This window comes from Thermobia domestica, chromosome 5, assembly GCF_964235325.1.
Source record: "Thermobia domestica chromosome 5, izTheDome1.hap1.1, whole genome shotgun sequence".
Taxonomy (NCBI): domain Eukaryota; kingdom Metazoa; phylum Arthropoda; class Insecta; order Zygentoma; family Lepismatidae; genus Thermobia; species Thermobia domestica.
The window spans coordinates 1,616,496-1,760,674 of record NC_137458.1 but is presented as its reverse complement, the minus strand read 5'-3'; the positions used below and the strand labels follow the sequence as shown (position 1 = coordinate 1,760,674).

General features: G+C 37.2%; 1 protein-coding gene across 8 annotated transcripts; it reads right to left on the bottom strand.

The window, feature by feature from the left end:
• Window positions 1-50,158: 50,158 nt before the first annotated feature.
• Window positions 50,159-120,440, bottom strand: LOC145685686 (MBT domain-containing protein 1-like). 8 transcript variants are annotated; one of them, XM_081758104.1, is made up of 16 exons: window positions 120,291-120,440; window positions 111,796-111,938; window positions 106,031-106,244; window positions 101,269-101,411; window positions 98,372-98,644; window positions 97,026-97,155; window positions 94,567-94,701; window positions 91,146-91,263; window positions 87,002-87,126; window positions 82,222-82,496; window positions 78,814-79,044; window positions 72,650-72,929; window positions 68,621-68,794; window positions 64,918-65,078; window positions 61,898-62,056; window positions 50,159-51,104 (listed from the first exon to the last, which is right to left on the bottom strand). In XM_081758104.1, exons 2-16 carry the CDS (start codon window positions 111,934-111,936, stop codon window positions 50,937-50,939), a joined length of 2,727 nt encoding a protein of 908 aa, XP_081614230.1. In that variant the 5' UTR covers window positions 111,937-111,938; window positions 120,291-120,440; the 3' UTR covers window positions 50,159-50,936. The 8 variants fall into 8 exon arrangements, with proteins under 8 accessions (XP_081614230.1, XP_081614226.1, XP_081614229.1 ...); XM_081758100.1 differs by lacking the exon at window positions 120,291-120,440 and adding an exon at window positions 119,909-120,228; XM_081758103.1 differs by lacking the exon at window positions 120,291-120,440 and adding an exon at window positions 119,988-120,228.
• Between the last annotated feature and the right edge of the window lie 23,739 nt (window positions 120,441-144,179).

Sequence of the window (144,179 nt, the reverse complement as noted above, 5' to 3'; positions counted from 1 at the left end):
TCTACACTAAAGCATTTTATTCCGTTAGCACCTCATGTAGTGTAATATAGATTTTCTTGCGACGTGCATGTATTTAAGATTGTGCATCCACTAATTTGTAAATTATCGAAACAATAAATTCTTTTGATTTACAAAAGAAATAAATTAGCTTAACTCAAAATTTTGCTATTGACTTTCCAACGTGGATTCTCCTGCAATCCTTTGAATCTTTAATGTGCTATGATTTTTTTAAAACCTATTTGCAGTGACTTGTGGAATCATTTTGAAAATGATCAAGAACGAACGGCTAACAATGCGGAAGGGTGGTATGAAAAATTACGAAGAAAGGCATCAAGGGACCACTTAGACATATATTCTTTCATTGAATTAATGAAAGATGAACAACGTGAAAATGAAAGACTGCGAGTACTTCTTCTAGTGAGTAATCAAGGAACATTTCAAGTGGAGACGGTTTGACGACAGGATTCACTGCCTAAAAGATAGACTTAAGGACAGTGAAATTGATGTAATTTCATATTATATCCACAAAGAAACTTGATATGATATTTTGGGTGTGATAATAAAATTTACGTTATTGTAAGATATTTGAGTTTAATTTGTCTGAAATAGAAGAGAGGTTGCAGTTGAGAATAAAATAAATCCCTCGTTCTTACAGATATGGAATGAAAAAAGTCCCTTGTATGTTCTAAGGCGAAACGGGAAAAAGCCAAATGGGAATCTCCGTTCCGCCTTAAGATAACATCCTTATCGATTGTCTGTCAAAATATGTTTTGAGGGCATAAATCACTCAAATTTATTCTTCTTTGAACAAATAACTCAACTTTACTCTTCTTTAAACAAATAATTCAACTTTATTCTTCTTTGAACAAATACATTTTATTCTTCTTTGAATAAATAACTGAACTTTACTCTTCTTTGAACAAATACATTTTATTCTTCTTTGAATAAATAACTGAACTTTACTCTTCTTTGAACAAATAACTCAACCTTATTCTTCTTTGAACAAATAACTGAACTTTATTCTTCTTTGAACAAATAACTCAACCTTATTCTTCTTTGAAGAAATAATTAAACTTTATTCTTCTTCAAACAAATAACTCAACTTTACTCTTCTCTTCTTTAAACAAATAACTCAACTTTATTTTTCTTTGTATAAATAACTGAACTTTACTCTTTGAACAAATAAACTTTATTCGTCTTTGAACAAATAACTGAACTTTATTCTTCTTTGAACAAATAACTCAACTTCATTCTTCTTTGAACAAATAATCTGCAGAAAGAAACACAAATCTTCCTAAATCCTGAGAAACACGCTTGTGTAATAGTAATCAATTCAATGTTAGATTTGGAACCTAAACTAAGTTTTTCCTTACCTCAAGTCTAGGATTTAGGATAAGCGTCTAGAGATCTTGCGCTTCAATTCTATCAAGGGCACTACCGAGACTGTTTAGGCAATCGAAACGTCAGCAGATTCCATATTGCATCTATCCGTGGAAATTTCGAGATTGGAAATTTCTCGACCATCACCACACACGTCAGAATTGGAAAGACGATACACAACATTTTTCCAGCAATTAATAGAAGACATAAGAAGAAAAGACTCTTTATTCTTCAGTTTTCGACCAAACAGGTCGACCTTCCAATGTTACTTGGACGCAAACACCGTTTTGAAAATACTTTCATTCGATGAAGCTCGGATATGATTAGTGCCTCCTTCCAGCTTGAAATAAGAAAAGATGGAGCACCAAGTCACCGAGCATCTCTTAGGCGAGAGCGAAGTGAGATGCGTCATGTCTTTATTATTATTATTATTTAACAGGTTGACTGCCAAGGCATTAGCGTGCGCATTGTCCCCGAGGCCACATTACTTTCTTTATATTATCAGTTTCGTTTGACCCCACAGTTGACAAAAATTCAGACTTTGGTTAGATATGCAAGCAAGTTGATGACGTAATTATGCCCGAGTACCATCTTTGGTACTCATGGCAACCGAGATAAAAATTTGCTCTTTTCCCTTGCGTACCAAATTTGGTACTCAGGCGTAATTACGTTATCCATTTGCATATCCAGCCAAAGAATGAATCCCCAGAGAGGGACAAGGGAGGAAATTGCATAAAATCAGCTGTATTTTTAGTTTCAGGTGGGAGGGACAAATTCCCCATTGTCCCTCTCTGAGGACTCATTCTGTGGCTGGATATGTAAGTAGATGACGTAATTATGCCAGAGTACCAAATTTGGTATTCATGGGAAAAGAGCAAGTTTTTATCTCGGTTGCCGTGAGTACCAAAGATGGTACTCGAGTATAATTACGTAATCAACTTACATATCTCACCAAAGCAGGGACGTCATTTCAGGGGGGCAAAAGCACCATCAACATAAGGTTTTCACGTTTTGTACTAGTATATTAGTAGACAATTAATTAAAGTATATGTATTCCTCAAACTCTTGGGGGGGGGCAATTGCCCCCTCCTGCCCCCCTAAATGACGCCACTGCACCAAAGTCTGCATTTTTTTGCAATTATGGGGTCAAACGAAATTGAGCATGCAGAAATCCATATTACAAACCTGAATTCCAGCAGTAATATACGGCCAGAAAACTCTTATATCTATAGTGCAAAAACTTACATATTTGAATTCTAAAGCTATCGTTTTAAAGCGTGATTTTTCACTCTGTCCAAATACATGATAATATAATACAATACAATACAATACAATACAAATACAATACAATACAACACATGAAATTGAGTACCGATGTAGGCCCACATGAAAGAAAGGAAAACAATTGGCGAGTATCAAATTTGGTTCTTACGGCAACCATGGCTTGGTACTAATGGCAGTCAACATGTTAAATTCTAAACGTAAACGTACGTTATCACCAAATACGTGAAGAATTAAGTTGTAAGTTTGGAGAATTGCTTTACCTTAGAATGTGAACACCATGGCTGGATCCGAGGAACAGATAATTCAAAATACAAATGATGAAAACTGGAGTACCTAACACTGGACTATATGCACCAAAGGCACACGCATTAGCCACTAGACCAACAGAGAGGGCCTGTAAAAAATTTCAGAGCTTCTTATACAGGGTGTCTCAAAAGTCCTCTGACATAGGATAACTGTTATCAGAGGTACAACAAAATGTAAGAGGGGAAACCGTTTCCAATATGACATTTTCAATCTAAAGTGAAGGATTTTTTTTTTTTTTTTTAAATCGGACGAGCCGTTTCGGCTGTACACTATTTATGCGCCCAACGTTAAATGAAAATGAAACGTTGCAGTTTACCTGGATCTACAACATAAGTGAATGAAGTTACTGCTTGTTATGCTAACATGTCGATGGTCAACCCTAATTTCAAACATACTCCCATTCATCATACTCTTACAAAATTTGTCCACCTCCCGTTCCGTCCTCCCCCTTGCCAGGTAAATAGCAATATTGCATTTTCACTTAACATTGGGCGCATAAAGAGCGTATAGCCCAAACGGCTCTTCCATTAAAAAAAAAAAAAAACTTTCACTTTAGATTGAAAACATTATATTTGGAGACGGTTTTCCCTCGTACATTTTGTTGTAACTCTTATAATAACAGAGTTACCCTATGTCAGGGGACTTTTGAGTGTGGCGGGCCGGCGGTATGCGTTTGCGTAGACCGGCACCCACACAAGAGAGTTTTGTAATTTACCAAAATACTTCTATTTAGTCAACCAAAGTTTCTGCAAAACACCAACTATAACTCGAGCGGTAAAGTTATACTGGAAACAGGAATTCAGCTAACAAAACAGTCTGAAGAATCTTAGTATTACACGGTAGCGTTGGCCGTGGCCAAGACTTATCTTCTAATGGAAACAATGGAATCGTTATCCTGATTAAGGTTTTATAACCAAACAATCCTTTGGGATATCTCTTGAAACAAAACTCGACAAATATGTTCCTTGCAGTAAGCCTGCAGTTTATTGGCTCTAAGCAAATTACAAGAACCAGAGCCGGGGCGATAGTGTAAGTACTGTGTCTATATATAAAAGAGTTTTAACTTACGTGGCGACGTTCCAATAGGTAGTAAAAATAACTCACTAAGAATCACTGATAAACAAACAAACTTGACTGTAGCACTTTTCACAAAATAAAACAAAACTGCACTAGACTGGGAGGGCACGAATCAGTCCTAGTGGGTAGGTAGGTAAGAGGTATACTATTTGATCCACCGGTCTGCGAACAGACATCAAATAGGGTAGGCTACCAGAGGTTAGGAACAGGTTACCGTTTGATCTACCGGTCTGCGAACAGACATCAAACAGGGTAGGTGTAAAGGTTACCGTTTGATCTACCGGTCTGCTAGGCAGACATCAAACAAAGTTGGTTACCAGAAGGAATTAAGGTTACCGTTTGATCTACCGGTCTGCGAACAGACATCAAACAAGGAAGGTGTAAGGGTTTACCGTTTGATCTACCGGTCTGCGAACAGACATCAAACAGGGAGTCACTATTTGATTACCGGTGCGTTTTAGGCCAGCTAAGCAATGAACTTAGAGTCTGTCAAAACACACATCAAATAGGGGTGCGACAGAACTTTAGCCGTCAACTTCCTAAGCTTGCCAGCAGTTTCTGGAGCGAGTCCGGGCTGAAGCGAAACTTGCGGAAGTAGATTGCCAAGTTCGGAAGGAAGTAACTTTAGCCGTCAGTTTCCTAAGCAGACCAGCAATTATGGGAGAACCCTGGCTGAACCGTCTTGCTTTCAGAAACAGATTGCCAAGTTACTGTGAGGATTAGGTAGGGTAGTACTTTGACCGTCAGTTTCCTAAGCCGACCAGCAATTATGGGAGAACCCTGGCTGAGCCATCGAGCTTTCGGAAACAGATTGCCAAGTACTGGGTAAACCAAGGTAGTGAGGTAGGTAACCAATAGAGTGAGTAGGCAGGCCTCCGTAGAGGCAGAGAGGTTGGAAGGCAGAAGGATGGACAACTAGAGACTTCTTCGTGATAAGTTCCTGAACTGAGACGTACCTAACGAATTGCGTACTCCTCGTAGTCTGCACGTCTCTGAGGGGTTCAGGAGAGGGACGTTGTCCGACGAGAGAGGCCAAAACATGCGTTTTTAAGGGCCTCGGTCGGAGGTGCAAGCGGCACCAATTTACGGTCTGTGTGCAAAATAGTAACGTGAGCAAACGTTGCACGAGGACCGTAAGGTCAGAGGTTGAGCATGCGTGGAGATCTAAAAAGTACCTAGGGCGGAGCCCGAGGGGGACCAGTATCCTGAAAAGAAAGATTATTGGCTTTGCACACGATTTCGGGTGCAGATGACCTCGGAAGAGTTCCACTCTGAGGGGTGGAGCGACTAACTATTGGAACGAGCCATGCCATTAACATCTAGATTGGCTAGAACAAGGTGCCTTGGGCGGAGCCAGGCAAAAGATAAGATTTTGTGTGTGCGCATGCGTGTGCGTGTGATGTGTAGTCCTTGAGTTTAGGTGTGTGAGCCCCTTTCTCTGGAAGAATGAGATTACATCGAGATATTACAGAGAATGGTACAAATAGTATCTTAAACTATAAACATATACTAAACATAAAAGATTTCAAGTAATAAACTTGAAAGGTTTTATACATAATGAACTCAAGACCCTTCAATAGTTTATCTTACTTGTTTTCGACCAAAGACACACATATACATTTAATGTTCTGAAGAACGAAAAAGAATCTTCTTTCAGAAGCAAAAATGACATTTTAAAGATACACAAACTATATGGGTTTTCTTAACAGTATTCTACCACTAATAATAATAATCTAACTTGTTAAAAGACTACATCAATATAGAAAAAAAAAACTAAGCTTCTTTATCGAACCAGAAGGGGAGAATGTTTATCTTAACTGCGGTTGACCTACAGGTCAGAAAGGGGGAACTCGGTGAAGGCAGACAGGATGTCTGGTTTCCAGCTAGGAAAAAAAAAGAACACTCAACACGAATTTGTATTTTAAAAGAAGTAAATGAAATACGAATTCTGTTGCAGTTTTAAAAATGTAAAACAAAAGAAATAATTATTCGCAAGCAAAAATTTTTCGTACTAACTACAATCAAAAAAAAAATTCCAAAATTAAATTTTAACGATAGTTCCTAGACCTAGGAACTCTCTGATTGAGATGAGGTGAATCATCCTCTTGTGATTCCTCGTTAAAAGTTATTTCACCAGAAGCAGCTCGATAAGTAGCATTAAGAGCTGGACTATTTGATTGTACACCTGCAATGATTGTTGGCTTAAAACATATGGTTCTGATACAGTCTGAATTACACCATTTATTCCTATGTCTACAACAATTAAACTTAAAACTACAATACACACAAAGAAATATCAGAATAGTAAACATGATTATATAAGTCAAAATAGAATAAGAAAATACATGATTACTTTGTCTTATCTGCCATTCTTGTTCATTAATTAATTTTTCAACATCCTCAACACGATGGCTGGCATATTGTAAATCTGTAACTTTGTGTATGATATGATTTAACGGCAAAGTAAATTCCATATTCTTAATATTGATCTTTGAGTTTGAGAATATACAACAATCAATGCTATCATTTAGTAGTGGAAGCAAATCTTTACTTGTACTGTTACTTACATATATTTCCTGAGAACTGATTAGGGAATTTGGACCATAAGCTTTACAGTTTTTATCTAAAGTTAATTTTCCAGTTTTATGAATCAAAACAGTTTTCGACACATCATTTCCACAAACTATTGTTAATTTTTCTGGGAATGGCGAAGCAAATAGCCATTCATTATTATCTAATGAAATCCATAAAATATTTCTTAATTCTACTATACGTTTGTTACAATCTGCTGGAATTGATTTAACAAAATCAATAAGTTTTACTTCACAGTCTTCATTACTATGTGTAGAAATGTTTGTTTGCAAACCCTTGAAAATGAAGTTAATTCCTTACAAGTATTAAACATATGTTCATCAATTTTACCATAATATTGTTTTGATACTTCAATAATCAAATACGGATTTTGAGGCTGTATAAAGAAATACTTATTGTCTTTAAGCTCAGTTGGAAATGGAATTAATTTATACATATTAAATCTTAAACCATCAGTCAAAGGTAAACTAATAACGTAACCAAGAATTTTCTGATTGATGAAAACATCTAAATCTACAATTTTTAATAATGCATAACCTATTGAAGAGCCAGGTGGAATGGGTAATGACATGCCTTGTGGAATCACAGAGGCGCTTAATTTAAAATGTTCTAATATCTCTTTAGGAGTAATTACATGGGGGGATAAAATACCAGATTGAGCATTTAGAATGGATTGTAACAAAATTTCAAATGCGACATCTAATTCTTCTAACATAAGTGAAATAGAATGCAGATAATTATCCCATTCGACCTTCACTTCAAGTTCGTTTATCGAATGCATAAATGTTTGACTACGAGCATTAATTTCTCTTTTAACATCTTCTAAACCTTTTTGTAAAACTCGTTCATTATGTTCAATAGACAACACAGTATTATTAATAGTTTTCAAAGTGGCTTTTACAATAGTCATTGATTCTTTAGTTAATTTCAAAAAGTTTGACTGTTCATTTTCTAATTTACTAATTTGTTCTGTATAGTAAGTAGCATCTTGAGAATCTAAAGTACCAAACAAAATTTTCGATATTTCACCAACAAAATTAAATATTCCTCTTTTGGTTTTCACCTTGGTTTTGACAATTTGATTTATGACTGAATTAGTTTGCTCAACCTTGTGTAGTTTTCGGATAAGTACGTCTAATCGAGGTTCTCGACGAGAACGATCGGAATAGATAACTCTTGATTTGTATAGTTCGTTTGCTGTTCCCAAGTAGGTGGAGACACGGTGCAAAGTTTGTTCATAATCGGACAGATTAACAAAGGTCACAAGCTTCCATTGTCTGTTATATAAAACTGCTTCTCCTAAGAAGTCATAATATATACCAACAGTATTTGTTATTGTCTGAATTTGAGAGCTAGTGACATTTGCTGTCTGGATAATCGGAAGAATTACCGCCAAGCAAGCAAACAACGAGAGAGGATGTCTCATGATGGCTGCGAACAAAAATGGAAACTACATTACCTACTAATAGTATCTACTAATAATATAACTTTAACCTATTAGCATGAACTACAAATGTTTTTCTTCGATTAGCAATAGTACAATTAACACCTTTAACTTTAACTACTTTGTATGGACCGATCCACTGTGAACCCAATTTCTTGGATCGTCCTCTTCTAACAGATTCATCTTTAAGTAACACTTGATCGCCTACTTTAAACAATTGTTCTTTATGAGAGGCGGTCTTATCATATTGTTCTTTGTTTTTAACCTTAGCTTGTTTCAGTTTTGTTCTAGCTAACTCGTAACTGTTCTGAAGCTTCTGCTTTAGGGTTTTGATGTAATCATCATACGCGTAATTAATGTCGGTAGTTTGTTTCTGTAATATATCAGGGATGTTAGCCATCCGGCCAAACATCAACTCGTGTGGAGTATAGTTAGTTACTGAATGTGGAGTTGTATTGTAAGCAAAAGCAGCGTATGGCAACCAGACGTCCCAGTCCAGTTGGTTTTCAGACACATAATGCCTCAGATACTCAGCAAGAGATCTATGAACTCTTTCAACGAAGTTAGCTTGAGGGTGGAATGCACTAGTATGTAGTTTCCTAATCTGGAACATGCGACACATTTTCTTAAAGGTATCGCTCATAAAATTAGTGCCTTGATCGGTTAAAATGGTTTGAGGTATACCGAAAACACAAACAAATTTCGTCACAAAGGCTTCAGCTACGGTTTCTGCATCTTGTTGCTGTAGGGGAATGGTCACTAAATATTTCGATAATTCATCTTGGCATGTTAAAATGTATTTGTTTCCGAGAGAACTCTCAGGAAACGGCCCTACAAGATCTAAAGCACATTTCTCAAATACTACTTCGGGAGTGGTGGTCAAAACCATTGGAAGTTTGACATTAGGTTGGGTGAGTTTGTTCTTTTGACACGACTCACATTTCTTTATGTATTCTTCGACATCGGTGTTTAGTCTGTTCCAAGATTTCGGATCGATATTGTTCAATTCTAAGTACGATTTGATTTTAGCTATAGTTCGATGAATACCTTGGTGTCCACCGGTAGGAAGGTTGTGAAACTCTTTCAAAATCCTATTCTTTGTTTCTTCGTCAAGGGTAGAAGGTTGACCTTCTGGATCGGGGTCTAAATATGCAATAGGACTCAATGCATCAGCATTGGTATTACGGACACCTGCTTTATAAACAATCTTATAATTATATTCTTCTAACTTAATTCTCCATCTTAAAAGTCTACTACTAGGATCTTTTACACTAAACACCCAAAGCAAAGGTTTATGATCAGTCACAAAGGTTGTTTCCTTTCCAAAGATGTATGGGCGGAATAGCTTGGCAGCCCAAACTATCGCAAGTAATTCACGTTCGGTTGTGGAGTAATTTCTTTCAGCATTATTTAGTGTACGACTAGCGATTGGTTTCTCTTGACCAATTTGGCCCTGAGACAAGATAGCTCCAATTGCGACTTCTGAGGCGTCACAGGTAATAATAAAGGGACGGCTCATGTCAGGATATTGAAGGAGAGGTGGTGATGTCAATTTTTCCTTCAAAGTTTGGAACGCTAGTTCTTGTTTGGTTTCCCACTTGAATGGAACATCTTTCTTTAACAAAAGAGTGAGGGGTTTGGCTATATTGCTATAGCCTTCAATAAATCTACGGTAATAAGAACTTAATCCTAAAAATCCACGCAATTGCTTGACATTTTTCGGATGCGGAAAATGTAACACTTTCTCAATTAAGCGAGGGTCTGGCTTCAGACCTTGATCTGTTATTTGATGTCCTAAATATGTTACTTCTTTTCTAAGAAATTCACACTTATCAGGCTGAAGTTTGAGGTTGTAGGTTCGAAACCTATCAAATACAAGTTTCAATCTTAACATATGGTCCTTTAAGTCTCTACTATAGATACAACAATCGTCTAAATACGAAAAACACTTTAATCCTTGCAATCCGGATAGAACAATATTCATCATTCTCTGAAATGTTGCGGGGGCACCGCATAATCCAAAGCTCATGCGATTATACTCGTAATGACCATATGGTGTACTGAAGGCGGTCTTACTACGGTCTTCAGGTTTAATTCTAATCTGTTGGTACGAACTGGCTAAATCCAAGGTCGTAAAGTACTTTGACTGCCCTAACTGATCTAGTATTTCTGTAATATTCGGTAAAGGAAAGCTATCTCCAATAGTAATCTGATTAAGCCTACGAAAATCTAAACATATACGAATCTTAGGTTTGCCTGATGCATCCATCTTTTTCGGCACTATTAATATTGGAAAATTCCAAGGACTCTTGCTTGGGGAAATTATACCTTCATCTAACATCTTGTCGATTTGATTTTGTACTTCTGCCTTATGTACCTCGGGAATACGGTACGGTTTCTGAGTCACGACTGTACCTCGTTTGTCGGGATGAATGGGGATGCTATGTTCAATCACATCAGTATAGGAGAGTTTGTCTCCCTCTAAATAAAATAAATCATGATATTCTTCACAATGCGACAGTATTAACGCTTTCTCTTCTGGATTCAAATGGTCTAATCGCAAGTTCTGCCTAAGTACTTCTAAACGCGATTTTAATCCTTTAGTTTGACTTGCATTGTCAGATTTGCTCAATGCATAAACACTATGAGATTTTGTCATATCAAGAAGTGGTTCAAAATCTAAAGAGATTGGAGGAATTTGTACGTCTACCTCATTTTCAGTTAAATTCAAAATGCTAGTTATACATTTGTTATCGGATGCTTTAACTATAGCGTCTGGCAGGAATACACCGTCTGCCAAAGTACGTTTGGACAAAAATCCTATCCCATTATTTTCAGTCTTAACTTCAATTAGCTTTTCAGTACGTGCTGGGATCTTTACTTTAGTTCCTACATCAATTTTCAATTCAGCTTGTCCGTCATACGAAATTACACAATGATGTTCAAGAAGAAAATCTCTGCCTATTATACCGGCTACATTAGGAGGTAATAAATCACTACGCATTACATGAAAAGTATGAGTCACTCTATTCTTGCCTATTTCTAATCTAAGATCTAATGTACCTAAAGTATGGGCATGAAAATTATTGAATCCATGCACTGGAGTGGAGTCACATCTATGTATCTTTCTCAACATTGACTCACGTAAATGGCTATACTTAATAAGCGATAGATCTGAGCCTGAATCTAATAACATGTCGTAATTCTTATTTAAATCCATCATTCGTACTTTAATTTTACCCTTTTCATCGATTATACTCTTAGTGGAACATTCGCATAATTGGGCGTAACGTCCAATTGTATCAGACTTAACAGAATTTCGATCAGGTTTCTGAGGTGGGGACACCTTCGTACAATTATTACTCGTTTGTTCAGTGGAACAAAGGAAAATCTTCTTAACATTATCATTCTGATTTCTATTACTATCAACACGTTTCTCTAATTTAACTCTGGAGGAGTTGTGTTTCGATAAACAACATAAAGACTTATTCTTGCTACAAGATTTTGGCTTGGTGCTGTGGTCAGCACGGCATTTCTCTTTCAATTCACAATCATGCGTGTCAAAGGCAGGATGACGACGCGGTGAGACATTATTCGGGTTTGGTCGCGGAGAAGGTTTGCGCGGTGTACGGCGCTGAGGACACACATACACTGGGCGACGCGGCGAAGGACTACGCGCTGGACGTTGCTGAGTGCGATGCGGAGAATGACTATGCGATCGGCGACGCTGAGTGCGACGCGGAGAATGAGTACACGCTGGGCGATGACATTGAGGACGGCGCGGAGAAGGATCTCGCGCTGGGCGACACTGAATGCGACGCGGGGAACGGCTTCGCGTTTTGCGGCAACGAGAACTACGCGGAGAAGGACTGCGCGTTTGCCGGTGATGAGAACAACGCGGAAAACTTGTGTTCTTTCGGGTACAAACATGGATACGTTTCTTAGCACAAGTATGGGTACGCTTTTCACGACAATGATATGAGTGTGTACAACGTAAAGCACAACAAGAATTGGAATCCTCTAATTTGTCACTATTTTCACTACAATGTTTATCATGCGGTTCTTCATGCGAGTCTACTGAATGATCACAATCTTCTAAACAATGAACCTTTTTCCTAAAATTTCTTCTATCCTTACGGGAATGAGAAGAGTTATGAGAATCTCTAGATTTACTTTCAGAATGCTTTTTCTCGGAAAATTTCCTATTTCCTTTCTTCTCTGACTTATGGTTATGATTTGAAGAATTTGCCCTATCTTCATTCTTAGAATCTAATGGCTTTCGTCTCTGAGACAATATGTGTGATTCTTCAACTAGAGCGAAATCTACTAATTGAGCGAAACTATCATCTTCTGTACTTTTACCACGAATTACTGTTTGAATGCGGGGATCGCTAATTCCCTGGACAAAAGATGCTTTTGTCAAATGATCAATAAGTGAATGAGCACCAGCTCTTTCAGTTTCACGACATATTTTCGAAGCAGCAGCTTTCAGATCAGCTCGAATTGTATCTAACTTGCTAGCCCATGAGCTAATACCCTCATTTTTGCCTTGCCTGGCAGAAAACAATAAACAAGCATAATAATCAATAGATCTATGTGTAGCATAATTCTCTTCTAAAATTGTCTTAACTGCTTCCCAAGTATCTACGTTCAATCTAACTAAAATACGATTTCTAGGTTCTCCTAAAATTTTCGACTTAATAAACTTCAATAATACAGGCTTGTCACGGGGGTTAACTAACCCTTGAGCAATTTCACAACTATCAATAAATTGCCTCAACTTAGAACGATCTCCTGTAAATGGTTCTGCAATAACCTGAATTGCCTGAGAAACTTTAACATATTCTGGCTGTACGTTACTTCCGTCAGCTTCTGCCATGATTAAAAATTCAAATTACGTTTCTACGTGGAAACAACAAATGAAATAAATGAATGAACCTCTTAGATTTGCGAAAACTCGAAGGTTTGAGCAATAATGGTTTCTGAGAGGAATTTCTCACTTAACCTAACTAAATCTAAATTTACGATGGGTTTATCACCTGTATGGGGCTTTAAATGCCTAATTTCAACACTAGAATGCACTGCACTTATTTAAACACTAATGAACTGAAATCACTAATGTGCGTTTGGCGTCACGATACAGTGAGCAGGATGTTTTGCTGATTGATGGCCAGTCAAACAACAAAAGCGTCCTTTTCCCTTTTTCGCTTCCGCCAAGGAGGATGGAATGAAAGTTAAACAGATGGAAAAAACTTTCAGCACACAATAAATATCACACATGCAAAATGCACATGCACAAAACACAGTTCACTTAAATAACTTAAACTGGTATCAAAGTTTAAGATGTCACGATTATTCCTGATATCCTAAGGCTGTGCAAAAAGTTCACGATATCCTAGGTTGTTCAAGATATCCTAAGTTGTTCAAGATATCCTAGAGATGTTCAAGATATCCCACAAAGCTGACACCAAATTATGTGGCGGGCCGGCGGTATGCGTTTGCGTAGACCGGCACCCACACAAGAGAGTTTTGTAATTTACCAAAATACTTCTATTTAGTCAACCAAAGTTTCTGCAAAACACCAACTATAACTCGAGCGGTAAAGTTATACTGGAAACAGGAATTCAGCTAACAAAACAGTCTGAAGAATCTTAGTATTACACGGTAGCGTTGGCCGTGGCCAAGACTTATCTTCTAATGGAAACAATGGAATCGTTATCCTGATTAAGGTTTTATAACCAAACAATCCTTTGGGATATCTCTTGAAACAAAACTCGACAAATATGTTCCTTGCAGTAAGCCTGCAGTTTATTGGCTCTAAGCAAATTACAAGAACCAGAGCCGGGGCGATAGTGTAAGTACTGTGTCTATATATAAAAGAGTTTTAACTTACGTGGCGACGTTCCAATAGGTAGTAAAAATAACTCACTAAGAATCACTGATAAACAAACAAACTTGACTGTAGCACTTTTCACAAAATAAAACAAAACTGCACTAGACTGGGAGGGCACGAATCAGTCCTAGTGGGTAGGTAGGTAAGAGGTATACTATTTGATCCACCGGTCTGCGAACAGACATCAAATAGGGTAGGCTACCAGAGGTTAGGAACAGGTTACCGTTTGATCTACCGGTCTGCGAACAGACATCAAACAGGGTAGGTGTAAAGGTTACCGTTTGATCTACCGGTCTGCTAGGCAGACATCAAACAAAGTTGGTTACCAGAAGGAATTAAGGTTACCGTTTGATCTACCGGTCTGCGAACAGACATCAAACAAGGAAGGTGTAAGGGTTTACCGTTTGATCTACCGGTCTGCGAACAGACATCAAACAGGGAGTCACTATTTGATTACCGGTGCGTTTTAGGCCAGCTAAGCAATGAACTTAGAGTCTGTCAAAACACACATCAAATAGGGGTGCGACAGAACTTTAGCCGTCAACTTCCTAAGCTTGCCAGCAGTTTCTGGAGCGAGTCCGGGCTGAAGCGAAACTTGCGGAAGTAGATTGCCAAGTTCGGAAGGAAGTAACTTTAGCCGTCAGTTTCCTAAGCAGACCAGCAATTATGGGAGAACCCTGGCTGAACCGTCTTGCTTTCAGAAACAGATTGCCAAGTTACTGTGAGGATTAGGTAGGGTAGTACTTTGACCGTCAGTTTCCTAAGCCGACCAGCAATTATGGGAGAACCCTGGCTGAGCCATCGAGCTTTCGGAAACAGATTGCCAAGTACTGGGTAAACCAAGGTAGTGAGGTAGGTAACCAATAGAGTGAGTAGGCAGGCCTCCGTAGAGGCAGAGAGGTTGGAAGGCAGAAGGATGGACAACTAGAGACTTCTTCGTGATAAGTTCCTGAACTGAGACGTACCTAACGAATTGCGTACTCCTCGTAGTCTGCACGTCTCTGAGGGGTTCAGGAGAGGGACGTTGTCCGACGAGAGAGGCCAAAACATGCGTTTTTAAGGGCCTCGGTCGGAGGTGCCAGCGGCACCAATTTACGGTCTGTGTGCAAAATAGTAACGTGAGCAAACGTTGCACGAGGACCGTAAGGTCAGAGGTTGAGCATGCGTGGAGATCTAAAAAGTACCTAGGGCGGAGCCCGAGGGGGACCAGTATCCTGAAAAGAAAGATTATTGGCTTTGCACACGATTTCGGGTGCAGATGACCTCGGAAGAGTTCCACTCTGAGGGGTGGAGCGACTAACTATTGGAACGAGCCATGCCATTAACATCTAGATTGGCTAGAACAAGGTGCCTTGGGCGGAGCCAGGCAAAAGATAAGATTTTGTGTGTGCGCATGCGTGTGCGTGTGATGTGTAGTCCTTGAGTTTAGGTGTGTGAGCCCCTTTCTCTGGAAGAATGAGATTACATCGAGATATTACAGAGAATGGTACAAATAGTATCTTAAACTATAAACATATACTAAACATAAAAGATTTCAAGTAATAAACTTGAAAGGTTTTATACATAATGAACTCAAGACCCTTCAATAGTTTATCTTACTTGTTTTCGACCAAAGACACACATATACATTTAATGTTCTGAAGAACGAAAAAGAATCTTCTTTCAGAAGCAAAAATGACATTTTAAAGATACACAAACTATATGGGTTTTCTTAACAGTATTCTACCACTAATAATAATAATCTAACTTGTTAAAAGACTACATCAATATAGAAAAAAAAAACTAAGCTTCTTTATCGAACCAGAAGGGGAGAATGTTTATCTTAACTGCGGTTGACCTACAGGTCAGAAAGGGGGAACTCGGTGAAGGCAGACAGGATGTCTGGTTTCCAGCTAGGAAAAAAAAAGAACACTCAACACGAATTTGTATTTTAAAAGAAGTAAATGAAATACGAATTCTGTTGCAGTTTTAAAAATGTAAAACAAAAGAAATAATTATTCGCAAAAAATAGTTTGCGAATTTGCGGCACTACATGAGACACCCTGTATATTAGTTTTAAAAAAGCATTGATTTCTTAAAGTGAAATAGTGTAAGCGTATTCAGGTCTTTCATATGTTATCCTTATGCTCTAAGAGGGAAAGAGACAATAAACCAAAAAGTTCTTCCTGTATACGTACACATTTTCGTATGGTTCTAACAGTTTTTTCCCTATCTTTCTTCAACTTCTGCTAAGGCCCTTTTTAGACGTTATGATAAATCATCAAGGGTGGAGATTTTTTTATCATATGCAAGAGAGATATTTTCTATTCACACACGGCGATATCGCTCGGAGATATTCCTCACAGAGGTCAATAGAGTCTGACATCTTTCGGAGGTTATGTGAACTATTTCAGAAAAATACAGGGCCACGATGTTTGCTTGTGGTGTGTGTGTGTGCGTTTCTACCTGCCACTTGTGAAAGGACAATTCCTGTTTCTTGGTAATTTGTGTTCCCGCCGTAGTAAAATAAAGAGCTTGAAATGGAAAAGAACTATTATGCGGCTTTTGCAATTATCATGTCCGTAGCAATGATATAATTGTGTTTATGTTTAAAAAAGAAAAGAAATATAGAACGGTGTTGCCTATTTAGACACTTAAGAATCGTTAATAGTAAGCTGAAAGACGAGTGTCATTTTATTGCTGGGGTTTTTAATTCATTTTTTGTATTTGTGTCCACAGAATATATCTAAATTAAAAGATAAAATATACATTCTTGTCCCAAGTATTTAAACATACAACACCCCCCCCCACATATATATATATATATATATATATATATATATATATATATATATATATATATATATATATATATATACCTTGTATACTAATCCGTAACTACGCAACTTCTCGTTAAATCTTTTAGGATTCATGGTATCTTTAGATACCATGGCGTAAGTGTTGTCTTTGACCGCTTATTTAGGTTCTATAACAGGTATTTAGGCCGGCTTTTTTTATTGGTCAAAAAAAGGATGCATTTTGGAATCAGATGGTCATCTTGGTGGCGCCAAGTGGGGACAGAGGGAAGTGACTTATCCTTGAGGAAATTTCAAAACTTTTTCAAGCCTTTAGTTTCTAACATACCAGATTGAAACTTTGCACACGGATTGTGTGCACCTTTGAGTAGGCCTATTTCTCAATTCTTTAGATCCATGTGTACTCGGGCCCGAGGCTGAGGGTCGCAACTATTCCGAGGGGGCGATATTTTCAGAAAAAATTCTGATTTTTATCAATTTTTCCGCTTTAGGTGTACGATACGCACATGTGAGTCATACCGTTGGAAAGGGCTTGTTATATTGAAGAAAATAGTGTTTGAACCATGACTCTAGGCCAAATAGTAACGACGCAGTAAATTTTTATATGATTGAGTTGATTTTGAGTTTAATGTCCTGTTCAGCAGTGATGCTATGTGAGACGTGGACCTACTGATTAACGTGGAATCCAAACCACATGAGCTCCCACTGGAAATCGAACCCGGGTCTCCCACGCCAAAGGCGCGTACGCTAACCGGTTAGTTATACGTGCGTGTGTGGCCTAAATTCAGACTTTCAAAAAAATTTTCATCCCTTTGTTTTCAAGATACAAGATTGAAATTTAGCACACGCATTGTGTACGTAATACGTATTTAAGAAATTTTCAGATCCCTACGTGAACCCAGGGCCGGGCCAGAGTCAGTGTCGGATGTAGAAGGTAAAAAATCGGGGAGCCAGCCAGACCCCATACTATGATAGGTATATCATGACTTTACTATAAACTTTCAAAAATATATAAATAATAAATTATTTTTTGACTCAAAAAACTGGGGTCCTAGGCAGGGCATGATTTAGGGAGGTGCAAAAGTGCACGTGCACCCCCGCGTTGTTGTAAATATATCGGCCGCGGTGGCTCAGTGGTAGAGTGTTCACCTCTGGTGCATGGGTTCCTGGTTCAAACCCTGCTCCCGCCAAGTGAACTTTGTGGTGGACAAACACCGTGTACGTGGGTTTCCTTCCACTTTCTTCATTCCACCATTTCATTCATTTCTCATTCTCACCGTCTCCTTTAGCGTAACCGTTATAACCGTGGGGCTGAAAACTAAAAAAATTCATTTCATTTCGTTGTAAATGTACACTACCTAAAGTAAGAAGCTAGCAGAGAGCTTTGCAAAATAAATAGTTTAAGTCAATTTTCTGAAGGTTGAAGGAAAAGAATTCATCGAAATCAGATACTTAGCATTTCCAAAGGAATTTCTCACTCACATCACAGATAAAGCATTTAAAAAAACTCAAATTTAATTCAAATGTACTGGTAGTTATTGGTGCACCCCCTCAGAGAATCCTAGATCTAGGTCCCCCGGGCTAGAGCCGCCACTGGCCAAAGTGGTGAAGTGTTTCGGGGGGATCCTTTAAAAAAACCGGGTTTTCCCGAATTTTCCGGTCCAGGTGTATGATACGGACATGTGAGTGGTATCGTTGGAAAGGGTTTGTTATACTGAAGAAAATGGCGTTTGAACCATGACTCTAGGCCAAATAGTAACGATGCAGTAAATTATATATATAATGTAAATTTTGCAGGATTTAAATTTAGGACACGTATTGTGTACATAACTACGTATTTTCATAAAAAAATTCATATCCCTACGTGAACCCAGGCTCGAACTAGAGGGATGCAAAAATTTCGAAAAATCGAAAATTCTCTCAGTTTTCCTCGATTTTCCAGTTTCTGGTGTATAATACGGACAAAGGAGTAGTACAGTTGGAAAGGATGTTCTATTCTGAACAAAATGAGATATAAAACATGATCCTATGATAAATGATCCCATGATCTTAACATATTTCAAATTCTATCGAATATCAAATTCATGGTGTATATTTCAAGGTGAAGTTTCCCCATCTATTCAATAAACTTGTATTTCAGCTCATAGAGGCATATATTTTTGCTAACTTCATATACCTTGCATTTCATTGCAGTTTATTTTATTATAAACCATTACTTAATTCTACATATTATAGAATTGTTCATAATATTTGTCAAATTACCTCCGACATTTTCAACTATAAATGTATTTTTTTTTTCATTTCTTTATATAACGAAATGTAATGCCATAGTGACATTTTGCACTATGCTCTCTCTTTCGTTACGAGCTAAAGGTGACTATTTTATTTCTAAACGAAAAATAAAATTAGTTATATTTAGTTCTAGAATTAAAGATGATGGAAACCAATGAGCTGACCACACACAAAACAACTTAAATCCATCTTCTTGACCATAGCTAATTAAGGACTACAATTGAAGAGCATTCAATTTATTTTTGAGCTGTAAACATATTCGTAGTTTTTATTAATACTAAAATCTAGAACAGTTTTACGCTTGTAAAATTCTACTTCATTTTGTTCGCTTGACAATAAATATATAAATACTTGCAGAATATCGAATCACATCTTAAACTGTAACTATATTTTCCTGTTTACTGGAGTCCTGTCTGATCAATGAAAAAATAAAAATAAAAAAAAAGTGGGACCCAATGAGCTACGGAATAAGATACACAAGTCACCTACTATATACTGTATATATACAGGGCCGGATTTAGGGGGTGCAAGGGTAAACGTCACCCCCTTCCGTTGTAAATATACACTACCTAAAGTGAGAAGCTAGCAGAGAGTTTTGCAAAATCAATAGTTTAAGTCAATTTTCTGAAGGTTGAAGGAAAAGAATTCGAGACCAGACACTTAGCATTTCCAAAGGAATTCCTCATTCACATCACAGATGCCTAAAGGCATTTAAAAAACTCAAATTTAATTCAAATGTACTGGTAGTTATTAGTGTACCCCCCTCAGAGATTCCTGGATCGGGCCCTATATATATCCGGGCCAGAGGTGGACAAAAAATCTAAAAACACTTCATACAGGACACGTAAGTTTGGCCCTCCACTGTACAACACGTGTTCCGGTTGCCAATCGTTCTTTTGTTTTCAATGTGTCATGTGGACCTTCCTCTTCCGTTAGCAGTAACAAGTTCACCTGTGAGTGTCGTGGTGTGAAAGTGGTGCGGTAAAATGGGCGACCTGACAGACTTCCAAAGAGGCATGATCGTTGGTGCCCGTCTGGTTGGAGCTCTACTGTCAGATAGGGACCGGAGAGCATTAAAAAGGATTGTAGCAGCTAAAAAAGAATACCACTGCAATGAAAATTACGTCTGAACTCAATTCCGGCCTATAGAACCTGGTTTCATCGAAAACAGAGCCCGACGGGAACTTCATAAAATGAAAATTCATGGCAGGGCCGCTATCGCCAATCCCCTAGTCACAGCAGTAAATGCGAAGAGGCGTATCCAGTGGTGCAAGGACCACAAGGCGTGGACTTATGAGCAGTGGAAACACGTAATGTGGTCCGATGAATCGACCTTCACCTTGTTTCCAACAACCAGTCGTGTTTACGTATGGAGAACACCGTCGCAGGCCTAGGATACAGACTGTCTGCTCCCAACTGTAAAGCATCGGGGTGATTCTGTTACAGTATGGACAGTGATATCGTGGTTTTCTGCAGGTCCCATCATAGCCCTGCATGGAATGATGAATACTAAGGAGTATGAGGCCATTTTGGGGGACCAGGTTCTACCCATTGCCCAAATATTGTTCCCTGGTGGTACAAAATTCCACACACCACGATTCAGGAGCTCTATACGTCCATTCCACGTCGGATCCAATCTGTTTTGAACGGAAAAAGAGGTCGCACACCATACTAGGTATGATTTTCACACTTTTGTAAACGTTTTAGATTTTTGTCCAATCCTCCCTATATATATATATATATATATATATATATATATATATATATATATATATATATATATATCGGGTGAAGCATTTAAAATTGTTTTTGGGAATATCTTGAAAACTGCAAATCGGATTTTAAAAAAGTTGCAACAAAAGTTGTTCGCCTCGAAGGGTGATGGACTGTATAACACAAACGCTGGTTCGTTCTTTAACAATTCGGTTTAATAATATTGTTAATATTTCTTACAATTCCCGAGTTAAACTAAAATGCACATTGAACACAACGATGAGGCAGCTATAGGCTACGAGCTCACTCACACACACTGCTGCTATACACAGTTTCAACAAGTACCTACCCTTTGCTTCTTCTTCTTCTACAGCTAACAAGTTAAATTGAACAAACATTTTAAACAAAACTAAACAATTTAAATAAACAAGTTAGGACTAAACATAGCCCCCACCCTTGAACGATCTCGTTCAAGATACACACAAAAATGAATTAGTAATATATTGGAAATGACATATAAAAAGTAAAACAAAACGGTAAATGAAAAATGTCTTTTTCAATCAAATGGCAATGGGGATACTTTCACAACTGGTCTTTTGTAAACTCCATCTGAGGTCTTTACAGTCACTGCACGTACAACGTTATCGCTTCCAGGATGAATATTTACAATACGTCCCAACTTCCATTTTAAAGGAGGTAAGTTATCTTCCACAAGTAAAACTAAATCACCTTCCTTCACGTTGTTGTTTCTTTTCCACCACTTTGGACGCTGTTGTAACATAGAGATATATTCTACACTCCACCTCTTCCAGAAGTGTTGCTGAAGTCGTTGCACTAATTGCCATCTTGACAGTCGATTAAGTTTCTTTTCTGTATAATCTGGTTCAGGTATTGCCAACATTGGAGCTCCAATGAGAAAATGTCCTGGAGTTAGGCTACACAAATCATTGGGGTCTGAAGACAAAGGGGTGAGTGGCCGTGAATTCAGGCACGCTTCAATTTGACACAACACGGTTGACATTTCTTCAAAATTTAACACAGCATTGCCTACTATTCTTTTCAGATGATACTTCACGGATTTGATTCCGGCTTCCCACAATCCGCCAAAATGTGGTGCATGAGGTACATTAAAGTGCCACTGTATGCCTTCTTTACTAAGATAATCTGTGACACTAATATTATGATGATCAGATTTTAGCAACGTAACAAAATCCTTTAGCTCTTTGTTAGCTCTGACGAAGGTTGTGGAACAGTCACTAAATATATCTGTTGGTTTTCCCCTACGAGCAACAAATCTTCTTAGAGCAGCTAAGAAGGCTTCAGTTGTACAGTCACTCACAATTTCTAAATGGATTGCGTGAGTAGTAAAACATACAAATAATGCTACATATGCTTTGTAAGTTGTTCGCCCTCTGCCTTTAATTGCTTTGAGATGAATTGGCCCACAATAATCTATTCCTGAACGACTAAACGGACGACTTGGATTTACTCTTGAAGCAGGCAAATCTCCCATAAGCTGTTCTACCGATAACTTTTTATGGCGATGACATGTCAGACATTTCCGAAGTAATTTGCGAACAAAATCTCTTCCATTTATAATCCAAAATGTCTGTTGTAAAGAAGATAATACCAGTCTTGGTCCACCATGCAAACACAATTTGTGTTCATTCCACACAATTAATTCTGTTAAATGGCTATCCCTTGGAAGTAAAATGGGATGCTTTCGATCTTCTGAAACATTGGCATTTTTAAGTCGACCTCCCACACGTAAAATACCTTTATCATCGACAAATGGGTTCAAGCAAAGCAATCGATTTTTGGAAGGTAATGATTTTCCGTTTTTCAGGTACTCAATTTCTGATGCAAATGACCCTTGTTGAACAATCTTTATCAGACACATCAAGGCATTAGAAAGTTCTGTCACTGTAAGTGGACCTGTATGCTTGTTTCCTTGCGACACACGACAATTATTAATAAAGCGCTTACAATATGCAATAGTTCGCTCAAGTTTCACCAACGATGAACAATTGTCAATAATGGAGGTATCAACATGAACATGCATAGAAACTATATGTTTTCTTTCCTCTTGGTTGACTAACTTTGAATCCACTGTATATTCATTGCACTCTGGAAGAATGGGGTTTCTGAGCCACTCTGGGCCTGAGAACCATAAGTGATGTGCAAGTAAGGAAGAAGGTAATAAACCTCGAGAACCACAGTCTGCTGGATTATTCTTTGAATCCACTTTGAGCCACTTCACTGATGGCAAAAGAGTTTGAATCTTTGCTACACGATTCGCGACAAATACTTTCCATCTGCTTGAATCCGAATTCAGCCACGATAACACAACAGTAGAGTCAGAATAGGCAATTACATCATGCACTTCCAAACGTAATGAATTTAATATGAGATTCATCATTTTAGCTAATAGCAAGGCACCACAGAGCTCTAATCGGGGCAAGGACACTTGTTTGATTGGAGCAACCTTCGTTTTTCCCATAACAATGCTCACACTCACTTGGCCGTCTTGAGATACAGACTTCATATACACCACTCCACAATAGGCCTTTTCGGAAGAATCACAGAATCCTATTAACTCTCTTCTCGTAGCTTGAGTGATACTGATACACCTGTTGATTTTGATGTTTTTCAATAAAGAAAGCTCTGAGTAGTAATTCCTCCATTTTCTCAAAATCCATTCAGGAACTGGACTGTCCCATTCTAAATTTAGTTTCCAAATTTCTTGCAATAATATTTTCGCAATAATAGTAGTTGGAGAAATCAAACCTAATGGATCGAACACCTTTGCACTTTCTGATAAAATATTACGCTTTGTTACAACTGACTTAACTGACACAAGATTGACATTATACGAAAATACATCATTTGATGGATACCACTGAATTCCTAACGTTTTCACTGAATTACTACTATCAAAGTCTAAACTACTCGTTGCTTGTTTCAAATGAGAGGGTACGGAGTCCAAAACGTTGGGACTGTTGGATGCCCATTTTCTCAGTTCAAAACCTCCTTTCTGCAATAATGCACTGAGTTGTTCTTGTAACTGAATTGCTTCACTAACTGAGTTGGCACCACTGATTAAGTCATCAACAAAAAAGTCTTGCATCACTACAGCCGATGCAATAGGAAATGATTCTTCTTCATATTTCGCTAATTGCTGCAAACTTTTCACCGCTAAATACGGTGCTGAAGCTGTACCATAAGTTACCGTCACAAGCCTGTAATCTTTGATCGGAAGATTAGGTTTCTCACGCCACACAATTCGCTGGAAGTCTCTATGTTCGGGTTGGATTCTCACCTGTCTATACATTTTCTCAATATCAGCCGTCAATGCCACATTATGTTGTCTAAAACGCACAAGTAATGGAATTAAGTCACACTGTAACCTAGGTCCGACAAGTAACTTATCATTCAATGATACATTAGATGAAGTTTTACAACTACCATCAAAAACTACTCTCAGTTTTGTTGTAGAACTGGAATCTTTCAACACTGCGTGATGAGGTAAATAACACACTTCATTGGTTGGTTTCAGTATTTCACTCTCTGGAATAATCTCCATATGCCCAAGTACCTCATACTCATGCATAAAATCTACATATAATTGACGCATCTTAGGCCTCTTCTTCAACCGACTTTCTACTTGCTTAAGGCGTTTAATTGCCACGTCACGTGACTCACCAAGTCTTGCACTGTTGTCGCGAAACGGTAATTGCACATGAAACCTACCTGTTTCATCTCTTTGATGGGTCTTTTCGAAATAAATTTCACACTGCTTTTCTTCTGACGACATTATATTTTGTGTAGGAATATCTTCCAATTCCCAAAACTGTTGCAAAATTCTTTCACTGTTGCACTGGATATGATATGTTGACGCTGTGAATTCTTTACGTCGCACTTCATCGTCGCCAATAGAACCAAACAACACCCATCCTAATTTGGTATTCACTGCTACGGGAGAACCATTAACACCACTACACACACCCGCCAATAGCAATTGAGGGTAAATATCTGCACCCAATAACAGATCAATTCTGTCAGGAACATTAAAATTCGGATCTGCTAATGTTAACTTGTTAACATGCGACCACTTCTTGCTTTTATGAATATACCGTTTTGGTAACATACCTGTTACCTTTGGCAGCACTAACGCTTCTATAGAAAATTCTGATTTAACATCATAACTTGATGTAAACACAATATTAACAACACCTTTTGCCCGAGCAACATTACTGGAACTCAGTCCCGAAACATGTACATACACAGGCTGTTTTTGTAAACCAAGCCGTTGTGAGCAGTTTTCTGACACAAAGCTTTTTTCACTGGCTGAATCTAACAAGGCTCTCACAGGTTGTAAATTACCATATGAATCCTTCACCATCACTACTGCAGTTTGTAATAACACTGCATGTTGCACATTAGTTTCACTTGAAAAATGAGTCCCCACTGAAACACCTGAGTTCTGTTTATTTGGAAAATGAAGTAAAGTATGATGACGTTTGCCACACTCACGACACGATGCTGATTTGCAACTGGACAGTTTATGATGAGATTGTAAACAATTAAAGCATAATGCTTTGTTTTTCACTAACGAATGACGTTCATCAACTGACAGCGAAAGAAAGTCATCACATTTATGCAAAGGATGATTTTTGCTTTTGCACTGGCAACACGAAAATTGAGCTGAAGCATGGTGCGCTATTGTTGATTTTTTATTACTCTTGTTTGACTCACTAGGTGGGGTTGATTTTGCATTGGAAGTGCTACTTGCTAATGCACGACACCTATGATCTATGAATTTCACCAATTGGTCGAATGTTGGTAGTTCACTGTCTGACAATGAAAGTTCCCACTGCCTTTTTGTTTCACTGTCTAGCTTCTCTGTTATATGAAATATAAGCAAAGGATCCCATTCGTTTACTTTTATGTCCAACACTGATAACGATCGCACACACTCAACACTTGTATCCAACAACCGACGTAACGCGCCAGCTGATTCTTGCTGCACTTGACCTTGACTCACAAAGCGCCGCAAGATGGACGTGACTAATTCTCGTTTATTTTGATACCTTAAATTTAACAGGTCCCAAACTTCTTTATAGTTATCGTCAGTTATTTGTATAGATTGAATAAGTGTTGCTGCTTCACCTTGCAGACTAGTTTTTAAGTACTGAAGTTTTTGTGCACCCGTCAATTTTTCATTATTATGCACTGCTGCGATAAACAAATCACGAAACGAAAGCCAATCATTTAAGTTCCCACTAAAGCATGGCAACTGCAATTTTGGAAGTCGAATTTCTGTTGTGTTTTTTTGATTATTCACATCACTAGAAGAAGCGTGAGATAATTTACCCTGCACTTCCACTAATTTCACGTTAAGCTTTGTAAGTCTATCTTCAATAGCAGCAAGCTCTTCTTCTTGCGCCAAATAAATTTCTTCTTCGGCACACAAGTTACTGGCTAGCAATAAAAGCTCATTTGTTTCACGTGACAGTTCACTCACTTTGTTTTTGTAGACTTGAACTACACTAATATCTTCCTGTTCTGTGATATTGTTTATGCAGTTTTCAGCACGAGTGACCTTACCTTTTAAAACTCGCTTTCGGGAATTGTAAGCTTCCATTGTCGCCCACACAGTTTTTTCTTTCTTGTTAACACACAAGTCTTAGCACGTAGGTCACATAAAACACATAAACACGTATTAACATCTGGGTAGGAGGACCAAATCTTTATGATGGACTGTATAACACAAACGCTGGTTCGTTCTTTAACAATTCGGTTTAATAATATTGTTAATATTTCTTACAATTCCCGAGTTAAACTAAAATGCACATTGAACACAACGATGAGGCAGCTATAGGCTACGAGCTCACTCACACACACTGCTGCTATACACAGTTTCAACAAGTACCTACCCTTTGCTTCTTCTTCTTCTACAGCTAACAAGTTAAATTGAACAAACATTTTAAACAAAACTAAACAATTTAAATAAACAAGTTAGGACTAAACAAAGGGGAACATCCAAAGATACCACACGCGACCCCCTGCCCCCACCACCCGGGGGAGGGAGGGGCAACTTTGAAATCTTAAATAGGAACCCCCATTTTTATCGCATATTTTGATTCTCCGTGAAAAAATACGTAACTTTTGTATTGAATATTTCTTCGTTACGTGATAGATGGCGCTGTAATCGACAAAAACAAACATAGTACAAACGAATGACCTAGTTATTGTTTCAATTTTCTAAAGTCGGGGCTATCTTGCCAGATTATTAATATTCAAAGTCTAGTTTGGATTTTAGTCATATTTTCCGTTTACCATTTTTCCATTGCTTACTTGTATTTATTTTATTCATGTTTATTTTCCTTTGCAATTAGTATAAATTAGTTAAGGTATAAGTAAGTGTAATTAGTTATCATTATTGTATTTTTTCCTTTCATTAATTATTTCATAATACAATTATATTATTACTGGTGAGCTTATGTCCGCGACCCATACCTTATATATATATATATATATATATATATATATATATATATATATATACAGGCGCGGATCCAAGGAGGGGGCTATAGGGGCTATAGCCCCCCCCCCCCTTCTTGACGCTCAGGTATACACTGGATAAAAGGGCTTCAATCCTGCTTTACACAGGATAAAGCGGCAAACTATGGTTTAACCCCTCCCTTGATCATATCCTGGATCCGCCAGTATATATATATATATATATATATATATATATATATATTTGTATACCTTTCGAGTCGTCGTCTGGAGACATAAATTGCACTATGTAGCAACGTCGCAAATAAAGAACCATAGATTTAGATGTATCAATCTATCAAATAGTTATATCGATTCTTTTCCAGATGGCAACTAAAGTCGATATTGATTGATACTGGCATCACTTATTAGTGAAGCAATCGATTTAACGCTTTGTTGTATTCGTAGAGTAATGCTAATGGCTTCAAGTTACTCTGCGACGTTGCCACATAGTAAAATTTTGATTCCCCATAGAGCCTGAAGGAGGCCCCGGAGGGCATTTCATCATACAACATTTTCGCTTTATTGTGACCTGCAGAAGAGTGCTCTGTGGTCCGTAGGCACCATTTTTAGAACACCCATAGTTTATATTATAATAATCTTAAGTGTTCTTGGAAGAAGATAAACCTTTCTAGCCTAATGGTTACTATTGGTTAAAGAGCTCGCCTTTGGTTAAAATATTTAATCTGACATTGTAAATTAAAATACAATTTATATAGAAGTGAAATAGTATGAAGCATATATATATATATATATATATATATATATATATATATATATATATATATATATATATATATATATATATATATATATATTCAAAATTCTAGTTATGAAGTATCTATATACGATTTCTGAATTCGGAATTGAGTTGAGTTGAGTTGATTTTGGGTTTTACGTCCCGTTCAGCAATAACAGGAGGTAAGCACTAAAACGCTTGATTGACAAACCAGAGTAAGAACTGAAAAATAAAACAATATTGAATAGGTCTACAACAAGGGTGGCTAACCTTTCTTAAGTTTGAGCGCTACTTTTCATTTCTGAAATCACTAGCGATCTACTGATTAAAATATAGACTAAAAATGAGGACGTAATGGACAGTAAAAAAAAAAAAAAAAAAAAAAAAAGGAAATACGATTCATAAAATTAAGATTATTTAAATATTTAAAAAAACTAATTAATTCATTTTGATTTTCTCAGAAACGTTCATTTGTTATCAGAAACTAGCAATCAGTCCATCGAGATTGGTATGCTTGATTGATACAAACAGTAAGACAGACCAACGTGGGCTACCTCTCACAATTACTTGTAGACTAGTAGACCATGGTTGATGTGTCCATCTCTGGTCCCCAATAAATTTATGTGGAAGAATTATTGCAAATACTGTATTTAATTTTAGGTTTATAATGACTTGTTTCGAAGATATGGACAAAGGTTTCAATCAAGGACGTGCCGCTTCTGATGTATGCGGTCTAGGTTTCAATTCTCGGTGCTAGTCGGTTTTATCTCATTTTAAACTATGGATCTACCTTTGCTTTAGCCGAGGTTAAATTTCATAAATCAAAGCAAACCAAATCGAACGGCTAATTTGTTGTAGTTTTCGTAGTTTGGAAAACTATTCGCATTTCATGAACAGAAAATGGGGAAAAGATATTTCTTTCCTTTTTGTCAACAGAACAGATCACAGGACGACAGGTATAAGCAAATTCTTAGCAAAACCTGTTTTTTCCGCTTTCCTTCCAAGAAGCTGGCAGCGAAGAAGGGTTGGAAGCGGTGACCTATTCATTCCTTTGTTTCTCTACGGGGGGCTATACCTGGCTTGCATGCGATAAGTTGAACATGTCGAACTTATCGCATCGTATCATATGCAGGAGAGATACCATGAGATAAACTAATTTAGATGTGATGATTTCTGAAATTTATCTCTACCCTTGATGATTTATCATAACGTCTAAACGGCCTCTAAGGTAACCTCGTCTCCCGTTGTTTCCACCGGACCATAATAATAATAATTCCGAACAGCCGAATGGAAACTTTCAACTTTCTTGTGTTATCCTCTACATTCGACTTCTTATTGTCTGCATTAGCATAAAGTAATAGTAGCAACCTATATATATGTATATGTATATGTGTATTTTTTTTTAAAATTAAAATTACATTGTTGCAGTTGAAACAATAATGAATAACAATGAAAAATATTTAGTATACAACAATATGGACACATTACTCTTGTTTTTAAAGTAAGAAAATCTCCTCCAGTGCTTTACCAGGAGGTATGTATATATATATATATATATATATATATATATATATATATATATATATATATATATATATGTATGTATATGTATGTAATGTATATTCTTTATATATAGCAACCTATATATAAAGAATGTATTCACACTAAATTCACACTAATAAACATACACACGCAAAATGAATAATTTTCTCAATCCGTCATAATATATGTTGTTTTGTAGAAAAGCGTTTGACAGAAGTTGCATTGTTGTGAAAAGGTTTTATTGTTACCAATCCCCTTCAGTTTAAAATGCTAACTGTGTTTCTGTTAATTAAATAAATGTCTAACAGTGCTCAATAATAACCACTATTCGCATTGAAATGAAGTTAGATTCTGACTTGTATCCTTATAAAAAGGCAAAATAATAATCAAATACTGCATTTCCCGCGTAGCATAGTCGCTGACGCTCTCGTATTTTGTGCGAGCGGTCTCGGGTTCGATTCCCACCCACATAGCACACGACGTCCCATTTTGATCCCAATTATCCCATATAGTTCCCGAGATGATCGAGACAAAGAGTAGACATCCCATGGACGTCCCGGATGGGATAGGAGATCCCAGGGAAATCCCATGTCGGATATAACTCGGACCACATTATCCCACGATTTACCAGTGGATATCCCTTTGAGGTCCCATTGAATATCCCGTTTTTCGGGATATTAGCGGACATCTGGATATCCCGCGGAGGTCCTATGAATGTTCCGGCAGGGTTGCGAGACGTCCCGGTTTTCAATGAAAGAATTAACTGTCCCGAGAAAGACCTGCTTCGAGATGCCTTGTTTGTCCCAGTTTTTGTTCTTCAGATTAAAAAAAAATCAACCTGAAAGAGCCTGTATGTCACCTAAAAACAGGTTTTCTGAAGATTTGTGTAGCCCCTTAATTTTACTAAACATAGAGTTTGAAAAGCACATGCATTTTTCACCCTATGGGTTGTTTCGCTTCCAGAGAGGAAAAAGGGATTAAAAAAATATATATATATTCATGAGGGATCATATGTTATGGCAATAATTTCTTGAGTATCACTTTCAATAAAAATGAACGTCTTTTCCCTGGTGACGAGCTTTAACTATTTTTTATTTTATACTTCAATCGGCAGCGAAAAACTGCTTCATTGCTTAAACAATGGAGATACTGCTCTCACTCAGTCGCTGCATGTTAACAGCATTTAAATTATTTCGTCCTGACTGCCGTCTTCTGACGCATAATTTTACAACAGTGACGACGTCAACTTTAATTTCTTAGGGGGGGGGGAGGGGCAGAGACATTTTGTAGTGGGTGGCTTTTTTGATACCAAAAATGATAGTTTTATGATGTTTGACTTAATTTGTTGTTTTAATATGATATAATTATAAATTAAATTTATTTCAAGTAAAATTTGCAACTAACAAATAAGATAACGTCTACATATAAAATATTCGATTTTCGGTGGGAGAATATTGACATTTGAACCAAGGCCGGATTAAGAGCAAGCTTAGAGGGGCTAAATAGCCTCAGGTGGACAGGGGCCTCCACTCTGATCAAAATCTCACTTGGCTATCTAAAGGAATCATAAAGATACAATCATCATCATAAAATATGATCAAAAATATTAAACATATTCCCTTAACTTTCCCATTGTACTTTCCAGGGGGCGTCATTTACGGGGGGGGGGGCAGGGAGGGGCAATTTCCCCCCCCTGAGTTTGAGATTTATATAGAGTTTATCAATAAAATAGTAATAAATCAGTGAAAAACGCGAAATTTTACTGAAAGCAAGGGGTCTTGCCCCCCCCCCAAGCAAAGTCTGAAATGACGCTCCCGGTACTTTCACAGAAATGGTGAAGTCAACAGTGGTCACATATTGTTTCTAGCCCTGGACCTCCAGGTGGGTTAATCCAGCTTCTATTAAACGTAAGGAAAAGATCAGTATACAAAATCTAATATTTAACTCATGAGAAGCAATTAATATTGTTTTAGTTATCATTACACGTATTCCTTCAATTTATTATTTTATGTGATCCATAAATAATACTAATTCTGTAGATGTTCATAAGTAATTTCGAAATATGTTTAAATTATCATGGAATAAGTACTCCAGTCATGTGTTTTCTTGTTATATTCATTTACTGAAAAGTAATTGAATTGAAGATTCCTTAGTGAACCTAGACTTAACTGATTACACCATTACCTATCAAGGTTCCAAAAAAATATTTCGAATAAATTTAGGTTTTCCCCCCTAGAACCCGAATCTGCAATTAAAATGGCGGAGTTCCCATATCAGTTCTCAGTTGGCCCCGTCCCATCCTTAAGTGGGGAAGCAGAGGTTAATTTTAGCATACGTATGTAAGTTTCTTCCTGCAAAATATTAACTTCTTATTTCGTACATTTTATTTCGGCCGATGCTTGTTTCTCAAGATATTTTGCAGTATAAAGTAATAGAATTCACCCAAATCTAGCATCGTAAATCGTATCTCATCACATTTTCCCCCAACAACTCAATTTCTGTAGCACCCATTCGGTACCAACTATCAAGAACTATTACCTATGAAGGTGGTCCAATATTTAGTGCTTCTTTCAACGCAAGCAAAATTGACCCCTGTTTCTGTTTGACATTTTGAAGTGGGCCGCTCCCCAATAGAGGTATTCCCAAGACACCACTGTTTTCAAAAATTTCACCATTTGCTTCCTCATGTTCACTTTTGTACTTTGCTTTAGTTTCAAACAATTATATGCTATTCCTTTGTGTTGCAACATGGGGAAATCTTCGCAATGAAGTATTAATGAGCTCGTGTAGCTCCCAAACGGTAATAGATATGACCAAGTATTTCCTCTCAAAATTGTTCAAAGTTTAGCGATTGCTTCAATGGGGAAGGGGGGGGAATAAATCCCTGTTTCCATTTAAAATTTTGAACTTGTCTCCCCGCAGAGGAATTCCTGAGCCGCCCCTGATGTCAGAAACATCACCATGTGAATTCGGCATATGCACTTTGGTAATATCCCCCCCCCCCAAGATTTCTGCATTAGGACCAGAGTTAAGGCCCTGTTACGGACTTCGTGAATCACTCTGTATAGCCTAACATTGGTGTCCCGGTTTTTCGTTTACAAAATCTGGCAACCCTATGTTCCGGGAGCATATTAGGATGATCCAGAGATGTCCCGTTGTCCATTGCGGATCAGTCTCGGACGTCCGTGTGCTATGTGGGCGGTGGGGACACACAATCGAAAACCTGTAAAAGGTTTTTCAGGTCAGTCATCCTGACTAAGGTTTTGTCCTGGGTTTTCCTCATTCACACCAGGTAAATGTCGGGATGGTATCTAACATATGGGTCCCAGACCGCTTTCTTCCTTCTCTTTCTTTAGTATGATCACCGAGTAATGTGATCCCTCATGCATGACGTGCTAACATGGCCATAGATGCCGAAAGCCCAGAAATCTAAATCCTAAATCAAATACTGTGTTTCATGTAAAGAGGAGGAAAAGGCGTAGTAACATCGAAAGAACCGAAAACGCGCTATTTATGCCACTAGTCCACTAAACGGAGTCACCTAGAAACATGATTAATTGGAACCCTGCCCTATTATACGCACCATAGTGATCCATCATACACTTTGGTAATTCCCCGACCAAATAATAATAGTCGATTTTTAATACTTGGGAAAGAAGAATTGTAATTTTGTAAGTTTTTGAGAAACCACAACAGCAAATAGCTGTCTTACTTCAACTGGCAGTTTTTATCATGAAGAAAATTAGTGGTTGGAAACCTTGATTAACGTAACAGAGTACGCTCCTGCCATCTGTTGATAGTTGCGTAAAATAACCCCGATCATCGCCCTCGAAGCAGATCTATCGACGTTCAACAGCACAGCCTAGACACCTTTTTTTTTTTTTTCTTTCTTTTCATGAACTGTTTTTAAGTTTTGTTTTAACCAATCGATAGGCGTAAAGAAAACTTTAAATTTTGAGGAGATGAGCTAATGAAACAAACACTTATTCATATGTGAAGCCGAACTGGAAAGTGGATTTATTTTAAAGGATCACATATCGTAAGATGGTCGAAATGGTACTCCCCCTCCTCATCTTTTCATATTTTATTTAAAGATGTAAAATACGACATTCGTAGTGAGGATGTCGTAGTTATCGCTTGTTTTATGGGAAGCATTCGCTGTTAATTATTTTGTAATTCAAAAGGAACTGAGTCTAAGATGCATTTTAATCAACAGGATACTAATACTCAGGGCCGGATTAAGAGCAGAGCTTAGAAGGGCTGTGGCCCCGGGCCTCTACTCTGATCAAAATCTCAACTGGCTATCTAAAAAGAATCATGAAGATACAATCATCATCATAAAATAAAATATGACCAAAAATATGAAACATATTCCCTTAACTTTCCCACTGTACTTTCACAGAAATAGTGAGGTCAGCCAGTGGTCACATATTATTTCTATCCCTAGGTCTCTAGATGGGTTAATCCGGTCCTGCTAATACTGTATAGCCTACTAATAAAAACTACTTACATATCGGGGCCCTCCCGGCTGGTCAAGTGGCCAGTACACGAGCTTTTGCTTCATGTGGTTCTGGGTTCGATTTCTCTGGGAAAGCACTAAAATTTGAACGCATTACGGTGAGTTCGGATTCCAACTTCAACTAAAGTCCACGTCTCATACAACCTCGGTGCTGAAAAGAGATGCTAAACTTTAAAAAAAAAAAAAAAGTTCTATACTTGCAAGATTTCTGAAGCTCCAAATCGGACATTGTTAAAGCTAATATTTTATTGAAAATTCTTTTGCTGAATTTAACAAGACACATGCACGATGAAATTTCCTAGTGTACGTTTTTCAAAATTCTAATATGATTTATTCTTACACACCGCTCAGGGAAACAAAAAATGAAATGTAAGCTTTAAGTTTTACGTCCAACGATGATGCCGGCTGGGTTAAAGGAGACGGTAATGATTAGAAATTAATGAAAACACACCGCTCAAAATTCAAACAATTTTACACTGCATAAATATTAGTATGCATAAAGACAGTATTTTGTTTTGTAGTACCAATTAATAATAATAATAATCATCCAGAAATCGGCCTGGTCATCTATTTTAGTCTCAAAATTTATTTTCAACAGACAGCGGCGTCATTTGAGACTTTGCTTGAGGGGGACAAGAGCACCACCGACATAAGACTTTCACGTCTTTTACTAGTATATTAGTAGACAATCGATTAAAGTCATAGGCGCCCGAAGGGGAGGGCAGGGTAGAGCCCGAGACCCCCCTGGCTCAGGAAAATGTATTAAATTGCTTCATTTTCTTCATACAAATAAAAATACCGAACGTAATATAATAACCAGGGGTTTGAGTCTCCCTTAGAAAATTTTCTTCGGGTGCCCATAATTAAAGCATATGTATTCCTCAAACTCTTAGTGGATGAGAAATTGTCTCCTCCTGCCCCCCTAAATAACGCCCCTGTTGTCCCGGCCGGTTTGGTGTTTAGTCCTGGTCAGACAGAGAAATTCAGTTTCTAGTCTCAAAGTTATTTAACGACTTCTAGCGCTTTTTCCATAGAGAAGTCTAAAGCTATTACAAAACTTGAAACTCTTATATCCGTGGTGCTCTTGTCCCCTCCCCCCTCAAGCGGTCTCAAATGACGCCCCTGCAGAACGTCTGTCAAGCCTTACTTATATCGATGGAGAATCTTGCTCCCTTTCTCCAAATAAAACCTGAAATGAAGCTCCTGCTCCCACAAAACCCTAAGCTCTTTTTTCTTTTCTTTTGGTTAGCAACTTAAAGACAAGGAATAATATCAGTTTCCAAATATCTTCTTATAAACCAGAAATTTGGGTGAACAGTTTATGACGTTACCATTGTTGGCACCCAAATTTATACATCATACGAAAGGACTTGAAAATAATTACTTCCAATAACAGCGTTTTGTGCATTTTAAAATTCTTCGCTGTCTTTAAGTTATTAAGATTCACTGGGCCTTATGCAGAGTTGTTCTGACGCGTGATTAATCACATACTAAAGAGTTCGACTAACATACGTTTCATGCAGTAGTCAGGTCTTTAGTATGATGCTAAACATACGACAAAACGACTCTGCATAAGGCCCACTGTCTTTTAAGCCACTAAAATTCAAAAAAAGGTTGGGATGATCGCAGCGAAGAGTCTCAAGACGATTTTAAGTTGCGTGATGTGTGGTTAGTACATCGCGATTTCCAATGCTGATATTACTAGTTTATTCTTTTCTTTTTTCCTTGATCGAGGCCCACTTGGTCCTTTACTCAGGTAGCTCCCTAATTGTTCTCACGACACTGTACGCAGAACTACCTGATTTTCCCCAAGGGTCACTCATCCATGGATTCGCAATTATTACGCACGTCTTGACTCGACAAGCCTGCGTGGTAATGTTGCAAAATAATTACCGTAATTTCAAGACAGTAACTTTAAGAGTTCCGAGAGCACTTGCAACTTTTGTTCAGGGCACTTCAGTAAGTGTGGTCGCAAATGTGTATCCTACTGGAGAGTAAAATGAAATGAAATCTTTGAGTTTTACGTCCCACCGTTATGCCGGTTAGGCTAAAGGAGACGGTGATTACGAGAAATGAATGAAATGGTGGAATGAAGAAAGTGGGAGTAAACGCACACGGTGTTTGTCCACCACAAAGTTCACTTGGCGGGAGCAGGGTTTGAACCCGGGACCGCAAGCACTAGAGGTGAACGCTCTACCACTGAGCCACCGCGGCCCCTAACGTTGTGAAGAAGCACACAGAGCTGCATGATTGAAGATACATGGTATTTGGGAATCGAATCGTAGTCTAGAGCCTAGTTGAACATGATTCCTAGTTCGACCCGTTTACACGAACTGCAGCGTTAGTAATTACTGTGAACAAATGATTTGATGAAGTTAAATCAATGGAATAGATCACAAAGAAAAACGATTACTACGACAGTACAAATTGTACGAGAAAAGATACAAAATTAAACATTCTAGCATGAAGTTAACTACCTAATGAACTCTTTCGTAGGATCACACAACCCACACTGCCAACCGAGACTCCCAAGTACTCGACAGATTTGCTGTGTTCACTGTGTTGTGAGGATAAGTGGGGAGCCACCTAGAAGAAAGATGTAGGCGATAAAATCAACAGCGATGCTAAAATGAAAGAAGTTTTCACGTATCAACAATGCAGCCTACATTTTGAAGGTAGACAGAAACGAGCTGAACAATAGGAAGGCAACAAAAATGAACAGTGCAGCGATCCATGGAACAGTTCCCAATATGACTGGTCCCAAGGCTAGAATGGGATCTGAATCATGACATACAAGCTCGTTCTGGTACAAAATAGAACGCTGCCAGGAATTAACATTCCAGGATCTGAGCCACATGAACTTCCATGGAACTGTGTTTATTTGGACTATTTGTACTTTTGCATAGTTCACGAAGCGCTAATCGAGTAGCACATTAAGGTAAAGCTATGTTTAAAAGAGGAGAAAAGCTCAAATATGGTTTTTATTACTCGACAAAGGTAGTGCTCTTCATTCATGAAGTACCTTTTATGAAAATGGACCACATCTAAAAGATACAAATACTACGTTGATATCGGAAGGTTTTAAAAACCTTGGAACAGAGTACAGAAACATCCAAAAGATGACGATCAAAGCGACTCAGTAGTGATTACGAAGTAAAAAGAATGAAAGTGGAAAATCTTTGTTTCTCGGATCATGTGCACAACATCGAATAGACATAAGTTAGAAAATTTCCACATTTAAAGTGATTTCGAAAGACCAGTGCTTGACTTCAAATTAGCGATGTACTAGACTGTTTCTTTGACTGATTCATTATAAACTGTCGCAAACTAAAGATGACATGGTCTCTCTCTAGAACTTAAAGATTCCCACCCGAAATGGAGGAGGCTGGATAAACACTGTGTAAAGAAGGACGCATCCGTGGACCAAATTGCAGATCCCTATAGTTCATCTCTATTATGGTGAGGGTAAGACCTCCCATCGCAATGTATAGCAATTGAGTTTTACAGGTTTTTAACTATTTTGTAATTATCTTATAAATAAAACAAGAGTAAATTGTTTTCGCTTCCTTAAAGTGACCCATTTTAACGCTTCACTGAAGCCTAAATCCTAAAGACAGCTCACCAGTTATCAATAGTATCTACGTATGACAGTCCAATATTTTGTTCCCTACACTCCACTCTTCCATGGGCCCCTTTCAACCTCTGGCCAAATTGACAGAAACCCTTTGAGAGATTTTATAGGAATATCAGCTTCGGAACCCGTGTTAAGTTGTTTCTTTGTGCAATGTGTTCAAAAAATTGGAAGCGCTGAAGCTGACATGTGAATTGAAGTCTTATCTGATGCAATCAGACATGATTTGCAAATAATACCATAAAATTTCGGAATTTGTGATCGGTCAATGACTTCGACTATGAATGAAAAAAATGTGAATATCATTATGTTAAACTTCGAGAAAACACACAACTGCACGCGAAATGTTAAACCAGGGAAAATGAAATGTTTCGGTCCCACGATTATGCCCGTTTCGCTAAGGGAACGGATGATTAAAGCAAGTGAAAATTTAATAGAAGAATTGGTGGAATGAGAATGTACGAGAAAGCGAGGATCCAAGAAAACCCACTGACACAATGTTATTCACCACAAAGTTACTTGGCCGGGAATCGAGCCAGGGAACCCATGCACCAGAGGTAAGCACTCTACCACTGAGCAACCATGTCCCCCTCCCAAAAAAAAGGTTCAGGAAAATATATTACGCCAAACCTATATCTTCAAACTCCTCTAACATGTGTGGATAAAATGTTGTTCTCCAAATAGTTACCTCGTATTGCAATACATTTCTTACATCTATGGATCAGTCAGTTACTATCACTGCATAAAAATCTGCAGAATTAGAGGCGAACCTGGATTCCACCGCATTAATTATTTCATGATCTATGAAACGCCTACCCCGCAAATGTCTTCTCATATCTGGAAAAAGCCGGATCGGACGGAGTCAGATTGGATGAATACAGTGGGTGGTGAAAGGTTTGTAGCCATATTAGCACATTAAATTGAGTTTTTCCGCTCCTTGGTATGTCGAGGCATTGTCCGCTAGTAGCAAAGCTCCGTCTCTTTTCTTCCATACCATTCCGTAACTTTTGCAGCAGGTTTCTGTGACTGTAGCCCCTTTAACCAGTCAAGATCACATATTTATGTCCCAAAAACACGGACATGACACTGCTGGATGAGTACTGCACTTCTGTCTTTTTAGACACGGGGACGAGGTATGTTTTTCATATTTACTAATTTCTATGGTTTTTGGTTAAATATATATACCGAGCATTCATCAATATAGTCACTAATCTGTTTACAAAGCATCCTTATCCTTCTAGTTTAAGTTAATATGCTTTGTGTCAACAATTGAAACATCCAGTTTGCTCTGCCACTTTGCTCATATGCAGCATGTAATGTACTATAGTGTGAAATGAATCCCCTACAGGGTTCCTACTGATGTGGAGAAATCTATTTCCCTGATCTTTGGCAGGAAATTCCCTGACTTTCATGACGAGTATCGAATAACGTTGATATATAAATAAGGAATAAATAACGGTGAATATTTACATATGAGAACATTTATTCTATAGAGACAAATAGTAATCAATTGCTCATACGTACATTCCATTTACCTCCCATAAAAATAGGTATTATAATGGTTGGCTAAGCTGAAATTGGTGGACAATTAATGATAGAAAAAATGTATTTTATGAAATTTTCCTGATATCCAGTCTTTTTCACCGGAGCTTCTCTGTTTTCCCTGACTTTCCTGCCCTATTAATGTTGAACTCCTTAGCTAAACCATTAATAAGCACACGTCTATCTTCAGGCACTAGGTGCTGAACTTTTGTCACAATGTTCAAGACAAGTGTGTCTGTAACAGCTGAGCGACGACTTTGTCTTGGGCCATTATGTAGGCTAATCAGGCCCTTATTTATATATTGTGCGCTTCTGTGCTCTAAATAATTTGCCGCCCCCGCACAAATCTCTCCCACCCTCTCCGACAACGACCTATATTAGAGTTGAATTCACAGTTTTTGGGGTCGCTGAGATGAATAGTGACAGTTTTAATCAAATTCGACTTCAAGATCATACTTCACTCCTCATTTAAACGTAATCGACGACAGATATGAGTGTTGAATTCAATGTTTTCGAGTTCCCTGAGTTTAAAGGTTATCAGTTTTCCTGATGTTCAAGTTCATCCTCACCCTTGCGTTGGGGGGTGGGAGAGGATGACGTTTTAAAAATAATCAGATAAGCTAGCTAATTAGTAAGTACTGTAATTAGAGCGAATTAAACACACATTTTCTCGCGCTTGCACGGAACTCTGCGGGTTGCTAATTTCAAATATTACTTTATTGCGAATCTGAAAAAGAAATCCAAAATTTTGCCGCCCTCTAAATTCTGTCGCCCTGTGCTCGAGCACAGAATAGCACTTACCTAAATACGGGCCTGAGGCTAATGCGAACACATTTTAATTGTTTCTTCAAGTGTTTCACTGTGTGTTAACAAGACCTGTAAAGACACAAATATTAGTGAGATGTTAACCTATCATTGTGAAAAATAATTTACACATTACTAGCACATCCTTATAATGGTGAGGGTATGAACTTTCAGACTCTCCTCGTACATGGCTTATCGGCTGACGAAGCCACAGGAATTACGAGTTATCTCCCCTTCCCAACAATTTCTTAAATATGTGAAAACGTGTATATCATCCTTGCGCCTGAAAGACCGAACCAACTATTAACGTGGCCTCTGAATCACGCCCAAGGCTCGAATTTGGTCCATGCAAGGTCAATCCTTAAGTATAGGTTGTTAAGAGAGCTGAACTATAGGACCACGTCACCAGCGCTAGTTTATGTCAAAACTAAAGGCTATCGCAAGTTTCATGCAGAATCCGAACCAAACTAACCTACATGGTGCTATGCACCAGTGACAGAAGACAGTTAACACTTTATTTTCATATTTCCACTGCCTGCATATTGATTCTTTCCTTCAAATTTTAAGTTTGAAACTAAGTACGTCATACGATAGTGCAACAATGAGGAAAACATCGGCACCAAAACTTAATTTACACAGAAGCATCCATACCTTTAATGTTACAACAATGCTGAAATGGTACGTAATATTGCACACGTGATTTTCCACTCAAGTTTATCGGATGAAGTTACATTTATTCTTCTGATGCATATCAATAATTTCGGTATTATTAATTCAAGATAAACAATAAAATCGATTTGAAAAGTACCACGCTTTTAATATATATATATAAAAGTTGAGAATGCTACCAGAGCATTGCCGGAACGAACTTAAAAAGAATTAATTTTTCTTATTAATTTCTACAGGCTTTATACCAATTGTTCTATGTACTTTATTATTATACTCATTAAACAATTCTTGTAATATATCTATCCATTTATGATTTCCTTGAGTACTAACGAACACAATGCTTAAAATTGACAAATTCGCAAAATATCATCTCTTTATGACTTACAACTCCCGAGATATGGCTTCTTAAATCTCCAGAAATCGGAACTTTTTTGGCCAACATCTGGGGAACGGTCGCCAGTTGGCCAGTGGCTACCGGTTACTATTTGGTACCAAAATGTTCACCATTCTCTTAGGTATTGTTCAACACCAATAGCATCTCTATGACTTACGGTTGCAGAGATGTGGCTCCTTAAATCTCCCGAAATCGGAACTTTTTTGGCCAATATATTGGGAACAGTAAGAGAGACGCGAAAAAATTCCACCACTTTCTCCAATAGCTTTTTATGATCTATCGAATGGAGGGCTCAAAATTGAAAAATTCGCAAATAACAAAGGCACACAGAGAAATGGAGAATTCAGTAACAAACTTTTAAAGTTCGTTGACTAGTAAGTACAGTACACAGCCTAGCTTTTCATTTTTCCACCTTACAAGAGTAACAAGGAAACGAAACTAACATCTCCTCAATTGAGAGTTATGGTAACCGAACTCCATCTAAATGATACACGAACTGCGAAGTAGGTTTTACGTAACCACCGGGTCATTTCCCCTATTTTTCTTTTTTCAGTTGTATCAATTACTGTCAATGTAATTACTTCTTATTTCATATTGCGCCCATAAGCTTGACGGAAATAAACACTTCGCATTCCAATGGAGTGACGCAACAGCATGCAATTCTAGTCGTGTGACTGAAACTGAACCCAAGAGCAATCGGTCTTAGATAGCAGAAGGCATATTCATATTAGATGTCAGTTTTCATAAAAGAAGTCTCTGTATAGAATATCCTCATTATTATTATTATTGAATCATAACTCTTGCTGCCTGGAAAACTAAATCATATTAAAATAATCTGGCGCGAATTAAATGCACTACAGTTCTCTCTTAACCTCTTACTCTTGACGTAAGAATTAGTATCTTCTTCTATCCATCCCTCCTTTTCTTTCCATTGTTTTAACTCCCTCACAATATGATTTCTTGTCAGTGTCCTAATTATCTTCTTTCCCTCCTTTTTGTTAATTTGATTTCTCCTGAAAACTCAAGGACACTTATTACGTATATATCGTATGAGTTCAACCGAACTCATCCTATCGGGATCAAACTTGGCATGATGTTACATCTTGACTTGTTAATTAAGTATGTGAGATATTATGTTGCGAAGGCTTTCGCTTCCGACTTATGAATGGTCAAATTTTCAAAAACAAAAGTCATTCACCGTACTCATATACGATCGGGATCGAAATTAGCATGATGGTATACCTTAAGAGTCTTCATTAAACATTGGAGCAGTGAAATTAAACTACCGCTAATTTTAGAGTTGTTGTGTAATATCTTCAAAACAAATAAAGGTACATTACCTCCTGCTAAAGAATTGGTCGAGATTTTTCTTCTATAACCGACAGTAATACTTGCTCATTGTCTATTATTTTCCAGCGATTGTTGAATATTTGTCTCTCTCACTGTACTCGGTTGTCACTAGTATAATTTTATTTGTACTCCTTATGCTATTGTAATCTTTCTTGTTATACTATTTGTACCTACAGAAATAAATCTTTAGTTTTTAGGGGGAGGGGGGAGGGGAACAAAAATATTTGAAAAGCAGAAACGTAGTGAATTAGACAATACGATTTTGCATGTGATACCGTTATCACAACTCATATCCTGCTTTCGATTTGCAATTGTAGGTAGATTTAGCATTTTTTTTATGAGTTCTGTAAATAGCGGCATGCCAAAATTAGATAGGTGAATTGTGGTAAAGGTATCACATGCAAAATGGTATTATCTAGTTCACTACGTTTCTACTTTTCGAATATTTTTACTTGTTTTGAAGATATTACAGAAAAACTCTAAAATTAGCGGTAGTTTAATTTCGCTGTAGTGAAGACCCCTAATATCCTACACAATCGTGTAAATTACTATGTTGTGCAGGCTTGTAGTTGTTAAGTTATGGACAATGAAAATTTTAAATTAATTCATTGGGCAGAAAACCATAAAAAATCAAATGGATGTACTTTTATCTTTTTTTTAACCACTATGCGTATATTTCACTTGTCTAATTATCTCCAATATCCTATTCCCATCCAGTTATATCGCACTCACATTTCAAGGCCTCCACCTATTTCCACAATGTTCTGCACTATGATTTGCACAGTGATATGAAGGCTTCCAGTATTTGATAGGATTGGCCTAACGATGGCGCTAGTGCAGTGGTTCTCAAAAGTGGGATACGCGGACGCTTGGGGGTCCGTGGGACGTAGCCAGCGGGTCCGCGACGCCTAAAAATTGGGATGTGTTATAATAAAATGGAACTCACAGCTGTTATGCAAGAAGTATTCTTTTCAGTTACTAAAGAAAGCAATTAGAAATTATACTTACGTTTGTAAATTTAAATGTTTTCCTGCTTTACTAAATTTCTGCCCTCTGAGTTTGTCTAAAATGGCATTGCAACATTTGATGCCTTTCCCTGCCACTTACTTATGTAAACAGACTTTTCCTGCTCTTTGCAGTATTAAAACCTGAAAGCGAAATCGTCTTAATGTGGAATCGGACCTAAGATTACTGGTGACAAAACTTATTCCGGATTTCAGTGCAATTATGGAAAAACAGAAAGAATTTCATTCTTCATATTAGTGACCTCACATTTGAGAACATTGTTTATCAAGTGAATTTCCATTAAAAAAAAAAAAAAAAAAAAAAAAAAAGTACATTGATTTTTAGCCTTGAAAGTTACTGTATTTTCAATTGAAATTTCGTTCACTAGGAAACAATCATGTATCTTTAGAATAAATTACTTCTTGCAACATTTTTTCTTGATCATTTTCTTGTCAGTGGTAATTCTAATCAGTATAGTTTTTAATACCATGTGAAATTTCAGATAGCATTGCAAGGGGGTCCGCGGATCACTTTTCGAATGAACAGGGGGTCCGTGGGTCACTTTCTGAATGCACAGGGGGTGCGCGTTATCGGAAAGTTTGAGAACCACTGCGCTAGTGTGAAACTAATAAGCGCTTCTCAAATAGTTTATGCATCGAGGTTAAGGAGGATGAGATAGATGATACAGCAGAATGACACAAGTAGGACGAAACGGGAAAACCCTGAGGTATTCACTTGGCGGGAGCTACGATCAAACCACACACACCAGAGTGCTCTACCACTGAGACACAGCGTTCCCAAATATTATTCCGAGAAACTGTTACAATTTTGAATTTTGTAAACATGCTTTTAAAATTATTTAACTATTAGGTTTTCTAGAATGTAGCCCTAAGCTAGTGGTTAGCCTTATTGATTTCAATCAGGAGGGCCCAGGTGTGAAGCCGGTGGCCAATCATCCGAAGTTTTTTCCTATTCCATCGGACGAATGCCGGGATGATACCTATAAACCCTGACTGACTTCCTTTTACACAGTAGATGTTATTCTTACAAGTAGTGCATTTGGAACTATTACGAGCATGTGTGTCATTGCTGGAAGAAGAAACAATCTGATAACATTTTTTTTTTTTTTTTTACATATACAGCACATAAATATACAAACAATGTATTCAGTTATTATTGGGAACAAACTACATATATTTGAGCGCTATTTGTTTTTCTCAAAAACTGCACATGAGAATTCACCTTCAAGTGGATCATTTTGTTCTCTTGTATGTGATCTATCGACGCCTATATCAGGGTGTCTATTAAAATTCCAAAATGAGATTTCGTGACTTTTTCTTTACCAAATCATAAAATTTTCGAACATTTTCAAGAGTGAATTTGGGTGCGAATTAGGCCGAATTTTCATCCATGCGATACAAACGTATTTTGCTTGCGATTTGGTAGCGTGTAAAGCCGATCATAGACATTTTTGGTGGTGAATTTTGACGTTTTATAGAACAAATTTTTTCAATCTGTACTTACATTTGCACAGTTAAAAAAATCGTGACCCAAAAGCTAAATTTCGTGACCGATAGACACCCTGTATATATTATATTTGCCAATATTTTATTTAAATACAAATTAAGAGTTAATATTAGGCTATCATGTACTCTCGTCTAGCTAGTGGCCTAATGAAATGCTTAATGAGAGTACAGTTCAAAATCAGTTCCATTTGAAGAGGAACATAAGTCTTCTTACAGCATCAATTTTTAGGTTTACAAATTGTTTTCGATCCCATTTTCTCAGAAACTACGCATGAGCTTCTCCATTCACACGTATCATTGTAGAATTTTCAACCCAAATTATTTCCCTCAAGTTTTTATAAACACCATCCGCAACGTGTTATATCCAAAGGCAGGACCAATGGCATGGTCGTAACCCATCTTTTGGAGGTGAGAGTATGGTGGGGAACGGCTTATGATGTGAGGATGGTCTGTGTACCTAACTGCACCAGATTCAACCCTGACCGTGCTTGCCAACCAACGTCATTGTATGTTCCGTTCTTCATAACCGTGGTGTTGCACAAGGGCACAAAACTGAACGCAACGTCCTTTGTTAAGACCTTTCTTTACGTGAACTTCACTGCGAGACAATTTACTTTACACTTCATTGTTTTAATTCTTATTCGTTGGTTCATGTACAAAGTCTTCGATCTTTCAATAGATTATACTCGTAAGACTGCCATGAAGTTTTAAACATCTACATAATAACATCAAATTAATAACATATCTATGGACTATTTTCCACGACGATCTCATGGAACTTCAAGTAGAAAGCTGTCTGCTGTCTTCTAAGGTATGGTAATGTCTTCTAAGAATTCGAACTTATTACAATTCATGTGTTTGTTGACTGTAAGAACAGCAGTACAACTCCATTTCTCTCAAGAGCAATTTCGAAATTTTGTTCATATTGTCTTGCTAATTTTAAGGTTCTCGAGAAATATGGATACCACAATCACTTCATTCAAATCAAATACACTGGATTTTAACCCTATAGTCACGTCCTGGGCCATAGGAGACAGATGAAAATAATGAAACAATTGGAGATGTGGGGGAACTCTGAGAAAACTCACGGACACGATGTTGTGCACTGTAACTACGTGTTCTGAAATCGAATCAGATGCGATAATAGCACCGATTAAGTTCCTTCACCTTTATTTGTTCTTTTGGTTCTGACCTCGTGAATCTTCGTAGATTTTATTTATTTAAGGTTTTCTTTTCACTTTTCTGACGTGACTCCTTTTCTTTACATGAAATCCTGAGTTGCAGCTAAATATCTTTTATTCTCTCTCTTGGCTGAAAGGTGTAATAAATTCATTCACGATACTTGTTTTAAGATATTACGAAACCTAATAAAGTAATCTCATTTAACCAACAGAAATTGAATAACAAACAGGTTTTACTGAAAAGTCAGTTTTACTAATTACAATAAACTGAAGCTTTCATATCAGTAACAAATGAGTTTTAAGTTTTGACAATGGCTTGTCTCCTAGTTACTGCATACTTAGGTAATACAAGCACTCTGGATCCTGATTCAATCCCTGGCCTTTAACGTGGGAGACCCGGGTTCGATTCCTGGGGGAAACTCATGTGGTTCGGATTCCACGTTAATCAATAGGTCTAGTTTCATATAGCCTCGCTGCTGAACGGGACGTAACACTCAAAATCAACTGAACTTAATTCCTGGGATTCCCTCGTTTGATTTCATTACCTCAATTTACTAATTTTTCCATAATCACTTATTATTCGTCTCTAGACTTCAAGATTTAATGGTGGGATGTTAAATATTTCGTTCTATCTATAATAACGAAGAACTCAACTTTTTATCGAAATGGGACCGTGTCAGTTCAGATCTTATGAAACCGATCCCTCATGTTTCTCTCAAGACAGTTGGATTGAATAAAATTTAAAATTTGTTTATATTCACAGCATCATTTACATAGACAATGCATTTGTTTGCATTCCCATTCCCTTCCGTTAAGTGGCTATCCATCTGTCTATTAAATGAATATTGAAATATTCTCTTATGTTCAATGTTGTTTCTGGTTGTATCCTTTGCAATGTGTTATTTTTTTGCCTTCTTTTTCTCCTAGGTCTGACCAATTTAGTACTTTCTGTTCACTTCTTGAACTTTTAAATTATTACTTCAAATACAGAGAATAGAATACTCATATATAATATCTTGAATACTGTATTTTACGGACTGTAAGACGCACTTTTTTCTTCGAAAAATTGCCTCCAAAATTCAGGTGTGTCTTATACTGCAAATTAATATAAAAGTGTTCAATGACGCGGGAAACCTATCTCTACCTGGCAACATTGGATTCAGCTGGCAGCAGCAGTGCCGATGCGACGAACATGAGATGCTGGGATTCACAAGCTTGCTAACACTGTCTCCCTCCCGTCCGCCCCGCCATCACAAACCCAGAACCACTGAGTAGAATATACAGACCGTAAACTCTGGGAAAAACTGGAAAAAGTGTTACGGTATATATATATATATATATATATATATATAAAATGCGTCTTATAGTCCGTAAAATACGGCATGCTCCCCTTGATTATATGCGTAATTTATTTTCTTTCTAAAGCATTATTACCGTTATTCAAGAATTTCTTATTCTTGTATGGCAACACAGCTCTTAGTCGAACTTTCGCCTGCATTTCTTCCGGTCTTCCGCATTTGTTTTCCAGTTTTGTATTCCGGCGTCCTTCATATCCCACAATACCACGTCCCATCATCTTTTCCTTATCCTTCTCCTTGTACCTTCTATGTCAGCTAAGAAAACTTTCTTTAGTAATGTTATTCAAGAATTTCATATGGTTGAAATACTTCCGCACCTTGACTTCCCATCAACACTATAAATTATGAAGTCTAGGTAGGTGGCGTAGTCCTGGAATCCAGCTCTTGGAGGCAACATAATGTAATGGGAATGGCTTATACTTTGAGGCCGGTCTTGCATGATGGTTTCTGCACCGGATTCAACCCCGATCGTGGTTTGAAGCTCACGGTAATACGAGGTTTTCTAATTTGGAATCCGAAATTTCCTAAGTTTAGAGGTGCGAGTAAAATATGTAGCATATAGCATTCATCTTTATAACCTTGAAGCTGCATAAGCACGCTCAGAAACACAGAAACTCAACACAGTGTATGACATGTACGAGCGGGCTTCTACTATCAGAGCCGGAGGGGAGAGGAGAGAGAAAGAGAGAGAGAGAGAGAAATGATGAGCAAAGAAGGGGAGGGATAGAGTTCCGTGGAATGAAATGAAACCTTCAATTAATCACGAATCCACGTGAAGTATCTGCAAAACTATCGATATCTTGTTTGGTATCTTTTATCAACGCTAGGTTTGCTTCCTTTTTGTTCTAAGTGAGAAGTTTTCTGAGAATCCGAGCAGCAAACTGTGACGTCATGGAGCATCCATCTGAAAATGAGCGAACTACAAGATGCTACGAAAATTTCAATGTCAGGGTTCCTACTGATCTGGAGAAATCTATTTCCCTGACTTCTACCTGACCTTTGGCACGAAATTCCCTGACTTTTATGACGTTAACATAAATAAGGAATAAATAACGGTGATTATTTATATATGAGAACATTTATTCCATAGAGATAAATAATAATCAATTACTCATACGTACATTTCTCACCACCCATAAAAATCTGAGCAGTGTTCCATACTGTGATCATTAATGATTGGCTAAGCTGAAATTGGTGTACATATATATTTTATACAATTTCCCTGACTCTCCCTAATTTCCAATCTTTTTTCCTGACCTGCACAATTTTCCCTGACTTCCTTAACTTCCTTGACCAGTAGGAACCCTGAATTTGCACGTATTAGCCTAGGCTTTACCTTTACTTCTTCTTTTAACTGATGAAGTGTATTACCCAAAGAATCAAGCAGCCACATCTTAATCTCTCTCCTTTACCCTTTAGGACAGTTTGTTTCTTGCCTTCTCAGTTTGAAGGTAAGGAGGTGGCAAATAATCTGCCTTGACAAAAAAACAGTAACAGGTAAGGAAGAATATCGGTAGCATAGTCGATGGCTTTGCACGTATAGTAATCGTGGATCTATGGTTACACGTTCACTGGCAACCCTCCTTTCTTCAGATTATAAACCCGCGCTCCCATTTCAAATATCGACGATTTGGAAATGACTTCTTTAGGAAAAGGGAGCAGACGAATGATGATTTACGAGTCAGTGATGTGAATATAATCGGAAGGAATGGAGAATCTTGAGAAAACCAAACAACATGATATTGTCCACTACAAACTAACACGACGTGGGACAGAACTAAACACGCATCGCACTCGAAATGAGTAATCTGTCTCTTATCAACAGTGTTTTACTAACCATACACTAAACATACAAATACTATTGTGGTCATTTCTCAGTAACATATACTGGTGGTTATTATTTCTTTAAATGTATTTCCACTGTTTGGAATTAAGGTTCCTTTTCAGCGCCGAAGATACATGAAATGTGGACCTAGAGCTTTGTGGGATCCAAACAACATGATTTCACAGTGACACCGAGGTTACATTCGACATCGATCTACTGCAAGATCTGAGCCAACAGGAATTCAAAACCCGCTTATATACGGAAACATCAACCATTTCGCCTCGACGAAGCATAATATTACGTTTAGCAAATGAATGACCGCGCATGGAATTTATAGTTTAAGTAATATATTTTCGCTATTCAATAGTATGTGATCCAAGATGTGTTGGCCAGAAATGTTAAGCTACCACTGTGCTCTTCCCGATTGTAAGCTTTTTGTGAGATATCCTTAGTTCAGAACCAAGTATCTCTAGCTTCAACACAGAATTTAACCACGACTGTGTGATAAAACTGGAATTCGTTCATAAATCTAACATACCTTTACTTCTCGTGAGCACTTCTGGTGACTACAGCCGAAATACTGAATTTCTCAATGTAACAATACGAGGATTTTCAGCGAGTTTTTTTACTTACGATTTCTTTTCTTCAGTGACTTACTATTACTATTACTATACTCACATACAATAAACGTAACAGGGGGCAGATAATAATATAAATTAAAATCAGACAATTTGAATAGGGTTTCTGAATTCTAAATATATTAATCAATAGTCGCCCATTTAATGTCATATGAATATTGTCATAATATATAATTAAATGTGCAAAATGAAGAAAACTTCATATACATACTTTTTCATTTGAATACAATCTTTATTTTAAATAATTCTTTTTTAAAATACCAATATGATTGTAATAAAAATATTTTAAACGAATTAATATTTAAACACGGTTTGCCTAAAAGTTTTCTGACAACTTGTACTATAGGCAAAGAACTTCACGAAATCATCATCTTTTCCTTTCTCTATTGCATTTCAGAATTTTTTACTGACTCCCCTCCCGTCATACTTTAAATAAATATGTTCATAGTAAAGCAATTACTATGCTTAGAAGAAAGACATTTTCTTAAAAATCTCCCTTTAAATGCAATATACAGTGTTCTCCACTTTTACGAAAGCTATTCGGGAACTTCTACCAAGTGAATGGATCACATGAACAAAACTCATTCCCAGCGAAACGACGTTCAAACACTACACCACACTCGTACTGGCTTTAATAGGATTTTCTCTTTACGTAGCTGAAGATATAAATAAAAAACTATTACCATAAATACAGGATTTCGTTATTGAAAGCACTGAACACTAGCTTGTTTTCAGAAATTTGAAGACAAGTTGTGTAAAAAATACATCACTTATGTTATCGTATACACACACACCCACACACATTCACGCACACACTATTTTCATAGAAGAAAAAACGAACATTTTCTCCACGAAAGCACCTACACTCACGGAACACTACAAGATTTTCTTCAAATTCGCTTTCAACCGTTCTTGAGCAGGGTTCACTTTGATCTTCAACTGCTGTATGAGATCATAGATCTTTAACGATGGGCCAACCTTCATTCCCGTCAGGTCAATGATCTGGTCTTTGGTAAGAGTCAGAAGAGTCTTCCCATCAATTTTCTAGACAAAGATAAAACATATTACATAAGTACAATGATGAAAAACTTTATCCTATAAGTAAACAAAATGAAGCACGTAAATTTATTATTATTATTAGTAGTAGTAGTAATAATAACTAGCATTACATTTTGTATTTACGCTAAGAAATTAATAGCAACATTGTTTAACTAATAACCAAAAAATCAAAAGAAAAGCGTGTTGTACTTAATAAAGCAGTTATTCTGCCATCAACAGCTTAACGGCAATCCTGTATAATGCTTCATAATAATAATTTCGCAATATTCAATTGAAGACTACATTATCAACTATATAAGGTCTCTAAGAAGAAATAAGTTAATACCAATAGGTCCAAAGACACTTAATATTATTCAATATAGATTCTGAGCGTCAATACAGAGATTCCAGCGTTGCTATTATAACCGTTACCGCGTTATATAAGTAATTTTTGGACGCTCTGTATATTTGTTAAGGACAGAAACCATTCTTCGATTTATATTTTATTCTTGTAACAAAATTCACTTCTTTTCTTCGATGGGAACAGCGAACAACGACTTTCTCTCACGTGTAAAAACAAAAGAATCTTTCTTCGTTTACCAATACATATATGCGAAACGTTGTTTTACAGTGAAAAAGATTTTAGTGACTAACAAAGGGGCTATTCATTTTCTGAACTACATGTGTGAGGATTTCTGTTCCGACCATCTAGACATTTCAGTGTTCTTTCTTACTAATTATTATGCACAGACTATGTTATATAATTATTTGAAACTGAATTAGTGTTTTATTCGATTACTTATGGAAATACTATTAGTCCAGGTGCAGTAAACGTCTGTTACTCGCCAACCAATATTGGTGAACACCTTCTTATCGCAAAGTTCTCACGTTTGAACTAATCTCCTCCTCTTCTCCATTGTGGCCAGTGAACTGCAAATGAACACAAATTCTTTCAACATTTAATTTGCATATTCATAGGTTGTTTAAACCAAATTATATTTTAAAATGAACTCCCAATCTCAAGAGAGCTGGTCAGTCCGATTTCCACCCCGAGTACCTCAACTCAAGGAGTCTTTCTCCAGATACCAACTTAGAAACTGTACGTGCGCTCATACATTATTATACAGTCGTCCAACGAGTTCATTAGCAACTAGCCCCATTTAGTTAATTCCTCGTTCCTTTGACCCAGTTCGCGTAAGTAATTATCGGTTCCTATCAATCATTTGGATTACACGATTATACATTGCGACTGCAAGTACTTATTCCATTGTTATGCCACTAAGAATTTTTGTTGGATTATCATCGCGGCAACCTCGAATTTACGTCGTGGGATTACTCCCAGTTCTACTCACAGCATTGATTTCAATGTGCATCATTTCGTGGTGCGAGAAAAGTGCTTTTAATGATTTCCAAAATATAAAATTTTATTCGTGCATATATCTGATAAAGATTTAAAAGGGGTATTATGTGTTGTTGAGATGTGAAGTGTAATTTTTTGTTTGTCAAAGTAGCGAAGTGCATCTAATAAACAAGTATATTATTAAATATGCTTTCGTATCATGTGTTCATATTGTTTCTATGTGTGCGGTCTGAGCGATTCTCTGGATGTCCACGGGGATTTTCAGACGAAACATCCGAACCTTTCAATGTTTCACACTCGTTTCATTGTGGAGACCGAACAGGGAAGAGTTCTACAATTCCTTTTTGTAGATGTTCTACGATCTTTTAGCCAGATAAGCTAAGCTGTTTCGAAAGTATCCAATGGTTGGTGACAGGAGCAGATCTGAATAGCAGTTATACTACTACTAATCGTAGAAAGGCATGAGATGTCTTGCAGAGCACGCATCGCAGTGCTTTCTCAAAATCGCGTCCTTTCAGCATCTCGAGACACACACAAATCGATTGGACCCAGATCACGAGAGTACAGTGGGTGGAACTTTAGTTCTCAGCTTTTTTTTTCTCCCTTTTTTCAACGTTACATATCTGTACATTGGTGCTTTCGACAGTCGCGTTCCCCAGATCGCAAGCGCGTCGGTACTGGATTTACCCACCTTAATGGCAAATTTTATTGCGTACCACCGATATAAACTGCCCTGCATTTTCCACTATGACGCAACACTAGGGCAACCACACGTCCCGTTTTCGGGGCGTGTCCCGGCCGTCCCGTCAGTAGATGGAAAAAAGTAGTACTTGTCCCGCTTTGTGCAAGTGAAGGAAGTAAATAATAAACCCAGACTTTACGGGCATGGCGAGAGATGCTGGTAGCTTGGCACCTAGCGAGCAAGTATATTGGTTGGGTGTTGGCAATACTGGAAAAGTCAGTAAAACGCAAGGAGGTGTTCGTTGTCTACAGAAGGTTTTTTTTTTTTTTCTCCTGAGAACCGTATGCATCCCGAGCAGTCTGTTGTGCAATTTAAATGCGGAAACAGGAATCGTGTATTTGTTTTCAGACGTGTGCACAAAGGACAACATGCAGATATTTTAAAATTAGTGATCCTTAGCTACAGCTATTCCTACACTCTGATAAATAATTTGGGTTTAGTCTACTCGAAATTAATTTGCTCGCCCCCCCCCCCCTCCCCAATGAGCATCTTGATGAGATGGCAATATTGGACTTCCCAAGTTTCTAAACTTGATTTACTGAATGTAACAGGAACTTCAAGCAAGTACGATTGGAGTAATTTATGTATTCAATCAATTATCCGTCTTAGAAACTCTTGAGTTCATATCTTCGTCACAGGAAACAAAATGTTTCAATAACTGCCGTTTGTAAGTAATATATATTTGCTGGACACAGAAAGTAAATTGTAATTTTTGTCTTATAATAAAAAAGTTTGATTAATCTACTCCTCTATATTACAAATCAGGTGATTATATTACAATAATTTAAAATGAATTTTAAATTGCAAATTTGGTTTTCTTTCACCATTTGGGTAATTTATTATATAGTTTTAATTCCTATGTAGTGTAACAAGTTTTGAGTTCTTAGCCGGAAATTTTGCATACGAATATGATTTATGGTTTTACTGCTGTGTTTATTTACACTCCGAATTCAGTAAAAAATTCGCTTCACTAGTGGTCTACTACTATTCTTTTCTTTCTTTCTTTCTTATTGTTATTTATATTATTATTATTATTATTATTATTTGTTGTTGTTGTTGTCCCGTTTTTAGCTGTTAAAATTATGGTCACCCTACGCGAGACATAAAGCATTTCTCATTCTGCTAACGATCCGAACGCTATAATGCCGTGTAGGCAACTGAATTGGGTCTGAGCATATACTTAACAATCCCAACCAACCGTCCTGCTCCCTACACCCAGCCTCGACCCTTTTGATTGGCCCGCTCAACTTGTCTCACTTATTTGAGACAGACTTTGTATTACAGACAATGTTAGCCAATGCAAAAAATGTATCCCATTATAAATTTGTATGTTAAATTTAAATTCTTAAAATTTATAACAATCACAAGAGTGAGAATGTGTGGCTGGTCAAAAATGTTAACACACCAGCATGGTAATTCGATGTCCAACCCAGCCGTTAATTTTTACTCCTAGAATTTTACTAAATTCACATTTATATAGAATATGGTACGGATGCTCTTTCTTTGATTTATAACATAAAATTCGAGGGAAGAAATGTTCAGCTTCCTCACTAATAGTTTGATGAGTGTCTTATGACGGTCAGTGATTTCCATTCATGTGAACAACGCGGTAAATTATCAGCAAAAATAAATCAAGGTATTATACTGTTCTAGAAAGGCTTAGGGATCATTTTAACCATTATTTTCAGGCAGGTTTCTCAATCTAAGGGTCGCGAAGATAAGCGGAAGAGAGAATACCGAATCTAATACCGGAAAATATTTTTAATTATTTTGAATTTTTTTGTGATAGGCATATTTTCATTTTTATACATACTGTTAAGAACAACAAAAAATAGGTCTAGTAAACATTTTCAACAGGTGCAGAGTTGTTTAAAAATCAATTTGAATGAAAAAGGTATGATACGAAACTAATGAGAACTGCATATTGAGATACCAGAAAAATTCAACAAAACCTGCATATTAAAATACAATTAAGATTGAAAGCTAATAAGATACCTGGGCATGGTGTGATTTCACTAGTGCGGCAATGTCCGGTTCAATCTTCGTGACGCACATTATCAAGTGATTTAAAATATTCCATAACTTGTTTAAATAACTGTCCAAGTTTTTTAACCAAAATTAGAAATCACTTAATTTTTTATCGTGTGACTCAAAATTAAGGCCTCCATTTCGAAACAGTAGGACGGATAGGATTCGATATTTGTAATATGAATAAACTGACCGAATTTGGTTTTAATCCATTCGCTTTTAGGGAAGTTACTGTATCCATTATATACAAGAAATGGATTCTACTATTATAGAAATAGATGGATATCATGCTATCTCCATAATAGGTATATTAAAAATCCCACACAAGCTTATTACAAACCAGAAATTGTAAGGGGTCGCTGGCAACAGGATGTGATGAAATCGGGTCGTGATAGAAATTAGGTTCAGAACTAGTGGTTTTAAGGCAATACACGGATATTTCAACAAAACTTCGTTCAGAGTTAGAAAGTGAAGAAATTCACACGTGACTTACAAAAAAACTAAATTTTATTAGAAATGAAAATAAGCATTCTGCAAGGCTGAGTGATGTGATGATTAAACATTTAGACCAATGACAGCCAATTTATAAAGCAAAGACAAGGCTCAGGCTAACATTCTGATCTCATTATGTGGGAAGTGTTGTGTCCTACTTAACGGACAGCTTTGTTACATATTATTTATTTTGACACAATTTATGGATCGACTAGTTAGTAAGCGATCAACTACTTTCCAAAACATGCAAAAATTTCAACAGAATCTGCAGCGCATACAATAGCATCTGCGATTACTACTACTTGTTTTAACGTTCTTCTTTATTGATATATACGGAACTTTCTTTATAATTCGTTTAACTGATTTTTTTTTTTTTCACTTTAAATGTCATTAACACTTCATTAAGTGTTTCTATGAAATACAAAATTATTCAATTCAGGCATTTATATTTTGATAAATTCAAGTAGATTTATTGATAAAAATATCAATTCACTATACAAAAGTGTTCAGTTTATATCGGACTGGATTGGGAATGCCACTACCATTTTGGGAATGACGCTAGAACGACGGGTATGCTATAATTATCAGCAGTTTGTCCTGAAGTTGTAGGTGGGTGAATGTCATCAAATAGCACCGAAATTAAACCGTGGCCTTTTTCCTTGCTCGTTTGTCCTACATACGCTCTGTGAAACAATGTAGGGAGAACGGGTTCACACTCGAGGTGACAACTGCGAAAACTGTTGTGGACTGTTTCACAAACCAGAAAGCACCACAAAGACGGCTCAAACGAAAATGACATTAACATTGCTGCAGAGAATCCACCGCCTGGCGTGCCAGGAAAACAAATGAGCCAGCGATTCATTTTTGCATCGCCAATTGTGAACTTAGCTTCGAAAGTGGCTCCAATTGAGGCGGTGGCACACCTGTTCCCGCGCTACAGGAATGAAAAACGAACAGGAAACTACATGAAAAGCAATTGGCGGGGACCAACTGGCATATGTGTTGTATCTGAAGTACCTACGTCAATTCATAGTTCTCCCGTTGTGGGATGCGTACATAGGTACCCTACCTTATAAGACCTGGCTGAAAGCTTATGGTTGGTAATAGGTAACGTTAATCGAGCGCGACCGATCTCAGCCTCCTATTCATGTCTTTAGGACCCCTGAATATCTACCAGCATATGCAGTGTTACACGGCAAGTTCACTTCTTCTTTGACGTCGTGACCCCCAGTTACTGAACCCATGGTCTGACCACAGCCGGTCAGAGAAATGACCCAAACCCGACATTTCCTGTAATTCCAGATATATCTTGATGACTCCCAGCCCTAACTACCTCAGATCGTTCAAAATTCATGCTGAGATACAACGTACGCATCACCTCCATCTTCTGATTCAATGACATGACTTATTCGTCCATTTGAGAGGTATGCTGAAGTCTTTCCTCCTCCAATACAGTCGTTCGAGTCCACTCATACTGCCGACTCCAACCACCTCATTTTACCTATTGAAGTACTACGTGCTCTACCGATTCCAATGGCACGAGCTAGTCGTCCATTTGGGAGGATAGCCGAAGCTTCACCTCCCTAAGTAAGGGATCCAACAATCATCACCTCCACCTACGTCCATCACCACACTCATTATCCTATAATGAAGGAAATGCAATCGTACAGTCATATTTTGATTACCCCCAAGCTCATTCTGTTTTGGGGTGGGAGTGGGGTGATGTCATCCTATTTTCTTATCACATGATGTTCCAAATTATTATCTTGAGGCAGAAGTACGTCAAGCATCGGTAGCAATTGGGGCCATGTCTCGACTTATATGCATCCGTCATTTCCATAGAACTTCCTGATGCTTACCCCTGTCTAGTGAAGTTCTTCACTCTGCTACAATATATATATACTGAATCGTGTGTCAATAAACCTGTTATCATTCTTTTTCTCATCATGTTTCCAGTGAAACTTGGACACAGCAATGGTAAGAACATTGAAGTCACTGCACAAACTCTCAGATCAGAAAACGTTCTGAGTCGGTTAAGTGTCTCAAATCAGGTCTGATATACAATGTGAGACTGGATTCCCATACCAGGAGGTCCGGTATGCCGTTCGCCCATCCACAATCACATATTTAGTTTCTTACCAGCCTCAACTCTGTGCGTTTCGAGCTATATGACATATGTCCAGATGGAAAGTGCTACACTTTTGCTAAAATTAAAATGATTCAGGAAGTTGTCTATTCCTAACATCTGGTGCTTTTACCCCCTTCAGAGGTGTCCTATTCATCCTGTCATACTGTTGCACAGTGAATTAATGGTTGGTCGATCAGCTCTCTTAAAGGATTCAGTTTCTTAATCTAATAGTTTAACTCTTACGTTAGAATAAGACATAATGCATTACTTGGAGTAGTATTATACGCGCCACTGAGCTGTCTACGTTTGTACGTTTGGATCTACATTAATTCTAATTCTCTGACTCCAAACACTTGATGCATAAGCCATCAAGGAAGTCAGTAGGTTATCATGACATTTTCTTATCAAGGAAGGGTGAAAGAGAACTTTCCTTGTTGCAGGGAGATAATCTGTATAATGTTATTTGTTTTAGTTCAAGCATATTCAATGCTGTTGCAAGTAACGTTTCGCATCAAGAGCATCCTTCAAAAGTATGTATACAGTCTTAGCAGTCGAGACTGTTACGTTTATATTCATCACACCAGCCCTTCGGGCTCCTTGCGGGAGGCGCCTCCAACAACTACAAACAAGCTGTCTTCTACTTCTGGTATCTGGTATTTCTGTCAAGATTCCGCCATGATATCTCAGAATCTTGGAAGGAATCCTTTAGTGCAGTGGTTCTCAACGTTTTCTGACTGACCACACACTTTACTTACACCTACGACATCGCGATACATTTGTCTGATGCATTAAAACTATATAAATTTCACGTCAGTGGAATACGCAGGTGTCAAGAATTCAATCTCATTTCCTTTCAGGACATCTTAATATAGTAAATGTTTCTTTTCCCATAATATCTTGCTCAAGGGGGATGAAATCCCGAAATCCTCTTCTGGCGTCCGTCAAAGTTTCTAAAGAGTAATGACTCTTTATAGTACTAAGCATTGTTACTGCCGTTAGACGTCCGACTATTACAGTTTGTCTTCTAAATTGACTGTGACTAATTGGCTCATTAAATTCTCAAATTTCACACCTTTATGGGACTTTGCGACACATCAGTGTGTCGCGACACAATGGTTGAGAACCAGTCTTAGTGCATGGCTTAAATATATTTGTGTTATCCCTTCAGATGGACGAAATGACAGGCAGTCCTCTCTCAATTGAGGAAGATTCATCCATCTCACTGGTAGTGGGCAATGCCAACTGCCGCTTCAACTTTATTCGTCACGGCTGGGAAAGTTTCCCATATGAATTTAAGGTTGTTACAGGATTCACTTATACAGGTAGTTGCTGAGAAAACGTAAGAAATAATAATGAATGTTGATCTAATTGATGTTTCTTGATTTTTTTTTTTTTTTTTTTTTTTTTTCAGTAAGGATGTTCAAAAGTGAATGCAAGATACTGCTACAAGTCTATTATGCCACCTATTATCTGGACTGACATCCCAAAATTGTTTACTGCGGATGCTAGACAGGTGACGATCCATATGCACAAAGTCATACCGCCAGAAAACCTCTGCTTTATATTATTATTATTAAATATGACGGGAATTAGGGATTCGTGTCATTCCATTTCAAGATATTTCTGTGGCTCTGGTCTGTTGAAAAGATGTTTCCACATCGGCGTCCGTGCACCCGCACTGTTTCTGGAAGGTTTTCCACGAGGACTGGAACCGTGCTTTACCAGAGTTTGCTTCAATGAAAATTCGACATTAGATGACAGTTCAGAGTGCTGGAGGTCCAGCAAGATACCATCGGTGGTAGTGACGTGGCTTCTTGTAAGGTAAGTACTTTTCAAAATCGGCCCAATATATACCGAACCTTCTGTATATTAAACAGCTGAAGTATATAATATGGCTTAGACAAATTGGTGTCTTTATTATCCGCTGTCGTTGTTCTAAACCCTTAAAAGCTTCTGGTTGATAAATACGGTATGCATGAATGCTCGCGTCCTCTCACTATCATTCTTCTAACGACCTCATTGTAGCATTTAAACTGTAATACATATCTTATCCCAAGAAGTGAAAGAAATCAACAATTTGCCAGAAAAGTGTATTGAATATATTCAAAATTATGAGTAGTTTTATTCTTTATTGTCGGTAAAACGGGCAAACAACTAACAACAATATGAAAAGAGTTTTAAGTTCCGCACAGGGAAACGGTAGCAAATGGCTTTGGTGTGCGTAGTCCCACTGGGCTACAGAGTTTTTGGTGTTAGTCCAGTATCATGATCTTAACTAAAACAAAAGAAGCCGAACTCTGACCAGAAAGAACAATCGACGTAAGACACATCATCCAAATTAAAGTAATGTAATGTAATAGGCGTTTTGTAAACCAAATTTTACCAAAAATAATTCAAAACTATACAAATAAAAATGAAAGATATCTTGTTTGTGATCACATCATTGGAAAACCGGTAAATAGTTTAAAATGAATTCTTGAATATAGTTGAATTGGGTTCTTATTATGTCAAAAGCCAAACCATTTGGCGTAAGAGACCAATTTGTGGGTCTAAGCCTGCTCCAACGCCATCTGCTAGCGAAGGGCTGAACTACGTCCAGCCTAGGCTGCGAGCACGTGGCCAGGGCGCTGCGACACCTTGTCCCAAGAGCTTTCAAGACATAGTGGCCGCCACGTCTTGTTTTCACGTGACCCCAGTTTGCCTCACGACGCTGGTTAGACGCCGAAAATTGGGAAGCACAGGTCGGGAATCGAACCCGGGACCACGCGGACATGAGACTAATGCTCCAACCTCTAGACTACGGTGTGCCCGTTCTTACCATGTCACTTCCACTACAATGCATATGCTAAGAGGAGAGTAGGTTTAAGATGTACGTCAGAAAGTCGAAGCCACTCAAGTTACGAAGATGAAACTCGACATATCTGGGGCTGAGAAGTAAAGTAGTATACGTCATAAAATATTAATTCCACAGGGGAAACGATAAAAAGTGTTTTTAAGATAATATTTTGTCGAATTGCATCAAAACATTTTTTGTTTATTGACGGAAAACTTTTTTCATTTCCATGCGTTTCAGTTGTCCACATCTCAAATCTTTCCTAATGTCCCTCGTACTAATATAAGTGAGAAAATATAACTCAATTTCGGCCAAAAAGTGGCCTGGTATAGTTTACCTCTCAGCCCCAGATATAAATTCCTTATTAAAAATAAGGAATCCGTATCCCGGCGTTTTCGAAAATTCCGCTTGTACGAGAAGACGGTAAGGGGAAAGAAAGGCAATTTCTATAATTGTTTTTCAACATTTAAGTCAATGTTATCTATCCCATTATCACGGGAAATCAACTGAACCCTTTGAAATAAATTTTTGAACATAGCATCTACCTCGAACTGGGATTTTATCATATCACTTTGAGGAAAATCCATATCCTAAGAGGATAGCGGGAGTTCAAAATTTATGCCAAAAACAGAATATCTCACGAGTTCAAGTTAGGTAGATGAAACAGAGAATGTAAACTCTTTATTAAAAATAAAATTAGTTAAATATTTCGCTTTCAAAGGGTGAACAGTACCAATTCGTATATTTAATTTTTTTACTTTCTATTCTTAACATGGAGAGTGAAAAAACGATTGAATGGAAATTAAAATGAATTTCTGAATACAGTCTGACCTTTATTTATTTATTTATTTATTAATAAAGGAATTTAAGTATTTCGCAAAAGTGTAACGGCCGGACCATTTGAAATGAATTTATGAACTTTAGCACTTTGGTGGAAATGGGTTTTCATGATTTAATTTCGGTTTAAATAGGAAGTGTGTGTGTCCTAAGAAATGAGAGGAGGGTGTTCAGATATATCTTTCAGATTGCTATACATAAATCAAGATTTCCCGAAATACTTAAGACAATTTTTAAAATCTGTATAATCCTTGCTTCATTAACGTTTATTTACAATTACAACTGTCTCTTTTGCCTGACATTATCATCGTTATTAAATCTACGATTTCATTTCATTTCATTTCATTCCATCTGCTAAGATAGATCATAACTCACTCACCCGTCTACTAAAACTGTCACAATATGCTGCACAGTCATTGACCCGCAGAAACTGGGCTACATCGAATACATTCCATTCCAACGGCACTATTTCTCCGGTTTCTGAGCTTCCTGTAGCATCTATCAGTCTAGGAATGAATTTTCCTGTTGAGTTTGTACTCTGTGAATAACATAAATCAATCAATAATTATAAATTAATATATATTTATTTTCAAAAATCTTTTTATTCTATAGAATAATATGATAAAAGCACATATAAAAATAAAAAAATAAATCAAATATAACTTAGTGACGCAGAAAAATTTTCCTCAAAACTATTGACGTTCAAAAGCAGTTCTTATAAAGAACTCTTTTTGAAATTTCTTCACTCACAACAAATCTCATACTGAAAACTGACCACATATTTCTATTAAATTTGGCATGGTTTTAATTGACAATTCCTCGAAATGTAATAAAAATCATAAACTTTGAAACATTTCTGTCTTTAAAAATTTTAAGAACAATTGAAAGTAGGAACGTGCTCAGCGGGGTCAGAACCTTCCAAATCCCCCCTTTTTTCTGTAAATTTAGTCTAATTTCAGGAGTGATCTTACAAATTTTGCTATAACTATCTTCATATCGATTTTGGACCTCTCCCCCCCCCTAAAAAAAAAAAAAAAAAACTTTTGGACATAAATTCCTATGCACTTGCCTGGCTGGAAGCAAGTCTTTCTTTCCACCGTAACGTTTTTATTAGAACTTCTTTTTTATACTAAGTTTTGTTTTCAGTAATGTATAATTTCATTTACTTATTATTGTTTATATATTTACTCTTAACTCACCACTTTAATTCTACATCCCTTGTTCATTCACCTTTTGAAAATGCTAACTTTTTGTTGCTAAAACTATTGGAAGAAAAATTCAGAGTGTGGCTGGGAAAAGGGCACATATGGATTTGAATACAGAAACCAGCTGTGCAAAAGGCTCTACTTCCTGTGAACTGCTCACCTGATAAAATAGTATTAAATTTTTGCAGTACATATTACAAAAATTATAGAACGAGGTTCGTTTAAACTGACAGGGAGATTAAGGTATATGGGTATATATGCAGGGTAAATTTCTGTAGCACTGAGAGTTCTTTACTTACTCTAAACTTTCTCGAAACCCATTCTATTGTTAGAGAACGACGGATCCCCTAGTTGTGTTGTTCGGAAATACAAGCACTACTCATCGCTGTCCCAAGGCAGCCTTTTTAATTGATATTTAAGTAAAATACGGAAACAAAAAATGAATAATTTGCAAGCGCTTTTGTTTTTTGTCAAATAGGGGAAGAAAGTACTACCGAGAAAAGAAATTTAAAAAAAGTAAGAACTAAGAAACTGTTGACAAGCGTCTACGAAAACGCATAATATTCATTTTGTTTCGGATATATTTATTTTTTATTATCATTGATTACCATTATTTCTCTCTCATACTTTTCATTGTACCTTGTCTTCCTCATCTTTTTTTCAACTACATTACACAATTTCTTTTAATTATTTGTTCGTTCTCCTGGACCTGCCTATCTCATTATTTTTCTCCGCCATCACTACATTTCTTTATTTTCGGCCTAGTAGAACCTGTGTATTTCAGGTGTACCCTCGGAAAATATGCGAAACATACTTCGGCCCCACCCCGCCTCCCTCTGATGGATGAAACCTTCCCTTTGCTTAGGGAAAAGAAGTGAATGACCTCAGTTGTGTTGTCAGTTTATCATTCAGTCATTTGGTCTTGACGAGTGGAGATCGTAGGCTACTTAGAATGGCTAATAAGACAGAGCACAGCAAAGCCGCCCTCTAATGGAGGAAACCCTCCCTTTGCTTAGGGAAAAGAAGTGAATGACCTCAGCTGTGTTGCCAATTTGTCATTCAGTCGTTTGATCTTAACGAGTGAAGATCATAGGCTACTTAGAGTGGCTAATAAGACAGACCACAGCGAAGCCGCCCTCTAATGGAGGAAACCCTCCCTTTGCTTAGGGAAAACAAGTTAATGATCTCAGCTGTGTTGCCAATTTGTCATTCAGTCGTTTGATCTTAACGAGTGAAGATCATAGGCTACTTAGAGTGGCTAATAAGACAGACCACAGCGAAGCCGCCCTCTAATGGAGGAAACCTTCCCTTTGCTTAGGGAAAAGAAGTGAATGACCTCAGCTGTGTTGCCAATTTGTCATTCAGTCGTTTGATCTTAACGAGTGAAGATCATAGGCTACTTAGAGTGGCTAATAAGACAGACCACAGCGAAGCCGCCCTCTAATGGAGGAAACCTTCCCTTTGCTTAGGGAAAAGAAGTGAATGACCTCAGCTGTGTTGCCAATTTGTCATTCAGTCGTTTGATCTTAACGAGTGAAGATCGTAGGCTACTTAGAGTGGCTAATAAGACAGACCACAGCGAAGCCGCCCTCTAATGGAGGAAACCCTCCTTTTGCTTAGGGAAAAGAAGTGAATGACCTCAGCTGTGTTGCCAATTTGTCATTCAGTCGTTTGATCTTAACGAGTGAAGATCGTAGGCTACTTAGAGTGGCTAATAAGACAGACCACAGCGAAGCCGCTCTCTAATGGAGGAAACCCTCCCTTTGCTTAGGGAAAAGAAGTGAATGACCTCAGCTGTGTTGCCAATTTGTCATTCAGTCGTTTGGTCTTGACGAGTGAAGATCATAGGCTACTTAGAGTGGCTAATAAGACAGACCACAGCGAAGCCGCCCTCTAACGGAGGAAACCCTCCCTTTGCTTAGGGAAAAGAAGTGAATGACCTCAGCTGTGTTGTCAGTTTATCATTCAGTCATTTGGTCTTGACGAGTGAATATCGTAGGCTACTTAGAATGGCTAACAAGACAGAGCACAGCAAAGCCCGTGAAATAATTCACTGTGGCAACGCTTCCGCAATGAAATGAATACAACAATTGAAAGATCTTTTCCTTCTTCCTACCTAATCGCTTACAATGTGCTTATTGAATGCCTGAAATTATTTTTCTGGTCATTTCACCTAAAAAGGACATGTACTCACATTAATATAAGAGGTGGCAGTTCGTTCTCGAGGTAGACTAGGAGGTGGAGGAGGTTGATTTGGTTCTGACGGGACTGGTAACGATTGATCCGGACCAGCCGGCTCCTGTCCCATTTCTGGTTCACGACTCGGAACTCCGTTCCCATCAGGCAATGAATCTCCTAAAATAAAGTAATATTCAATTAGTCCAAAGCAAATAATTAGGTTAACAATTATTCTTACTATACTGATTATAATTACTTACGATAATTCTACTATTGATTACAATTATGTTTACAATTTAATATCCATTAACTGACAAAACAAATGCACTTAAGCAACACCATTATTGAAAACTAGAATTACTGTTCAGGTAGGCCACAAACTGTGTTTATCCCAAGAATGCTCCCGTTACGTTATAAACCTGCACACACACAAGTTCATATTCTGTCTGCTAGCTGGGGCTAAAGAGAATACCTAGGCGTTCATTAATATCTGCTTTCATTATTTTAAATGATAACAACAGCCAAAATTACGAAATTAAATACGACATTATGACGCTCTAATAGTAAGTCACACACGAGGAAAAAGTATAACTGGGAATGTATGAGGATTTATCACGACTTCTTCCACTTCATTCATCATCCTTTTCCATCTTATTTCCCTTTCTTCCACATTAGTTCTTGTCATTTGTCTTTCTGGTCTTCCTTATGGCTGTTTTCCTATCTTCTCATGTGTACAAATATCTTAAATAAGCGCTCTTCTTTTATTCTTTCTACCAGCTTGGCCTAGGGTTTACTAATCTTTCCCCTACAACATACTACACTTTTAGATATGTTCGTGATTATTTCATATTTTATCTACTTTTTGTTTATTCCCAGAATGTTTCTTCTCCATTTTCTTTCACTCATTATCCGTGTTTTGGCACCATACAGTACTGTTTGTTTGTAATACACGTTGTAAATACCACTTCTGCTTTTCTACATATATTACAATTCAAATGTTTTATACTTCCGTAATTTCGCACCTCACTCAGGATCTGCTGTCTTCTCAATATAAACGAATATTTGAAACGGCCAGTAAATCGAGAATATTCATTCTAAAGCCTGTTAGTGGATTTTTTTTTTTTAAAAATCGTTTTTATGATCATTAAATGACATACAAATAAACACACTCACCAAATACAAAAACGGTTCTTTTACCTTTTAAGATACAAAGGTCACCTAAATAATAAGATACTTGCTGATATTAGACTCACATTTCGTCGGTCCAATGCCACAACCGCGAATGTGCAAATTTTGCTATTTTCACCTGAGTGCAGTTTCATGTTATTTGGGGCACACAGATTCCAATATTAAAGTGCCATTTGTGAAACATGAGTATATTAGAAGTTATCTTCAATTCCTAAAACATGTGCCTAAGTCTATATACTGATTTGTCGTGGTAAGTTGAATATTAAAATGCTTGTAACTCAAAGTCAAAGTTAGCACATTCGCGGTTTTGGCATTGGATCAACTATTTGTATTTGATTTAATTGTATTTGATTTAATTGGAAGATTTTCCGATTTATATCAGACCGAATTTGGAACGCCACTTTATCTGTGGAATGATGCTAGAACGACGAATCTGCTACCCTTAGCAGTAGTGTGTCTCAAGTAGTAGATTGAATGTCATCAAATGGTCCTAAATTAAACCGTTACTGAAAGCTGTGTCGTGTGTCCTTTTCCATGCTCGTTGCATTATGAAGTGTCGAAAGAATGGGTTTATACTCAGGGGGACTGTTCCGAAAGATATTGTGGCCTGTTATACAAACTTGGAGCATTTGGTGAAAACAGTTGCAAACGAAAAGAAACAGGAAGAAAGCTCAAAGTGATAGTAAGAATGCTTGAGGGTGTCCGCCGATTAGCGTGCCAGGAAACTTTACCAATCCTGGGCCAGTCAGCAAATTAATTCAAATATGAACACAGTCATTAGTAGGCGACTCCGGCTGAGGCCAGCGTACACTAAACCTACAACAAAACTGAACTGCTGGAAGCTGTATGAAAAGTATCTGGCAGGAGCCAAATGAGATCCATTTCACTGGTGGTGGTGACATTTGGGAGCTCACATACTGTGACAGCGATGCCAAGGACGGCTATAATTTCGTTCGCCACTACCGGAAGTGCACCACGTGGGTTTATGGTAATTACATGATTTAATTATGCGGGAGAATTGTTGATACGCAAGGTTGATAATAATAATAATAATAATAATAATAATAATAATAATAATAATAATAATAACATAATACTGAATGGAATATACTCCCAGGAACCCATTACAACACCTAGGCTCGTATTTTATGCCCCTCGGTCCAAGAAATTTTTCTGTCCCCTTTTGTCGTTACAAGTTATGTGTAAGCAGTGACGAAAGACAAAACATTATAGTGTGTCCCTAGAATAGAAAATAAAAACAAAAGTAAGAAAACTTTTAAATACTAGTCTACAGAAAATAAACATAGTATTGTCAATAAACTTCCAAGGACAGTTAATCAGTTCAGTTTTCAACACACATATATATCTCCTTTAAATTTTTCTCTTGTAGACAAAATCATTTTCTTCGCATTCCACACTTCGTTTTTTCTTTTTTCTTTTTAACATCTCATCCCTGGAAATTTTCACCTGGGCCCGCGCCCCTGTTTCTGCATGTAAATGCGGGTGATACTGTACGGGGCAGATGCTAACAAGGTGAGGATCTATATGGACAAGGCTTCATGTCATACTGGTAGAACATCTCTGCGTTATCACAAAATGGAACGGCAATTAGGATTTCGTGTTATTCCTGGGAAGAGTCCTGATGGATTTCTTCGGTTTTGGCCTATTGGAAAGACATCCACCTTGGAAAGCTCAAGTCTGGAGAGTTAAGCACTGGGACAAATGGCTTGCTTCATCGGAAACTTCCGGTATCAAACGGTAGTTCTTACTGCTAGAGGTCCAACAGAACACCATCGACGTTGAAGGCGTTTTTTCTCTCATTGTGAGTATCCTTCAAAATCTGTCCCATATAAATTAGACAACCATTGTATTTCATTATTATGGGGAGAAATTACATTATCAATTAACAATAACAATACTTGTATGGACTCAACGAAAGAAAATACGGCTGATATTTAGTTTCTCCCCCAATCTTGCACATATAAAATCTCCACTCAAAATATAGCTGCGCGAGCGATAGCGAACGAAGGAGGTTAGAAGTCCCTCAGGGCTAATTGTTTTTTACCTTTATCACAATTTAGACAAAAACAAGATACTCGGTTCTGAAACCATGAAACGAGTTGGAGGAGATACTAAATGCCATCCGAACATATTACATGCTGATATTACACAATATGTAATTTAAGATGTTAAAAAATAAAGTAGAGTGACATGAAGCTCCAGCTTGCTCATGTGAGTAGTTTTAACTAGCATCAACAACTACCATCCCGTCCAATCATTGAACGGACTTTGTAAGTGGATAGTACATTCCATTCCAACGGTTGGTAAAGGAAGTATGAGTACCACAGAAAAACTTCTCCCACAGTGTAGCAGCCATACTGGAATCGAAACGAACTTTTGGAGCCTTGCACTTTCGGTGATACTGCTAGAAACCAAATAACTTGAGTCATTCCCTGCAATATCGTAACAAGTGTATCTCTGTGTGTGCATAAAAGGATGGGAAGTAAACAGAGAAGCTTCAATCAACTCACCTCCATGAAATTCAACTGAAATCTTCATAGCCTGAGGTGGATCTCGCAGAAATCTCTCTGCAACTTTGACATTTCCAAGGCCGAGAGCTCTTTTCTTCATTACAGATCCTGGGCTTCTACCCTTCTTGTGTCGTCTTCGTGGCTTCTTCTTTAATTTTTTCATTGGCACTGAAGCTGTCATCGCAAAATACGGAAGAAGGACTTCAGTATTTTTATAACATAAACATTCTAATAGTAGTATAATTAATACTTTATTACTACTCAAGACTTAAAACTCTGATAGCCGTTATTATTAACCGTTACAAACGCTACGTAGCTAAGATTACTCATTCTTCATATTCCAATTGGCTTCATGGTATACTTGCCAACAGGTTTAACTCGTATCCGTTGGACGACTTAGCAGCACAATACTTAACGTTATGAAAAATAAACTAAACAAACTTCTTATTAAATGTATTGCTAATTTTTACTTGATGGAAAAAAAAAAAAATGAGGAGAGAAATGAATGCTGCTACAGCAAGATTCGCGAAGAATGACTTTATAATTTGTACTTTCCGATATTACAAAGATAAAGACAGTTTGAAGCAATAGATACTTTTTAGTGCATTGAATTTATCTGCTAGATGATGTCTGCTTGATTAGGAATATTTATTAGTTTATCAGGAAAACTGAGTTGGGAGTAATAATGATGAAAGGAGATTACAGTAGTTGTATATTTCAATATATGTTAACTGAGATGAGTACACGGTTCGGTGCGATGTGTACTTTGTCGTTTGTGTTGAGCTAGGATGCCATGTTGCAAGAATCTTGTAGTTGTCTTTAAAAAATCTTGCAACCATACAATATTTCTCCATGTAAACACATTCTTGAAAGGGAAATGCAACAATTTTTTCATGTTGTAAGGAGTCAAACCATGTTCACTTTCTGGGTCGTCTTGCTTGCTACCTGCTATCGCCCTCCCACTAACATTAAAAAAAAAAAAAAAAAAGAAAAAGAAAAAGAAAAAAAAAGTTTCGCCGCTTCCAATTCTTTTAGACGGGGAGAGGAAGCGCGGAAGAATAACGTTTTTAATGGAGATTCACCATTTGTCCACTAGAGTGCAGTGCTGCATGGGTGGAGACATCTTTCTTGCCTTCAGAAAGTTGTAATGTGTGAACAGTAAATAGAAAGATGGGGTTGTAAGATGTTTTAATGAAGCTAGAGGATTCTTGCACCATGGCAACCAGCTTTAGTAAATGTTCAGTGCTAGAAGGACAAATAACTAAATTGAAGTGATTCAGTCGTTGTGAATTAATTGCAAAAATTGAGAAGATATTTGAAGTTCTAAATAGAACAACACAAGAGAACTTAATTTAACATCACTGAGGTTTGACATTAAACCCAACAGTACAAAATGAACAGGATTCATATATTTCAGTGTAAGCTCAAGTGTTTTTGATATTAAATGGAGTCCACCTCTCGTAGCTTAAGCGCATAAACGAGATTTTAAACCTAAACCCACACTTGAATAGAGATCGAATTAGTCAATTTTCTCCATGCGACGTAGCAGCTTTGAAGTTACTAACCGCAGCCATTCAATTTATACAGAATTCATTATTTTAAACAAGTAATTATTAAGCTTTCTGGCTGCGATTATCTAATTTGTTATATCAAACGTTTTATAATACGAAATACTAAAATACACTCAAAAGGAATAATTTATGTTTTATAGAGAATCAGGAGTCCAAGTAGCGTATATAGTAAGTATCGTTGTAGCACTTTCCTCGTCTTTTACTACTGTTACTAGCTGAACCTGTGATATTTACACAGCGTACAGTTCTAAATGAGCATGAATCTTCTTCCCACTGCTCACTATATCTGTGCAAGTCCCTTTACGAACACAAGTAAAGAACAGGAAGACTTTCAAAGGGAGTGAATATATAAATGTAGTATTTTAATATATAGAATATTGGGGGAGTTTGTGGCGAACTTGGATAAGTGATAGATGATACCAAATGCAAATATTTTTTTCTTATAGCTTCATATCCCAGTACGCCTCATTGTGGGTCCACAAGCCTTCAAAGTTGCCAGCTTGCAATAAGTTTTGTCATTCAGATTAAAACAAAGCGCCTGAAATGTCCATAATTCCGCTATGTGTAGCTCCTCAACTACACTTGTGGTTTTCGATACCTCATTGTCGAAAGGATTGCCACAAACATATAAACTTCTATAGCATTTTAATATATAGATTATTATTTAAAAATATCTTCCCCCGATTTATTTGTTTACTACTCTCTCACTACTCTTGAAGCTGTGAACAATCACAGGTAAAGAACTTCCCTTATTTGTGACTGAAAACTTCATCGAACAAACCCATACCATTTTTGATCGTAAAATAAATTGGGCAAGGCATGTGAAATACATCTTACATATTAATTAAAAAAAAAAAAAAAAAATAATAATAATAATAATAATAAGTTGACTAATCACTGGACGACCACAATTACTTCACTCCACCTAATAAACAATCCCAACTACTACACTACACAGCATGCATAACTTCGCTTTTTTTTAACGTATGTATCTAATAGTGATATTCGACAATAAATTAGTTTAAAACTTGCTTTTTCTCTCGCAACTTTAATTCGTCTTTAAGTACCTTTTACTTACGGAATTACTGATACCCTTACGAATGAAAATACACTAACCCCTACCACCACTATTACGCTAAGATTACATTTAATGGTTCGGCTCTAAATTTGTAATTCTATTTTTCTGTACGGAAAAATAATTCAATGAAGCAGTTTAAAATTGATATCATCCACGTTGTAATTTTTGTAGTAAGAAGAAACAATATATAGAAAATATTCAATAATATGATTAACAATTTACTTTATCATCAATGTTTGTTTGAATATTGCCTCAATTCATCAAATTATTCAATACTCGAAGATGAATGGATAAATGTCTTTATTTTGGGATTTAACGTCTTCTCACTGCACTAATAATTCATCATCTACAGTACGCATTTTGTAACTGCTTCACGTAACTGATTGTCCAAACACAAAATCTGAAGGGATCTTCCCAGATTGTATGTCACATGTGACAATAAGTGTTATTCCACAGGATATACTTAACCTTATTTCTATATATTTTCGTAGGAGCTACTCGACAACCACAAGCCCTCCCCGCTGGCCTAGCGCTTGTACCTTTGGTACACATGGTTTCGAGTTTGATTCCCGGTGCGAGACCAAAATAAATTTAAATTTCATTATCAGTTTCCTTTAGCCTAAAGGGCATAATCATGGAACGTTAAACTACAAAATTTAATATAATTTCATTTCATTTTCATTTCCGACCACCAGAACATCGGGATTTATGTCTTCGTCAATTGAGCATCAATGTTTCTGAGTAATTACATTGCTGTAATGTATCTTCAGCTATTAAAAAAATAAAAATAAAAAAATAAATTAAAAAAATACTGATTGTGTAAATAGATTTAATTTCACGATATTACTGATAAAAATAACACTTTCTGTTTTTGAATAGTTAACTTTTCTTTTGCATTACGTTTCAGTTTATGTTAACATATAACGGTTTTCGAATCGGGTTTTATATTGTATGATCTCTCAAAAACGTGAAGAGACGCTGACAAGTTTCATTTAGTAGTTCCTGCCCCATAAAACTAAAATCACGAGTTCATCCGATTTATAAATGAGATGGTGACGCAACTTATTTAAATACAAAACAGAGAAATTAATATTTAATAAAATTTGCCCTTTTCTTTACTAAATTAAATTGAGCCACTGCTCGAACCGATTATTGAAGTTTCATTTCTGCAACCCACGAATTATAATTTACTCTCCGCAACATAATTTATCTACAAATAGATTACCTGTGGATATGAATAAACAGAGCAACTTACTGTAGAAATTACACAGAAATTACCCCACTACTTGTGTTTTTCGCTGCTACTTCTCCAACGGCAACAAGCTACAGACGATTCAACTGGCTCAACAAGCACTACTTAAAATATATTCCCACACTCACAAATACAATTGTTGATAATCGTGTGCTCCCTTCTTCTGAGCCCACCTGCAGTCCGTGGACCTTCCAACTTGTGTCCGACGAGGTGGCACCAACCCACTGGATACATGTCCGGACTCTCACAATCCAGCCATTGGTCGTACTCTTCTTCCCAGCCATCGAAGTGAATCTTCAGCAACCGACCTATGACTCGTGACACTGTGCCCACACACACCAATCTCGGGTCCATAAGATCAGCTGCTTCTAGACGCATTCCAACACGAAAACCATGTGATGGAATATCCTGAAAATAATTATGGCTTTTACAACTCTCAGTAAAGTACAGATGAAAACTTAGCCATATACACAAATAAATTACTGAACATAAAGACAAAGTACACAACACAAATAAATTATTTCGCAAAGCCCTTACTGGAAGGGAGGGATAATATTATGAATACAAGAATTAAAACGGAAAAGTGCTGTAGATAGTCCGCTGGGCGCCATATGAGAATCCACGGTCCAGGTATAAGTTTAACATAGTTTAATGCTGAAAAACAGAACTAATCGGACGTGTTAGAACTTAAATGTATTCACAAATATACAAAATAATATACAAGTAAGAACGAGGGAGAGAAATGATAAAGATAATATGAACTAAAATTAAGTAGGAATTTTTTCGGTACGCAATACTAATCAATGTGCTTGAAATGCCTGAATGTATTGTGATAAATGTTGGAAGGTCAGACAAGTATCGAATATGGGAGGAGCTTTACAATCTGAATTTCTGGGACTTCTTTCGAAGTGCGAGCTGTTTGTGGGTTTTCAGTAACCGATTTTGGGTTCGCTTCAGATAAGGAAGTAAGTATTGGATAAAGGAAGATTCATTAGTTTATTAAAGGAATACGTAGGAATGGAAGTGGAGATATTCAGAAAAGAGAAATCGATTGCTTTTTCCTCTTTCTTCACGACTAAACTGTGTGCCAATAAGGTTGGTGGAGGAGGACCTTCAGTAGTTGTTGAAATATGATTGAGTTCCCCGAATGAGCACGGCGTACTACAGATGAGGGTGTCAATTCTTGAAGTGAGAGTACTACATACTTTTAGTAGGAGGCAGTCCCAATAAAGCTGACAGTGTAGCTAGAGAAGAAGCAAGATGCGAGGTGCGTACCAAACCAAAACTCGTATCGTTTTACCTTAGTTCAAAAACTATTAAGTGTCAGTGAATAATTACACCTTATTCAGTGGTGCCCACCCGCCATTATGTCCATGACGCCCCCCCCCCCCCCAATTGTCTATCGATAGGTGTTCTTCCATGAAAAAAAATCTTTTCGATTAATTTTTACATCCCCTCAAACATATTTATATAGATTTTTAACCCCCCAAATATTTCAATGACGCAGTTTGCGTCATAGCCCCCCCCCCCCTTGTGGGCACCCCTGCCTTATTTAACTTTAGACTTTAAAGCTTAGTTGCGTAAATTTTCAAGTATTTTACAATATTCGTTTTTAATATATTCACATATGAAAGAAAACTTTTTTTCACACTGACCTGAAATGACAGATTTCACTATAGAGGTTCATAATAAACATTTTGCCTATATGTTGTGAAAGAAGCATCGACATGTATTGTCAGTTGAAGGATGTTTGTGAAGAGACTGACCTTGCTAACTGTATTGTGCGTAAGTTAATTTACGGAGGGTGTCAATGAAGATCTCAGAAGGTCTAATTTGTGCAGCAACCTCAAAAAACATTGCTCCTGTTGGGACCTGGTCATGGAGACAGAAAGCTAACTGCTTAAGTTACCTGTAACCAGGTCTTATTCTAATTTTTTAACAACCGATATATATATATACAGAGAGAGAGAGAGAGTAGATATTACTTTCTCAGGAAAAAACTGTACAAGGTAGAAAAAAGCAAATTTTTACTGGGTACCACACGTGACAAGTAGAGAGTACACAGGATCCTAATATAGGTGGTGTGACGAAATTAGGTAGCACTGCGAATATCTTAGAAACGAATTATCCAAGATAGATGGTTATCAAAAAGTATTTGGAAGATCTTAATCCAGCTATGATATGGTACGTGTGCATTCCAAATATAAATAGCCCTCACCACTACACACATATGATTCAGTTCTCATTCTTGATATATGGGCATTTGAGATTAAGAAATAAATACTTATGCCTAGTTCTGAGAGATCATGTGTTTAACCCTGTAGCTGTAAGAATTTCTAAAAACAAAGATAGTTAAACTAAAATTTATTGTTCCTGGGTATAATTGGGTAAAATTTACTCTTACGTCTGGGTATAACAAACGGTTCTGCGAACTCGAAATATTTTAACAACCGGTTCTAGCGAACAGGCTGAATAGTACCACTGTGTATAAACCTTAGAGGATTCTCTCATTGCATCAAAGAAAGAATTTTAACCGACTACTTCAAATTATCAGATCAGTTTGTTAGATTCCTCAACAACTGGATGAAGATAAAATGATCTCCAGGATAAAAAGATCGAAGCGGTCCCTTATCAATTCTACTCCCCGCGTTTTCAAAACTGAAGGATGCATTGCCAAGGCTTTGGTAGAAGGAAGAAGGCCTTGGTAGAATGGAAGTGACATTTTCCAGTGTCTAAATAAGACTACTCAGATACAAAGATTGGAATGGTGTGTATAGGTGGACGAAGATTACGTTGAAACGCGACAGACAGGTCTCTCACATATTGAATATGGTTAGAGTTGTATTTTTGATACGCATCTTGTAAATTCTGGATACTTGTTGTTAATTGGACGTGGGTCCACTCTATGAATCGAAGCCATACAAGTGCTTGTAAGTGACAATGAGCAGGGAATTTATTGCTCCAGGCACCCAACGAGTTCTTAGTGGTTATTTCCAAATTGTAGGATTGTTCATGGCAAGGAAAAGCTGAGTTAGTTGCTTCACGTTTGTTTCTTCAAATGATTAAAGCTACATTTTCTCTTGGCTTATATAGGATAATATTTCTCTGTTCGAAATCTCAGCAAATTATTACGTCTTCAAATATAAACATGCCCCTATTCCTTATTTGCTGAAAGTTTTCTACTTTCACAATTGTTTTTCCCTATTCTTATTTTCGTTTAGTTTTCTGGCTGTCTTCTGTAACAATATAGAAACCATAGGACTCAGAAGACATTCGGATCTCACGATTCGACTCCACCAGTAGTCTTCGTAACTTCACTTATCCAATATACTATTTCTTGGTTGGTTGATTTAAAGCTGAATGTCCCGTTCAGTGCTGAGGCTATACGAAACGTGGATCTACAGCTTAACGTGGAATCTGAACTCCCGCCGGGAATCGAACCCGGGTCTCCCACGCCAAGGGCGCCTATGCTAACCACTTAGCCATTAAGTAGTTCAACGTGGGATCCGGGCCACACGTGCTCTCACCATTAATCGAACCCTTGTCTCTCGCGCCGAATGTACTGTTTGTTCTTCCATTCCGATCTATTGACGTTCTCTCATCTGGTTCCCTGAAATATTGTTGTGTATTTTGTCTAGATCTATGAACAGCACAATTGACTGTTTACCACACTTCCACAACTTTTCAATGTCAGTGCAAATATAAGATGTATCATAGATCTTCCCTTCCTACTCTTTGCATGTATGTTCTATTTATCTTGGATTTGATTTTTTTTTTTTAATTGTAGCATATCGATGAAAATAAATATCAGTATTTTCATAATTATAATGCACCTTAGACTTTAAAGAGATGTTAATAAAAACATCTCTTTAAATACCCATACTCATAAATTTCGAAAGATGGTTTTTATTTTCGCAGAAACCTTTTAATCTTGAAACGCCCATTAACGCAATTGTTGCGTCGCAATAAATAAATAACGCTTAACCTTTTATGTGTCTGGTAAATGTAATTGGATGATTATATTCCTGATATAATTTCGGCAACTACCTGTTATCTCTTACAGCCAAACACTAAACGAAGAGCTGATTCACAAATATTTCACATATTATTTGACTTATTTCTTTTTTCACAATAAATATTTGAACATTAAAAATCAGCAATAAATTTTGAAAATTTTGGTGATCAATACACACATTAACTCACAAATTGGCGGTACTAACATAAAAACAATGTAAGATGCTATCCTCCTTTATACAATTTTAACGGAAGTGAAATATTTTAAAATTGCATAAAGCGTGTAAACAGATGCGTCTTAAATTGCCACTAAGCTGTGATTGGTTTGTTGGGGTTTACTGGACCTACACCTTAACGTGAGCTCCTAATAGCTCCCACCGGAACTCTAACCCGTGTCTCTCACATCGAAGACGCAGGCACTAGGAAGCTTACAAGGTTGTGAGTTAGTGTGTAGTAATCACCAACATTTCTAAAGTTACTGCTGATTTTAGCCATACAAAAGTACCACAGGCTGTTGTGAGTAAAAAAGAACGAATCTGGCGGTGGAAAGTGCGATCATGCATTGAGAGTATACTGTAGAAGGGGATATACGTAACCCGTATAGGCAGGATGGAATATAGTGAATACGAAAATAGGGTTGCAGCGATAGCGCTCTACACAAAGTTGGAAAACCAACGAGTGAAATTTTTAACACACTAAAAAAGCTTAACATCAGTCACATGTTTGTGTACCGCACCATCCAGCGGTTCCTTAATACTGGGTCTGTTCAGCATAGCCCGAGAGCTGGCCGACCACGAAGTGCAAGGACTCCAGAATCTGTGAAAGCAGTGGCGGCGCGTAAAAGGTGAAATCCCGTACGCAAGCAGACAGTAATGGCCCGTGAGATGAACATCTCCAAGCGAATGATGTCCAGGCTACTCAGGGGAGATCTTAGTATTCGAGCCTATCAACGGTCAACGGGACACTTTCTGACGCCGCAGCTGATGGAGCAAAAGAAGCAGTACACGCAAATTCGGGACAGACAGATTTTGTTCATCGATGAGATGTTGTTCACTATCGGAGAGGGTTTCAATCGCCAAAATGATGCGTTATCAGCTCAGGAAGCCAGGGACAAAGTTCCCGAAAATCCAGAGAGCCCATCATCTCGCGTCTGTCATGGTGTGGTGGGGAGTGAGCTATGCTGGCACCACATATCTTCACTTTTGTGAGAAAGGAGCGAAAACTAGTACACTGTGCTAGAGCCTATAGTGAAGGACTTGACCACCACCCTCTTCAGAACACCTACATGGACTTTGCAGCAAGACTCGATTCCTGCTCGTAAGCCAAAATCAACCCAGAAGTGGCTGCGCACAATGTACCTGATTTCATATCCATTGAGGACTGGCCCTCTAGCAGCCCTGACTTTAATCCCCTGAATTACTGACTGTAGACAGTGCTTAAGGACATTGCTTGCAAAAAGCGTCACCCCACAGTTGCCAGTTTGAAGAGCTCTTTACTGGCTGCAGTGGCGTCAATTCCTCTGGGAACAGTACGTGCTGCCATAGACGAGTGGCCCGTCAGACTCCGAGCCTATGTGCCTGCTAACGGCGGACATATTGAAATATAATTGGTGCAAACTATTGTCAGACCATGTATGCTTCACCTACTATATGCATATTAAATCCCCTTTTCTCTTATTGCTGATGTTGAGTGTTTTCTTTCTAACAGTATTTGCGACTAGACTGTGTGTGTATATATAAGGAATGAATTATATGTGAATATATTTGGGAAGCCGAAGCTCTTTATTTAGCGTTTGACTGTCGAAGACAACGGGATAGATTCCCGTAATCACACCAGGTATATATTCATCCGATTACGATTTCCAGAGCATACAAAATATTAACTGTTAGTTAATGTAAATAAAATACAGCAGATCGTGTCTGTGTTAAACTAAATCCTAATAAGCCTTAAACTGTTAGCGCACAACTTGGAAGACCTGAACTTGTCACATGTCTGAATAACGATTTTACTTAACACACACGAAGTCCTGGAAAGGGAAATGTAATCATCCACAGCCTTTTCGTAAGATGCGATCGTAACATTCAACTGGTCTCCCAAATATCTGAAGACAACAATTCTATATACACTTCAAGGTTATAGACATTACTTACTGTGATTTGCAATAATGAACTTCTCTATTAACATAGAAAATGCATTCTATTCAATTCAAAAGTTATTTTTTTTTTTTTTAAATTAACTTAAAAATAGACATGAACAAGTCATAAGTAGAAGAACTTACCCTATTGAACAAAGCAATGGGTGCTGTGACGGCGTTTGTTTGTTCCAAATATGTGCTCCACTGGAAGTCCACTTCGTAGCCCTTGGGAGGTGTTAAAGGAATACTATTCAGTTCACAGAAACCAGCTGGGAACACGCACGGCGATGAGGCGTGGTAGCAGAACCAGTCTGATCCCGTCTCATCCGAGTCGTAGCCATCTATTCGTATCATTATATAGTCATCCTTTAACACCTAATAACAAAGGATTATAAAATAAACATCAGTTATAAAACACAACTGTCGCACTGCATTTGATTGCAAAGGAACAATGCTATGTGATAGCTAATCCTCCTCATTTTATTTCGAGATCTTCACGATGTCTTAAGGGCAAAGCTATGTCTAATCTTTGCTTCAAATATCCGTGACTCTAATCTAACAGCACGACATTCTTATATTATTTACAAAGTCTTACCTATACAAGGTGGGGAAAGGCTGTTACCTGGAAGAGTGGGAATGGTTCTAATGGAAAGAGGGAGGGAGCGTTAGGTTTTGTCACCGCGTTTCAATGCTGTATGAGAATGCCACTAAGATGACCATACGGTTCTTCCTTTCACTGATCAAGAGACACTGCTGAAAGGCAATAGTACTTATTTTCATAGAAATATATCTCTGTGTATCGTAATAGAACTTATTAGTAATTCTGGTGACTATTTATTAACAACTAGCATCAATTACCCACTTCGCTGGATCAAATTAAGAACATGTATGCTCCATTACTCAGTCACTTTTTACTAGTACTAAACGCTGTCTGATATCGGCCATTTCCGATGATTTTTATATTTCTCTTTCTCTCCTCTCCTCCCCCTCCATATTGCGTCGCTGAATTAAAACGACATCGGAAGTGTCACTGTCCATCACAACAGCGAAACCGAAAACTATGTATTCTGCACTAATATCGGTCATTTTCGATGATTTATATATATATATATATTCCCTCCCCTCCCCATGTTGCGGGGCACGGCATGGGAAGTGTCACTGTTCATCTAATCGACCCCGAAAACTATAGATTCGATACTAATACCGGTCATTTTCTATAATTTGTAAATGTCTCCCCCCCTTCCCCTAAGTTGCACCGTGAAAGTAATATGACAAAAACACTTCCAGGCTTGAACCTCATCAATGTTGAAAATTTGATCGAGATCGGTCGGGTGGTTCAAGAGATTAAGAGTTATACACACAGTCACTTCCAATTTTATAATGTAGATTAAATGGTGCTCTGAAGACGACGCTATTGGATTTGGATATGATTTGAGTTAAGCATTCTTTTCAACAGCGAGGCTACCTGAAACATATATCTACAGCTTAACGAAGGATCCGAATTATATGAGCTGCAACCGGGAATCGAACTCGGGTATTCCACGCTAAAGGTACGCACACTATCCGCATAGCCACGAAGGCCTCGAAGAGGACATTGTCCGGGGGAAGCATCTACAGATGCGCTTAATAAAGTTTCTCCGTCCTTCGAGAGTGCATTTGAGGATGGAACTTTTCCACTCTGATTCCCTTATTTTCAGTTGTCTGATGAAAGGAATTCTTCCCTGCCATTGTCCTACTGACTTAGTGACCCCGCCTGGCTACGTTCAGACAAGACGAATGGCATCTACGTCGACATTCTTTATCGTAAACATCATTCATTTTCCTGCTAGCAACAGCATATTTTCACATCAAGATCTTGGCTGCACTGAAATTTGTGCTTCCAGTTGCTTTTGCTAAATGCTAATAGAACATACAACAAAAGTATGATATCGCCGACATAAACACATACAACACTGTAACACTCTAAGGTGCCTAGTTTTGAACAACTGATCAATGAGAGTTGAATGTATCCGTTCATTGAACAGTACAAGAATAGGGTGTAACGAAAGGAATGTATAGCCGTAGTACTGTAACAATGGCCTTGTTCATGCAGAGTTGAAATAATGGTCTCATATTTTTATTATTTATTTATTTATTTATTTATTTATTTATTGAAGGAGGCCTACTGCATCCACAACCCGTTCGCTGTCATACAGTTTCCCACTGCTGAAGGACGTGCGATGTGATTATGATTAATTGGTCAAGAAAGTTTTGGGAAGAGCGTGCAGGAACAAGTGATTATTTCCGTCCTTGTCAACTCCATGTCGTTGCCACTTCGGACAACTAGGAAATGTCGCAGCGCCCTCCCTATAGAGTTCTGGCCTTCTTGTAACTTCCATATCTTCGGTTCTCTAAAGAAGGCATTGAAAGGTCAGAAGTTAAGGTGAAGGTCACCATCAGTCAATGGTTCGAACGCCAACCTTCCAAATTTTACATCAGGGTGTCTACTAAAATTCCAAAATGAAATTTCGTGACTTTTTCGTGACCTTTTCTTTACCAAACCATAAAATTTGCGTGCAAATTAGGCCGAATTTTCATCCATGCGATAGAAACGTACTTTGCTTGCGATTTGGTAGCGTCTAAAGCCGATCATAGACATTTTTGGTGGTGAATTTTGACGTTTCACAGAACAAAATATTCCAATCTGTACTTACATTTGTACAGATACAAAAAATCGTGACCCAAAAGCTAAATTTCGTGACTTTTTCTTGACTTTCATGACCGTTTTCTCATTTCATGACATTCGTGACCGATAGACACCCTGTACATGGACGGCTTCGTTGATTGATCAGACAATGAATTAAATATTTGAACCTTATGGTCATCTCTAATGAAGTACAAATGCTGTGACACACTCATCTCACCATGAATGCCTTTACACTATATATAAATAGTAGTTGAAATGAAATGAAATGAAATCTTTGAGTTTTACGTCCCACGGTTATGCCGGTTAGGCTAAAGGAGACTGTGATGATGAGTAATGAATGAAATGGTGGAATGAAGAAAGTGGGAGGAAACGGGAGAACCCCGAGAAAACCCACGCACACGGTGTTTGTCCACCACAAAGTTCACTTGGCATAAATAGTAGTTGAATATTATTAGTACTTTCGCAAATAGTGTGTACAAACGGGATTCAGTTGTTTATATCATTTTTTTTTTTAAACTATGTTTATTAAGTATCATAACTCAAGCTGAAACAACAGAAATAATAAGAATGAAATGTAGTTATGTCAAATATAAGTTCCACTCTTTCAAAACAGGATTACCACTGTAATCTTTATAGTTTTTTGTGACTCTTTAGTTATTAGATTCAATAGAATAATTAAGAAAATGAAATCTTTGAGTTTTACGTCCCGCGGTTATGCCGGTTAGGCTAAAGGAGACGGTGATGATGAGTAATGAGTGAAGCGGTGGAATGAAGAAAGTGGGAGGAAACGGGAGAACCCCGAGAAAACCCACGCACACGGTGTTTGAGAATAATTAAGAATTTGAATAGATTTGTAATGAACTTACCTCCATGACAGTGGCGACACATATCGCTGACAAATTCAGCGGATCAATAGCTTCTAATTTCATGCCTTTCTTGAACTGCACCCCGGGAGGAACATTCAGAGGTTTGGGCTGAGCAAACAGATCAGGTGTGGCATCATCACTGTCGTAGATCTGGAGGCGACACCGCTCCAAGTACTCTTCCGATGCCACTATATTATGGCCCACTTGCGTTGCCCAGCCCACTGGATGAATGAGAGGCGAATCCTCATGGCACCAGAATCCTGGAAGTAGGAGAACTGGGTTCACAATTTTGTGCGTCTATGTTCGCTTTTTAAAAAAATACTAGATAATCCTCAGTGAAAATCTCAACATTACATATCAGTTTGATTCATTCAAATCAAAAACCAAAAGCAACAAGAGTAAAATTTTAGATACAAAACATCTACAAAATATTTATAATATATTATTTTTATCTTAATTTAATGATTACTAATTATGTCTCCCTAGAGCAGCGTTTCCCAACCGGTGTGCCGCGGCACACTGGTGTGCCGCGAATGGACCGCTGGTGTGCCGCGAGGAAATTGAAACAAAATTATTAATTCTATAGCAACGAAATTGCAAAACATAGGAAAAATGTATATTTTTGTATTTCACATTACTATGAATTTCTACCATGAAAAAAATTACTGTAATTTAATATATTATTCTACATCTATTACTGTGTAGCAGCAGGATTTCGGCTCGTACACATTTCCACGGTTAGCTGCTATGTTACGCTTCAATTGAGAGTCATACTAACACCGAGAAATGGAAGCACTTGTACGGTACGCGTCAAGTGAACGTTCGTAGAACACTCATTCGCACGTTCCAACAGCTGCGTTTTGACTTCGACGCATCGCAAGCTGTGTGATTGCAATAATATGCACCGGTTTTGGTTAAAACAGTAAAGTTAAAAGTACAAGACATTTGTTTGTTCGTTCGTTATTTAGTGATCTTCGTTCTTAGTGAAAGGTTGGATACAGTTTTCAAAATAGAAAGCGTATTTTTAAAAATCTGAGTCCTACATTTCATTGCAATTGTTTTCTATTTTAAAATTACAATAAAAAATAAGCATAATGAATTAGCATGAAGGAAAACCAGTGATTGAGCTTTCATCTCTGTGAGAAGATCAGTAATCACATAAAAAAAAAAATACCATGGTATTTTATATTTGCAAATAATATCTATGAGTGCGCCGCGAGAATTCAAGTTACACCCGTAGTGTGCCGCAAGTTCAAAAAGGTTGGGAAACGCTGCCCTAGAGGCTAAGGGAGATGTTGAGAAATGTATAATGAAGAGGAAATGAACAAACACATGCGCCTGGCGGATGAGAATCCTGCAACTGAACACACACTCGTATCGTTTGCGCTTCTAACCATTCGACTATGTCAGCTGACAAACACTGCAGCGAATATTCATTACTCTCGTCTACGCAATTAACTTCTAGAAGTCCGAGAAGTATTTTACTCTATGTAGCTGTGATTCCCACACTAAGGGTCGTGAAAGCCTAGCAAGACACTGCAAGCTTGTTCCGTACTTGTGTTTTAAAGTTTGGCCACAATCTACATAGCAGTAGCGATGTACAACTTCCAGTACTTTTGCCATTTTGAAGATCTCGGTAGAAGCTTTTCACTTTTAAGTGTTACGCACTTTTTGCTAACCGCAACGATCCTCCACTTTTCAAAGGAAGATCTTTCAGCTTGAGCTTCATGTCTGGAAGTAGCGTTGTATCAACTCCGCTGCCCAGGCGGATAATGGAAAAATGGTCATGATATTCCAGCCGAAAAACTAACAAATTTATAAGTTCTGTGGAGCAAATTTTAGGATTTAGAATTGAGATTTCTGAGCTTTCGGCATTTACTGCCATGTTAGCCCGTCACGTTTGAGTGATGAAGTCCCTCGGCGAGCACACTATCCGAGGAAAGGAAAAGAAGAAAGCATTGGAGACAGAAGGAAACGGTCTGGGACCTATAAGGTCAGGTACCACACCGGCATTTGCTGGTGTGAATTGAGGAAAACCTTATTCAGGATGGCTGACCTGGAAAAGCTTTTACACCTTTTCGACGGAGTTCCCCACCAGGAATCGAACCCGGGACCGCTCGCACCGAAGGTGAGAGCATTAGCGACTACGCTACGCGGGGCCACAGGGGCAAATTTTAATAGGGCACCCAGATCTCCTCACCCTATCGTTTCCATCTTTAAAGGTGAATATCCTTCTTCGGTAGAACTGCACACCGACCTCCCGCATGAATTATCGAAGTGAAAATTGAATAAAATAATGAGAAGGCTCTTTACCTTTTTCGGTCTTGAAGTTAGTGGGCTCTGCCACTGTTCTAGTCGAAAACCTACATCTTACCTCCAACGATAAGAAACTATGTAAAGTTAACTTTTTTAACAGATGCAGCCTAAGATTCTGTTAGAATTCAATACAGTAAGGATTGCCTGTACTGTTCCGTTTGACACTGACGTCAACCGGCCGGCTATACGATTCTAATCTGACTTACTTCGAAAGAGTTGAATTAGAAACAGATTGATATATAAGAACATTTAACTTCGTTTCTGAGAATCACTGCATCCCAGATTGAACCAGATTATGAGAAACTTCAATCATTAATAGAGAATACTATTATGAGAATGTTGTAAAATGTATTATTGTCATTTTTAATAAAATCAGATTGGCCCTCCTAAGGTATTTTTTTCTCTCTCTCTCTGTTTTTCTCAGACTGGCCTTCTACTAAAAACGTCTGCCCATCACTGCACTAAAAAAAAGCTCTGAATTATTTTCCGACAATCTTCATTCACAAGTTTCCTAATTTTGCAACATTTCGGGAGTTGTTCTAGTGAAAGATCGCTCTGACTTCTCTTCGTCGTCTTGATGTAACACCGTTTTAGAAGCACATTTATCACGACTGCTTCATTGTCATAAACCTGTCAAATCATCTAAATTTGCCTAGTTTACAGTCTGTAAAGTGTCTGCAAACGTAACCATCCACCTTCTACCAATGATCGTTTAGGAAACTCTCAACGTTCACAGAATGCCGTCAATTCGCACAATAATTCATGAAGGACGCAGCTATAAATGTATTCGGGTGGTGCTATTGTGTTTCGTGTTACTGAGTTAGTCTCGTAACGTTCTGATACCACTTCGCAGTACCCAATGGAACTGTTCAATACGAAACAGAAACATAACATTTCGACATAAACTAAAAATGTACGATTTCCTTTTTCTTTCTAGTCGAACTTAAAGACACCCCCTCCAAATTCCAATTAAGAGTTTAGAAAAGGGAAAAATAATACACAGGTATAGTCGAAGTTGTGGTCCGCTGATGTTTTTAACTGTAAAATTACTTTTGCCCTCAACATTTATGTCTTAAAGTGTGTAATTTATTTTACTTGTTTATTTATATATATTTCTTGTAATTACTGGCATTTATGGCCTTAAGTCCGTCCCGTACGAGGGATGACTTCCCTTGGCGAGCACACTATCCTGAGAATGGAAGGAAGAGGCTTGGACTCTATATATTAGGTACAATCTTGGCATTTGCTTGGTGTGAATGAGGAAAATGTACCTCAGGATGGTTGCCGTGTAAAAGCTTTACACCTTTTCGACTGAGCGTCCCGACAGGGAATTGAACCCCGGATCACTCGCACCAAAGGCGATAGAGCATTATTGGGGTACAGTTCCCTCCAGTTATAAGATTGGAGGGGATATGCCCCCTCACTAACCCAGGATTTGCGCCAGTGTCACTGCAGCATACGATATTAGAGTCCTGATTATTAGGAAAGCAGAATACAGAATGTGATGCATTAGCTAGTTTCAAAAATAATTGTGGCTTGAAGAGAGAAGTTTGTATAATTCAGTTACCTGTTCTTTCTTAACTCACAATGATAGTGTGGAATCAGTACTTCATATTCCGCAGTTTATGTAACGTAACATCATATAAATTTATAATAGACAGAAATACACAGAAAATGTAACCGGAGGGCATCACACTGTTAGACTCGAAAATCTCTTGATCTGATAAAGGCAACACTAGTTGTTGAAACTATTGTCAAATTAACAGAATAGTTGGACACGTTATGTAAATCAGTATTTCTTTTCTTTATTAGGAGGGTAGGATTTTTAGATTTCGTGAATTATAAACTCTGAAAATGTCAATGTGAAACAAGTATACTGAAATAATCAGAAACACCTGACGTAGAACTCTCATTTCTAAATCTCAGACATGTTTCTAAATAAACTTTTATTACTTTTATCTTCTGTTTTTCATTGCTGTATGTTTTACTTTGAGCACTATTTACCGAACTTTTCTGCGACACTGATGCACCTATGCTTTTCAACACCGTCCTGACCAAAGGCTTTCAAGACTATTACAGTACAACCGCCGCACTGACATTGTTGTTTGTTGTAATCTTATAATCGCATACTAAATTGAAATAATAACATTCAAAGAGTGAAAAATGCACAACTGGATCGGGAATCAAATTCGGATCCCGATTTATCATGCTAGTGAACAAACCGGTCATCTTTCTCTACAGTTACACACACACATGCATGCTTTAGATCGGTGATCAGTTAGTTATTCGGATCACATGTAATGTATTATAATTCCTGTTTCCTCTATTTATCATATACTGTAGTTATTTTACTCTTCACTTCTGATTCCATGTTATTGATCTAACAGTCATGAATTACATTTTACTTGGTTTAACATCTATAAAATGTTGTTCCAAGTCCCAATGACATACACAAAATATTTACCATTATCTTCAGGAATTGCATTGTGGTATTTCACATGAAGCCGTTTGCCAACGATCTTCTGAACTGTTGCTACTTTCACCTGAGAAATGCGATTTTTATCAACAACTTCTAGGTTTAAGCCACACCTGCAAAAATACAAAAATAAAATTCTGAAATCCCCATTTGTAGCTTTCAAAAAATATAATTTCTAAATGCTGGAAACAGAATGGTGTTACCAGTTAAGAAACGTTCACAATACAATATTTTCAATGATCCTACAAGAACTGACGGGTTCCGGATAATAAGGGCGAATTTAACAAACACTTGTTTCCTGAAAATGAAACTGAAATTGAAATTAAATAAGGGGTAAAATAATCGTCCTTTACTTTTAAGCTGTATACGACTTTCACAAAGCATTTAAAAGACACGAGAACTGGCTACTACAGAGTAGTTTTGTATTATTATTCGAACACCTCAAATGTAATATCCTAGATTTCAGACTATATGTAGTTCGTCCTTGTTTTCCGGAAAACTTCAATTCTAAAGTTACATATCTATTGTGTACTGATTTTCTTGTTTCTGCAATCTTTCCCCTTTTCTGACAAAAATAAATTAATATGCTGTACAGCTACCAATGAAACAGATTTATGGAATATAAAACAAGTAGTTAAAACTTGTACCTTTTTGATAAAATGAATCGAATAAAACTTATTCTCAACAGTAAAATTCCTCTTCCGGATATATGTATTAAATATACAACGTTTGTCTGGGAAGTAGTAGAACTGACTTTAAATATAAATATATATATTTACAATTTTGACACATCTCCTAATACAGTGAAACCTGTCTATGTTGGCCACCATCGGTTCCATCGAAAAGTGGCCAACTTACAGAAAATAAGTGTGATTTGTGTATTTTTAGAATAGGATTTCTAGTATTACTTGATTGTAAAATTTTAATAAGCAGTGGCACGACAGTTACTTATAAATAATGTATATAATCATAAAAATATACAGTACTAGAAAATATTACTATCTATAGTATGCAAGAGCGCCGATTTCTCTGTAAATTTGGGGGGGGGGTATTCAGATGCAGAAGGTACATATATTAAGATTTTAAGACTAATTGCACTCAAATTATACCAAATATTGTATACCCATAAATAAAATAGGGGCCACATGAGCTTTGGGGGGCCCGGGCCCCTCGGACCCCCCAGGATCGGCGCTCTTGATAGTATGTTTAATGCATACCTTTCTCTTCCTGAAAACTAGTGTGGTACATTCGATTATTCGGTTTGAAAACACAATAACACAAACAACCATGAAATAGAAGTGTATGTACGCAGTTTATTGAAATTGATATTATAGCACACTGAGTTATTCAGATTGAAAACAAGAAAAGCTGTTATAAATTGAGAAATTCATTGCAATTTATATGACTTCTTTTCAGTTGTTACTGAATGGTGGTTCATTCTAGACATATTTGCTTTATTCTTTTTGGCAGATATGCACATTCTAATTTTGTAGTTAACTACCTCTTGTTAATGAGCTAGAAACCCTCGGAGCAAAAGATGTTTTCAGAAAATCCTGAGGGAATTCATATCTCAAAACCTCCGATACCTTTTGACATGCAGTCAGATGCCAATAAATGACAATTGAGCTTTAACCTTGAGAATATTCCGGAATTACTAAAGCTTCCCACTGATGAAAGGAGCCGATATAGCTAATGGTTTTACCAAAACAGTCAGGGTAAACAAATACGTACAATCATTTCCTGAATTCCTGTACGTGCTTTTTCTTATTCACATCTTCCTTCACCACCCTTTTATGAGGGTAGTGTTCTGGCTATTGACCTCCAAGAACAAATCGTGCGAATCTATGCTTGTTTGTGTTCAGTCACAAATACAGAACATCTGCCTCTCATATGGGAATTCGAAAGAGTTAAGAAAAATAACAAAACTGTATTTTTCATGGCCAAGATACGCAGGTAAATTTATCATTATCATCATAGGGTAAACATTGCTTCAGTGTGGCCAACTTCCAAGATAGACAGGTGGCCAACTTATAGAGTAGTAAGTAACGAATGTCTTATGGGAAAATGCAGGTTCAAGACGAACTAGGCCAAGATAAGCAGGTGGCCAACTTGACAGGTCTCACTGTAGCTTGAAAATATGTCCTTTCTACATCAACACAGTTTCCAGCGACTCTGTGAATCACTGAAGGCTCCCTGGAACGCAGAAACTGGAATGCTCTTCAGCTCTCTTGTTACAGCCTCTTGAATGGCCTGGACCGAGCCGTGGTGCCGACCTTTCAAGACCCTTTTCAGTCGGGGGAAGAGGAAGAAATCTGCAAGTGCGACATCTGGGCTGTAGGGTGACTGGAGAAGCTGTGTGATGCCATGTTTGGTCAGAACGCACATGACAGCAAAGGTTGTGTGGCTCGGCACATTGACGTGATGAAGCTTCCATGATCCAGCGAATGCTGGACGGACGAGAGCGAATCGTTTCCTGTGTCTTTCAAATACTTCCACATAGAATGCAGCATTCATAGTCTGACCAGGCGGTACAAACCCTCTGTGAACCACTCCTTTGCAGTCAAAAAGTTATTCAACATTGATTTCATTTTTGACTTGCTCATGCGGGCTTTACTCGGGCGAGGTGAGGCGGGGGATATGATATTCAGAGTTTTGATCATGTCACTCGCAGTTTTACCCAGTTTGACGCAAAACTTCACCGCGTAATGCTGCTCTAACAAACGATTCATTGTGTGGCTAAGACACCTTGAAACGGATTCACCTTAAACTCAATCTACACTCCGTGAAGGCTTAGAGACAACTGGCAACTGGTGCGCTGGTAGCTAAGTTCCCCCACTACTCAACCAAAGTAGTAACATCCTCCTCCTTCACGTTTTGGCGGGGGGAAATCAGTCCTACTACTTTCCGAATAAATCCTGTATAATTAATAAATAAAAAAAAAGTAAAATTAAAAAAGAAATATGCGGGACTGCTTTAGTGCATCATCCTTTAAGTGGGGCTTTCTACGGGTAAATTCAAGATGGTGTCTGGTGTGAACCAATTATAAGTATGGTTCTTCTACGGACAGGATTGATACTGTTAATATGAGTCCGCAAATCAACGTGAAAATTCCTTAACGAACACGTACAGAGAATGGCGACAAGGAATTTCTGAAACGTAAACGGAACAATTAATAATACAGATATGTGAGTTGAATACTGGTTTATGTTATTAACCTGTGAATTAATTTGAGATAATTTTAATTTTGGATATTTTGGTTTGCCGGAGTCTGAACCAAATTCCTCAGCACAAATGCCCATACGAAGTCGTCTTTACCAGTCAGCTTTAGCTGTCATGTCTTGGGATAACTTGTGGTCAACATATCTGCTATCAATTGGCGTTTATGGCTGATTTTCTGACTGAAAAATGAGATGAAATCTTTAAGTTTTATGGCCCACGGTTATGCCGGATAAGCTACAGGAAACGGTGATGATAAGAAAGGAATGAAATGGTGGAATGAAGAAAGTGGGAGGAAACGGAAGAACCCTGAGAAAACCCATGCACACGGTGTTCGTCCACCACAAAGTTCACTTGGCACGAGCTAAGATTGAATTAAGGACCCCACGCACCAGAGGTGACGCTGTAATGTTACACTGCCCGGAGAATCTCAAAGGTATACCCGTCCCACTGACCAGACTAAAAGCAGTTTTATTTCGTAATCTTATAGGAACGGATAAACAATAGTTATTAGTCTATCATATTCTGAGGGAGAAGAAGGAAAATATGAACTGCATTTGTTATGACTTTTTCGAGACGGCGGAGCCATTAAGCATGAGTCACGTTAAGTCTTTATGTTTTCTTTAAACGACTGCAAAATATAAGTTGCTCCTATAGTCACTTCCTAAGCTGTTAGCTTTCGAGAATTAGGATTTAGCATGGTATGTCTATATTAACCACTTCAAGTTTATAGAATATTACCACAAGATACTTCAGTGGCTTATTCCGCTTCCGCTTTGATCAATGGAGTCCCTCATTCTAACACAATCCCAAGGTTTCTAAGCTATAAAGTTAACGCGTCGAACAACCCACTTCTTATACATAGCTTTAATGAATAAATTAATATTTATTCAAAATATTATTTTAATCTACTAACCTAAATCTAGATTTCATACTTTCATGGACCTTGCTGTAGAAATTGGAGGGTAGCGTCCTAGCTCCCGTCAGCCTCTTCACAAGGAACTCCTTCCAATCGCTGTACTTATTTTGAATTGCTGCAACAGAAAAGTACAATCATAAAGAAAGCCACAACAATGGACAATGAGACACAAACACCAGCAAAAACTTTCTCCCGCTTTTCTGATTAAGTTTTCACTTTAATCTACTTGTTGCTTCTTTCTCCACATATTAAAGTAGTTAAACCGTTTCACATAATTTTTGTTTGATTCGCACTACAAACGAAAGACTAGAACAATAACGAAACCACAGTTCGGATTTTTACTTATTTTAAAAAGATTTATCAGAGTATATACTTATTAGAACTTGTTACTATTTACTACAATGATAATTCAAATAATTAGACACTATTTTGATTACTTAGGAGCATTATATTTCCACATAATTGACAATTGCTTCTCAACAATTCTATATACTTCTAACTTATATGGCGTCAATTTGTATTATATTGTACTTATTTATAAACAAAACCTTGGTAACGAGACCTGTCACCATAGAAACCGGATTACAACGTATAAACAAAACATTTCCCTCTAGCGGCAGCCAAAATAAAATATTCACAAATCGAGATTACTAATGACATTTTAAATAATATTTCTTCTTCTAACTCGTACCTATTCCCAGATAAAATAGCGTTTGCCCAACATATTAAATAAAATAAAACTAATAAATACAAATTATCATTGTATTTTTTAAAAAAGTAATAAAAACATGCAGTGACGTAGCACACTTTTGCGCCCCCCCTCCCCCCGCAAAGTAGAGAAGGGGCCCTAGTTGTAAAACCGATAGAAGTAAAATTGAAGTTCTACTTCTTTAAATCTTTAATCATCGCAAGACTTCGGGGCCCCCTATACGTCGCCCCCCCCCACACTGCGGGGGTTGCGGGGGCAGCTGCTACGCCACTGAATATATGTTATCGTTTTAAGACTAATAACAAACTGTAGTCAGTTGAAAAATCCCTTGTAACCTAAAGGAGATGGATCATTAAGTGAATTTTATGAAATGTTTGTGGCATGAGAACAGTGATTCAGGAAACAGAAGAATTCCGTTAAAACCACAGGCACAATGTTGTCCACCACAAACTCATATGGGCTGGGATCAATGCAAGGACCGCTGTACCACTGAGCCACCGTGCCCCCAAAGAAAATCTTTTATGTTCCACGATTAGGCCGGCTAGGCTAAAGATGGTGGTGATGAGGAATGAAATGGTGAAATGAAGGAAACGGGAATGAAAGTCGGAGGAAACGGAAGAATCGTGAGAAAACCCATGCACGCGGTGTTTGTCCACCACAAAGTTCACTTGGCAGGAGCTGGGATCGACCCAAGGACTCCTGCACAGAGATGAACGCCTTACCACTGAGCCAACGCGGCCGACCATATGACCCCAAAGAGTCTGATCAAGTGCAGAGATTGCCACGGTAAAAACAGTCTACTTTTACTGTCCTTCCTGAACGATCCTATTATGTCCCGATACATTGCTGGCTACACTGGGTCCAATACTTGGTAACAGTAGCAGTTGAGTACGGTCTGTGCAACAATGAAGATAAAAGAGATAACATTCTGGCAGAGGTGGATTCATTTGGAGACTTTCCGCAATCCATTATAGCTACTCAACAACAGTGAAATGCTGCAAACAAGAGGGTTCAAGGGTTCAATCGCCAGCAAAACTGAGCGAGTCCTACCATCTGACGTATCCTGTGGTACGTGGGCAGCCGGAATTTGTAAGGAAAATACAGTGCTAGCCCACTCGAACACCCAATACAGTTTGCGCCAATTCAATTAGCGACAGAACAATCCCACAACGCAGAAAAGTTTGGCCATACGATAAGGTCTCTGAGAAGGCACAATTTCCACAACCATCTGGAAGAACTTCGCATTGAAAGCACGTGACAAAGCGCGCAGATACCATCTCACAGACCGCCACATCTAGGGGAACTTCACAAATGACACAGAATTGGATGAAACATACCAAACAGGGGACAACTGGAAATGGATGTGTACTTTGGATGAACGGTGGATCTACTTAGATGAGACAGAGTTCATTTAATTTTCTACCGTCAAACAGACCACAAGAGCTGTTGTAACTTTGTACTGCAATGAAAGAAGAAGTTTTCTAAGGAATTTCTGGTGGTCGTGAGATATTCCAGTCGGTAGACATGGTCTCCCGTCGAAAAGCCTTCCAAGCACCAAAGTTAATGCAGTTTACTTCCCGGAGAACGTCATGGATCTACACAGATAACGCCTCCAGTCATCCTAGAGGCTCTATGGAAAGACGGCAGAAGAGACAGGAATTGAAAGAACTCCAAACCCCAATGGATTACTGTGAGTTAGAGCCCCTCAAACAGCACTTGCTCGACGACGTTCCCGTACCTTGCAGGTCTTCGGAAAGGTGCCAAAGCGGTAAGGCGAGGCATTCCCATTCTATATTAGAGTTTGCTAGTGGAAACAACGTCACATGGAATACAATCGCTGGAGAAGAAAGGGAAACGACAAGCCAGGTCTGTGGTTCAAGTCGACTGTGAAACCTTCTGTACGTGATATTGTTGATACACAGACGACTCTTTTGCCAATAACAAGTGTTCCAGTAATATTGGTAAAGCATTAAAAAATAAAATAAAATAAAATAAATAAAAGGAAAGAATAAAAATTTCAACTGTTCCATTTTAATTCAATGGACACTTTGCAAGCCAACTAAATCCTACGATAAATCATTTGATCCCAATGTAAAATGGTAGACATGCTGTCGCAATACAAGTTATAAACATCTCTTCACAGATCATTCTCTGATGCTGTTACGAAACACATTTCTAGTTTTCTTTAAGTTTATTTCTAGTTTTCCATTGAGTATGCTTTTCATTCGGATATATAATTAACAGAGCTACAGCATTTATCGCAAACCTTTGTAGAGTGGAAAATAGACTTAAGCGTCTATACAAAATGGCGGCTCATAAGAATACTGAGCATCTAAACAATGAATTAATATTTGTTTTTCACTCTCTACTTATACTAGTAGTACAACTTTGTGTACAAAAACTAAAAAGTAATAAATTTCGTCAGCAACCTTTCAATTTGAAATCGGGTCATTTGAAGTGGACTGAACCTTAATACAAAAGAAGAGCAACTTCAGATTTTCTAAGCGACATCACACATTTAACAAGATTGAGCAGAACTTGAGTACATAATAAGTGCCAAAAATTCGCTTCAAAAATATATATAAAAAAAAAATAAATAAATAAATTAATGCAGTTTAATTGTTGCTCTACATATAGTTCAGCTCAATTTGCAAATTCAAGTTCTGCGAACATAGACTAGAAATTTGAAAAGAGTGAACGAATGCTTACTCTTTGGTGGAATGAGAGGTTTCCCTCGAGTGGCGCACCAGCCCACTGGATGCACGGTAGACGAGCAAAGATTAACCCAAAAATCTTTGCTACTATCCTGGCCAAAACCTTCGTAACGTAGAAGTGTTTTGTATCCTGCAAAATACAATAAGATATTATAAATTAGAACGTCACGTCAAACTAAACTAAAATTACTAAGCAAGCATACTGAATAGTCAGCGTTATCACTTCGCCACCGAGATGTTCCGAGTTAGTTCGAAACCCATGGCGAGTACTAACGGAGGTACTTCCGAATCTATTCTTCGTCCCCACGCTGACTGACTTTCTCCCAAAAGTCCTTCCCTTGTTTTATCTCAATTCTTTAAGGTATAAGGGATTAAGAACTGCATGTGAAACTTAGTTATAAATAAACATAATATTTAGGTCGTATCTAAATTATATATATTTCCAAAAGTGATTATTTTCTCTGTTATTGATTTTGGTTCATATAAATTTAACTGGAGCTTCTTTCCAGTAACATGAGACGGAATTTACTGCTTCTCGTGAAATTCAAACTTGACTCGCTTTTCATCTGAGACAATACTTTTACTGAGATTCAAACCGGGATCCAATAGACAAGAGAATTACACACTTCACCACCACTTCATCATTGAATTTACACTTCTTACACTCACTCAGCAGTAATTTTCTTCTTTTTCTTAATAATAATAATAATAATAATAATAATAATAATAATAATAATAATAATAATAATAATAATAATAATAATAATAATAATAATAATAATAATAATAATGACACATCACACATCTGCTCTCGTTGAAAAGCGCCTCAACCAGCCTTTGTAAAATAGGTACCCGGAGAATCGACGGACAATGTGCGGAAGTCAAGAGAATGTGGAGCCTTACCTTCAACTTGACCTGTCGGCTGTTCCAAACGGGAAGTTACTTTTTACCTTAGAAATGCTTGTATAACTTTAAACGCAGGGCCGTGATCCCATGAACAAGCTAATTTCTTTCTCAGGATGAACATTACAGCAACAAATATTTGTTGCAAGTTTACTGTAATTAATATAAGGTTGTCTAAAAAGTATTCAACTTTTAGAGGTAAAACTAAGAATACATTTATTGTGATTTGAAAATAATATTACAATACCACATACGCACTATTTTGCTCGATGACCTGCCATTTTTCCAGCAGTACCATAACTCCGTCGCTAGAATTTCTGTAGTATTTGATCAAAAATATTTTATCACGTGGTTTTCACTGGCATCTTTTGAAGTTAACAGGGAGTCCTGCAGAGACCGAAACAAACGATAATCTTGACGGTCCGAGGTACGGGCTATATTATGAAAACCTTCCAGCGAAGTTCTCTCAATTCCTGAGGATCTGTTCAAGATGTATGCAATCTGACGTTGTCTGCATGGTCTCTTTTCAGTTAACCAGTTCTGGTCGTTTCTTTGAATTGCTAGGACCACTTGCATGGATTGTCGACAGCACAGGTCTGAGTCTATCGTTCTGCCCAGAGGCAGTGTGATGCAGAATACACTTCTCATCCCACCAAACGCACGGCATGACCTTCCTGGACATCAGTATGAGCTTTGCCATGAATTAGGGAGCTTCTCTCGCTTCCACTACGATCTTTTTTCGCATATTGTTGTCGTAGCTTTATCTACTTTTCATAACTCGTGATCAAGTGCTTTAGAAATGGCTTAAGTTCTTTACGTTTCAGTAGAGATTCGGAGGTATAAATTCGATCAAGTAAATGTTTTGAGTCCATATCATGTGGCATCACCCACACGTCGAGTTTTTTAAGTCACCTTTCTCCAAATGGTTTAACACGGCTTAGGTCATTGGCGATGTCATGACTGTTTACATTGCCAGTCCTACTCGACTTCGCCTGAATACTACCCACTTTTGCTGTGCCTGGTCGCCCACTGCGAGGAGCATCTTGGTTATCGAAACTTTCAGAATGAAAGCGAATGAACTCTCTTTTGGCTGTGGCTTTTGATAACATATCTTGTGCATAAAAAACGCAAATTTCTTTAAGCCTACTCAGCAGCAGTTACGCTTTTATCGAAATAAAAGTATAAAAAATACAGAGCAAATTACGTCTGATAATTAAATTCTATCACTTTTTGCACGTCCACTAGCTTCGACTTTCAGCTGTCAAAAATGACAAAATGACGTTCGACTTGATCTGCTGTGACCCATGTATCCTACGATTAGAGACACTAACATCTCTCATGAGCAAAATGCTAAATACTTTTTACACGAGCAAGAATAACGACAAACTTCATATCACTTTAACTAAAGAATCGTCTCACATGCTAGTTTACGCCCTGATTTCAACTTAGTTCATGATAAGGAAATTACTAAGAAGTAAATTAACCTATCAATGTACATAGAATACAAAATAGTAAATTAGTCATACCATTTAAATAAGAAATGCACATTACCTGCAATTTTGAGTACTGTGGCGACCCAGAAGGAGTCCGGGAAAGCTTCAGAGAAGTTTTCACAGTCAGTGTTTTCTACCTCGACTTTCATCCCAACGATTATATTCTCCCAACAGTCTGCCAGTGGCGCCTACAAAACAACAGAAAATAAATAAATAAATAAATAAATAAATAGAAACAATAATACTGGGTAACAATAATACTGGGAAGTGAATTTTAGTATTAAAACAGAACGAACTTTTTAGGATTGTTGAATGTTACTGAAGAGATGACATGTGTCTTTGAATTAGTGCAGATGGTAAATATAATTTTTGTCACTGCATAACGACACAGTTCTCTATTCTTAGATTTAATTTAAGCCTAAGAAATTAGTAGGGTAGTTGATATGATCTTTCGTATGATGGGCGCTATGATATTGGCTGCTAGTGGAATTTACGTCAGGAGATAAAAAAACAAAAATGCCAAAATATCTTGTTTCCAACTTAAGCCAGAGAGAACAGGGCTGCGGATCCGGAATTGTTATAACGTATCACTACTGGTGGCGAGATCTGGCTTTCCAGTGCAGGTTAATCTATGGAAAAACGCATACATCAATGACATTCTCCTAGTTGAATGGTGGGTACCACGAGGTTAGAAAGTGAATCAGTACTATCACTTGAAAGTTCCGGCCAAGCTGGGAAAACGCAAAAGAAAGACGATACCCCAATTACAAAAGAATAATCAATGGATTACTCTCCTTCACACAGTGCTCTGTCTGTGAAGCAACTGCTGTCAGATAAAATCACAGTGAAGAAAATCCCATTTTATTTATAAGATTTACCGTTTTTTTTAATAACTGAAAGTGGAAGTAGTACCGATAGAAACTCGTTTTCGTTTTCAGACTGTGAAAGAGCAAAAATAGAAAACGGAGGAGGCAATGGAATAGGTGACACTTCAACAATTCCATGACTATTCCAAATAATGAAAAATTCGTAAGTAAAGTTGTATGGATAGTAGAGGGGGAGTATGGTGAAGAAGCTTATGACCCTCCATTAGTGGTTAGTTGCTTGATTTGGAGTTTAGCGTCCCATTCAGCACCGAGGTTATATGAACCTATAGCTTACCGTGGGATATGAATCATGTAAGCTCCCACCGAGAATCGAGCCTGAGTCTCTCACGCCGAAGGCGCGTGCGTTTACTATATAGCCATGAGGATTTATCTTTCTCCATTAATAACATTAATAAAATAATAACAGCCGTTAGATCTCGTATTTAAACGTTCCAGTGACGTAATGGAACACAGGCCCACTTTATACAACACAGTTTAAACAATATACAACTACATGTATACATTCTAAAGTACTTACGTGCTGAAAGCAGGAAACTGGCGCCGCAATAAACCCAGGCTCAAACAACTGAGCTTTCCACTCGTATGTGTTGGCCAGTTCAGCTTTACTCCGTTTCACGACGATGGGTGGCTCGTCCACTGGAAGAGTATGAAGAAGCGATTCAGAGGAGTTCGAGTGTAGCTCTTCTTCCAGCATCGTCTCTTTCTTTGGTGGTGGTGGAGGTGGCTGTGGGGCGGCCACTGGCTGCTGAGGTGATTTCGACACTTGATTCTGGATTAACTGCGTTAGACTCTGAAATTATACAAACAATACAGCTGAAACAAACTAATCTACATTATAGATAACTGAAAATCATGGTAAAAAGCATTTGATGAATAACCTAAATGAAATTACAATTTTACGTCCCACGGTTATGCCATGTAGGCTAAGGGAGAGGTAATGGTGAGAAATGAATAAAATGGTGGATGAAGAAAATGGGAGGAAACGGGAAAACTCCAAGAAAACCCAAGAACACGATGTTTGTCCACGACAAAGTTCACTTGGCGCGACCTGAGGTCGAATCAAGGACCCCAGACACCAGAGGTGAAAGCTCTACTACTGAATCACCACGGCTCCAATATCAACCTAAATGTAAATTATTACAGTTACAAGATACAAAAGCTCGCGAATAGATGTCATTCTTCTAATTAACTCAACCCAACTGTGATCGTTAACCAATTTACTTATTATTATGTTCTATTTTCTCCTCCAATGACTGTGGCACATAACACATCCCCATTCATATTTCTTATGCAACGGACGTGTCGTCCTATCTTACATGTCTCGATTCAACTATCCGTATGATTTCCGATAGCGTGTTTTGCAGTTCCTTCATCATTTCTTCCTACAGAAGAAAAAAATAAAATGAAATCTTTAAGTTTTACGCTCCACGATTACGCTGTCCAGGCTAAAGAGACGGTGAGGATGAGAAATGAAGGAAATGGTGGAATGAAGTGGTAGGATAAGGGAGAACCCCGAGAAAACCTACACACACGGTGTATGTCCACCACAAAGTTCACTTGACGCGCGCTGGGTTTGAACCAACGACCACACGCTCTACCATTGATTCACCGTGGCCCCCATCCAGAAAAAGACAGCACTAAGACTCATTTCTATGTAAAATAATAAAATACAAAAGGGACGTTCAATAAACATATGTTCTATGCATAATAGTTTAGGTGATGGTTATTGCCTTAACCATGATTTTGGTTTCTGAAGGTCCAGAAGAAAAAATAATTCTTAACGTATAATAAAGCTTAATTTAAAATATATAAAATATAAAATGTTAAAATAAAACATAACTTTTGAAAAATTAATTCTTAAATTGTTAGCCTAATTATTGTAATCAAGTATTATGTATTTTAAGTTTTATTTCCGGCAACCATGAGGTCAGGAATCATTTCACAACAATGGTTATTTTAAAGAGTAAAAAAAAAAAAAAAAAAAAAAAAAAATTTTCTTAAGAGCTATACTGAAGTTTCAAAATTAAGAATTTAAAAATATAATTGCTGGGCTGTGAGGAACACGGAAGGAATGAAATAATATTAAAGTAAGTAAAGTTTACGATTTCATGGCCAACGCACATTTTGAAACAGACGAATTCATCTGCTTTAGTTGAGAGAAGCTTTTCTTCGGTGAACTAGATTTTGAATTCGAGAGAGAGAGAGAGAGAGAGAGAGAGAGACAGAGAGAGTCGTGTCTGACAGGAAAAAGCTTGAGGCTGACCTAAAACTTGCAATTAATCAGCCTCTTCAGAATATTGCAGATGAAGAGAAACAAAATAAAAAATTAAGATCATTTTTGTGTCGTTACCTCTACCTACCCCTTTCCTCAAAAATAAACATTGACCAAAGCTTCAACATTACCACAAGTAACTCGTGGAAATCATCTCGAGTACTTGAAACCAATATTTACAACTTATTTATGGCATTTATCCTCTGTGTTATACGTAAATTTATACTGTGAGCATTTTCGTTGATTCTTCACGACAAATATTCAAGGAAAAGAAAAAGTACTGAATGATGTCAGATACAGATAGCTCACTAAATGTTACAAGTTTGGTAGAATGTTCTTACAGTTAGTGTTAAGGAAGGAAATGAGAAAAATTATCTTCAAATAAAACATATTTCAAGATTAGGGAATATTATATATATATATATATATATATATATATATATATATATATATATGGACTTTCGGTGTGTTTCGGTAATCACACTACCCAGGAAAGTGGAGAAGCAAGGAAGCGGCCTGAGACCTTATGTTAGGTACCATCCGGCAATAGCTTGGTGTGAGTGAGAACCTCTCAGAATGACTGTGACTGTTTTTCCGATCGATTGTTTCTCCCTCGAATTGAACCCGAGACTGTTCACACCGAAGATTTAAATAAAATGTATAACCTATTCGACAAATCTCTTACAACAGAGTACTTTCTAACCGAAGTTACCGCTTTAACATCTCAAAAGTGTTTAAGAAAGGGAGTTAAATAAAGAGAATCACAAATATATATATATTTTTCCGTAGGCATTGAAACAGGCGTCAACCTCATATTAAAGTCAGAAAGTGCGCCAATATTCTGAGTGCCTTGTACCCAACACAAATGGAATACGTTTCTGTATGAAAGAGGAATGTACAAACCCAGAATTAGTGAGCAGCGCTCATCAAGGATCATAAGTATTATACAGAATTGTTTTCGAAACACAAGAAGGAAGAATGAAAGAATGTGATAAATACAATGCTCGAATGTGTTGTGTACCAGGAAGTTATATGGACGAAGTCTCAAGAAGATTGTCGAAACATTCTCCTGATCCACAACAATACAGTTATATTCTCGATTTGTGTTAATTTCAAAAGCACTTGAAAATACAGTAACTTACATTATTCACGATGTCCGTCCTCGAGCTATTTTGGAACTCTAAATCATTATTGTAGCCTCGAGCACACGCAAGACTACAAAATTTTCTTTCTTTTGTATAGAAGGCATGTTTCACACCAATCGCTCCGCATTTTTCACATACAGCTGAAAATAAAAATAAAAATACTCTTACAAAAATATATGCAGAAGGCTAACTATTTAAATTACGTAACACCACATAACACTGTTTCCACGGGACGCGGGCGAATTAGTCACATCTCAACATAATTAGCCTACCCACTATTAAAACAAGATCCACTTTTATTAACCGGATTTGTATTCAATTGCATTTTTACTAGAATTAGAAGATGGGACACGAAAGTAAGTGTTCCAGCCAAAGAACTATGAAAAGCCCTGTTGAGAAATGTGTATATACAGGGTGTTTGAAAACAACACCGACAACGTTTGGGAGGTGATTCCTGACACCAAGATAACACAAAAAGTATAGACTAACCTGGGTGCACAAATGCTTCCTTTCAGTTATAGACTGCCGAAAACATGAGAACATGAAGAAAGAAGAAGAAGAAAGAACTTTAAAGGTCCATAGCTCCAAAATTATGGGACCTAACATATTCGGGTCAAGACTTCACTTAGGAACTGGTATGTGCACTATCCAAAAATACATGTTTCACAATCCTAAGGTAGTCACGAAACAATTTTTATAGAGGAAGTTTGGCTACAGGCCTATAATTTGAACTACTCACCAACTACCTCCATAATAATTGTCACAGAAGTACCGGAAAATTCTGAAACTTGGATATTTAGATAGTGCACATACTATTTCGTAAGTGAAGCCTTGACCCGACTACGGTGCTATAAACTTTTGAATTTCATTTTATCATGTTTTCGGCAGCCTATAACTCCGAAAGGAAGCATTTGTGCACCCAGGTTGGTCTATACTTTTTCTCTTATCTTGGTGTCAGGAATCACCTCCCAAACATTGTCGGTGTTGTTTTCAAACGCCCTGTATATTACTCCAGGCATTTTTAAACTAAAATATATTCCTATCTTGGTCAATATTAGTTGAGGCTAAGAATTTGCGAACTAAGAGGTATATAAAGTGGAAATGCTTCTCTTTCTCTCCCAGTGCTATATTTTGTGCACAGCTTAACTTCTAATTTCAAACTGACTACGGATGATTCCAAATTTGAACCTTGAATCTGGGGACAACCTATATATTTCCTGAAAGGGTTTGTCGAACAAGTTTCAAAACAGGTTTCAATTCCTTGCCCGGAAGTGACTCCACCACTTCAGGGGGAAAACATATAGAACAGATCAAAGTACTCCGCATGACTATTAGATTAAGAATATATTATGCACTACCCAATTATATCCTATATCAAGTTAATAAAACCAAAAAAAAAAAAAAAAAATAATAATAATAATTATTTCACTATAAATATCCTAAACACAAATTAAACATGACTTTATTACAAGGCTGTCTCTATTCTTTATTATAAATTAACAAGAAATGTTACAGTTTCGGAAGTATATCACTTCCTTCTTCAGACTACTATTCCAACTGAAATCATAGATAACGTAACATAATTTGTTATCTCTACCAATCAAGAATCATTTTTACAATTTTCATTAAAATTCAAAATATATGCCCATTGTTGTGACAATTTTAAACTCTTAACAGAAATAATACATTGTTAATTAATCTTTATATTTCTTTTAACATGTATTAACCAAATTAAATACTAATTAACTATCTAAATATTGAAATTTTCTAATATTGAACACTAAATTTTCTACCTGAATATTGATTACTAATTAACTACGTGAATATTGAAAAACATATAAATAAAATTTTACCCTATATTGTCCTTATATTTTACTTTTTTTCCTTTCTTCTTTCTTCTCTTTTCAAAATGTCTTCCCATTCTTCATTAATACTCAAACTACTATTCAAGTTCATAGCTTTAACGTACACTTCTTTTATCCTCTTCGCTTCTTTCCACTTCCTAATTCAGTTGGGGTAGTAGTCTGAAGAAGGAAGTGATATACTTCCGAAACTGTAACATTTCTTGTTAATTTATAATAAAGAATACAGACAGCCTTGTAACAAAGTCATGTTTAATTTGTGTTTAAGATGGACACAAGGCCTTTTTATAAAAATATCTATATAAATATCCTATATTAGTGGACCTATAAAGTTGAGAAAAGCATTCATAATATCCAGTCAGCAGCATGTCATTCGGTTTCACAACTAGTGTGACTCATTATTAACATATTCGGTATTTCAATTTTTATATTTTCCTCCATTTCACCTATATACATTGTCAGATCAGTACGTTGATTATATATTCGTCAACTGCTCCTCTAGATAAGCTGTTTGATAAGTCACAGAATACAAAAGAGTTCAACACATTTTGAGCTAATGATTAGATGAAAACTAGTCATGATGGTAATTTGAGCTCATTTACTCGATCCGAAAAGCTCCGTCGTTGTAGCTATATAGACCTGATTGGTCACTCTTCAGGGTTTAAGCCTTCTTGCCACGACAAGGCTTCGGCTGCATGTTGTTTGCCATGTTAACTCACACGTCACGGTCCTGGCAAGATGGTGCTGCCAGTACTTGGCCTTTGTTTTTAAGGTATGAGAGCCCCATAATTCACACTCCCTAATGATCACTCTACGGCGTGTTAGTGAATTTCCAATATCTCGTGAAGAGGTTCTGCCATGTTCTCCGGGCAATGAAGTGAAACCTGTTTTGGAACTTGCTTGACAAGCCCTTTCAGGTAATATATAGGTTGTCCCCAGATTCAAGGTTCAAATTTGGAATCATTCCGGGTGAGTAGTGATATTTGTCACATCTTATTATTGTCGCCTATTAGGAATAAAGGTTGTATGATAAACACAACAACTATAATATTATTTCGACTACATTTTCTAGTGTTTTCAGTTCATGTATTTAATTGTAACATATTTCAAGTTCCTGAAATCCCGAATTAACGAACTGTTAGCACGCATTGTCTTAGTATATACACATATGGTTAGGTTCCCACATTTCAACTGCAGAGTCACGTTTCCTCGATTATTACAAGTGATATTAAAATTCCGAATTAAAACTAACTGTTGGAAGAAGTCCATCTACAACATAGGTCTATAACACGACACTTACAGTATACTATAAGATCCAAACCATACGCATATTCATGGTTCTATGGTCATCACGAGCACTCTTAATCTTTTAGTTGGGAATAAGCTCTTCACATATATGAAAGGTATTCTGTAAACTGTAAAGATAGTGCGATAAACGTTTCACTACATAATTTTTGTTACACGTATACTTAAGCAAGAGTTTCGAATTGTTCGGAAAGTAATTTATAAAATCGTTTTATTTTGAATCTGGAAAACTTGGTAAATTAATTAACATGCTATTTTAGGTTTTTCCACATAACTCATAATATAAAGATATCTAATGCATACATGTTTTAAAATACAAAATTATTGTTATGGATATAACTACATTTATTTAACTAAATTACTTTACACAGGGAAACTAATAGAAGACATACACATACAGATACAATGCAAAGTTTGAAGAAAAAGAAGTTGTGCTGCACAAACATACTACAAACAGTTACATAAACTCTAAGCATGGATGTCATAAAGGAACTATATAATACGTCATTTCTATTTAGAAATCATTTATCATTTGGCGATTCAATTATAAATTCTTATTCTCAAACGATTACGGCACAGCCAAATTCTACCTCACCTAGTTCACTGCAATTCACAGTTTGATTTCCAGATGCTCCAGAATTTTGTTGTCAGGGTAGAATCATGAAGCTACTTGAATTAAAATGTATTTACTTCAGATTCGGGAAGCAACATACACTGGTAAAAGGATACGACATGTTAACCATATTCGGCTGCATTCAGAGAAGAAACTTTCTGATATTTCTCCCTTTATATTTGAATATATCTTTCGAGAATGAAAACTGTTACTTGAAAAACGAATTTATACTTTTGTAGCAATAAAAGAAAACTATCTCGTCCCATTGAATTGTACTAGAAATATTTATACGATTTCCTCATATTTCATATTTCGTTTAATCCCTCTTCCTACGACACAAAGCGTAGGAATTATTAAAAATATACAAAGTGTTAAAATTAGCCAGAACAAGAGTCAAACCTAAAGCTCAACAGATCTACAATGGAAGTTGCTTCAACACTCAAAATGAAATACTTATGATGGGAGCATTACTATTTTATTATTTTGTAATATAATGAATTTGTGCTTTATTAAATGCTAAATTTATATCAATTCATTTTTACAAAGGAACGGAGTTTCCGAACAGCCAAGATCTACCAACGGTGCTGTTCTGAATTTCACACCTGACGAAAGATGCTGTATTCAGACCCTACATATGTTAATAGTAGGGCTACATCTCACATGGCCTTGGGTCTGAAGTCATAATGTTAATTTCACTTCTACTTCAACGAAATAAAGAAAAAATATTTCTTTGTATAACTAAATGCATGAATACACAATATAATAAATATACTGTACACGAAATTAATTTTAAAACAGTGTCTACTGCTTGTAATTTGAAAAAGGTTCAGGATTTTTAGATTGCTTAATTCTGCTACTTTTACGCGTATGGTTCTATGGCATTACAAGAATACAAAGTGAAAGTACCCAGAAGCTACACATATCTACAACAAGCATCTGTACAAAAGAAGAAAAGGGAGAAGAGAAAACAGCTACTCACCCATTCCTTCCGGTTTAATAGGGATGGCCTTGATATCGGAATCCCTCTGGTAGGCAATTGGGGTCTTGAGAACCAATCCTGGATGTCTGATAGGCTTGATTTTCTTAGTTGATTTAGACGGTTGACTTGCTGTCTGTGTGGCTATACTTGACATGAACTTTGGTTGGACGTCATATGAATCGTAATCATCCATCATCATCAAGCTTTCCATTGCCTAAGAGACAAATTTAACCAGCTTTCAATCGGATCTTTTTGCTTTTTCTTTTTTTAACTCGAATGTTTCAAACAGTAGCAATACACAGGGAGTCTGATTTCATGTGCATCATAAGAATTGGCTAAGTCAGTCACCAATTTTCTCTACTTAACCCTCGTAGTTTTCAATTACTGTCGTATTTTATGGCATATATTAGGAATTGATTTCTTACTAGAATTTTAAGCCAAAAGTCGACACATGCTGAGTATTCTTCTTACTGCCAATATTATTAGAAAAAAGAAAATGTTGCTATCACTCTTTGCATAAGAGTCGCGTCGGGAAGTAAGATTACAATGACATCCAAAAAATGTGTATTTGACAAAATGTCTGTTGCAATGTGTTTCATGATACAAGGGTTATTGTTTAACATTACTACCGCCAATACGTAAACACTTGTTAAATTGGAGTACTAGCTTTTGTACTCCACAGTCATAGAATTACAGCGCCTGCTATGGAACCACATTTCAATATTGTTCTTGATTTCTTCATCGTCCCGGAAGTGTTCACGATACCATTTGTTGATTCATAATGTTTTCATAAACGGGAACAAGCGCTTTTTAAGTATTCGCAGGGTGCTTACCTCGTGATTGGAAAAAATGTATGACAGAGCGTACTGCACATGTGCTGAAATTCTAAATCGGTGCAACCATAGCAAACATGTGTTACTACTTCATTAAACTAAATATAACAATGTGAAACAGCCTATGGTGGAAGTGGATGGCTGATAGTGAAAGTCAGCATAGCCAACTTGCGTACGAAAATATTACTTCTCTGTCTACAGGGGTTATAACCTTACTTCACGGATAAGCCTCGTAAATGATACCGAATTAAAGCAGAGTGAGTATAGAGTCGGGACAAGCAAATATAGTCCATGGGCGGACTGAATGTAATGTTCCACATTTCCGTGACTCGCAGCCGTCCTTTCCCCCTGATTTCACCAGGCACCCATTTGACAGCAGCTTCGCTAAAGCCTAAGTGAATTTGGACGGGGATACAACGATAGAATAAGCCCTTCCTCTTAGGTTGGTAGGTTGAGACGCCTTAGCGACTAAGACAGAATGAATGGGTGTAATATTTCAGTAAAGGCGCAATGGATTTGCCGAATATCTTGAGACGTTGTCTGTAGGGGCATGATAGTTCAGTGGTAGAGCATTTACCTTGGGTGCGAAGGATCCCTGGGTTTTCTCCCATATTTTAATTTCATAAATTATTTAATGATCATTCACTTTCATTAATCGTCCACTTTAGCTTAAAGGGCATACACGTGGAACGTAAAACAGCAAATTTAATTTTCAAATGTTGTTTTTTAACCTGAACCAACTGCAGAATGATGTAACTTAAACTCACTTCTTGGCTGTCCTCCCATCTTATAATTCGATATCTATTCGTATTAGTACAAAAGAATACAAGTCACCCATCTTTAACATGGATTTTATCAGAGAAGCAAGTAAAAAATTTGAAGACAAAATAAAAGTATGCACTTCTCTAAATATTCCAAAGGAGTAATCCACGGTTCTATTGTTGCGTATACACTTATAAATGATGCTACATTTCTACTGAAGCCTTCGTTGCAATATTTGAACAATAGCAATATTCTCCTTCATAGTTGAGATGGATATTTCTGATGCCACAAGGTTCTGACATATGTAGAGTTTCCTCGTGGTTAAGCGGTTAGTGTACGCGCCTTTGGCGTGGGAGACGCGGGTTTGATTCCCGGCGGAAGCTCCTGTGGTTCGGATACCACGTTAAGCTCTACGTCTACGTCTCATATAGCTGCGCTGCTGAAAGGGACGCTGAACTAAAATTCAAATCAAATCAAGATTCTGACATACGTAATACACACTCATCTCCTTAATTTAGTTTACCAACAGGATGACAAAGCTTTTTAACAATATTTATTTTCCTATCATTCTTCTCTCCTATCATTTTCACGATTGGGCGTTATCTTTGATTTCATGTTCCCTACTTTTCTTCTTTTTACCTGTGATCTATCAAAGACGAGAAACTGAAGTTTATTTTGGTAGCACTTTCATACACGTATATCACAAAAACTGTTCAACATCTTACATATAAACGCTCTGATACCGAGCTTTGAAAGCTTCCTTATAACGAAGCTCTTAGCTACATAGTACATTTTTCTTTTCTTTCTTTTTTTTCTTTTTTTTTTGGTTAAGAAAATACTTCATGTACTAGTATAAGCTCCTCACAAATTCTTCATTACATCTTCAATGAAATGCTAATTGAATGGGTATAGGAGGTAATTAATACTCTAGCTCTTCTCGCTTGTCAAGCTCCTTCGTGGCTAAACGCCTTTGGCTTGGGAGACCCGGGTTCGATTCCCGGCTGGAGCTCATGTTCGGATCGACTCGCTGCTGAAAGGGATGCTAAACTCAAAATCAACTAAACTTTTCTCGCTTGTCTAATGGCAAGTACGAGCGACTTTGGTGCACGGGGCTCCGGGTTCGATCCGCAATGGGAGAGCATAGCCTTAAAAATCTGAACGCATTACTGCGATTCGGGTTCAACCTTAAACTGTATGTAGATCGACGTCTCATATAAGTTCAGTGCTGAAGAGGACTCTATAAATTTCAATCCAACAAGCAAAAACCATTGGAATACCGACAGAAAACTCTAATCGTGGGCTGGCGGAGAACTGAATCCCGATCTCCCGTTTGACATGCGGATGATTCCTTAAAGTTTGACTGAAAGCGATATGAACAGAACGATTTGTTCTTCATACCCAACTAACCAGTCACCTTCAACGAAATTAATAAAGGAGGATAATTTGACTGAAGGTGATTCATAAACATAAGGTTCATTAAAATATTAATTATATCTGGAGAGAGCTCTGCTTCAAACATTTCCCAACCACTTTTATTATAAATTACGTTAAAATATGAAATGTTGCAATGTATTATTATTGACAATATTTTGCATTCTTTTTCTGCCTATTTCATACAGAAATCTCGAAACGGTCATCTCAGTGAACCGGAATAAGGATACCTTTCTTATAATAACTGTAACTCCAAAATACTCCCCCCTCTCTTTCTTCCACGTCAATTTTCCAAAAATTCATCCTTAGTGGTACCTCTACGTTACAAATCCCATGTACTGTCCACATTTCAAGTTCCTAAGCTTAAGCAGTTTGTCCTAGGCTTCATCAGTCACAGATACATCTGTTTTTCACAATATTTTAATAACACACTGCTCATTTCATGAACGTAATGAATCCATTGAGAAGCTAAGAGAAAAGATCCGTAACTACGTCATCCGTCTGAACTATATTTTTACTGACAGTACCTCTGAACTTCGTAATTGAGATATTCTTTCCTTCAGTCGTCGCAACTGCAAATTCTTATGATGCACATTAAATCAAAAACACTGTTTGATAGTTACAACCACCCCACATTTAGCGCACCTGTCAGCAACCAATGTAGCCCGATCTTACCTGTGAAATAAGTGTTAAAAATGCCAAGTAACACATGACAGCACGACAACCCACTTAGTTTTAATGAATAATACGAATACTTTTCCCTCAACGATATTTCCATTCAAGTTTAGAACACATGCACCAACAAAAAATTAAGGGCCGTAGTTTTATTTAATCTTAGTCTTAATGACCTGGCCAAAAAGGTTGACACCTTTTAAAGATGACAACTACAATTTCAGAACTTAAATGGAAATTGTAATTCATTTAGGAAAAGTAATTATAATCTAAATATAACTGCCTATTACTCACAGCTTTGTAAAAGCTCTAAATGTTCTTTCCGAAACAAATATTAGTTTCCAAATGTTCCGAATAGTTATCTATGTCTATGGCTTCATAATGTGCATTTACATATACAATAAGGGTAGTGTTTGTGGACATTTAACAAGCAAAACATGGAAGAACATTGAAAGGACACAGCAGAAAATGTCAAAGTGCTACAACAACCACCAAGGTCTTTTTTTTACAGTTTTCAACAATCTTCTGAAGCATCAGATCTCTCTTTGCTTCGCCTGTGGAACACGGAGATTCAATGCCGCGTTCACAAAAGCTCTCCACTGACTTCTATCCTTTGTCAATTGGATCCAGTTTCTACTTTGTATTCCTATTTCTATGGGGTCCATCTTAATATTATCCTCCCATTTGCGCCTAGGTCTTCCTAATAGTCGTTTTCCGATTGGACTTCCAGTTAAAACTTTGAAAGCGTTCCTAATTTTCTTCCATTCTGGCTACATGGCCTGCCCATGTAAGCCTCCTAGATTTGGTGACCCTAACAATGTTTGGTAGTAAACCGTACAAATTATGTAGTTCCTCGTTATGAAGTTCCCGCCATTCCCCATTCCCGTTCCTCTTGGGTCCGAATATTTGTCTCAGGATCTTGTTCTCAAATACTTTCAGTCTACGTTCACAATTTGCAGCTTTATTATGTATACGCTACTTTCCCTATTTGTTTATTACATCATTTATAGTATCTAAAATTTCCTACTTTTTAGGATTTAGATTTCTGGGCTTTCGGCATCTATGGCCATTTAGCCTGTCATATAAGAGATGATGTCCCTCAGTGATCTCACTACGGGGGACGAACGAAGTGGCGTGGGACCTATGTTAGGTACCACCCGGCAATTGCTGGTGTGAATGAGGAAAACCCAGGGAAACCTCATTCAGGATGACTAGCTTTAAAAAGCTTTTCAAACGTTTTCAATCGAGTGTCCCCACCGGGAATCGAACCCGGGACAGCTCGCACCGAAGGCGAGAGCGTTAGCGACTACACCTACTCTTATCTTTATTGACACCTTATTAGAAGAAAACAGTGCAAGTTGACGAAATTATAACATTGGGTACTACATGGTTATCTGACCTATTGTCTGCTTTGTACTCTGTAATTATTATTATGACCAAGTAAAAGTGAAATAAATACAACCTTAAAGATGTACAAATAGTCTTTGCTAATATCTTACGTAATATCAAAGTTATGAAAAACGGAAACTCAATTACGCAGGCTTTGAATCACGCCGAGACTAGAACCCGGCGTATACGTTATCACGCAGGACCATCTCATACCCCCCCCCCCCCCCCCCCGATAAGTGGATTACAAACATTGAAGATGTTGACTTCAAGAACGAACGATTAAGGCGAAAAATAACCACACTTAATTCCGATTTAGTTTTCTATTCTGATATCTGTCTCTTCCAGGACGACGTACAATTCGCCTTCTTAACGAACTGAATTCGTCGACACAATAATATTAAACAGTACCTTGGTGGTTGCATTTTTGTGAAACTTGCACATATAGTAGTAGAAACTTGCATATATATGGTACAGGCAAACATGAAACCCTTCATATGTTAATAAAACAGAAAAGCCTCGAAAGTTGGATAACTGGACAAAAACAAGCAGGTTTACCAAGCAAGGGAAATAGAAAGCACCTAAACGGGAGACATCCAATCCATCAGCCTACCATGTTTTCCCTTTTCAGTTATCGTCTTCTATCTTCTCGTTAGCAAAGAAAGACAGCAATGTACTCACCAGGGGATCCTTCTCTTCCCTGTAGTCTTCCATGACGTGAGGACTGTCAGCGAAGAACGGGTGTTCAGACTGCGACTCCAACAACACATCATTTGGATCAGATGTCTGCAACAAGTCATCATTCATCCATAGCATTTCCATATCTGAAAACATGTTGGTCAACTGGTTAAAGACAAAATCTGGGAACGATATTTATAATTGAAATACAACATTTTTCACTTTTACTGTTTTTGATTGTTCCTTACTTGCTAACAGTTGCGTTAAACTGAAGTTCATGCCTTATAATGTGCTACAACCTAAAATTGGTTCGAGAACACTATACTGAAAATCTTGTAACTTTACGCCTACCAAAACTTGCTGACCGAAAGTTATGTAGGGATCTCACTTATTTGAGGAGCAAGAATTTCACAAATTGCCAGATATAGAGTAAAAGAGCAACTATACTTTTCCCGACCAGAGGTTCCTCATCTGGTATGCATGTAAATGTACAGAGTATGGTCAAAAGTTCTGTCTCAAGGTTAGCAGACCATAAAAATGAAACGAAATATGGAAAGAAAGAAATGTAAAATGGTAAATGACGAATCCAAACCAATGGGTACTGCAGCTATGCAAAATGTCCGTACCTGGACACAGACTCGTAAACGACGCAGCCTATCAACAATGGCAGCATGGAACACATTTATGTCTGAATCAGACACTGCTTTTACTATAGAAGAGTTCAAGAGGTCCACAGTCATGTGAGGTTGAGCATACACCTTCTCTAAATATAGTCAAAAAGGATTTAAGTCTGGACTGGACGAGGTCATTCTTCGATGGGGATGAACTCAATTTTGTTGCGAGGAACCTACTCCTGCATCGTCTTCGCCTTGTAAGTTGGTGCTAAGTCCTGTTGAACAACCAAGGTTTATTTTTGGACATACTGCTGCCAAGGAGTTTCACCCCTCTCTTGAGAATGTCCTGATACAGTTTGGACCCCGTTTTCACATCTTTTGGCAAAAATAGATGCCAGTGGGACTCAGGAAGATAACCACCCAAACCATCACTGATGCAAGATGATGCCCTTGTTCGACTCTCTGTTGAAGTGTTCTTCAATTGTGAACAAAATCTGCTGATGATTGTTATCTGCGCACTGCTGCAAGGGTAACTTTGATCTGTCACAACACAACGCATTCTCATCAAGTGATAATTTAACCGCTGGCCTATCCTTCTAGTCTTCATTGATGATTGCGGCATGTTCATTTGCAGGGACATAAGTTTCAGCTTACGGACCGGATTTCCAGCGATTCTTGCCTTCTCTGTCTCGTCTTAATGACACTGATGTCCTAACGGAGCAGGTCTACCAGTGCGAGGCTTATTCTCAACAGACAAAGTTCCATTATATCGCTACATGGTGCGATAAAAAGAATTTCAGTTTTTGCAGTAACTTAAAGATTGTTGTCGGAGGGTGTCCGTGCTTGTGTAGGACCAAAACAGCAACACGATCTCTTTTCTTTCCTGATTCCATCTTCACTCTCCAAGGAACAATGGACAATAATGTTGTAATAAAACCAACATTAGGTTTTGAATTAAATTGATTTTGGGTTTTACAACAATGCTAGATTATTTTCATACATGATTTCTAACTACTGGCATTTTTTATACATGTTTGGAACAAAACTTTCGACCAGACTGTGTGTATATAGTGTGTGTTTAGACAGAAGAGTTACAAAAAAACTAATTTATTTTATGAAATATTCAGTACCAGCCGGGAATAAAAAAATAAATAAATAATAATAATACTAATGAAATAAAAAAATTAAAAAAAAAAGATTCTGAGAAGTTCGTACTTAAAATTCCCTCACTCTTCCAGGTTTTCTACGTCAATAAGAGCTTTTATCACACTTATTAGGTGTGTTGCATGCGGGAACTTGTTCACATGTTGCAGCACTTTACCCTTCCGTGAAATACTGACGTGTATTTAGGCGAAACTTGGTACAATAGCAACACACGCCAAATGAAAAATTGGTCCGACAACTCTGACAATTGCACAGTTGCCACTTCAGACAGAAAAAGGGAAAGGATCGTTATTATGCACTGTGGTGGCCCATTTGGTTTTGTGGATAGTGCTTTATTTATAACTCTTAAAAAAATATCTTGATAATCCTACTGACTATCATGGAACAATAAACGCAGAAATTTTTGAGCATTGGTTTGAAAATGCCATACTACAACGCTTAGAAGAGTCAAAGTTTTGACTGATGCCCCTTACCATAGTCGTATAGTTATTTCGAAGCCTAATTCTTCGTAGAGAAAAGAAACTCTTTTACATGCGAATTCACAATATCGCTATACCTAATCCGGTCCCGATAATACTTTTTCTTCTCCAAATTATTGAGGAACAACTGCCTGCAAACAAAAGAAGAAAAAGGTAAGCAATAAGACGTACTGGTGGCATCAAATGAGCATGTTGTTTTAAGAGTACCTCCATATCGTTGCGTACTTAACCCAATTGAAATCGTATGGTCACAATTGAAACGGACAGTAGCATCCCAAAATTTGAAAGCTGCACCCCTACCAAAACTGGTGTCTATTAAAATACCGCTAGTGCATTTAGCAAAATTAGTGTGAAAATCGGAGAAATTACATAAGACATGTGGAGGATATTGAAGGTAATTACAGAGATCTTCAGTCTGTTTTCAATAACTCAAGGAGAGTTTTAGTGGAAATAACGGATTCGTCAACAGACCATACTGACTTAGATCAGGAGTAACGCTTTTCAAAATAAGGCAGTACTTCATACTCTTTTTATATTCTCTTATTTTTATGATCATGCACCTTGTAAAATTTATGGCCGTTTGTTGTTCAATTAAGATTTTTCTTGTTCAAAATATTTGTATTCACGAACAGGCGAATAAATAATCGCAAGATTTTTTTTAAACATAATTCCCTATTTCACACACAATTTCCTATGTAGACAATTGTTGTAAGATTTCATATACAGCTAAAGTAATAGGCGACAATTTTATTTTATTTTATTACTACTAGCAATACAATATATTTCGTTTACTCTTTATGATTCATTATCCGAAGGCCGAAAATGACATAGAAGCAAAGCTATCTGATATATATATATATATATAGGGCGCAAAATTTTAAAGTCCAACGCACTCGCCAATCTAAAAATGATGGTCGCCAGTATCTCTCACATACAATTGACAAAGAAAGAGATTACATAGGGCATATTATACCGTGACGAAATACATATCATCACACGTTATTCCGAACACAAAGAAACATGGATCTGCCAATTCCAAACACTTCCGACTTCCCTCCGAAACATTGGATGTCCATTGTTGTCAAGGTTTACCTTCTGCTTACTCTGGACCCTTTTTGAAATCAGGGTATATCTGAAAACTCTATTGAAAACATATCTGAGAATTACACCCTATAGGGAATACCCTGTACACTTATTGACAATTGATGAAATATGCACCTTTGTATTGTGTATGCGTGGCATCCTTTACGCTGATAAGAACCACCATTCGCATTTTCTGGAATTCGAAACAGGGTCTATTGAAATTTAGCTTTTTCGCGATTTAGCCCTAGCTCTGAAACTATGCACTTTTCGCTATAGGCACACTCATGTAGAAAATTATTGTCGCATGTTTATAAATATGTTGTTGTAGGAATATAATTTGATAACGAATTCGTCCGGTATTTCTTATAATGTTAGTATACCTGTATAATCGGCAAAGACATGAATGTGGCAAATTTCATGTCAAAAGAACAGTAAATAAGAACAATTAAACGAAAATAAAATTTTCTTGTCCATTTAGCAACATTTTGTTTTACTCATTCTAATTTCCGTATTTATAATTCTTTTCCTATGAAATTTACCACAAATATACATTTCCCAATTATACACATAGTATAAGTATTAAAAGCACCCAGCAAAATCATTATCAAATTATATTCTTACAAGAAGACAGTTATAGATATGCGACAATCATTTTGGACATGAGTGTACATATGAACTTTTTCTCTTATTTTGACGTGAGGAATCACCTCTTATAGTTTGTCGATATAGTTCATTAACACCCTGTGTACAGGGTGGTCCAAACTATACCTCACTGAGCAAAGTTCCACAGGACTTCTTTGCTTGTTTCGGTGTCAGCAATCAGCTCCCGAAGTTTGTTCAAATAGTTTCTTACCAACCTGTGTATATATATATACCAACAAAGAAGTGAAACTTTCTAGGGGGCTGTAGGTGGAGCTCAAACCCTGGCCGACCTAGGTACAGACTGTTTCGACATTAACATTGGTTAAGCAACCTGGGCAATATGCATCCTTTTTAATTAATGCTAATTATTTAATACCTATCCCTATAAAGCATTTAAATTTATCCCTATTGCTAAATGCAAAAAGTTACCAAGATTACTTTTAAAAGTCAAGAATATACAACTACTGAACAAGATAAAAAAAAATCGAGACGAGGCGGAAAAGCATTCTTTGAAAATCAAGACGAGACATTTTCAAACTTAACAAGACGTCTCGTCTCGTTGACAACACTAGTCAAGACTGAGTTAAATAGTCTTCGCGCGTCCCAAACCAGTAGACTTACTCAAGTGAAAGCAGATCAGATATCGGATTAACATACAATAAATCTAAACAACATTTCTTTAATACTGCCTATTTATTGGCTCCCCAGCCAATAAACCCAGCCCAAGTCACTAAACTTAGGATACGCTTTCTTGTGAGACATTTGCAAGCAATTGAATTACACTGATTTCAATGCAAAAGTAATGTATTTACATTCATCATTTTTACAATAGCCTGTTTTTAATTTTATTTTTACGTTTCGTGTACTGACAGATTTATCAACCAAGTGCTAATCAAATCTACAATTTTGCTGATATTTTGCACTAATGTTTGTTTTTAATTGCCTAAGTACATGAGCACATCTCTTGAATAAAACTAAAATCATAACATTATGGAAAATGATCCTATTTCCCTTCTCAGCAACGGAATTAAAAAAAAAATCAAGGATTCGTGAAATATTCTATTCTTAGCAAAAAAAAAAAAAAAAAAAAAAAAAACACTTGAACCCTCTTTCACTCCCTAATAGAACATATTTTAAATATGTTAGTTATAAATATATTAATTCTTAGTCTTTGCTTTTGTGACAAAGGCACATTCTGTACAAATTCATGTTTCGGGGATTAGGAATTAGATTTCTGAGCTTTCGTCATCTATGTCCAATGTTAGCTCCTCACGTATGAGGGATGACATCACTAGCGATTACACTATTCAAGGAACGGGAAGGAAGAAAGCGGCTTGGGATCTATATGTCAGGTACCATCTCAGCACTTGCCTGGTGTGAATGAGGAAAACCTCATTCTGGATGGCTGGCCTGAGAAAGCTTCTACACTTTTTTCGACCGTGTCCCCACCGGGAATCGAACCCGAGGCCACTCGCACCAAAACTGAGAGCGTTAGCGACAACGTTACGCGTGGCCACTAAATTCATGTTTCTATCTAATATAGTAGTTTGACTTAGGTTTGATGAGTAAGTCACTTTAATCTTTTTATAATAATGTAGATAAGTAAGTCTTTAAAAAAAATCATGAACTATTCGTGTTCAGTTTTGATGTTTTCGTCCTATTTGAATTATGTTGTAGGCACTGTATCATTTAACATACTTCTTACTAAGGTTTTCTCAGTAGCTTTCTCTAGGAGAAAGAACCTATGGTGTCAACTCAATTTCAAGAAAAAAAAAATGTGAGAACTCTGTCCCTCAGCACGTGGAGAAAAGACTTTTATGGTCACTTGTGGTTGTGCTTGCGGAAAGAGCTGTTTCTTACGAAAAGTTTATTGGTGGCCGTGGCTATAAGCAGAATGATAATGACAATTCCTGGGAGTGTCATTAGAATAAAATTATGTAACTGAAGTTGAAATATTGGCTAATTATTCCTTGTTCTTTATTTCACTTAGTTAGAAGTGTCATTTCCTGTATTTCAATTTTGATACAGAACAAGTGTCCATATCTAAATTACTCTGCGGTTTCTTTTTGTACTGCTTCACATTACGCGTATTCTTCTCGATAATATGCTGATCGTGCATCTATTTAAGCACCCGTCTTCAAGTTTTTGGTGTACGTTTCGAATGGCATTTAGTATCTCCTCCAAATCCATCGACAGCTCCGCAGTCGGTATTGTGACTTACAGTGAGCCGTAGTAAACGATCTCTTTTACGCATATACCCACCGTCGCTGGTGCGCCTCCTCCCTACGGACGCAACTCCTCGCTACCGCTCGGGACTCCCTCTTGTTTGCTACATTTCTATCTGTTGCTCTGGCTCCTTTCCTCAATCTTCACGCCTCCACACGAGGTGAGGGGCCGCCCCAAGGTGAAAATCACTGGTCTAGTTGCTAGGTCGCACACGTTGGTATTCAAGGTCCCGGATTCGATTATTGATGGGAAAGCCTTAAAATCTGTACGCATTACGATGGTTTGGATTTCACCGTAAACTATAGGACAACGTCTCATACAGCCTCAATGCTGAAAAGGCGCGTAACAGAAATCCAACCAAACGATGGAGTTTTAGTAATCTGGCTCTCATATATTACTCCACTAGCTTATGGCAGGGAGCAGAGGCATTTGGCTTTTACCTTCGAATTGCGAAGAAAAAATGGCGACTAAACTCTTCGATCTAGCTAGTGAATTCAGATCTGAAATTTTGTGTCATGGTCTATGGTGTACTTTTGTCATTATTATTCCTCTAATAGGCCTAACTACTGTATACTAGAAATTTTAATTCTTTTAGGGACATGATAAAGAAAGCTGGCACAGTCCTAAAATTATAACTTCATATTGATCTGAAAATAATAGAAAGAATTACAGCAAGGATCATCATGATTTTAATGCGATTCCTGAGGAAATAATTCTTCTTTGGAACGTCTACGGAATTGTACCGAAAAATCAACTTAGAAATCAATCCCTTCAACCAACTACCTAAAATGAAGACTTGCCTCTGTTTTTGTAATTCAGATTTCGCTTAGCTTGTTACATTTTTAATTATGTAATTATCTTGTGAATTAGTGCGATGAGGAAATTCAGTTAATTTGACACGATTTCTGTAAATTCTTCCGAAGGAATTCATTCTCTAGACTGTTTAGGACAATCAATTCTTCTAGGACTGAAACAGTCGATCTCGATGACTATTGTGTTACAGAAGGGTGCCTACTATATACAATATTAGTTTACTTATTACCAACGTATTAAAAGCTTGTAAGCTCCGTTAGAGTAGGTTAGGTTAATCTATGTCTATGTTCTTTTATTTCTTGCTTTTGCAACACATCTCAGTCGATGATTGTGACCACTACAATCGGAACTTTACCACAAAACAATCTAACCTAATATAGTACCTTGAAATTTAGCCGAGAATTTCCTAGTGTGTTTAAGATAGTATTAAAATTTAAACTGTAGGCTCAAGATTTATTTAAATGTGCATTTTATAAAATAGCATTCTGCCTTTTTTTGATGATACAGAAGTATCTGGCAATCGAGCCCTGAAGAGCAAAGGTAACCTTCACACGTCATTTCAAAATACAGAAGAGAAACGTAGCCTATGTACTTACAGTACAAGGCTTTATTATTAGATTTCGTGTGTATTTACTGTATATTATGTAAAAAATCATTTTGCTAGGTGATTATTACTGAAAACATTCGTGTTAATATGTTGTAGTGTATTTACTAAGTTATTATTTTCTTTACTTAAAAGGATGTACACCTGATAAGCCTTTACGAAATAACTTTTGCCTCATAATTCTTTTTGAAGTTAAATAGCTAAAATTGTATATATTTTTTACTAATTTACCATATTGTTCAAACAAGCAAAGTGCAATACCTGCGCCACCGTAATTGATCAATGAGTACTTACGCTGGTAACAAAGCTACCGATAAGACACTGAATAACAATTAATTTCCTTAGCGTACGCGAATCTGTGATATGAATACTAGCCTTTGTTTGGTATGTAGTGCACTACATAGTCAGACGGTGAAAGTGTTTCCCAGATACAACTAAACATCCATGAAAACAAGCACAAAACTACATTCAAAATATTACGACGTACATACCATCCCCAGTCGCCATTTCCATGACAAAGGAATTTATTTTGTTTACGTATAAAGTAATATTTACAAGACTTTATGTTACCTAAACCCGAAGTTCAATATATACATCTCTTACTGCTAATAGAAAATTTGTTTTATAGTAAACATTGTCTCACTTTACACACTGAATTCTGCATCAATGCACATATACTTTGGGAACTATAAACTCGTCCGTACAAGCAAGCAAGCTCACACACAAACAACTAGAGCTACGCGCAAACGCAACTACGCTAATCATACAAATCGAAAATTTGTTCCTGTTACAATCATCCGCAAATCTTGAAATCACTCAGATATGAAATATAACACACTGTGAATGCTTCAGAAAATATTATACATTGCTTACAAGCTATTGCTTGCTTCCGAAAACTCCAGAATGCACCATCCAGCTAATAAAGCGAGTGATCTCTGGATGCGCGGTTTCGCTCTCGGTCTGGTCGGAGATCTTCCGCCTCAAATCTAAAAGATTACAAAGAAACATTTTCACATAGGCCTATTGCTATTAGTACTAAGCAAATATTTAAGGATGAAAGAAGAAATACATCGAAATCTTTCAGAGAACTAAATTATAAAATTACTATTTGAGTTATTCTCTTTGCAGAAACAATTATTATTATTATTATTATTCTAGTAGTAGTAGTAGTAGTAGTAGTAGTAGTAGTAGTAGTAGTAGTAGTAGTAGTAGTAGTAGTAGTAGTAGTAGTAGCAGTAGTAGAAACCCTTACTATAAAACAAAAACATATCAGTCTGTGAGTAGGGAGCGCGGTAGCTCAGTGCTAGAGCGTTCACCTCCGGTGCTTGGGGTCGTTGGTTCGATCCCAACTCCCAACTTTGTAGTGGACAAAAACCGTACTCGTGAGTTTCCTCCCACTTTCTTCATTTCACTCATTTCTCATCACCATCTCCTTTAGCCTATTTGGCATAACCGTGGGAATTAAAACTCGAAGATTTCATTTCAGTCTGTGGATAACTACTGAGAAAAATATAAATTTTAAGTTTTGGGTTGCATAACATCCAGACAAAATATTTAGGAATCTTTATTATACGAACGCATCGGCGCAAAACTGTCTTAAACATATGTGCCTGAAGTTGCCCCCGACCTCTCCCAAATGGCACCAAACGTTTCACATCGTTAGTGCACTAAAAACTAACGTTAGTGCTATCAGCGTTTACGAGATATTGAAGATTTTTGGTGGGGCAACTTCATATGAAGTTAGCCCCCACCCATATTTATGCAGACAGATTTTCACAAAACTTAGCGCATAGTTAGTGCACTTAAACACACTAAGCACTAACGTTAGTGATGCCATATTTTGGAATTTATTCAAGATTTTCGGTGCGGGAGGCAACTTCAAAAATATCAAATTGATACAAATTGAAGTAGAAACATGCGGTTAACAGCAATCGTTAGCGCACTTAAAAACACTAAACACTGAAGTTAGTGCTACCATATTTTGGGATTTATTCAAGATTTTTGGTGGAGGGACCAACTTCGGAAATATCAAATTCTATACAAATTGACGCAGAAACATTCGGTTAACGGCAATCGTTAGTGCATCGTTAGTGCACTTAAACGCAGTAAGCACTAACGTTAGTGCTACCATATTTTGGAATTTATTCAAGGTTTTTGGTGGGGACCAACTTCGGAAATATCAAATTCTATACAAATAGAGGCAGAAAAATGGTGATAACGGCATCGTTAGCACATTTAAATGTACTAAGCACTAACGTTAGTGCAACCATATTTGGGGATTTTTTCAAAATTTTTGGTGGGGGTCAACTTCAGAAATATCAAATTCCATACAAACTGACAGTATTTTCTAGAAGCACTAACAGCGTTAGGTGTTAGTGCACTAAGAAGCACTAACGATTTCAGTAGAAGAGGTCATTAGTGCTTTTGATTTTGGCGGAAATTTGACACAATGAAAAATTCCCCTTGAATTGCTTATTGAATTTTCGTGGCATATAATTGGCCATATCTACATCAATAGTTAAGCATTACGGCAACGGAACTATGAGTGTTTTGTAGAAGCGCTAACGATACATTAACGAATGGATTTATTTTCCGTTAGTGCTTGAAGTGGGAACCAAGTTCACGCTGGCCCGCAAAGGTTTTTTACTTGTAGCACCTACAATAATGAAGCACTAAACTTAGGTGTTGGTGCACTAGGAAGCACTAATGTTACAAGTAAAGAAAACTTTCGGAAATAGCGCGAACTTAGCCCCCACTACAAGCACTAACAAAAAATTACTGTTATTCGTTAGTGCATTGTTAGTACTCTAGAAGATACAAGTAGTTTCGTTAGTACTTCACCATTAGTGTAGATATGGTCAATTATAAGTCACGAAACTCCCATAAGAAATACATGGGGAATTATTTATTGTATCAAATTTCCATCATATTCAAAAACACTAATTACCTCTCTTAGTGCAATTGTTAGTGCATCGTAAGTGCTTCTTAGAGTACAAACACCATACGTTAGTGCTTCATTAGTGTAGGTGTTACAAGTAAAAGACCTTTGGGGAGTCAGCGTGAACTTCGCACCCACACTTTAAGCACTAACGGAAAAATAGTGTCATTCGTTAGTGCTTCTATAAAACACTAACAGTTTCATTAGTGCTTCACTATTAGTGCAGTTATGGCCAATTACATATCACGAGACTCACATAAGAAATTTATGGCAAATTTTTCATTGAATCAAATTTCCGCCAATTTCAAAAGCACTAATGATCTCTTCTAAATCAATCGTTAGTGCATTGTTAGTGCTTCTTAGTGCATCTACACCTTACGTTAGTGCTTCATTAGTATAGGTGCTACAATTAAAATACCTTTCGAGGCCAGAGTGAACTTGGCGCCCCACTTCAAGCACTAAAAACTTAGTGCCATTCGTTAGTGCAATGTTAGTGCTTCTACAAAACACTAACAGTTTCGTTAGTACTTCACTTAGTGTAGTTATGGACAATTACATGTCACGAAACTCCCATAAGAAATGGGAATTTTTAATTGCATCAAATTTCCGCCAAAATCAAAAGCACTAATGATCTCTTCTAGTGCAATTGTTAGCGAATTGTTAGTGCTTCTTAGTGCACCAACCCCTAACGTTAGTACTTCATTAGTGTAGGTGCTACAAGCAAAATATATTTGGAGGGCACGGTGAACTTGCCCCAACTTCAAACACTAACAAAAAATAGGGTCATTCGTTAGTGCATCGTTAGTGCTTCTAGAAAGCACTAACAGTTTGTATGGACTTTGATATTTCTGAAGTTGGCCCCCACCAAAAATCTTGAATAAATCCCAAAATATGGTAATGCTAACGTTAGTACTTAGTGCATTTAAGTACACTAATGATGCACTAACGATTGCCGTTAACCGCATGTTTCTACGTCAATTTGTATAGAATTTGATATTACTGAAGTTTGCCTCCCACCAAAAATTTTGAATAAATCCCAAAATATGGTAACACTAACGTCAGTGTTTAGTGTTTTAAGTGCACTAACGATTACCGTTAACCGCATGTTTCTACGTCAATTTGTATAGAATTTGATATTTCTGAAGTTGCCCCCACCACCAAAAATCTTGAATAAATCCCAAACTATGGTAGCACTAATGTCAGGGTTTAGTATTTTTAAGTGCACTAACGATGCGTTAAGTTTTGTTTATATCTGTCTGCATAAAGATGGGTGGGGGATAACTTCATATGAAGTTGGCCCCCCACCAAATATCTTCAATATCTCGTAAACGCTGATAGCACTAACGTTAGTTCTTAGTGCACTAACGTGCACTAACGATGTGCAACGTTTGGTGTAATTTGGGAGAGGCGGGGGCCAACTTCAGACACGTCCTCAACATTGGGGGGTGGGACGGGACCGTGCCCATAATCTTTTTTTTTCTTTCTTTCAAGCAATGTTCAAAATGTTTAAGAAGTTAAGAAACGATGCCGAGGATCAGGGGAGTAGAGTTGTCTTCAACGTTGGGAGGAGTAGTAATTGCCCCACTTGGCCGAAGTTTGGACTTTGACCCCGAACTTTATGACGTCATAGGTCAAAGGTCAATGACCTTGGCCCGGAGTCAATGACCTATGGGTACTTAGGACCACCCCCTCTAAATTTTGGCAGGGGTACCTTGGCCCACCCCCTAAATTTTGGCAGGGGTACATAGGACCACCCCCCTTAAATTTTGGAAATTGCCAAATTTAAAAATTTGGTATGGTAGCCTAGGACCATAGTATGTACCTCTATCAGTATTCGGGGTCTATGTCGTTCCCTTTCATGGGTAAAAAATTGCCAAAAATTCCAATTTCGGGGGTTTTTGACCTAATTTATCCCCTTTGATGAGGTGTTATTACCCTATATGGTTATATAGGCGTATACAGGGGTCCATTACCTTTCATAAGACATGGGTATATTAATGCACCCCTTGAAAAATTTGGGAGGAGTACCTTGGCCCACCCCTTAAATTTTGGAAATTGACCAATTTAAACATTGGGTATTATAGTACAGTACCCTAATATGTATTATGATAAATTTGGGTGGTCCACCTCATTTCCTTCTAGGGGTACAAAATTGCCAAAAATATAAACGTAAGCAGTACGTTATACCACGTGTTTGGTTTTTGGTCGATTTTATCCCCTTTGATGAGGTGTTATTATCCTATATAGTTATATGGTCATGTATAGGGGTCCATTCCCTTTCATAAGATATGGGTATATTTGTGCACCCCTTTAAAAATTTGGGAGGGGTACCTTGGCCCACCCCCTTAAATTTTGGAAATTGCCCAATTTCAACATTTGGTATTATAGTACTGGACCCTAACATGTATTATGATAAATTTGGGTGGTCCACCTCGTTCCCTTTTAGGGGTACAAAATTGTCAAATTTTAGTACAACCACGTGTTTGGTATTTGGTACATTTTATCCCCCTTTGATGAGGTTCTATTACCTTATATGGTTATATGGTCATGTATAGGGGTCCATTATCTATCATAAGACATGGGTACATTGGTGCACTCCGGGAGGGGTACCTTGGCCCACCCCTTAAATTTTGGAAAATACTCAATTTAAACATTTGGTATTATAGTACAGGACCTCAATATGTATCATGATAAATTTGGATGGTCCACCTCGTTCCCTTTTAGGGGTACAAAATTGCCAATATATAAACGTTGTACCACGTGTTTGGTTTTTGGTCCATTTTATCCCCTTTGATGAGATTCTATGATTACAGGAGTCCATTTCCTACCATAAGACATGGGTATATTGTTGCATCCTTCTTAAATTTTGGCAATGGGGGGTCCACTGAAATTGTCCAATTTAAGCATAGTACAGGACCTCCATATGTTTCGGTGTTCCTATTGCCAAATTTTTAAGTACAACCACGTGTTCGGTTACTGACTCAATTTAGGTTATAAGGTATGGACGGGTATCCCCTTTCAATTTGGTAGGACCCTTAGGGTGTAGTACAGTCACGTGATCATTGATTTTGGTTTTGATGCGCGACGAGGTCCCTGGTCAATGTTCTCTAGGAATTAGGTGGAAACTTTGAACAAGATTCTTGGCATTTAAACTTTTTTTTCAACTTTTCAAACTAAAAAAAAATCAAAACAAAAATTGAAACGAAAACTTTTAAACAAAAATCTTGAAACTAAAAATTTTTCAAAACAAAAATTTGAAACAAAAATTTTGAAACGAAAAATTTTCAACAAAAAAAATTTGAAACGAAAAATTTTCAAACAAAAAATTTTGAAACAATAAATTTACAAACAAAAATTTCAAACAAAAATTTTGAAAAAAAATTTGAAAAAAAATTTTCAAACAAATTTTTGAAACAAAAAAATTCAAACACAAATTTGAAACGAGTTTTCAAACAAAAACTTTCAAACAAAAAATTTTCAAACTAAAAAAAATTTACGTTTCACGGTTAACCGTCAAACTTTATCCGGTTTTTAACTATTCGATTAACAAATAAACGGTTTTGATCATATTTATCAGTGAATGCAAAATGTTGAACGAAACCAAGATTTTTATATGTTAAACAAAACTTAAAACTGAATGCAGCAAAGATTTGGAAATCAGCAACCAATCAGTTTGCACAAAAGATAGTGATCAGCCAATCAGATTGCACGAAAGATAGTGATCAACCAATCAAATTGCATCAACAATAACTTTGCCAGTGTTGTAGCATGTATTTCCTTAAGACTATGAGTCATAAGATTCAATAAGGTTAGCTATGTATCCCTGTACACTACCTCATCAAGGTCAATCACGTGGTACATCGTATTGCTTACGTTTATATTTGGCTGTAATAATCAAAACCAATGACGCAATTTCATTTGACAATTCTCAAATTATCCTACAAAGTTTAAATGTACCAATGTCCTGGACTCCTAATCCCATCATAGGTCAATAACTGATCACGTGATCATAATGATTTACCCAATGAATGAGATACTATCCAATTTTAAGAACAATTACCAATTATTGATATGACAATAAGAAATGTACCCCTCCCAAAATTTAAGATTGGTACACAAATACACCTGTGTCTTATGAAAAAGTGATAAATCCTGTAGTTATTCAATAATAAAGCCGGTCAATAACCTTTAAATTTTGAATATTTGGCCATAAGAGGAACACCAACATCTACAATGGGTCCTAGAAAACGTTTACCAAATTATGTTATTTGATAATTCCCAAATTTAAAAGAGAACATAAACATATAAAGGTAATAAACCATATAACGTGCTAAATACTTATCAAAGGGTCAATAACCTCCGAAATTTGATTTTTGGTAGTTCTTTACCCATGAAAGGGAACGATGTGGACCATCCAAATTTATAGTGGTACATATTGAAGACCTGTACGAAGATACCAAATGCTTATATTAAACAATTTCTAAAACTGAGTGGATGAGTCAAGATACCCCTCCCAAATTTTTAAAGGGTGCATCAATGTACTCATGTCTTATGATAGGAAATGAACCTATATACATGACCATATGACCATATACGGTATAAGACCGCATCAAACGGGATAAATTGGGCCAAAAACCAAACACGTGATACAACATATTGCTTATGTTTATATTTTGGCATTTTTTTTTTTACTCATTAAAGGGAACAAGTTGGACCACCCAAATTTATCATGATACATATTGAGGTCATGTACTATGATAGCGAATGCTTAAATTGAAAAATTTCCAAAATTTAAGGGATTGGCTATGAGACCCCTCCCGGGGTGCATCAATGTACCTATGTCTTATGATAGAAAATGGACCCCTATACATGACCATATAATAATATTAGGTAATAGGACCTCATCCCAGGGGATAAATTGAGCCAAAACCAAACACGTGGTTGTACTAAAATTTTGCAATTTAGTACCCATAAAAGGAAACGAGGTGAACCACCAAAATTTATAGTTATTTATATTAGGGTCCTATACTATAATACCAAACATATAAAAGGGGTAATTTCTAAAATTTAAGGGGTGGGCCAATGTACCCCTTCCAAATTTTTAAAGGGGTGCATAAATGTACCTATGTCTTATGATAGGGAATAGACCCCTATACATAACCATATAACCATATAAGGTAATAAGACCTCATCCAAGGGAATAAATTGGGCCAAAAGACCAAACACGTGGTACAACGTATTGCATACGTTTATATTTTGACAATTTTGTACCCCTAGAAGTGAACGAGGTGGACCACCCAAATTTATCATAATACATATTAGGGTCCTGTACTATAATACCCAATGTTTAAATTGGTCAATTTCCAAAATTTAAGGGATGGGCCAAGGTACCCCTCCCAAATTTTTCAAGGGGTGCATTAATATACCCATGTCTTATGAAAGGTAATGGACCCTGTATACGCCCATATGACCATATAGGGTAATAACACCTCATCAAAGGGGATAAATTAGGTGGGCAATTTCTAAAATTTAAGGGGTGGGCCAAGGTACCCCTCCCAAATTTTTAAAGGGGTGCACAAATATATCCATATCTTATGAAAGGGAATGGACCCCCAACACATGACCATATAACCATATAAGGTAATAGAACCTCATCCAAGAGGATAAATTGGGCCAAAAAAACGTGGTTGTACTAAAATTTGGCAATTTGGTACCCCTAAAAGGGAACGAGGTGAAACACCCAAATTTATCATAATACATGTTAGGGTCCAGTACTATAATACCAAATATATAAAATGAGCAATTTCTAAAATTTAAGGGGTGGGCCAAAGTACCCCTCCCAAATTTTTAAAGGAGTGCACAAATGTACCTATGTCTTATGATAGTGAATAGACCCCTATACATAACCATATAACCATATAAGGTAATAGAACCTCATCCAAGAGGATAAATTGGGCCAAAAGATCAAACACGTGGTACAACGTATTGCTTACGTTTATATTTTGACAATTTTGTACCCCTAAAAGGGAACGAGGTGGACCACCCAAATTTATCATAATACATATTAGGGTCCGGTACTATAATACCAAATGTTTAAATTGGGCAATTTCCAAAATTTAAGGAGTGGGCCAAAGTATCCTCTCCCAAATTTTTAAAGGAGTGCACAAATATACCCATATCTTATGAAAGGTAATGGACCCCTATACATGACCGTATAACTATATAGGACAATAACACCTCATCAAAGGGGATAAAATCGACCAAAAACCAAACACGTGGTACTACGTATTGCTTACGTTTATATTTTGGCAATTTTGTACCCCTAGAAGGGAACGAGGTGGACCACCCAAATTTATCATAATACATTTTAGGGTCCTGTACTATAATACCCAATGTTTACATTGGTCGATTTCCAAAATTTAAGGGGTGGGCCAAGGTACCCCTCCCAAATTTTTTCAAGGGGTGCATTAATATACCCATGTCTTATGAAAGGTAATGGACCCCTGTATACACCCATATAACTATATAGGGTAATAATACCTCATCCAAGGGGATAAATTAGGTCAAAAACCCCCAAAATTTGACTTTTTGGCAATTTTTTACCCATGAAAGGGAACGACATAGACCCCCAATACTGATAGAGGTACATATGGTCCATACTGATATGGTCCTAGGCTACCACACCAAATTTTTAGATTTGGCAATTTCCAAAATTTAAGGGTGGTGGTCCTATGTACCCCTGCCAAAATTTAGGGGGTGGGCCATGGTACCCCTGCCAAAATTTAGAGGGGGTGGTCCTATGTACCCTTAGGTCATTGACCCTGGGCCAAGGTCATTGACCTTTCTCCCCGGTCATAAAAGAGAGTGAGGATGAGTCATTCGGGCGAACGCGGGGGCCTACTACTGGAGGCGGGCAGATTTGAGGCTTATTCTGGGAGGGACATAAATTTCATTTCAGTTTCCTTTGTGACAATCGGACACAAATCGTCACATTTCTCCCTAAAAAACACATTTCAAATCGGATTATTGGGAAGGACAGTCTCCCCAGTTCTAAGATTGGAGGATACATGGCCTCCTCATCCAACGGGATTTGCACCAGTGAACGCAAGACGCATTAGTTTGTGTCATGTAGACCTAGTTCAGAAATTAGGCTGATGGTTGTCCTAGCTACGCTGTTCTAATTGAAGCCAAGATATTTTGCTAGCGCGCGGACAATTTGTATATATCCAAGAGCTATGGGGAACAACAACTAATAATATTTTCTTACTCCTTTTACTGAGGGCTGAGAAAACGATAAAGTACGCTACTATATGGGCCATCCAAGTATTTACTGTTTCTCTGTTTTTCTCCTTTACTCTGAGAAATACAGGAAGTTTCTTAAATTTTGCATGTGTTCAAAAATCTTGAAATGAAATCTTCCGAGAAGACCCATGCACATGGTATTTGTCCACCACAAAGCTCACTTGGCGTGAGGTGGGATCGAACCAAGAACCCCATGCACGAGATTGAACGCTTTATCACTGAGCCACCGCGATCCCTGCATGTGTCCAATATTGCGCCCTTTTGTATCTTTATGATTTTTTATTCAATTCCAATAATTTCAAGTAGCCTTTTTAAACATCTTGTGGGCCACTCCGGAAATACTGGTATTACTTTCACAGTTTTTGCTTTCCAGAGTTCTCTTATATTTTGGGATAATTGTTCGTATTTTTTAAAATTTTCTCCAGATACTCTCTGCAGATACTGATATTGTGATGTCTATTACCTCTCTTTCTCTCTTTTTTTCCTTATAATTATGATGCTCGGTCTGTTATGATTTACTTTTTTCTTGTTCTAGGATTTTAGGATTTACGATTTAGATTTTTAGGCTTTCGGCATCTATGCCATTTAGCCCGTCACATTTAGAGGATGACGTCCCTCGGCGAGCACACCATCCGGAGAAAGGGAAGGAAGAAAGGATTGGGGAAGGAAGAAAGAGGCCTGGGAACTATAAGTTAGGTACCACCCCGGAATTTGCCTGGTGTGAATGAAGAAAACATTGAGGGTGGCTGACCTGAAAAACTGTTTTACACTTTTTCGACTGAGTGCCCTCACCGGGAATCGAACCCGGGATCGCTCGCACCCAAGCCGAAAGCTCAGTATTGTTCTGTCCCAGTAAAATTTGTGTTTATTATTATTAGGGTCCGGATTTTTATGTGCTAAAAATGAAAAAAATATTTGCTAAAATTTAAAAAATATTTAACAGAAAATAACAAGGAAAAATATGGGGAAAACGACCAACATAAGAAACATAAACACCAATAGCTCCTATTCATCAGATATCGAAATTGCATAGGCATTGCAGTGAATAACTATCGCCTTTTCCAAATTGTATATCGTAAAATGTGCCTATTGTCACAGAATAATGCCTTATATTGAGAAAAAGAACGTTCTACATTACACAATGTTAACCTCGAGTATTTGAAAAGGGGCATATCATGAATATTCACACCATCAACTTCACTTGTGTTTTGGCCTTATAGTATTTGATATTTTGCATAGGAATACAAACCCTTAATTTTTTTCCTACGAGTTTAGCTTTCAAAGCAAAAAGAATATTCAGCTTTATTTCAACTCATTGTACTTCCTTAACCAAAGTACTCAATAAATCTCTCATACTTTCTTGTTTCTCTATAGAGTGAGTCAGGAAACCGAAACTGGCAAATATAAAAGCCAAGTTCACATTTCAAGCCACTGTTATTAAATTTTGGACAATTTCAATGGATGAAGGATCGTCTGAATGTTACTACAGATACAAACATTGTGGTAATTGAAGCAGGAAAGGGGGGAAATTCCCAGGTACCTCTGAACACTTCCCCGGAACCTCGTTCCCTTTGTACTTTCTAGGGGGAAAACTTCGTAGTAACATCAAATCTTCATTTGTAGTTACAAAAATTAAATGTATAAACAAATAACAAATAATCATTTTTTTCAACTTATTCCTAAAAAATCTGTATCAAAATGGAATCTACTCCGAGAAGACAGAGTACAAAGTTACAATTACAATTACAAAATTAAAATTATGAGCATACTTTATGGAAACTCTCTCACAGAGGATACCCAAGCACTTTTATACGCTATGCACATTAGAAAAACTGATTTTCAAGTCTTTTGTGAGAAAAATACTGTGAACTGAGAGATCATTAACCTTTTTCATTTTGTACAGGGCAGTGAAGTAGGCTGTTTAGAATTTTGTTTCGGGGGGGAGCAATTGTCCACCTGAGTTTGAGAATTAGATATATTTTAATCGATTGTTTACTAATATATGTATTAAGAAAAAAATGTGAAACTCGTATGTCGGTGGAGGATCTTACCCCCCCCCCTTCCCAGGCAAATCTGAAATGACGCTCCTGCACACACACGTTGAATATTTGTAATCTCATTTCAACTGAACGGATTTCATTTAAAAAAAAAATGGAAGTATATTCATTTTTATATGTGTACGTTTTTACCTGAAAGAAAATGTTGAGACAAGTTGAAGCTGAAATATACTGATTGCAGTTTTAATGGCGAGAATTGCAGATTGGTGAATCTTATATGGTATGATACACACACAAATTTAGCAGTGAATCTAACCTTTTATTCTATTCATAGCAGGGGGCCGCGATGGCTCAATGGTAAAGCGTTCACCTCTTGTGCATGGAGTCCCCGGTACGATCCCAGTCCCCGCCAAGTGAACTTTGTGGTGGACAAACACCGTGTGCGTGGGTTTCCTCGGAGTCCTCCCGTTTCCTCCCACATTCTTCATTCCACTACTTCATTCATTTCTCATCATCACCGTCTCCTTTAGCCTAACCGGCATAACCGTGGGACGTAAAACTCAAAGATTTCTTTTCATTTTCTACTCATAGCAGAAAAAGGAAGCATTATTTTGACCTACCTAATTTCGCAGGTTACTTATTTCCCGCTCTTGATTTTCTTTAATTCAAACATTTACCTTTCTTTATAATTAAACAATGTAAATATTACTTTGCTATAATAACTAAAGTCCCGTTATATTGATATCCGTGCAAGTTGGTGCGAACACCAGTTTTGCTTATCAGCTCCTCTTTGTTTTGGTGTTAGGCTTATTGACGACGGCCGACTTGAATCACAACTAACAATGGTCGAAAGTATGATAGGAGAAACGAAAGAAAGTAACAACCAAGAAAAAGAAACAGAAAAGTAAAATGGACGAAAGAAAGATAAAAGAGTTGAGTTCTTAAATGGAATGAAATTTTTAAAAAAAATCAGTATTATTTCTGAACAAATAGCAACAATGGGTTCTGAAGAATATGAAAAGTCAATGAAATTCTTAGAAATATTAAGAAGGATTATAATCGCAGGTAAGTGGAATGCGAAAAACTAACAAATTTATTTCGGGGCGCCTTGAACCCGATAGCCACCCTAAATATACCAGTGGTACAGGGGTAGGGTTGTCATTCGTTCCTTAAAATTCGACCGTCACGGAATCGAGGTCTGTGTCCAGAAAATATTTCTCGGACGCTTAAATGTCCCGGATTTCAGCGAAGAAGAAAGGAAGGGAATATTATAGTTTGCTTCTTCTTCTTCTTCTTTTTTACAGGATTAGGTATAATAATTATTCATACATAATGAATATTATACATTATTATACATAATTATTCTCTTCAACTTCTGAGTATGGCTCTTCAAAAGTTGAAAAAACTACTTTGATATTGAACGAAGCATTTGTATCTTGAATGAGCTAAAACAGACTCTGAAAACCACGAAACATAAGATCCTGAGAAATAATAATAAAAAAAAAAATGCTTAGAGGAGAAGGTGAAAATGTGATTACGTAATAATTGAACAATTCTATCTAATGGAAAAAAGTAAATTAGTATTTAACACTTCTCTTCATTTTAAGCATTTCAAAGATTCTCGTAAGTTAATACCGTTCCGGATTTTCATTTTTTTTAAATATGGCGACCCTATACAGGGGAATGTTTCTTTTGAAATGCGTTGAGAAATTACACCTAGTCCATTAGTACAAATATATTTTTGGCACACACTAACTCCCCACACCAACACTTCGGAGTACTTCAATTTCTACACTGGATACAAATGCTTCAAAATTCTCCGCATAATATACTACTGCATTAAGCCAGGTACCCCACCGCATGATTACAAGTGTTGGAGGAAGTAAAAGATCGGGATTTGTTTCCATTGGTTCTGTATATAAAGCATTAACGTCAAATGTCTAGACTGAAACTCGATAATGTTACGAAGGAAAGAGACGTTTGCTACCAAGAAGCGTCTGGTAAAAGGGCAACGATTAGCGTGGGATTTTGAAGCCGGACTGAAGTCCTACCATTACAACGACTGACAAATCACGTGGTGAGAATGCAATGAAAACGCACTGCAACGAAACCCTTGTCCTTCTTTAGTAGGCCCGAATCCAGCCACAGAGTTTTTTTGGAGGGGGGGGGGCATGAATATGTTAGGGAGGCAATTCATCAAAAATTCTCTTACAAATATCTAAATTGTGTTTTTGTGTTGAGGTCTGGAGGGGCCATGAAAAGTTTAGGGGATGCCAGGCCCCCCTCTAGTTACGGGCCTGTTCTTTAGTAATATAAAATATAGTGCTGTGCCTACGATTACCTCCCCTTCACCTACGGTCACTCGTCTTTGTACAAAGCTCTCCTTTAAAAGCTCTTTGTTTGGCACAAGTTATCCCAGCGCTTATAAATAATCAGAATTTAAGACGACGCTGTTTCTGCAGGTGGGAAATTGCATGTAAATGTGATGGATCAATTTATGTATCCTATTTCTTTCTCGATGCTAATTTCTTTCGAGAGAAGGAAAAAACAATTCGTTGTAAAATTTAGAATAAAATAACAAAAAATATTAAAAGTATGTATTTATCACAAAAATATCCAAAATATTTATTTACAAAACTTTTTTCAGAATAGTGTGTGCAGTCTTCATTATAGAGAGTAATGATAAGTAGTTTTCATATTTGTATTCGCCTCTCTTTGTCTCTATATCCATCTTTCTTGATGTTTCCTTATTATGTGTTGCATCTTTATCTTCTCTCTCTTTCTCTCTCTCTCCCTCTTTCACACACACACAAACACAAACTCACACTTTATGTAAAGGGAATAAGTAAAGTCTCTTTTTTTCCCGTGGGTTACCGAGTCTCAATCGAATCACCGTGTCACTGCGATGCCCCGTTTCAGCTCTAGCGTGTTCATTCTATCATTGCGAATACAATGTTATATCCGCAATAGGTGAAATCGAGAGTGGATGTTCGGAACAGACTAATGCTCAGAAATGACTAGAAAATGTCCCCCGTTTTGGTCATTTGAAGAGATTTTATTTACATTAATTTGACATAACATTTCTTTCCATCCTATAATCCTTCAATTTCTTTTGTCCACGTATGAAATGCAAAATATGCAAGATTTGCTACGTCTAACCAACATCTAATTTTCCTTTTAAACATTTGTAACTTTTCATTATGATACAATTCGGACTTTTATTGTAGGCTCTTTCTGATAGAAATTTAGCAGTAAAATAGGACTCATTAAATTTTTCTTTCTGTCTATTTTCTTTTTCTCCTTTTTTGTTTAGTTTACATTAGTAGTCTGGAATGGGAAGTATGACCTACGCTACCTACTAGGTTTATTATAATGTATTTCAGATCTGTACATTTAACGAACACTACCAAATTTGCAACCGAATCACGCGGAAAGATAGGGTGTGTTTTAAACTTTTGGCATGTTTACAGTTTCACTGAAAAGTGAGGATTTAATTTGACCACCAAGTTCGGTATTCATTTTAAAAGTGACTTAATGAATCTTTCTAGCATCCTACGTATTTATTTGAATAGTTCTGACAACAATTTTAAAATACGTTATTTCTATATTACTGTTGGATTTCTGAAAACGGAACTTTATAATGTTAGTTTTTTTTTTCTTACTACGTTTAAATCCAATTTATTTATCGGTGCTCCCTTTTCTTTTCTTCTTCTATCTCCTTTTCTTTCTCTGCCTTACTTCCGTACCTCTAACATATCTATTGGTTTCAATTTTTCATTGAAATATGTTTAAGTTTCTCTCTACATCAACTTATGAATCTCGTTTCGTCGCATTTTTATTATTTCACCTTATTGACACTGATGCATGTATATTTTGAAATTACAATTGAATCACTGATTGGAAAAAGGGAATAAGTGCATCAGACCTAAGTTTTCAATAACGCTAAAAAACCTTCTAGAGGCGTTGTTTGTATTTGTTGCAAAAAGTGTATAATTGATTACTTGTAGCAAAACAACTAACAAACACTAAGACAACAAGAAGAATCTTGTATTGCAGCCCTGGAATTGGTTAGAAAAGCTTAAAAATGGAAAAAATATTCCCTTTTTCCAATCAATTAAAGTTGGGTGCAATTGTAATTGTGTGTAGGGTATGTAATGTGCAGTTTGATAGAAAGCTATGAAAATGTACATGTTGAATGCAATGTTGTATGTTAATGTTGGATATATGTATTCGAACTATCACGCATATTAGGCTTCTAACACTTTTATTGTCACCGTTCGTTTTTCTGTACAGCACATGTTATTCGTACAGCAAGAAAAGTAATACAATAGACTACTGAACAAAATACGTAGCAAAATACCTTGTCACAGTAGAATGGGTTTACATAGGGTCCTATCCGTCTGCATCTTCTTCTTCTACAGTTTCTTGATCAGTGGTTTTCCATGAACAAATCATCCTATAAAACTGTTTGTATTGGTCAGGTATGTATTTGATGATTTGTGAAGAATCGTTGATCTTTTTCTGATTGATCGAGACTTGCCAATCGTATTCCTTTGACGTAGGCAGTGCAACGTTTGTGACATTACTTTTGAGTAATCGAAAAATATCAGTTCTTAGCCCATTGATAAACTTATGAGCTTGGACATAACCTGGAGATTCTGCTTTGTAAACAGTGTCTCTATTTACTTACTTGGAATTTCACTGTTTTGTCCACAATGCTACCTGAAGATTTCTAAAGCGGTTACCACCAATGTTTAAAATCTAAGATTTCTTCATTGACAACTTCGTAAACCTGAAATGGAGGATCAGTATTTGTTGCATTCGTAATCATGTGGTTATACTGTGCTGGTAAATAAATGCGATTGTGTCGTTTGAGTTCTGGTTTGATTACAGCAAAATTTCGGTCACATGGTAAAAACTGTGACCTCTGACAGGCAAATATTGGTGTATAGTGGGAACCGTTATGATACGGTCAGGCTGAAAAGCATTCATGTCATTGAATGATTGCAGTTTTGACCACCACTTGTATCACTGAAAACATGTAAATCTGTAACTGATTGGAGCAAAAAGTTATCCATAGATTGTGCAATGCAAAAAGAAGGCGAAGTATCGTAACGAAAGCAGAGGGCTCTGGTGGTTGTCTACTTACACACAGTCTCACAGTTGTGGTCGTGTCCTGTAGTGACTGTAAGAAGGAAATAAGAAACGTAGTTATTCCCTTTTTCTAATCAGCAAGAGATTTTGCCTTCTACATTGGTCACATAGAGTTGCCCAAACATTTCAATTTTCTACTCAACGATGCAACTATCTTAAAGGAACACATCTGCTATCTCAGGTTAAAATCGCAAAAAATTGTACTTATTCCCTTTTTCCAATCAGTGGTTCAATTGTTCTCATGTTGTTGTTGATTTTAATGTGGGAGAGAGGAAAGGAGGAGAGAGTGATAAGAAGGAATTGGATGGCCTAGCTGCAAGCTGTTAGCTATCGCTTTTTTATGTGGAGTGTATAAGTTCAGTAATTCATCATGAATATAGTCAATCAGAAATGTTTTGTAACGAAGAAATAACAACATGAAATGTGAAATCTCTTTTAACAAGCTGTCGAGATTTGAGAGTCGACAAACTTTACACTTTCCGACACCGATTACCTCGAAGCCCCGGTAGTCCCGGATAGGGGACTTATATGTTAAAAATGACAATCTTAGCACCATGCAGACATCTTTTAGTGTGAGAGAAAAAGGAATTAAATCTCTCATTTCTAGTTCTATTATTCTTGTAGTTCTGAGTCTGTATCAAAATCACTGACAAAAATAAGGAGAATGAATTATGATTATTTTGTAGAACATTCCACTTTATCATCACAAGAATTTCATCTTCCGATTTGCTTAGTTGTGAAAAATTATAGAGTATATTGCTATACTATGTAAAGTATGTGTACTGTCGCTGATTTCTGATGACAATCAGAAACAGAGGAAAAATATAAATTATAGTAATTTACACAATGTCTTCTAATGACTACACAATGTCAAAATTTTTACAATGTCTTCTAATGACAATTTCTTTATTACTACAAATTGTAATGTAAATAAATTCCTTTGCAAATTTGCAATATTATATACTATAATTTCTTAAACGCCAAATTTTTTCTTTCCGAAAAACAAAAGAAACTAGAAAGTACCTGTCAAAAACAAGTGCTTCGAACTTTGATCTAGAATTTATCATGAAGAAACCTTTTGTTCCTCTTCTTCGGAGATTTCCATCGCTTTTGGCCTTTGGGACCGCTCATTGAAAAAAGTCCACACATGACTGCTATATGCAGACATGTTCTTAGGCAAAGTCAGAGATTTTGAAAAGGAAACGAGTTTTCATTATTATTATTATAGCAAATGGGTTTACAAGTAGGGTCTCATGTCTTTATCTTGCATGGGAGGCCCACAAGGTGGTGTCCCTTAGTCTGTGTTTATGTCTCCGTTTCTGGTGGATGTTTGTTGTTGTGCTGTTAGGCGTTGATATTAAACCTTTACATTATGTTACCTATTTTCTTTTTTAGGAGTTGTTTTGAAGAAGGAAAGAAACTGCTTTCCCTGATATCTATTTCTTACCATTCATCTTATTTGAACTGCTTAAGTAAGATCATTTTTTTAACTCTTGTGTCATCCATTTCCCTCACAATAATAAAACCGCCATTATTAACAATTTATTTTATTCTCTTGTTTGCAGTTTGCCACAGTGATATATTTGTAACAAAATTGAGGTTTGGTCCAACGCCTATCTAATTCTCAACCAAACCAATGACCAATTTTTGGGTTGCCTACTATTGCAGGAAAAGGATAATTGCAGGTGGTAATGTACTTTTGGAATCGTCCATACAAATTCTTTTAGTCACGAAAAGTGTTACATTTTTCTTCTTCGAAAAATTATTTTTTACTCTTTCCTTTCAGTAAATATTTGTATTGTACGTCTTTTAATGTTTAAATTTCATGCGAAAATTCGTGTCTGTATCCACTGAAACACGTATTACAACGCAGTATTCTTAATTATGTACAGGAAGTTCGAATACATTGCTCTAAAACTTTTGTCAATGTGTATTAACAAAATTGTAATCTTACGCAAATGGTAATCCGGCATTTTCACACATTTAAAAAAAATCTCTCCTAATTCATCAGAATGTTTTTAGAATTCATAATTATAAATACTTGTCACTTCAGAAAATCTTAATACGTGTTTTTTTTAAGGTAAAGTTGGAAGTTTTTAACATTATCAGGGTCTTCTTTATCTTAACACGAAAAAATAACATTTATATTAACATTACCTTCTTTTTTATTTATGTTCTATCATATATTTGAAAATGTTTCCTATGTACGAGGAGGAATCAAAAAGTAAAGGAACTTGAGAAAAGGTACATTTATTCTAATGATAGAAAACTGAAACATACATTATTTTTCTACATAATCTCTCTGCACTTCAACGCACTTTTTTCAACGTTTCACAAGTTTTTTTGATTCCTTCGGAAAAGAAGTTTTTCGGTTGCACCTATAACCAATTTTACACAACATCAATAACTTCTGCATCGGTTGCAAATCTTTCCCTGAACGCTTCCTTTAATATAAGATAGAATACGCTGAACCATGACTGACATGTAAAATATTGACGGTTTCGTCCACTGCGATTCGTCTTTTTTCCAACACCATACCCTCAACGACTTTCAAATTGTCCTCAGTCTCTGACGTCGATGGCCTACCCGATCTTTCCTTGTCACATAAAGAAGTTCTTCCTTGTTTGAAACACTCTATCCATTCACAGATCTTGCTTCGCGATAAACAGCTGTCACCAGACTGTGCTTGCCTTGCATTCAACGAATAATTTCCGCAGGTTTAACATCTTCCGCAAACAAAAAGCTAATCACTACTCTCATTTCCTCCTTGGTGCAGATTGACAATGAAGCTGCCATGTTTAATAGTCTGCTACACTCCAACGACTAACGCCGGAATAAGAATGATACGTTGCATAGAAGTGTTGCCGACACTAATTCAGCGCTGGATACTAGCAGTGTTACCCAAACCCTAAGTCCCTTTACTTTTTGACTTCAGACGACACTAATGGGGCGTTTACACTTGGTCGATTTAGTCGCACGGCTAAATCGACTCGCTGAATTTGCGACTAAATCGAACCAACTAGTCCGAATCAGATCGATGGATGTGTTCAATTGTTTCAACCGAAATTCAATGCTGCTTGTCGACTCGCTCTCCTCTGGTCGATTCGAAATCGACTGGCAATTCAGTTTGAAAGCGATTTGACGAATAGGAGAGCCCACATTATGACGTGCAATCACTCCAACGCGTGCCTCTCTAAAGATCTTACCTCTGTCCATGGTTTCTAACAGTAACAGCAACAAACACTAAAAAAAATCCACACAACACTGTTCAAAACGTCACTGTACTGTATCTGATAATATTGTTCACTAATATTAATAATGACTTCTGACATTATTTATGTCTGATAAGGTCTGTATACTATGGAATTATATTAAAGGGGCAAATATAAAAAGGAATTAACTGCGAACGTTTAACCGTACCTCGATCAGGCAAACTTATTCCATGATTTTGATCACGTTATTTTTAATTACGATAATCGCCAACTTGACAATAGATCAATAATTTTTAATTTTTACTATATGTAAACATGTTACAAAAAGGAAAGACGTCAATTATGTTCACGAGACATTATAGAGACTTACACAAACAAAATATTTCGAATTGGTAGTTTTCCTTATCGAATATATATTGATTAGTTCATTAAAATGTAAGTTGAAGCACCTGTCCGGAAACTTTTCAGCGGCAGTATATATATATATATTATATATATATATATATATATATATATATATATATATATATATATATATATATATATATATATAGATAGATAGATAGATAGATAGATAGATAGATAGATATAATTCCCAACCTTTGTCGATCCACTGCTGGATGACGGTCTCTCCAATTCTTTTGAACACCTATCTATTTTCGGCAATTCGTTTCCACATTAATCCAAACTGCTTCCTAATTTCATCACACCATATTGTATTACAACGTTTTCTGGATCTTTTCGTTCCCTTAGAATCCAGCCAAGGATTGTTTTTGTCCACCTATCGTCAGTTCTTCTTGCAATATGGCCAGATCTCTGACACTTAAGTCCTTTTTTTTTTCGCGATGATATCGGTCACTCCTGTCATCTTCTTGATCCATGTGTTTCTCTCCCTATCTCTCCGGGTTATTCCAAGCATACATTTCTCCATGCTTCTTTGAGTTGTATATGCTCTCTTCCTATGCAAGTTTAAGAAAGAGCATTATACATTAACAACTTATCACAGAAAGTTGTGAATTCAACCAAGCGTAGATTTTAATTCCTACTTTAGATTGGGAACAGCAACATATTTCAAATTATTGTCTTTGGTATAAAAATCGATTATAAAATTTGAATTTGCGGTGGCAGCTACATGGCATGAGCGTAAACTGCGATTTTTCTTTTCTTTCATTATTAAGAGAAAACAAGTTATATTTATTGACTGTAAGATTCCCAAGCTGTAATTAGAAGTATATAATATACATTGCTCACTTGAGCACGTGTAAACTTTTTTTTTTGTTTCGACAAAAATATATTCACAAATTTCCACTTGGGCAGGTAGTCTTCTATCTTAAATTGTCAGTTTTTGAAATCAACCATATACTTGCTTCTAATGTTTTAACTAAATATTTAGCGCCGTGGTTTTGAGAAACCCTCTCTGATTTTGGATCACCATTGTGTAGTTGGAGTGTGGGAATGATATAAATACAACTCAGGCCAGGGGCGGATCCAGGACGAACTTCTGGGGGGGGCGATGGGTTGTAATACTGCTACTAAGAGCTAGTTTTAAGAGCGTCAAAAAATAAACTATATATTTTATTTATATATAAAATAAAAAAGTTTTCTCTTCTGGAGGGGGGCGATCGTCCCATCGCCCCCCTCTGGATCCGCCCCTGACTCAGGCAGATATCCAGCCTAACTTTACGTCGATTTTTGCAGGTGAGGCCTAAAATTATCCCTTTGTCTCTGTGCTAAAAATTGTTTTAGTCAATAGCATGAACGCCTTTCCCTAGAATTATTTGACGGAACACAATGATGCAGAACGAAAAGTTCTAGATTAGTTCTAATATCGGGCTTTAATAGGATATTAATCTGATTAAAATATGACAATAATAAACTGAAAAGACTACAAATTTGAAGCGAGGCAAGTATAGCACAGGAACTGAATTCCGACACCACACTGATTTACTGGAACGCAGAACTGGTGCGTTCCGGTCCATTTTAAGCTCCGCTTAGCCAATCTTTCCCAAACCCTTGCCAAATCCCTCATATTGACTTGAGCCTTAAATGTTGTTGAGAGATTACATGGAACAACCTATCAGCACAATATTCACGTATTCGTGAGGGCGCGGTGGCTCAGTGGGAGAGCGTTCACCTCCGGTGCTTGGGGTCCCTGGTTCAATCCCAGCTCGCGCCGTGTGGAATTTGTGGTGGACAAACACCGCACTCGTGGGTTTTCTCGGTGTTCTCCGTTTCCTCCCACTTTCTTCATTTCACTCATTTCTCATAATTACCGTCTCCTTTAGCCTAACTGGCATAACCGTTGGACGTAAAACTTAAAGATATTATTTTTTTTCACGTATTCGTTTACCCCAGCTCTTCAGTGTTTCTTTCGGAAAAAAAATCCAAAGAGGGTATTTTAAAAGTAAAGAAGGGTATTATAGTTAAACATATGTTTCTTGATATCCTGATTTTCTCTGAAAATTTGCCTGAAGGGTATTTTGCACTTGAGTGTGTGTGTATTTTGGGGGAGGGGGAAGCCCCGGCTCACCCTCTGAAAGAAGTACTGCTTATCAATAATACAAGGAAATCACAATATTAGGAAATCCAAATATTAACCAGTAAATGACACATTTATAATTTTGATTTAATAAATTAATACAGTATTTCACTTACCGACGAAATGTAATGATATGGAAGCTGGAGTTGAACTGGAGCTGCAGCCACTATCGTCGAAGTGCTGCTTCTGAGTCAAATTTGTCGATAATCTGAGAAACGTTAATGTCGTAAGACCATTCTATGCACAACACAGCTATACTACGAAGTCTTTCTTGACTCATAGTGCTACGAACGTATGTTTTTAGCCGTCTGAGGCACGAAAAGGAACGTTCACTGATTGCGGAACTTACAGGCACGGTTAAAAACAATCTTATAAACGTGGTTCAAGTTTGGGAGACATTCGTAAAAGTTCAATTCTGAAAACAAATTTAGACGCGATGAAAAATCATTTTCAGTCTATCTCTCTGCACACAAATTGGAGAAGACTGTTAACTCTGATGTCAGCTCAACTTTGGTCATTTTGTATTTGGTCTAGGAATTAATTCGTGCGGGTGGACAAGAGATGGCGCAACGAACGGAGCGTCCCACAGTTACGTGTATCCACACATGTGTTGCAAACCCCTGTCATCGCGTATCGTTCGTAGTATAGGGCAGTGGATTAAAGCGCCAACAACACCAGTTTGTGGTTAAGTGAACATGGCGCAATTTGTGCCTGATAAAGTGTTTTTGCGGGGTGTCCTGCTGCATTACTTTAACATGCAGAAAAGTGCGACTGAAAGTCATCGTATTTTGGTGGAAGTGTATGGTGACCATGCTCTAGCTGAGCGAACGTGTCAGAAGTGGTTTGCACGGTTTAGAAGTGGTGATTTCGGCTTGGCAGACCAAGAGCGAGCTGGACAGCCAAAAAAATTTCAAGACGAATTGACAGCATTGCTCGAGCAGGATTCGTGCCAAACGCAGGAACAACTTGCAGCAGCATTAGGCGTTGATCAAACAACAGTCTCCAAACGCTTGAAAGCCATGGGAATGATTCAAAAGATGTCACATTGGGTTCCACATGAATTGAAAGACAGAGACGTTGAAAGACGAAAAACCATTTGCGAATTGCTGCTTCAACGACAGAGCAGAAAGGGGTTTCTGCATCGAATTATTACGGGTGATGAGAAGTGGATACATTACGAGAACCCTAAATAGGGATGCGCACGAGTCGAGTCGAGTCGAGATTTAAGCCTGTCTCGACTCGACTCGAGAAAATGTTGTCCCGACTCGTGTCTCGACTCGAAAATATGTTTCTGTCTCGACTCGTGTCTCGACTCGACAGTCTCTGTCTCGACTCGACTCGAATTCGAGTCGAGACGTCTCGAAATTCGAGTCGAGACAAAATGTACGAGTTAAAATACACGCACATATCAGCCAGACCATTATGACTACCTACCTAATTGTCAGTATGTTGACTTTTGGCATGGATAAAAACGGCGACACGTCTTGGCATACACGCAATGATCCTTGATAGGTCGCTGGAGAGAGCTGACACCACATGTGCACACTCAGGTCACCTAATTCCCGTAAATTCCGGGAAGGGGGGCGATGCGTTCTGACGTCACGTTCAATCACATCTCAC

Coding starts and splice junctions, on each gene's coding strand:
- LOC145685686 (XM_081758098.1), bottom strand. CDS start 119,859: ATGTTTAGTTGTATCTGGGAAACACTTTCACCGTCTGACTATGTAGTG. Junction 87,127..91,145: donor AGTATGAAATCTAGATTTAG/GTTAGTAGATTA, acceptor GTATTTTTGCAG/GTGTGGCTTAAACCTAGAAG. Junction 65,079..68,620: donor TTCAGTTGAATTTCATGGAG/GTGAGTTGATTG, acceptor ACTTTATTTTAG/GAGATTCATTGCCTGATGGG.